The sequence below is a fragment of the Nannobrachium achirus genome (genome assembly GCF_963921795.1).
Source record: "Nannobrachium achirus genome assembly, chromosome: 13".
Taxonomy (NCBI): Eukaryota; Metazoa; Chordata; class Actinopteri; order Myctophiformes; family Myctophidae; genus Nannobrachium; species Nannobrachium achirus.
Genome location: NC_137833.1, coordinates 47,440,183 through 47,554,314, shown reverse-complemented (window position 1 = coordinate 47,554,314; position 114,132 = coordinate 47,440,183). Strand labels below are relative to the sequence as shown.

The 114,132-nt window shown below is 43.6% G+C and overlaps 10 protein-coding genes across 10 annotated transcripts; 4 read left to right on the top strand and 6 right to left on the bottom strand.

Annotated features, from left to right (window-relative positions):
• Positions 1-1,660: 1,660 nt before the first annotated feature.
• On the top strand, positions 1,661-4,069 carry nkx2.3 (NK2 homeobox 3; the record flags this gene model as incomplete). The annotated part of the gene is made up of 2 exons (XM_080740806.1): positions 1,661-2,078; positions 3,354-4,069. 2 exons carry the CDS (start codon positions 1,661-1,663, stop codon positions 4,067-4,069), a joined length of 1,134 nt encoding a protein of 377 aa, XP_080596932.1.
• A 41,822-nt stretch (positions 4,070-45,891) lies between these two features.
• On the bottom strand, positions 45,892-58,407 carry slc25a28 (solute carrier family 25 member 28). The gene is made up of 4 exons (XM_080740452.1): positions 57,790-58,407; positions 50,969-51,197; positions 49,604-49,660; positions 45,892-48,321 (listed from the first exon to the last, which is right to left on the bottom strand). Exons 1-4 carry the CDS (start codon positions 58,270-58,272, stop codon positions 47,768-47,770), a joined length of 1,323 nt encoding a protein of 440 aa, XP_080596578.1. The 5' UTR covers positions 58,273-58,407; the 3' UTR covers positions 45,892-47,767.
• A 7,298-nt stretch (positions 58,408-65,705) lies between these two features.
• LOC308297394 (solute carrier family 23 member 2-like) lies at positions 65,706-67,631 on the top strand (the record flags this gene model as incomplete). The annotated part of the gene is made up of 1 exon (XM_080740804.1): positions 65,706-67,631. One exon carries the CDS (start codon positions 65,706-65,708, stop codon positions 67,629-67,631), a length of 1,926 nt encoding a protein of 641 aa, XP_080596930.1.
• A 3,361-nt stretch (positions 67,632-70,992) lies between these two features.
• Positions 70,993-73,998, bottom strand: LOC308297393 (nuclear factor 7, ovary-like; the record flags this gene model as incomplete). The annotated part of the gene is made up of 4 exons (XM_080740803.1): positions 70,993-71,001; positions 71,743-72,784; positions 73,365-73,465; positions 73,981-73,998. 4 exons carry the CDS (start codon positions 73,996-73,998, stop codon positions 70,993-70,995), a joined length of 1,170 nt encoding a protein of 389 aa, XP_080596929.1.
• A 3,689-nt stretch (positions 73,999-77,687) lies between these two features.
• On the bottom strand, positions 77,688-79,184 carry LOC308296493 (GPI mannosyltransferase 2-like; the record flags this gene model as incomplete). The annotated part of the gene is made up of 1 exon (XM_080739778.1): positions 77,688-79,184. The coding sequence occupies one exon, from the start codon at positions 79,182-79,184 to the stop codon at positions 77,688-77,690; it is 1,497 nt and encodes a 498-aa protein (XP_080595904.1).
• Positions 79,185-83,215: 4,031 nt separating this feature from the next.
• On the bottom strand, positions 83,216-84,052 carry LOC308297392 (RING finger and CHY zinc finger domain-containing protein 1-like; the record flags this gene model as incomplete). The annotated part of the gene is made up of 1 exon (XM_080740802.1): positions 83,216-84,052. One exon carries the CDS (start codon positions 84,050-84,052, stop codon positions 83,216-83,218), a length of 837 nt encoding a protein of 278 aa, XP_080596928.1.
• A 5,808-nt stretch (positions 84,053-89,860) lies between these two features.
• Positions 89,861-90,901, bottom strand: LOC308297391 (glyceraldehyde-3-phosphate dehydrogenase 2-like; the record flags this gene model as incomplete). The annotated part of the gene is made up of 1 exon (XM_080740801.1): positions 89,861-90,901. The coding sequence occupies one exon, from the start codon at positions 90,899-90,901 to the stop codon at positions 89,861-89,863; it is 1,041 nt and encodes a 346-aa protein (XP_080596927.1).
• A 2,869-nt stretch (positions 90,902-93,770) lies between these two features.
• LOC308296478 (6-phosphofructo-2-kinase/fructose-2,6-bisphosphatase 3-like) lies at positions 93,771-95,120 on the bottom strand (the record flags this gene model as incomplete). Its single annotated transcript, XM_080739765.1, has 1 exon — positions 93,771-95,120. One exon carries the CDS (start codon positions 95,118-95,120, stop codon positions 93,771-93,773), a length of 1,350 nt encoding a protein of 449 aa, XP_080595891.1.
• Positions 95,121-97,529: 2,409 nt separating this feature from the next.
• Positions 97,530-98,243, top strand: LOC308297390 (THO complex subunit 4-like; the record flags this gene model as incomplete). The annotated part of the gene is made up of 1 exon (XM_080740800.1): positions 97,530-98,243. One exon carries the CDS (start codon positions 97,530-97,532, stop codon positions 98,241-98,243), a length of 714 nt encoding a protein of 237 aa, XP_080596926.1.
• A 5,792-nt stretch (positions 98,244-104,035) lies between these two features.
• LOC308297389 (AN1-type zinc finger protein 6-like) lies at positions 104,036-104,602 on the top strand (the record flags this gene model as incomplete). Its single annotated transcript, XM_080740799.1, has 1 exon — positions 104,036-104,602. The coding sequence occupies one exon, from the start codon at positions 104,036-104,038 to the stop codon at positions 104,600-104,602; it is 567 nt and encodes a 188-aa protein (XP_080596925.1).
• Positions 104,603-114,132: the final 9,530 nt, after the last annotated feature.

The following is a 114,132-nucleotide window of genomic DNA, read 5'->3' as shown; positions in this document are numbered from 1 at the left end:
TGTTAGTGTAGCCTATATTTTATATGTTTGAGATAAGCTATACTTGCCCACCAGATAAGTAGCCTATTTATTAGCATAGCTTATAATTTACTTATGGAATTTGATCGATGAAAATAGACGAACAATTGCAGCAAATGCCTAAAATATCCACTGCAACACTTGCAACTGCAACTGAATTGAAATGTTATCTTATTTCCCACACTCAGGCCATATTATCTTATCCGCGAATGGCTTATACAGGAAACCAAGATATGTGTAATCTGTAAAACTCCTCCAAAGTGATGATGGGAGGAATTATCGTGGTTGTTGTTGTGGGTTGCAGTGGGCCCCTAAGTGTGTCCAAACGGAAACATATGCGATAATCCTTATTCAAATCACTGCACAAAAAAATACACGCCATCCATTTTGAGATTGACTGATTTTATAAAATCAAAATTATGGTTTTGTTCCCCCTCTGTCAATAGCCAGTGGTCCAGCGATGCTTTAGGATGAGGTAAAATTATTGCATCACTGTACAAAGAACCTTGCTAGCCCACTGGAGCTATAAGTTAGGTCCATAATACAAACATAATTGGTAGGTGTTATAGAAGGGAAGGGATAGATAGGAGAGATATAGGCGTTAACGCGTTATAGCCTATATAGCGCCAAAAGAGGTTCCGCTATTAAGCCATAAAATATTTTTTAGTGTTATGTGTATAGCCTATGATATAAGGAATCAAAAGTCCCTTACCTGAGACAATCTGGAGTCATAGCCTATAGGGTTTCGATGATGTCAACATTATTTCATCTAACATATAGATGGTGTATGGAGTTTTTGTCTTCCTGAGAGAATAAAAAAACAGAAACAGAGAGAGAGAGAGAGAGAGAGAGAGAGAGAGAGAGAGAGAGAGAGAGAGAGAGAGAGAGAGAGAGAGAGAGAGAGAGATAGATAGATGGGAATTGCTCCCTGCAATCCCTTGTCACCACCAATCCCTCCCCCCGTATCAAGCCCGATTCATATACATCGTCGTGCGACGGTGTCGCGTGACGCAGCCGACCTACAAGCCCACAACAACGCTTCGCACAGTGAATACAGCGGCTCGTGGAGAGCTGGTAGGTCGGCTATCTTTCGTCGCACGACGGCGCATAAAACTGGGCGCGTCATTGAAAAGGGAGAGGGGACCGTCTATCTCTCTCTCTCTCTCTCTCTCTCTCTCTCTCTCTCTCTCTCTCTCTCTCTCTCTCTCTCTCTCTCTCTCTCTCTCTCTCTCTCATTTCCCGCAGCTGAGCTGAATCCAGCCAACCAAACAGGACCGACCGACTGCTCTCCCTCTCTCTCGCTCTCTCTCTCTCTCCCCCTCCCCTCTCTCTCAGACCCTGCAGCCAAAAGTAGAAGGGATGTCACATCTCAAATCAAGCCAGTCCTCTTCAGTTCAGTCTCCATGAATCAACAACCCGCCGCGAAACCATTTTTTTTTACCTTTACGCACGGGGCTCATCCATTCCACGGCGCGGAACCCGAAAAGACAAATAGTCTAGGTCCCGTCGCGGGACAGACAGTGGCCGCGGCGTCTCCTAAATAATAGCCCTGTCTCGGTGGTCGGGGGAGGAACGGCAGCCTTCTTTCTTCAATGTCTTGTTTCGCGGTGGGACCGTCCCTTCCCTGCCTCTGATGCTAATAATGCTGCCCAGCCCGGTCCTAATAACTCCATCCAGCACGCCTTTCTCGGTCAAGGACATTCTGAAGCTGGAGTTACAGCAGTCTCAGCAGCAACAGCAGCAGCAGCGGCTGTTCTCTCGGCTGGCTTTCTCGTCGCAGCCGGGAGGAGCCCTGCGCTCCTACTCGCCTCCGTCCTGCATGTTGGCCGGCAGGGACGAAGGAGGAGGCACCCCCAGCCCCGGGTCCACGCAGGGCCTGTCGGAGAGCGAGGAGACTCGGATGTCCGCCTATCTCAACCCGCTGGCCGCCGCGGTGCAGGAGCGGCTGGCTCAGTCTCAGCAGGGTCTGCCGGCGGAGATGTTCGCGAGCTCGGCGCACGGGCAGCAGGGGCACCCGGCCGACCTGCGACGGGAGAGCGAGCAAGAGAACCTGGAAACTAGTGAGTAGACTATTGGATTTTTGTTGTTGTTTTGCATGTGTTTATTGGAATCAGGGGTCATCAATATGTCCGTACACGAATAAAATGTGTACACACCATTATAATGTTCTTATTTTGATCACAAGACCCAATCACTGAATGCCAAGTCTCCGGGTTTTCTACAGAATATGTATATGACATTTATAACTATAGGAGTCCAACTATATAGTGGTTTTCAAATGTTTTATTTTCAAAGACCCCTGGTCCATTTGGTTTGTACACTCTCAGAGTTACAGACCTGCATGTTATGGCTGCAATGGATGCACTTAAAGAGATTAATAGCCTAATAGGATTTTGGAGTGAGATATCTATATAATTATAATAATGTAATTACATGGCTGTATATAGCATGCATAATGCCATTAATTAATAATTACATTTGCACGAGACGCACACTATATAATAATAATAATATTTCTGAAATATATAGGCTATTGCTTGTGCTGTTACTTCAAAGTTAATTCACCTTTTAATTTATACAAGTCTGTGTTATAATAAACACAAATTAATGTTATGCAGCAAAGTAAAGTGTTATTTATCGAATCTTGAGTATACAAATGCAACCAAATGCACCCTTTAGGCTACATGTTCATTTGGTTGCATTTGTATACAGAGTACCATTTTGTTTGTCTAGTTGTTTGAGTGTTGAATATGTTTATTGGACCACAATAGAAACAAGCCTCTTACGCCTCTGGTTTTTTGTGTCATCCTTTCGGCGAGTTTTCAACTCATGGTACCTTTTGAAAATCGTCAATAAAGTAGGCTACTAACCAATCTTTTCGAAACTAAATGAGCAACGACGCTCCCACGAAAAACACCGTCTCGAGCTTTATTGGCATGAGAAAACATACGTTTATATTGCCAAAGCAAGTGTCAATATATTAAAACATGTTAAATAGGGTATAACGCTTTTTACAACAAATAGCAGCAATATTTTGAAGTCGCTTTGGGACATAAAGCAGCATTTTTCCACAAAACGATATAGGCTATACACACACACAAAAAAAGAAAAAAAGCCTGCGATTTGAAATGCGTTTAAAGTTAGCAGCTCTATTTATATGTGCAGTAGCCAGGTCTAGAGGTCACTCTTAATGCTTTGTAGTCCTGGTATTGACTCATTAAATAGCTGTGTTTATTTCTGGTATTATAGGGGGTGGTTGTATTCCATAGCCTACTTTTATCACCACAGTTTACCCATCTTGCATCTTCTCACTTTCTCTTGTTGCACGCACGCAGAGAGCGGCGTCGCCGCCACGCGAGGAGGCGACTGCGACGAGCCGGACGAGGAGGAGGAGGCGGCGAAGCAGCCCGGCGGCGGCAACAACAAGCAGCAGCAGAGGACCCGGAGGAAGCCCCGCGTGCTCTTCTCGCAGGCGCAGGTGTTCGAGCTGGAGCGCCGCTTCAAGCAGCAGCGCTACCTCTCGGCGCCGGAACGGGAGCACCTGGCCAGCTCGCTCAAACTCACCTCCACGCAGGTCAAGATCTGGTTCCAGAACCGGCGCTACAAGTGCAAGAGGCAGCGGCAGGACAAGACGCTGGAGATGGCCGGCCAGCACCACCACCACCACCATCAGCACCATCAGCACCACCCGCCGCCGCCCAGGCGAGTGGCCGTGCCGGTGTTGGTCCGGGACGGGAAGCCCTGCCTGGCCGGAGCCCAGAACTACAACGCGTCGTACGCGGTCGCGGGGGCGGCGGCTCCGAACCCCTACGGCTACAACGCCGCCTACCCGCCGTACACCTACGGCAACTCGGTCTACTCCTCCAACACGTACTCGTGCACGTACTCCAGTTTGCCCGCTCTGACGCCGAGCAACACGGTGTCCGCGAACGCGTTCATGAACATGAATTTAGGGAACCTCGGCGGCGGCGCGCAGTCCCAGAGCCAGGCTCCCCAAGCGCCGGTGGTCACGCCCTGCCAAGGAACTCTGCAGGGCATCCGGGCATGGTAGCCTCGAGTGTTATTTTTAATTTGCACATAATATAGGCTATACAGTGTTTCTCAAAATGTCAAGGTCTCCCCTCAACTCTGATAGTGTACAAATGGAACCAAATGAACCCGTTAGGGTTCATTTGGTTCCATTTGTACACTGTCAGAGTTACAGACTTGTGTGGGTCAATTTAGCCCTGGAATCCACTTAAGAACCTGATGGAAACACCCAGAGGATAATGGACACTTGCCGCCTGATATCCCAGAGGCGTTCATTTGGTGATAAAATTAACTTTCTGCTCAGTGGCAGGAAAAGGACGCACACCCAATGAGCTATGGGGAATGTACTAAACCAGTCAGAGAAATAGCCGCAGACCTCCCGTCATGGCATACCGACGTTTATTCGCTTTTTGAACGTAATGATGTCGTCAAATACATTGGGAACGGTGGCCTTCTGTCTTCTTGACTCTATTGATGGATTCCTGTCGCTTCTTTTGGACTAGTTTTCCTGAGCCAAATCGTGTACAGTAAAAGGCTGTCAAACTGCACTGTAAAATTGTCGGTGTTCAAGTAATAGAGTTGAACACAGATGATTTTACCTTGGAGACTTAGGTTAACCCTGATTTGAATGTTGCCGATAAAGATTGTGCGTAATTTGACGTATTATAGGCCTATTGTTTTACAACATGGATGCTAAAGGATGAACAAAATTATGGAAAATCATCCCTGACCAGAATAGGCTACACATCAAATAAAATGTTGCTTTTCATCAATAAAATAAATTGCATTCATCAATTAATTAACCGTTAATTCGTTAATTAATTAATGGCGTTAAAGAGTGTTGTATTTTTGCTTTTGTTTTGTTACGGGAACGGTTTTTAAAATGTTACATAAAGCATGCATGGAGCTGTGGAAATTGTTTTTTTATTTAATTTTATTTTATAGCATACCGGTATGTGTTGTGAGGTAAAACTGATGACGCTTGTTTCATCGTTTTTCTCTTCGTAAGAAAATCAAATTATGATATATATAAAGATGACATTCATACATTTCATATCTGCATTGTGCCTTTCGATTTCGCTGTGTGTGTGTGTGTGTGTGTGTGTGTGTGTGTGTGTGTGTGTGTGTGTGTGTGTGAGTGTGTGTGTGTGTGTGTGTGTGTGTGTGTGTGTGTGTGTGTGTGTGTGTGTGTGTGTGTGTGTGTGTGTGTGTGTGTGTGTGTGTGTGTGTGTGCGTGTGAGAGAGTTTTTGCAATGCATGCTCATTAAACTATAATATAGGGGGCATATATAAATATGCTCAGATTTTTCAACAGCAGTGACCGATTTTCAGTCGGCTTGCAATCCCAGTATGTTATTCGTTTAATTTAAATTGTACACTTAAATAAATGTATAATAGAACGTATTCCTTACGGATATATAGTTTCTCTCCGGCCAAATATGCTATAGCCTAAATGGAGGTCTCCATCATGTTTTGTTTTCCTGTGAGAACTCCTCGTGTAGCAGACAGACGTGGGTCTGAGACAAGAAGCAGAAGCAGAGAGAATGCATGTGGTGTCCGGTCAGGACATTAACCAGACGGACGGGACAGCAGCAGCACAGCATCCCCGCCATTCACTCACAACAAGCGGACTGTAGGGTGGTCAGTGCTGCGGGGCACAGCCCTGTTTACTGCTTTAAGATGCATCTGAATGTGGAAATACAAGTGAAATACAAATAAAAGTAAATTAATAATATAAGTAACCATTTAAAAAATAGTAATAGGTAAAATTGTAAAAAGTAAATAAATAATAAGAATAAAAGTTCAATGTCGATGTAAACGCAACCATTATTATTATTAATAATATTATTAGTAATAATACATTAATAACATGTTTGTTTTGTTTTTTAAGACAGACAACAGCAATGTTCACTGTCTGTCGCTAACACAAAAAAAAAACATTTTGCGTGCCATCCCCATCAAACACACACACACACACACACACACACACACACACACACACACACACACACACACACACACACACACACACACACACACACACACACACACACACACACACACACACACGCACACACACACACACACACGCACTAATTGTTGCAGACAGGGCTAAACAAACGCCCCCTCCCTCCCTCCCTCCCTCCCTCCCTCCCTCCTCACCTCCTCCTATCATACGGTCCGAATAGCAGACGCTATTAATGGAGATGAATGGCAGCGTAAACAAAGTGTTTGTCTCGTCTCTATCATGATGCTGGTCACTTCCCCTCATGGCTACTGCGCTGCCGGTACAACATACCTGGTGTCAGTGTCTTAAGTGCTAGAGAGTCCCCAGTGTAAATAGAGCTGGCGACAGGACGGCTGCTGTGCCTCGGGTCGGCGCAGAGCCTGGGCTGCTGATGGCCTGCTATGAGTGCAGTGATTGCTATCTGTCGCTGCCAAACATAGCAGCTCAGCTCATCCTATAGGCGTGCAGCGGCGTCAGTTCAGAAAAAGCTAAGGTATGGCAACATGACTGGTGTCTTGCAAGACACCAGTCATGTTGCCATACCTTAGCAACAGGCACAATGAAAAGTACATTTTATTATTTACCCCCTGTAGCCAAGGTAGTAGCTGCCATATCTTGCCATACCCGATTGACGCCTCTGTATAGGCGTGAGAGGACTTTTCCCAAAGCAACACATCACCATCCCATGGTAACAACAACCACTCAAGTACACACATGGCAGAACTCTGAGAGTGTTCATATAGGTTCCATATCCTGGCTATATATACGTACCCCTGGAGTTCTTCTAACCCCAGGTCTCTTGTGTGGCGTGGGAGACGAAACATCCAATGTGATTCCCAAACTTTTTCACTCGAGTCGAGGCTGGGCCAAAAGATACATTTGGTGTCTCCCCGGGATAAAGTAATATGGCTAGATACTATATTAAAAATAGTGATAATAGCTGACCTGCAAGCTCACAACAATAGTTTCGTAATTTTATATATTTTGAAAATGTATAATATTTCAATTAAAAGGATTTATTTGTATTGTTTGAAATTATTTTAAACACATTTATTTTCTTGTTATTTTTTACATTGCAGAATATGTAAAACAAATCTTGGATATTTACCCACGACATGTCTTGTCTTTTCCAGTTAGAGTAATGACGTTATTTCATAAATAAGTCAACTGTGAAAATAACGAATAGCAACACAATAACCACCAATTAAGAAAGGAGACGTCAAAGACCTTTTTTTAACTGATGGGGAAATGGTACCTGACTATAGGCTACAGTGTAATGATCTGAACCCCTGCAGCTTTGCTCTGCAGCATTTCTGTGATTTCTTCTAGCGTATCTGCATGTTTTGACACTCCTGCGAGAGGAGATATTTCTCTGTTTAGTCAGAACAAGAAAGAAAAAGAAAAAGCAGGAGGATCACTTATCTGTCATCACATCACATCAATGAAGGGTAGGTCTGATTGCGTAACATATCCTAGGCGTGAGTGCGTGTGTGTGTGCGTGCGGTGTGTGTGTGTGTGTGTGTGTGTGTGTGTGTGTGTGTGTGTGTGTGTGTGTGTGTGTGTGTGTGTGTGTGTGTGTGTGTGTGTGTGCGTGCGCGTGTGTGTGTGTGTGTGTGTGTGTGTGTGTGTGTGTGTGTGTGTGTGTGAGAGAGAGAGAGAGAGAGAGAGAGAGAGAGAGAGAGAGAGAGACAGACAGACAGACAGACAGACAGACAGACAGACAGACAGACAGACAGACAGACAGGGATCTCAACTCTAGTTTTGTTCAATAGACCTAAGCATAACATGACCACACGGTGGCGCTATTGACCTCCCTAGTATATCCTACTGCTGTCTGCCATTCTGGCTGCAAGCTAATGATTATAGGATTATAAATCTGCCATGATTATAGGATTATTAAAAATCTCCCTTCACTATAAATTATTCAATTACTCCAGGTCCTTTGTCCCAAAATAATGCTAATTGGACGTAATTATCCTTTAATTGGTCTATTGAAATTCTTGTACATTCATATATAGGTGACATGTGTTCACCAATCAGCAACAATGTTTTAATTTTATGAATTTTAATTTCTGTTTGTTTAACAGGATCAGGATTTTGCACAATTGTCTGTTGGATAATAAACTCAAACATTTAAAGCCTTGCACGGTAAAACTTTTGGCAATATTTACGCACTGGCATTTATTTAATTCCTGAAATTAACACTAAAAGATGGATAATAATATTATTATTAATATTAATATATTTATAAACATTGCTTTCGCAAAGCTGTTGCATAAACTTATCCTATTTAATAGCAATTCTCCATAACAATATACACGGTTCTTTCCTGTGTGATAATTTAATGGGTCAAATTTGTTTTTAGACTCCTGTTCACACAGCAAAATCATCATTCATTTATGAATTTCCTAGAGTAAATAAATAACCACATGAATCAATCAGGGACATGCACTTATAAACCAACCCGTCTTATAAAAGGTATATCACACAAAGCGGTGCATCGCCACGCATTGTGAGCTTGTAGATCAATGGTTCTCAAAGTGCATGGATTCCATGGACTCTCTGGGTCTAAACAAATGTTTCTTTTTTCTTTTCTTTTTTTGTTAATGCCCCCCATCCAGAATAAGATGCAAGAGGTTTAAATGTAGCCTACACTGAGAAAAGGGTGGTATCAAGGAGGGGCCAGTGGTGCAACAGCCAGCCAATGAGCAGCCACCCGGGGCTGCAGCGGCGAGAAGTTCTTAATGCAGTCTTGACAGCGGTGTGACACATCAACACGCCGGGGGAACCAGGCAGCTCCACCACAATTAAATCACAGAAAGACGGCGCGGTCGCGTTCAAGAACCACCACCGCATTGATGACGAGGAGGGACCGCTCGCTTCTGATGTGGATCTGTGTGAACGCACGCAGCAGGCACATCATAAATCATACTTGACTTGAACGGGGAATCTCGGGCGCGTTCCTCCTCCTCCTCCTGGCGCGCGGCTATGATGACTCTAAACGTGTCCCCTTTCTCCATCAGCGACATCCTGGACGCCCCCCGGTCCAGGAGGATGAAGCCCCCACCGCCTCATCCTCATCAGCTCCGCGCGTCAAACAACCCGGACACCTGCTGCTATGGCAGAGGGTCCGGGGAACGTGGCGGCGTGGGACTTGGTTTGCCTCTTGGGGATGTGAGCGAGAGCCGCGTCCACCCGGGGATGAGGGTTCCCCCCGGCCCCTCCGACTCCAGAAACAGAAACACCCCCCCGTCTGAGACCTGCTGCAGCGAGGAATCCACGACGGGGGACGAGACGGAATTATACATTGCGCACGGAGAAGAAGGTGAGACGTGTTATTGTTGTCTTCCGTTTGAGAGACAGAGAGGGAGTCAGGGAGAGTATAACGAATCTAAATCACGAGTTTTGGACTTTCATAATGTTCATTTTTAACCTTATAGGCCTCGTGTGTGTCTTTGCAAGAGGAAGGAAGCCTCGCCGGTGTTAATGAGATTTCAGACCACTTTGCGTTAAGAAGTGGCCTGCAGCCTTCATTTATGTTTGTTTGGGATGGATGACATTGCAGGGCTGAGCTCAAATTCAGTCTCTGAAATAATGAGCATGGTTTCCCATAAAGGCAAACACAACCTATATCCATGTCATGTCAATCAGATAGAGTCTGACCGACCAACAGACTGACATGTCTCATATAATTTCGTGTCGGGCAGAAACCTCGCATCTCCAAGTTTCAAATTTGTACATTTTTTTTCGCAAAGTAAAGCCCTGCTTCACCATACAAGGCCGTTGCAAAAAAAAGTAGTGAAAACAGCAGATCTACAAGCACACAATGCCTCACGATGCGAGGCATTGTGTGCTTGTAGATTGGCTGTTTTCACTAGTTTAAATCATAACAAAACAAACGGTTTTGGACATACAAGATTTCCACCCGACTTTTTTCCAACGACGATTTGTGACTTTGAACGTGCAATGCTTGCGCACTGAGCTAATGAGAAATTAGGAGCTTCGGCGAGCGACACCGCCGCACGATGAATTGTATAACTCTGCTTATGAGTGGCTCCTTTGCCAGATCTCACCACAGGGCCTTCTTATCATTATGTTCTTCTTTTTTTACAGACACTGCAGACAACAGGCGACCTCACTGTCCGAGCGGCGACGAGGAGCGGGAGACACCGGGCCATCATCACTTCGACCCGCAGCACTCCAAGCCCGGCGGCAACAACAAGAAGCGCTCCAGGGCGGCCTTCTCGCACGCGCAGGTCTACGAGCTGGAGCGCCGCTTCAGCGTGCAGCGGTACCTCTCCGGGCCCGAGCGGGCCGACCTGGCCTCGGCCCTGAAGCTCACCGAGACCCAGGTGAAGATCTGGTTCCAGAACCGGAGGTACAAGACCAAGCGGCGCCAAATGGCGGCCGAGTTGATGGCCTCGTCATCCTCCGTCGCTCCGATGGCGAAGAAAGTCGCGGTGAAAGTGCTGGTGAAGGACGATCAGAAACAGTACCGGGGGCACAGTGAGATGCCCGTCCCCGCCAGCATCACCACCACCGCGGGTCTGCCGCTGTACCAGTGCTACCAGTACCACCCGTACTTTGCTCTCACCCCCGCCTGGATGGCACACAGCACTTTATGTGCAGGGATGCACTGAAGAGTGAAGACTAAAGCGATGGGAGTCTATAAACTCAAGACAGGGGGTCTTCGACGTTTTCAGGCCAAGGACCCCTTAGTTGAGACTGAGAGAGAGATGAAGCAGGGACCCCCCATAACTTTTTCATAGATTCCATGCTTGTTTGACAGCACAATCAGTGTATTTTGGATTCATGTCAATTTGTGTTCTCAGATATTTAACCACTTAAACTTGACCTTTCACTCTACTCCTTTTCGTTGTGAGCTTGTAGATCGGCTATTTTCTGCTAAACGTTATCAGATTATGGACGCTATGGGTTAAAGTGGTTAATATAAAAAATTGAGAAAAACGTTTATATCACTCAAAAGATTCTAACACTGAGGACCCCCTAGGGGTCCCGGACCCCCCGTTGAAGACCCCTGGACTAAACAGCGATGGGAGTCTCTAAACTCGCGAGAGGCAAGAAGAGAGGCCTGTTCAGTGAAAATGGACGCTGTAAAAATCCCCACATGTTCATTTATGGAGTGTACAAATAACCAAACGGGTCCATTTGGTTGCATTTGTAGCCTGCGCAATCGGAGTTGCAATGACAGTTAAATGCACACTGAAAATGTGATACATAACCTCGGATTCGGCCTTCTATGAGACAATATGGACATTTTGGTGTACAGTAGCCTACATTTGAGCCATGTTCAACAAATAGGCTACACGCCTACTGTCCTATAGCTAAAATGTTAATTTAAAAGTAATAGTTGGATGTTTAGTCTAATTATGCGCGAAATGTCGATGTTGGAAGAAACAAATGTAATGTTGTCACAGACGCCGTTTAAATATCATTTATTATCAGCTATTAAAATGATCTCATTATACTATACTGGGTCTATGGGTTTATAGGATGTTTTTTATGATCGTTCTAGATTCATATGTGACGTTTCCAAATCGAATAATTTCACTAGGAGTTAAATAGTGATGTCAGACATATTTTAAACCAAACGAAGCTTCTCTTGTATACGGACATTCTAAAGCTTAATTTAGCCATAATGTATGTCTATAGGGTGTAGGCTTTAAGGATTTAAGTAGTCACTGCGGGAATAGGTTAAATGATTTAACCTATTCCCGCAGTGACAAGTGAAACCAATCCAATTAAAAAAAACGAAACATCAATTGTAGACATTGATTAACTTTTATTATGATGTTTCTCCTTTTTGGAACGGGATTTTGTGACATTTGTTCAACACATTGAACATTTGTTTTTTTCAAAAAGAAATGGCAGGATTTATGAACATTGTTAACTAATAAAACAGGTGAGACGAAACCCCGTGCAGTGGTTGTTTCAATGTATCCCCAGCAACACTATTATTCTAGCCTGTAGGGTTGGCTGCTTGCCACGGCAGAATGCTTCATAAAGGCCATGCCTGTTAACGCTCCGTTCCCGTTAATAACCTGCTTTACCGTCCGTCCACGGTACAGGCTTGAAGAAGATGAATTTATGAGAAATAGGTCTACTAGGCTGTAATAGAAAAGTCAACAACACCAAAAAGGGGGGGGGGGGGAAGGGTCATAGCCTATATTTGCTGCTTTTGTTTTTTTTATGAAATGACTGATTCGAGAGAGAGAGAGAGAGAGAGAGAGAGAGAGAGAGAGAGAGAGAGAGAGAGAGAGAGAGAGAGAGAGAGATAGATTGTAGCCAGTTTGTTGGACTCTCTGTGTTGATACAATATTATATACCCCCCCCCGCCCCAGCCCCACCCCCCGCAGTTTTAATCAATCATTAATAATGAGGAATGTTTGCATTATTGTTGCTTTCCAAATATTACACAGACAGGGGGCATAGCAGCACATCACCAAGTCCGCCTGTGCCTATCTCAGGTGTGTTTTTATACTGCAGTGGTTCTCAATGTGGGGTCCGGGGACCCCGAGAGGCCAGAGAGGGGGTTCCAGGGGGTCCTCAGCTAAATGAGTTTACAACTTAATATAGCATCCAACTCAGTTTAAAGGAGTAGTTCACCCCCAAAATGACTTTTTTCTATTGATTACTCACCCCATATAGAGACATGAATTCATGGATATTTTTTTTGGATTTGTCGCATTCCTAAGACAATAATTTGATTTCAATAAATGTAACCCTATTGATTCCGGATGAGGGTCTCCATGGGGTGAGTAATCAATAGAAAAGAAAAGTCATTTTGGGGGTGAACTACTCCTTTAAACCATTTCAGGTTATTTGAAAATAGCAGATTTACAGGCTCACATGTGTTATGGCACATTATGCGAGTGTGTAGATCTGCTATTAACAAACAAAGACAAATAAAATATTATGAAACATTTTGAGAGCGATCAGTGGCCAAATTATAGCCTATATGGGGCTGCTTGACATGCATGAAAACGTTTGAGAAGCGATGTTTTGGCAGAACAGGTGGTGGAGGTTGGTATAGGCCGCATACAGGGGCGTCACAAGGGTGGGGGGGGGGGGGCTGAGTTACTAGGGCCCACGGTGGAGGGGCCTTAATTATTTTATACTTTAAATATTGAAAAATAGCAGATATACAAGCTCACAGCACGGCACCGAGTGCCGCGCTGCGAGCTTGTAGATCTGCTATTTTTGAAAAGTTGTGAAGATGTGTGCAAATCTTTGAATATATGTATTTTTAAGCGAACATTTGTTACTCAAATTTAGCTTCTGGGGGTCCCTGGAACTAAATATTTTGAGATGGGGGCCCGTGGCCAAATACATATCATTTTGGGGGTCCTTCACGTGAAAAAGTTTGAGCACCACTGACATAGAAACATAGACTTTTCAAAAAGAAAAGGGATTTGAAATATTCAATATTCAAAGCACAAATATACACGATTTTTCAAAAAGCTGCGAGCTTGAATATCTGCTATTTTTCAATAGCTAAAGCACACAATAACGCAGTGAAACCTTGTACCCAGGGCCCAGAACTTGGTGCGACACCCCTGGACGCATGCAGCTGCATGAGTCAGAGAGGGTCAATAGAGCGTGGAGATGTTGCCCCATCCAGCCAGCCGGGCAGCATGAGACAAGATCACATTCATCTGATCTGACATCTGAGTGTTAACCCAAGAGACTGCACCCTCATCCCACACAAACACACACAGCCACCACCATAGCCTGAACATTAAAACAAACATCTGTTAAATGAGGTGAACTTGGCCTGGCTCTCTAATTAAACTAAAGCTTTAAGTAGAGTGCGATTATAAGAATCTTCCCCAAAGAGACTTCCTGACTGACTTAAGTATAACCTAAGCCTTAGGTTATAAAGCTACTTAAGTCAGTCAATCCTTATAGGTCCTAAGGATACACCTTGTGGTCGCAACGTTGTGGATTCGCTCACTGTATAATTGCGTTACTCCATTGATCAGATCAGTTTTCTATGTGGATGTGTATCTTTTGGTGTGAGGGCACCCTTATAGAAATACTACACACACACACACACACACACACACACACACACACACACACACACACACACAGTGTATGCCCAAAACATAAAACAAACAAATAAAAATAACTTGTGAGTCAGTGCCGGGGCCAGTTATTGTTTAGATCGGATTTCCTGTGTAATCCCAGAAAAAAAATAATAGGCTATAGTGATACTAAACCCTCTGCAATAGAGTTCAAAAGGGCATGAGAGCAAAAGCAGATCGCTTCCTCCTCCCACGACAACAAGCTGCTAGGTAGAAAGGATCACCCTTGCCGGTGCCCGAGCCTGGCAGCCGCCCAAGCCTCATTCATCTCTCTCAGATCAGAATAACCACTTTAAGCTATCACAAGTGGCTGGCATTGTGCACAACAGGTCCCTGGGAGGGAGTGAAAACAAATCTCTTTGAGACGGTTCAACCGTGACTAACAAGAGCATTTATCACCGTTTAGTATGATTATTATACAGTGAACGTGCAGGATGTATCAGTTGAAGTGGTAATTGGTTGTCAGAGGCAAAAAACAATCAGTGTTACAAAACTGGAAATGGAAAGCAGTATCGCGTTTCAGCTCCAAACTATAGTTTTTCTGTGTCTACTAGATCAGTGATTCTCAATCTTTTCAGGCCATGACCCCCTAATTACTCACATTTTAACTGAGGACCCTCCACCCTACGAGTACTAAGAGTTGAGGCATTCGATTTTGTATATCACGGTTCTAGTTCTACTTCTAGATCTACATGATCACAACGCCTTGCATTGTGAGGCGTTGTGAGCATGTAGATCTGCTATTTTCAGAATTTCTGCCTCTAATATTTGATAATTTGGCGAATGGTTCATTTGTCATTTTAGAGGTATTAAAAAGTCCTTAAATTGTCACTTTAGAAATGTGCAGATACCCTCTATACACTTAAACTTTATGTTGGTTTGTTAACTGTTGAGTGAGAAAATAGAGTTGCACATTAAAGGACCACCTCACCTCTGGGACAACCAGATCTTATTTTATCGTTGTTTGGGACATGATCAACACAATCCTGAGTTATATTTTTATGTTCAATCTGTGTTTTTAGATATTTTAGTATTTCAGCATGCAACAACTGGTCATATGATGCATTTTGCATCATCTGATCATGTCCCAAACAACAATAAAATAAGATCTGGTTGTCCCAGAGATGAGGTGGTCCTTTAAGCTAATCATCTCCGACCCACAGGTTGAGAACCATTGTACTATAGATCACCCTTAAAGCTGACATCTGGAACTTACCAGTAACATGGTTTAAACCATTCTATGGTAACCTGTCAACATAGCCTATACCACACACCGTGGTTGAATATTATTTTCCCACATTGCCATTGGTGTCAGGTACTGTAGGACACTACTGCTTCACCAGTACATCCTGAAGCTCATGAGGTGCAATATCTCTCCAGGGATTCCGTGCTTGGTTTGGTCTCCTACGCAGGAGAATTTCATGTAGGACATGAAACTTAATAGATTTCAGCATTACAATGTGATGTTACGTTACCAAACATGGGCTACTCTATCCACAATGCTGGAATTGTAAAAATGTAATTTATCTTATCTGTTCAACTTGACTAAGAGCTGCAGGTTGTGCAGTAAAAAGCTATTTGTCCATTGCCTTGACTGACAGAGACAACCAGAAGTAAATGCTGGCCTAAATAAGATGGCACTTCATTTTCAGTTGAATGCAACATAGCCGCGAACCCCTACAACCCTCCTGTGTCGCCGCAGACAGCCAAATGTCTACACTCAATCCATAAATCACTGCTATACTTGTTTTTCACCCCTAGTAAGCCGCAATTCTGGGCCCCTATAAGCATTGAGTCTTTAGTCTTCATCTGATTACGCTCAGGTCTGGCTCGCCTGAGGCCCCGCTTGCACTTTGCATTGTAGGAATAAAGGTCCCACACCCAGAGAGCGTGCAAATATGTACACTCTCAAGAGTTAAAATCATGCTCAGGATTTTGCAGTCCAGTGACGGAGTCACATGCATCCGTGTTTATGTATAAATATGTAATGCACAAGTATGTAAACATGTCCTTCTGAGTGGGAGTTCAAGCTTTGCATGAATAGGCTCGTAAAAGCAGAGAGATAGTGACGGAGGAAGAGTGGTAGAGAGGGGGAAAGAAAGAGGGAGGAAGAGGGGGGAAGGAGAAAGAGAGAGAGGGTAAGAGAGAGGAGAGGGTAAAATAGAGAGGAGGAAGACAGAGCAGGGACGTGCACACATAAAGGGGCTTGAGCCCCATGCCCTTTTATCCGTCTGTAAAAAGTGCCCTCTCCAGACCATGAATGCAGTTTTTAGAAATGCAAATGCCTTCTTTTCATGCCATATGAAGGCAGCATTCAAGAGAATTGCCCTGTTCAAACTCTCCTGAACTTGAATGCATCATCTTATGTTGAAAGAATTGCCCTCTCTGTGTAGAAATCCATGCCGTAACTTACGCCACCTCCAGTTTTTCATGCTTAGTTTTGTGTGGTATCAAGTACTGAAAATAGCCAACCTCCAAGCAAAAAAAGTCGACCTCAGCGTTGTGCTGCGATGTGTTGTGAGCTTGGAGGTCTGCTATTTTCAATATTTTCACCAAAAGGCCCTTTTAGAAATGTCAGACCCTGCCTCTCTAACATTCTCTACACGTCCCTGAGTGAGGGAGAAAGAGGGAGGGAGATAAAAATCACACTTGTGTGAACTGAGCGGTGGAGGCTGCGTGTGTGTGTGTGTGTGTGTGTGTGTGTGTGTGTGTGTGTGCGTGCGTGCGTGTGTGTGTGTGTGTGTGTGTGTATGTGTGTATTTGTGTGTGTGAATGTGAGTGAGAGTGTGCCTGGCCTGGCCTGTTCAACAGCGCCCCTCCCTTAACATGTGTGGTCAGAAAAGGTATAGCAGGCTACATACACCACAGGCTACATACAGACAGACAGACACACACACACACACGGATACACACACGGCCACGCTATGGAGACGGTGTGACCACCGCTCAAAAAAGCAGTAGAGAGAGAGAAAGAAATAGGTATAGATACGTACATAATAGGGAGAGAAAAAAGGGAGAGTGAAAGATTGAGGGAGAAACGAGGAGAGAAAGGGCGAGATAGTGAGAAAGAGGGAGGGAGAAAGAAAGGAGTGAGAGAATGGAAAAGTGAATGAGAGAGAGAGAGAGAGTCCCAGACAGTGGCATTGACGGAGGAATGTCTCCTGGAACAATGGTCCATTCTTGCCTCTGTTTCCTGACGCTAACACGCCCGTCAAAAAGAGCAGCCGCGAAAAAAAGGTGATGCGTTTATTAACGCCAGTGGAAACAGTTAAGCCCCTGGTGCCTTTCATGTTTTCACTCAGGTAGCATATTTCCCAAGATAAGTGGAATGTGTACAGGGCGGGGCTGCCACGCTACACACAACACAGACACACACGGGGGTGTCGCACCAAATTCTGGGCCCTGGGTACAAGGATTCACTGCGGGCCCCCGCACAATTATTTTGTGCTTTAACTATTGAAAAATAGCAGATATACAAGCTCACAGCGTGGCACCAAGTGCTATTAATATTTCAAATCCTTCTAAGGTTTTTTTTTTGAAAAACCTATGTTTCTATGCCAGTGGTGCTCAAACATTTTCAAGTGAAGGACCCACAAAATGATATGTATTTGGCCATGGACCTCCATCTCAAAATATTTAGTTCCAGATACACCCCATGAAGCAAAATTTGAGTTACAAATCTTCGCTTAAAAAATACATATATTCAAAGATTTGCACACATTCTCACGACTTTTCAAAAATAGCAGATCTACAGGCTCGCAGCGCTGCACTTGGAGCCGCGCTGTAAGCTTGTATATCTGCCACTAGCTAATTTATAAAATAATTACAGGCCCCTCCACCTTGGGTCTTAGTAACTCAGTCCCACCATTCCCACCCTTGTGACGCCCCTGCACACTCACACATGAATGACAGTCCTCACCCAACCTTTTGGGTTTTGTGGAGCCATGCCCGGCTGCTCCCCTTAAGACACAAGCCTATTGACAGAGCCAACTGATGCGACAGCCGTCATCACGCCATTTCCTATACACTTATTGTAACGATAATTGTTTATTGTAAAGCGCCTCTCTGAGCTCAACGAGATTATCTCCCTTCCCTGTGTTCACACAACGCCCGTAGGCACGGCCCACATGGTTGTCTAGATTTCCATGGCCCTGAAAGCTGCAGAGCGGACAGCCCATAATACTTTCCACATCAACAGTGTGTGTTAAATGTTGATCGCATGCTATAACCATATAGACTGTAAAAAATATAGACTGTAAAAAAATATGGACAGTGGAAAGCCATTGGTTTCTATGCTGCGCAAAAGACGTTTTTTTTGGCCGTTGTATGGGTGCCCCATCATTGTTTTAATGGTACCCAAGGAATGCTATTGGCTGCCAACGGTCACGTGCAACCGCAGGGATACATGGGACATTGTCTTGAGCTTGCCGAAATAAAGCACACGAAGAAGAATCATCACAAGCCGATCACAAGCCCCTCCTACAGCATACCCTGCTAATAACATAAAAAAATAACATAAATTGGACCATATTTTCACAAAACGCAAATCATGGTGATTGAAACGAGGCTTTAAACTAGCGACAGGAACCATAAAGTATTTATGACAATGTTTATTAAGGTAAGAAAATCAAATGTAAAAGTTCGGGGGAAATTAATGGAATCCTATGGAGAACATGTTGCTTCTGGTGTCAGAACTAGCGGCCAATCATATAGGAGCTTTCAGTGTTTGCTTCATTTTATATCGGGACAACTGCACCCCTGGCTATAACAGGGCTAACAACTGATGCTTGCTTTGGGAAAGGAGCTGTATACTGGAGTGTGTGTGTGTGTGTGTGTGTGTGTGTGTGTGTGTGTGTGTGTGTGTGTGTGTGTGTGTGTGTGTGTGTGTGTGTGTTGGTGTTAATGCGTTGGCCCAGGGCAGACGCAGGGCAAGACTCAGGAAGGAGAGAGGTCATGGTTAATACCTCTGTTTAAAGACAGATCTGCACCTCTTTGACCCCTGTCTCCTAAATGCATTATCTCTCTCTCTCTCTCTCTTGTGGAGGCGAGCACACACACACACACACACACACACACACACACACACACACACACACACACACACACACACACACACACACACACACACACACACACACACACACACACACACACACACACACACACACACACACACGCGCACACAAACACGCGCGCGCTGCAAATAATCCCACCCAGAGGACTCATCGTGCATGTTCCAGAAACTATTAGCAGATAGCATCAGTGCATGTAGGAATGTAAACATTTACAGTAAAAACCATAAGACATCAACTCCCGCTGGGGAGGACACATCCATCATAGACCATCCCACCGCATCCCCCACCACCACCACCCACCTCCACCCACCACAGAGAGGACTCGGAATCGAATTATAGGCCCACAATTTTATGATTTCTCTTTTTATCAGATCGTGTAAATGGACTGACATCGCTCTGTTCAGCCTGTCGACGGTTCCATTTGAGTGAACACGGTTCAAGCGAACCATGTTTTGAATTTGTGACAATTTTATTACATCTATGAAACTCTTAAATATATATATATATATATATAAAATAAAAATAACAACATTTTCCATGTTTCTGTGCAGCCCCTCTACTGCCAAACATATTTACAGTTCCCATGTTTCTTAGATCAGTTTGATTCTCAACCTTATGAATTCCAACAATCCACAATTTGATAAGATTTGAATTTGCAATTTGATAATATCAGAATGAGGTCTCATCTCTGGGACCTCATTCTGAGAACATTTTTGAGCGGTACTAGCCGCTCCAATAAGTGGCTTTGTGTGTATGTCCATGCAAAATGGACAGTGTATCAAATACTACGTAACCGTATGTCGCTTTTCTGATTGGACAATATAATGATAAGACGTTATGTGGGTCTATCATCATCATCACCGCTCACTTCACACCGGTGTGATTTTTATTATGATTTGGTCCAATATGGTCTGTCAATTGGCCCAGAATTGCTGAACTATATACTGTACGGTAGAGATAATCGTGTAACTCAAATAGCTATTATCGTCCGTTAGTTGTAGTTACTTGTACATCATCATGTTGTTTATTTAACCAGATTAAAATCTCTTTTCCAAGACTGACCTGGCCAAGAGAGCAGCATGAACACTGTTATAAAAATAAATGTGAAAGATAGAAGGATTGGAGTGTGGTTGCCCTGACGCAAGTCACATTTGGAAATTGAATTCTGCAATTCTGTTATCAGAATGGGAAATTGCAAGTGTTTATTTTTTATTTTTTCCCCATTCAAGTCAATGTGGTATCTTTTAGCCAATAAGGAAGCAACACATTTTTTTGGAGTAACTTTTAGCTAATGAGGAAACAGCAAAATGTCATGTGAGGTCGACCAATCCTCTGGTGGTTACAGAGTAATAACCATTTAACCAATGACGAAGCAACAAAAACTGCTTTTGATGTTGTACGTCACCATACGTCATACCTAACATTTAGCCAATGAGGAAGCAGAGAAAAAAAACTGCTTTTAGCCAATGAGGAAGATGCATAAAGGTGACATCACAAAAATGCTGGTTCCTCATTGGCTAAATGTTACTCTGTAAACTCGAGCTAATTTCAATAGCGTGTTTCCCTTCAGGTAACCACACTAACAAACAGACAAAAAGACAAACACAATTATCACACACTACAACTGAGCGAACACAATATCCAGTTAACATGCAATACACTGAATACAGAACTAAACAAGAACAAAATACTGTTCAAACACAAGGTCCCCAAAGCATCTCAGGTAGTGTCTTTAGAAGTGCTCTCATTCTAATGGTATTCCCACTCTCAGGTGTTGCACAGGCTGAGCATATTCTAGCACTGAGCTCTAGCATATCACCTATGTTGGGTGGAAACCTCATATGTCCAGATTGTCCACCAACTGTTACTTTTCAGGATTGACATGGAGCAAAGGACAAGGAGCAAAAGCAGCAGATCGAGCTTGTGGAGCTACTACTTTTGATGTTTTTGTGTGATGCTGTAGTATGATCAATTAGGGCGTTCATTAAAAAACACACACACTCAAAAACGTAGAATCGGTGCGAGGCGTTGTGTGCTTGTAGATCTGCTGTTTTCACTACCTGTGTTTACCAGGCCTTGTATGATGAAGCAGGGCTTTACTTCGCAAAAAAAAAAACATACAAATTTGAAACTTGGAGATACAAGGTTTCTGCCCTACAGTGATGATATGGTTGTGTAAAAGCTGACAAGTCAAGTCATCCCAGCAGTGTGCTCTTTAAAAGTAGGCTAATGGCAGAGGGGTCAGAGAGAGGATTAGGAAGGTCTATGAGATGAGCCCACCCAGGGTCCCTGCAGAAAACAGGTTCATCAGTAGAAAGCAGAACAGGTCTATAGTGCAGTGGTTTCAACCTGTTTCATATCAAGGCCCATTATCTATTCGTCATTTGAGCCACGGACAACCATTTGATGAGATTTAACCTCTCAGACCCAAAACGTAAATAGAATATTTTGTTATTGTTGGATAAGATTTTGTCCACAATTCCATGCTGTATTGATACCATAGGAGAGATAACATACATTGTAAACTAAGTAATGCAGATCTCTCAAGAGTTAAAGGTTTATAAGGGTCCATTTAGTTACCAACTCTCCATAATTTAGCTGGGGACCACCTGGAACCCCCCCAAGGAGAACCACTGGCCTAGTTTGTGTGTGTGTGTTTGGTTACATTTGACTTCACATAATTCAAAATATAGTTAAATATAAAACAATCTGGGTCAGTATTTTGTGGCCTACTGGTGAGTTTGGCGCTGACCATGCGCACGCACGCACGCACGCAAGCACGCACGCACGCACGCACGCACGCACGCACGCACGCACGCACGCACGCACGCACGCACGCACGCACGCACGCACACACGCACGCACACACACACACACACAGACTTAGAGACACACTGTAAAAAACATAAATACAAATACTAATTCATAACTTGTGACTAAAGACCACAAAAATACAATTTATTTGAATTTGATAAATGTTAGGCTATGTTAGCTTCTTGAGAATTCCCTGCAGTAACCCTAGAACCACACAAAATACACAACAATTATAACAAGATTAAACACCATAGAGAACGTTTTCATCATGAATTTGCTCCCTGCTAAAAAAAATGTGTTGTTTCCGTATGTGTTGTGTGCGTGTGTTTGTGTTGTGTATATAGGCCTACTGTATGCCTATGTGTGTATACAGTATGTTGTGTATGTGTATGTGTGGGAAGCAAGCAATTGAGGGGAAATATTTGTTGAGCTTTCATGTCCATAGATGGATAGCAAAATAGGTTGATATTCCCCAACCTGCCCCATTTCCGCCCTCTGAGTACTCTCTGCTCCCTGCTCATCTCTCCCCCGCACAACGCACACACACACACACACACACAAACTCCTCCAGAGCAGGCCAGAAGAATTCAAATGTTTTAATTAGTGGTGATAAGCGAAGACAAGGAGTGCATTGAGCAGCTCTGACACACAGAGAGAGATGTCTCCTATCAGTGGGCTGATAAAGGAACTACTCAGGCCCTACTTGTAGCCTCTCACGACTGGCTGACTGCCCTGCACTGCACTGCACTGCATCTCCACACCTCCACTTACTGAGGGAGAGAGAGCTGCAAACACAGCAGCAAGAATCGTGAGCTTCTGTGAGAAGGAGAAGGATATCAAATGGAACACAACCTTAAAGGACAACTTTGTTTTTTTTACAACAAGGATTCATATTTTGGATTGTAATTAGAGAAAAGAAAAGATGAGTGTTAAATGTTTTCATTTACTGCTTTCTATTGTTTTAGCGATTTTAGTATTTTGTTTTCAGTGGGTGGGGGCATGCGTACAAGTGGCTAAATATGTTTTTTTAGACACAATAAGCTATCAATTTCTATATTAGCCTACTATTTACACCAGCCCCCATAAGTCATCTGCCCATGAAAGATTGTGGTGGATCTTGGGAATGGGCCTACTGTGTCCTAAGAGATATTTAGCCTCTTGCATGCATGCCCCCAACCTGGTATGCAAATCAAAATAGTTAAAATCACTAAAACGACAGAAACAGAGAGTCATAGTTACAGCAGGGGTGCGAGCACGACTCCAAATCATTTCAACATTGCTTAACTTCTTACCGGGTGCACGGTCGGGAAACGTAACTATACAAGACATCTCAAAGAGAATACCAGCACTCACGGACAGGTCCATTTAAGGCACTTTTTTATTTTAAGTTTTGTTGGTCAGGGTAATGACATGCAACGCTGAAGAAGGCTTTACGCCGAAACGCGTCCGTTTGTTTCTGCTGCTCTGCGAAAACGAAACTTAAAATGAAAAAGTGCCTTAAATGGACCTGTCCGTGAGTGCTGGTATTCTCTTTGAGATGTCTTGTATAGAAACAGAGAGTCCCCAATGCATCTCCTTCCACTTTTGGCTGGACTGCAAGGAACCGGCGCTAGAAAAGGGATTTGTCTGTGACTGACTGACTGACCAAAGTCACTGACTGATGACGTTGACGCGGCACCATTGTCGCCGTTGCCGGGTCTCATGCTCTGTCCTGCTTAGAACACCTCACTGACTCTACGACAGTGAGAATTCACAAGGCCGAGACCGAGACGCCCAGGAAACAAAACCAAAAAGAAAAACCCCATGTCCTAACCTTGAACTGCTTCTGTTCTGTCGCTCTGGAGTTCTGGTCAGATGGAGGTCACCCATGCACACACAAACACGCACACACACACACACACAGCGCGCACCCAGGGGTGTCACACCAAATTCTGGGCCCTGGGTACAAGGATTCACTGCGGGCCCCCGCACAATTATTTTGTGCTTGAACTATTGAAAAATAGCAGATATACAGGCTCACAGCGCGGCACCGAGTGCCACGCTGCGAGCTTGTAGATCTGCTATTTTTTTAAATCGTGAAAATGTGTCTATTTCAATTTGAATATTTCAAATCCTTCTAAGGTTTTTTGAAAAACCAATGTTTCTATGTCAGTGTTACGCAAACCTTTTCATGTGAAGGACCCCCAAAATGATATGTATTTGGCCACGGACCCCCATCTCAAAATATTTAATTCCAGGGACCCCCCAGAAGCAGTTACACATGTTCGCTTAAAAATACATATATTCAAAGATTTGCACACATTTTCACGACTTTTCAAAAATAGCAGATCTACAAGCTTGCAGCGTGGCACTCGTGCCGCGCTGTGAGCTTGTATATCTGCTATTTTTCAATAGTTCAAGCACAAAATAATTAAGGCCCCTCCACCTTGGGCCCTGGTAACCGAGTCCCACTCCTCCCCCCCCCCTTGTGACGCCCCTGCGCGCACCCACGCATAACGGATACAATGTGAATTGGACAGTCAAGTGATCCTCCCTAAAGCTCTTTGCCAGAGAGTAGAGTACATTTTTCGACACAGTGATAACAAGCATGCAGTGTTCTAATGAACACTTAACTGGCTACACACAGTAAGTCAAGCCCTTGGTGTTCAGGACGAACTGGCTTCATTCATGAACACGTTCGGAGTTAGAAACTAGACCAGGGGTCTTCAACAGGGGGTCCGGGACCCCTAGGGGGTCCTCAGAGATACTACCAGGGGGGCCGCCCCTGTGTGATGATAGGATCATGTTTTTTACATTAACCACTTGAACCCTAGCAGTGGAACATTAGCCAAAAATAGCCGATCTACAAGCTTACAACGCCTCGCAGTGCGAGGCGTTGTAAGCTTGTAGATCGGCTATTTTTGGCAAAGAGGTTTGCAAAGTATTTGACGGATCAAGAGGTTAAATGTCTGAAAATACACATTACTCCAACATGATGACAGTGCTGCCAAAAAGTATAAGCTGTCTAAGAAATCTATGAACATTTCTAATCTGCAACACAATTTTATACAATACAGTATGTAGTGGGGGTCCCTGCTTCATCTCTCTCTCAGCTAAGGGGTCCTTGGCCTGAAAACGTTGAAGACCCCTGAACTAGACTGCACTCTGTCGTGGTGCCAACTTGCGCCTAGTGCACTCATAGTCACTTCCCGAAGAAAACGACAAGTGCGACCAGCAGAGCGCGCAAGTAGGGTGATGAGTGCTGTCTGTACTGTATGTATGTATGTGGATGGGCGAGTTGGCAATCGGTCGAGGTGCCAACTTGCGCCCTGTTATTTATATCAGGTCGCACTTGTTTCTGGTGATGTCACCGAGAACGCTGCTCCCTCAATGGCTAAAGGCCCTGCCTTTGTACTGTCGGCCGGATACAGACAGCGCCGAACACAGTACTCGCGTGCCCTGCTGGCACAAGTAGCCTAATGACAAAGGCATTTCTATAATAAACGGTTTCTATAAAGACAGTGGACATTCGATCCGTTGAATGAAGAAGGAATACCTAGCCTGGAACCAGACCAATCCGCCTGGGCAAAAAAACGTGCCCTTGGCGAATATGGGTCTGGCTCTGCTCAACTGTGAATCTCTCCCCCAGAATTTGGGGGACCAATCAGGGCCCAGCATTGGTCTGGTCTAACCAATCGTGTCCAGAGATTTTCTTTTAAAAATGGAAATGAAAATTCTGCTCGCGAGTCCAGACTAATATCGGATACGCAGTGAGGAATTAGTATGAGCAACGCCAGGCTAGGAACACCTGCTTCAAAAACAAGTGTTTTGTGATAACCACCAATCAATACAGTTACAGCACGGACAGTTAACGTAGTCCACCAAATGTCCTGATTAATGTGCACAGCAGAGCAGATTGCAGGTTTATTCCTTTGCCAGGCCGGTGCACATATCTCGGTGCAGCAGGGTCGCTCGGAGGCAACCTCTGCTAATCTTTATTTGACAGGAAAGAGAGACAGCTTTCTTTTCAAGATCAAGTTCAAAGAGCAGGAGGCCTGTTCCTCCCTCGGTGTCCCTGACTGCACCTGTGCTGCTCACACACACACACGCGCACATGCACGTGCAAGCACGCGCACACGCACACACACACACACACACACACACACACACACACACACACACACACACACACACACTATACTATATATACTACACTACACTACACACACACTGAGGGCTAGCATGCACGGTACCAAGCGCCTGTGGGCGTTTTGTTGAGTTGTGCTTATTCTCCCAAGGGCTTGTCAGGAGATCCGATGACCTTGTTTACCTTTTAGAGGAATTCTTGTCACCGCATTCCAAAACTGAGGGAGGGGGGGGGGGGGGGGGGGGGGGGGGGGCAGGGTGCTGGGTGCTATAGGGGGAAGAGAAAGTGTCAGACACCTGTATTCATCCGAAACACGTTTCACCAGACCATCCCGAGGCTTAACCCCCGAAGGCCCAGGGGATGAGAAATGTGTGTGTGTCTGTGTGTGTGCGTGTGCGTGCATTTTTTTTTTGCTTTGATGTACAGCAAAGCTGGTTAAGCATTCGTTTTGTAAACCTTACTTTTGGCTGAGGCGGTAACTGATATACTATGCAAACAATCAGTGGTGAAAAGTAACCAAATAAATGTACTCAAGTACAGGGCCCCTTGTACGCTTATATGGTAGGCCTACTTGTACTTTACATGAGTATATTTTAGTACCTATAGTTACATAGTTGTCGGTTGAAACTATATAAAATATGATCAACAAACACATTAGGATACTTTGATTGAGATAAAATGAGACTACATTGATCCAGGGCGGTCACAAGCTGTCCAGCAGTTGTATAAATTACACATTAATTCATCAATAATAACCAGTAAGACTCCCTAATCGGGAGATAAGCGACCGTTGGTCGCTTATCTCCACAAATAGGCCAAAAGTTTGTTTTACCAATTATCAAGACATACGGGCAGTTGACAGTTTGCCATGGTTACTCATTGAAGTTGAATCTCCATATATGGAGATAACCTACGCATCACACTAAGTCTGACCTCACCAGCCCATATTTGGGCATGAGCAACTTATGTCTCCATATATGGAGATATGATGACATCACACAGTCCTCAGCCGATGATGTGGCGTGATGTCATACAATACACAAACGAGCCCTACAGGGTAAAACCATGGTTGCTAAGGTGGTTGCTAACGTACACTAACAGACCAGCAACAACAGACTGTTGCCACAGCAACGTACACAAAGGTTTGTGTACACATGTGGTGTGATGTCATACTGAAGATATATGACATCACACCGTACACAAACAAAGGTGACCGAGGGACGGACGGACGGACGGACGGACGGACGGCCGGTGGAGGTTTTGGTAGTAAACTGCTCCCTAACGGTCGCAATAATGCAATAATGTCATTTTTCTGAAACAGCCATTCTGCATAATCAGTGCTTTTACTTTGGGGGCTTTAAGTATATTTTGATCCAAATACTTTTGTACATTCATTTCAATTTGAGTGTAGGCTCTTCACTAAAGGAGTAGTTCACCACTTTTCAACCTGTCTTCAGGTCCTCACTAATGTTCATGATAAAATATCACATTTTTTTTCTACTCAGTCCAAGTCTCCTAGGAGAGCTGTGGGAAGTTCAGAATCCATCGTCTTGTGACATCATCATTTTCCTAAAAAAAATTGTATCAATATTTTTGAGAAGAATATTTAGATTTTTATTATTGCGAGAACAATGGCTTCCACTTTAAATTGCAACATTTCAGGAATAGAAAGCCTGCAGTTTCTATAAGCTGGATTGGCAATCGATGATGCCACAAGACGATGGGTTTCTGACCTGCCCACAGCCCTCCTCTGAGAAAAAAAAAAGCTATTTTTGAGTGAGGACCAATTATATGAACATAGGTTGAAAAGTGGTGGAGTGCCCCCTTAACTGAGTATTTGTACACTATGGTATTTCTACTTCCCCCTTGCACACAGTAATAACACACACTCACTCACAATCTCTCTCTCTAACACGCACGCACGCACGCAGGCACGCAGGCAGGCAGGCAGGCAGGCAGGCAGGCAGGCAGGCAGGCAGGCAGGCACGCGCGCACACACACACACACACACACACACACACACACACACACACACACACACACACACACACACACACACACACACACACACACACACACACACACACACACACACACACACACACAGTCTTAGATTTCTCTATTTATATTTGCCTGCGGTGTTTGTCTTGGTTCCTAGGTGTACACAAGCACTCATGGACTCTTCCTTATCTTCCAGGGTCCTTACGCTATCGCCTTTCATCCCCATTCAGTGTTCGTCTGCTGATGTCTGGAGGTTGGCCATATATCAGTGTATAGGTGCACCCCCTCCTCTCCCTGTACTACTGTCCCCGTGGGCTTGCCAAGTCCGATAATAATAAGCAGATTAAGCACCTGTGGGCTTGTTTTACTGTAAAGTAGCTTGTAAATATTGCGGGGTTGCGAATTTTGGCCTTGTTTTTAAAGTGTAGTTGCTCATTTGGGCTTGCTTCCTAATGTTGTTTAAACAGGGTCCTCCCTATGTTCCCCAGGTTCTATGTTCCCCAGGTTCTGTTCCACACGCCCCCTTCCCACAAAAAGGTTCTATGTTCCCCGCTCAACCAAAAAAAGGATCTACTGTATGTTACCCACCAAAAAAAAAAAAAAGTATATGTTCCCAACTCAAATGCAGGAAATGGTGGGACATCTGGGCACTAAGAACATGTGGGCAATCCTAATTTAGGTGCCCAGATGTCTCCACCCCAAGTGCCCACTCGTCCAAATGCCCACATGTCCCTATTGCCCGGATGTCCAGGTGCCCACTCGTCCAGATGCCCAGTCATAACAAAAGTATGATGCCCCCTGTCCACTAGTATTCGTAATTTCTCCCCATTATTGTGTGTTTTGAGTTGTTAAAGTGATCCCTGACTAATACGACAAATATGCCTTAATACGTTATAATTGTCCTCTATAACTACAATGTAAAATTAAAAACACCTAAATTATTTTATTTATTATAGAAATGGCTAATCTTTCACTCAATAGGGGAAATGCCCGTCGCAAGTTGATGATGTCATAAATGTCAAGTGTGATCTATCCCTATGGAATTTATGGCATGCATGTGAAAATAAAAACAAACTTGATACTTCCTATGGTTAATATGAGCATCAAATCAATATTTCAAATGTGTTTGTGTTTTGTTTTTTTGCACATGCATGCCATAAAAATGACACATGACATTTATGACATCATCAACTTGCGACAGGCATTTCCCCTACTGAGTGAAAGATTAGCTATTTCTAGAAGAAATAAAATATTTAAGGTGTTTTTAATTTTACATTGTAGTTATAGAGGACAATTATAATGTATTAAGACATATTTGTCGTATTAGTCAGGGATCACTTTAATAATTACAAATGAATGTTTCCTGCATTTTTGGATGAGTGGGGAACATGTCATAGAACCTTTTTAAGTTGAGCAACATAAAACCTTTTTTTTTTGTGGGGGTAAGTGGGGAACATAGAACCTCGGGGAACATAGAACCTTTTTTGGGTAAGTGGGGAACATTATAGAACCAGTGGACTCAAACATTTTTGTGTCGAGGACCCCCCCAAATGAACATGTATTTGTCCGTGGACCCTCATCTGAAATATTCCGTGCCAGAGACCCCCTGAGCCCAGACTAAATTTGCGTATTTAATGCATCTCATCGCATTATATTCAAATAGCTCATGTGGTCTTGTTTTCGTAGACCTGCGCCACTTGTTTCTCCTGCAAAATGTGGCAACACGCTGCCCTCTTCCTCTCTCTCTCTCTCCCTGTACTACTGTCCCGGCTATAGGGCCATTAGTCGTGGCGTTTCACTCTAAACATTTGGATTTATTGAAGCAAGCCTATTCAGAGCAAGTCTTGCGTGATATTCTTTTATTGTGCCAGAAGTGAGAAGTATCCCGTTTCGCACACAAGACACACACGTGTCCTCTACTACACCAGTGGTTCCCAAACACTGGGTCTGGACCCATTTTTAGGGGTCCTTAGTGTTTATTTTTCCCCCAAAAGGTTTCCCAAAAAAGCAAAAACGTTCATGATTAAAAAAGATAAAAAGTAATGCTAAGTAATTTCATGAACAAACAAAAGAAAAGAAAGAAAAGAAATTCCATAAATTAGAAAACCAATGTTAAAGAAGTAGTGAAAATAGCAGATCTTCAAGCTCACAACACATAGCCTCACACACACACACACACACACACACACACACACACACACACACACACACACACACACACACACACACACACACACACACACACACACACACACACACACACACACACACACACACACACAGGTCAAGGGTTCGTTACAGGGTCAATATCATATCAAACTTTCTAAATGAAAGAAAGGGTGAGAATCAGAGTTCTACAACACCAATTTCTTTTTTTGAATAGAAGTGTTAATTCAACTCTGAGAGAAGCCTCTCAGGTTAAACAGACGCTCTGGACTTCACTGTGCATGTTGTCTCCTGTCCCGTCAGACCTCGACCTTCACATCACAACCAAACACACACTTAGCCTATAAAAGCAGCTGTGTCCTATCCCATCTCGGCCCTGTCCCACAGAGAGAACCAGGAATGTGTGTGTGTGTGCGCGCGTGTGTGCGCAGTCAGGGCGCTGTTGTTACTGTGTGTGTTAATGATCATCTCGTATCCTCGCCTCGGTGGTGGTGGTGGGAAGAATTTCTCCTCCTCGACCCGTCCTGTAAGTGTTGACAGGAACCATATCTTCCCCCAATCTCAGCTCTCCCGAGTGCAGCAGCACAATGGGAGACATTCAAGCCACAACTGGTACGGCGGGCCGATAATCATTCTATATCCGTTCCTGTGTTTTGGAGGACCTGGGCATTCGCCCCCGAATTCAAGTTCTGCTATATCAGGGGTCTTCGAGGTTTTCAGGCCGGGGACCCCTTAGTTTAGAGAGAGATGAAGCAGGGACCCCCACAACCTGTTCATAGATTCCATAGAGTTTAATCGTTTGACAGCACAATCATCAGTGTATTTTGGATTCATGTCAATTTGTGTTTTCAGACCCTTGCAGTAGGCTAATCGGTCTGAAACATTATAGCCAGACACACAATCGCTGAGTCCATTTTTCAACCAAGTGGCCATGGTTAAAGCCTCAGTGACATAGGCCGTCATACAGGCATTATCACCTTATGTATGTACAGTATATACCTGTATATGACCAGTAAGGCTCCCTAATCGGGAGATAAGCGACCGTAGGTCACTTATCTCCACAAATAGGGCAAAAATGTGTTTTGCCAAAATCTTCCTGATCCATGTTGATGACATGAGTGTAGACATACTGTGTAGTGATTTTCGTGATTTTAGGGCAAAATCTGTAGGAGCAGTGTCCAAAAATGTGTTTTTAAAAATCGGCCTGGAGGTGGCGCTATATGGGACAGATTCATGTTGATGGGATGAGTGTAGACATACTGTGTACCGATTTGCGTGATTTTAGGGCGAAAATTGTAGGAGCAGTGTCCAAAAATGTGTTTTGCAAGAATCGGCCTCATGGTGGCGCTAGAAGAGGGCCATGTGAGAAATGAGGGGTGGGGTCTCCGCGCCGGCAAGGCGGACGAATAGGTACCGGCCCCGGCTGTCCCGGTCGCTCCTAGCCGGAGTTACGGCATTTTATGTGAGCTGCAGTGTAGGGGGTCCTCCACTGGGGGCGCCACCACTTTTGCATCCGTTCTGGAGCACCAGGAGTCGGTGGTCCCCGGGAATTCCCCGTGAGCAGCCCCGTTGGGGTGGTCATTTGGTCATGTTTGCGCATTTGGTCATTTTTTACATCTGGGGGTCCCCCAGGGACCTGGGGCATGGAAAATTTGGCATGGATCGGGGCAACGGTTGCGGAGATATAAGCAGGGAAAAAGTGTGACGTGTGAGGTGTGACAGACAGACTGACAGACAGACGGAGGGACGGACGGAGTTACTTACACTTTGTGGTGGTTTTGATAGTAAAGTGCGACCTACGGTCGCAACAATGCTTACACACCCCGGCTGCTGTGCTGGCACTATCACTTACAGTACGTATGTCTACACTCACACGTTTGATATCTGCTACTAAGTGATGTGTGTTACTTGCACAAGAGACTGATAGAGGACTATTGCAGTCGCTGTACCACACTGTTGACTGTTGTGCCAGAAGGCAAAGCTCTCACATTTGGAGCAATCTTCGTTCCTGATCTCACCTATGGTCATGAAGTGTGGCTCATGACCGAAAGAATAAGATCAAGGATACAAGCGACCAAAATGAGTTTTCTCAGATGGGTGGCTGGCCTCTCACTTAGAGATAGGGTGAGAAGTTCAGGCATCCGTGGGAGACTCGGAGTAGAACCACTGCTCCTTGACTTGGAAAGGAGACTGCTTAGGTGGTTTGGGTATCTAGTACGGATGCGTGCCGAGCGTCTCCCTGTGAGCTGGGAAGAGATCCCCTGGCAGACCAAGGACCAGATTGAGGGATTACATCTCCACACTGGCCTGGGAACGCCAGTACCCAGAAAGCTGTTAATGTTGCTCTGGAAAGGGAAGACTGAAAATCTCTGTTGGAACTGTTACCCCTGTGATCCGATTCCAGATAAGCGGTTGAAGATGGATGGATTTATAGAGACTGTGATATTCTATATCTTACTTGCACAGGAGAGACTGACATTCTGCCACATTTTCATTTCCTCCGTTTTCCTCTGTCTGTAAAATATTTTCACCCTCTCCTTTTCACCTGTGATTGGTATAGGAGGAGAGAAAAGTGTCACACATGCCGTAATTCATAACAGTCATACGTGATGCAATTAGGGCGGCCGATCCCTTTTCCTGTGGTCAATAATGGAAAGGAAACATGATCAAAACGAGAGATAGCATCATCATGCACACCTCTAATGCATTTTTGGCCATAGTGTGCCAACAGCACTTGTAACCACTAACCAGGCCTGGACTTTTGTCATTTTGGGGCAAGACCCCATGGCCTTTGGTGTTGTCCATTGTTTGAGGGCACAAAGGCCAAATGCCAGGGCAGGAAGGCCATCAAATAAAACAAAATTTGGTCCATTGAAGAATGATTTTAAATGTAATATGTAGACCATCTGCTGTGAAATAAATAAATTGGTATTTACTATCTGATCCATGCTCAGCCCTGCACCAATCAAAGGTACTGGATTGCTTTAAAAATGGGGACTCAACAAAAGACACTGGTGTCCACATGACAAGAAAGAGACAGTGGTGTCTACATGTTGGCGAGACAGAGGAGAAAGTGGGGCATTAAGGCCACTGTGGCCTCTGGACATGCCATTTTTTGGAGGGGCACAAGGCCAAACTGAGGGACAACGACGGCCATGGCCTTCATGGCCTCCCTGAAATTCCTGCCCTGCTTGTAACAGTTTTGTTTTTACACAGGGTAGATGCCCAAAAGAAACACTCCAGCAATTCATATCCTCGTCACCATAGTCATTTCATTGGGAACCTGTTATTGCCTGTACGTCAACGTTCTCGAGGTCCATCTCTCGCCTCCTCTCCTCTCCTCTGCTCTCTCCGCCAGCTCCCCCGAGTCGGGGCGAGCGAGTCAGCCAAAGGGGGATTACAACAACAGCTCCTTCATCCAGCAGCACCCCCAAGGAGCGTGAGACAACCTCACAACCTCAGAGTGTGTGTGTGTGTGTGTGTGTGTATAGGTGTGCGTAAATCCCAGTGAGTTACCGAGACGGCGTGTAATCGCACCTCATCCATTAGCTGCTGGCAAAGGAGCAGAGGAAAGTGGACATTGTGGCGTAATCCCGTATCACCCTCTAATTCACGCTGAGTGGTCCAGTCATGATGTGGCGTGATCTATGGAGCGAGATCTGACAAGACAAGAAAGAAAGTGCCATAAATATGGCGAGAGTGAGAGAGAGAGCGTGAATAAGGGAGAGTCGCCGAGGACCGCGGCCCTTCGGGAGTTCACATTCCTCAACGCCCGCGGAGTGTGTGAGAGTGTGCATGCGTGTCCGTGTGTGTGTGTATGTGCACGTGTGTGTACCTAAGATCAACCCCTCCACAGGTGCTTGCTGTGAGGGGCTCTGACCCAAGGCAACAGGTTTCCAAAACATGGGCTTACACCATCACACACAGGAGAAAGTTGGTGTGTGTGTGTGTGTGTGTTCAGTGTGTGTGTGTGTGTGTGTGTGTGTGTGTGTTCAGAGTGTGTGTGTGAGAGAGAGAGAGTCCTTCATCAGTATGTGCAGGTTATTTCCAGCATGCTTTTCTCGATTTTTTGTGTCTGAACACTGTTCTCTTACAGCCGAATATAGTCGGATAAGATGGCCTTGATAGGGTGATACAACTCAAGTGCAACACCAAAATAGTTTTGCTAGATTCATTCCATTTTGCCAGTTACTGACATACAGTAACTGAATTCTAACCCTTATCTTACACTAACAGATACAATACATGCATAACCCGATTCCTTACCACAACCCAGATCCATGCAAAATATACTGTAGTTTAAAAGTCAAGTGTTTGCTGAAACTATATGGGCCTGCCTACCTTCAAAACAAGTCAAGTTAATCTTTATTGCAGTATGCAAAAAGGAGATTGGGACAGCAGCAGCATCTACACACAAAGGTTGGCTTAGTTTGAGGGAACACTCCTCTGATAAGTACCCAGACTACCGTTTTTGAACAGTTTCACGCATTGCTACACATACTGTACTAATGACATGCCTCATCGGTGCCAAGATTCCTAAGTATTGTGATCTGTCGCCACGGGTGTGGCGTTCACACAGTGGGTGTGTCAGCAAAAATACTAACAGATAATACTTAGATGACAACAAGTGTAATCACATTTTGACACGTTTGAATCACCCCGGCGAACAAATCGGACCATAGGCCTATAGCCATTAGTCAGTATGGGCGTCCCACCATAGGGCGCATCTGAACATACTGATTCCTCAATTCACCCTTTGTCAAGTCCGGCCCGTTGTCCCGTCCCTCTTCGCACCCATTGGGTTGCTGTGTCTTGGTGGGACAAAAGTCCTTTCTTTCCATTCAATACCATTGAAATTCAGTTTCTTCTTATTGTTATTTTGTGTATTCAATTCTCATTTTAAACTTGGTTTCAGTAAAAAGTAGCCTCTCAGGTGCAGTATAGTGACAGGGCATGTTTTATAATGTTTTTATTTCTCCAAAGATTATGTTTTAGCGAATTCAACATAAAAGAAGCGGAACCAGGGCGGGACAAGGCAGAAGACAAAGGGTGAATTTCATGACCCCATGATGAAAACCTAACTGGCGGCCATCATATTTGTTACGCACATAGGTTGAGGGTTTAGATCCAGCGTGGTGCATCCGACTTTGCCGGGCGTCAATGCGAACACAATTGTCCCGTGGTCGTGGGGAGGGAAGCTGGGCGGGGAAGGTGATATTGGTCATTGCATGTTCTCCTACGGGCTGGGGACGGCACCTGTCAGCAAGGAGTGTTGGGCAGGAGGAGTAGGACGAAGGCTCTACAGCAGGGGTCTTCAACGTTTCCAGGCCAAGGACCCCTTAGTTGAGAGAGAGATGAAGCAGGGACCCCCCACAACCTTTTCATAGATTCCATATAGTTTAATTGTTTGACAGCACAATCATCATTGTATTTTGGTTTCATGTCAATTTGTGTTTTCAGATATTTAACCACTTGAACCGTCAATACTTAATAAACTTGACCTTTCACTCTGTACTTAGTCTGCTCTTTTTCCCCTCTTCGCCACCAAAATAGGAAGGAAAAAGGAGAAAAGAAAATTTCTATCACACAAAGATTTGGAGGATCCCCTGTAGTAGCTCTGGGGACCCCCTTTTGAAGACCTCTGCCCTACAGTATATGTCCTCCCGGTGGGGGATCCTCACTGGCAGGTGAGTCAGTAGGATACAACAGCAGTGACAACACAGGAATGTGTGTGGGGAGGAATTCATTGGGATTAAATGGGGGAGAGATTTATTGGCTACTCTTTTTGTAACATGAATAAATTAGTGCAACAGGTTATGTTTAAATTTAAATTTTACAGCACACATAAATAAAATCACCAAAATGTCATTCTTTCATCTCAGAAACATAGCAAAGGTACGACCATTCCTGTCACAACCGGATGCAGAAAAGATTATTCATGCCTTCATCACCAGCCGCCTAGATTATTGTAACGCCTTATTCACAGGACTCCCAAAACATGCCATAGATAGACTACAACTCATCCAAAACTCAGCTGCTAGACTATTAACCAAAACCAAGAAACGAGAACACATCACACCAGTCCTGTACACCCTTCATTGGCTCCCGGTCTCCCATAGAATACATTTCAAGGTCTTACTCTTAATATACAAAGCACTCAATAGCCAAGGCCCCACATATATCACAGATTCTCTACCACCATACACTCCATCCAGAACACTCAGATCATCCACTGCAGGCCTACTCGACATCACCAAAAGAACAGCCCCAAAAAAGAAAATCGGAGAGGCAGCATTTTTCTTTCACGCAATAAAATTGTGGAACACCCTCCCTCAGGAAATCAGAGAAGCAATCTCCACAGAGAGTTTTAAACACAGTTTAAAAACACACCTCTTCAGGTTAGCTTACGCACAGCATCTTTTAGGCTAGCCCCCTCATAACACCCTCAGCACTTTAATTAATGGTTCCTGTTCATGGTTATAATGTACTGCAATACTATATATATATTTTTTTCTTTCTATTTCTTATTTTTGACTGTTTAACCTGCTTTTATTATATATCTTACTATGTCACATATGTGTTTATTGATTGTTGCCTTTTTATTTTTAACATTTTATGTTTGAGGGACTTACTGTATATCTACCTGTGAAGCACTTTGAACTGCAACTTTGTATGAAAGGTGCTATACAAATAAAGTTTATTATTATTATATTATTATTATGTTGAGCGGAAAGTAGAGTGCAAGGAAATCATCTAGTGCTCAAAAAAGAAACTATGATACCAGATAAACACCAAACCTAGCATCTGTCTAAACAATGTGCTATCTAAACAACATTCTTAACATTTTAGGTCAAGCAAAAGCCAGCACATTTGGACTATTTTGTGAGTAATTCTCCATGGAAGCAACAATGTAGGTACTAGGTAGGGCCTGTCTGAGGACGACCCCAGGTGAGTCGCACCAAATTCTGGGCCCTGGGGGCAATGTTCTTCATAGGGTGGGGGGTCCCACTTTCCCCCCCTTTGTGACGCCCCTGAGACCGAGAAAGACTTCCACGGCCACAAAAAATGCACATAACATATTTTCTGGGCTTTTTATGATGTCTGAGTGACATCTGCAGGCCTGCAAGTAATCGTATGATCACAATCATCTTTGTTGCAGGTTTACAGTGGTAAAACAGCGGGTGAAATTTGGTTCGGTGCATGCTCCACCATTTTGATTGTTTCCAGATTGTTCTTTTTTTGTGTTCCCGATTAGACAGTGTCCCCATTCAACTGGTCTGATATCCAGTAGTAGGCTACTCCCAAAATGGGTAACAGTTTCCAAACTCGACCTCATTTGCACGACCGCGCGTTTCCCAACGGGTCTGTGGCCTTAAGCTAGATACATATCATTCTGGGGGTCCTTGACATGACAAAGTTTGAGAAACACTGATAGCAACATAAGTTTTTCTTTTTTTTTTTTTTTGAAAACTGTTAGGATTTAGAAAACATTTGTAGAATGTGCCTATCAGTGGTTAAGGACCCCCAAAATGTGTTTTTGGCCACGGACCCCCATCTCAAAATATTTTGTTCCATGGATGGACCCCTATCGCAAAATATTTTATTCCAGGGACCCCCAGAGGATTTGATTTTGGTCAATTCTGCATCTAGCTTAAGGCCACAGACTCGCTGGGAAACACGCGGTCGCACGAATGAGGTCGAGTTTGTTTTAGGTTGTGTTTTCCTGTATTCCCAAAATGTAGCCTGAAGAACACACGCACATACATGCACGCACCCCTCCGCCCCTGCACCGCACACACGCACTCGGACTGGGTGTGTTGGCTGGAAATAACCCACACACGCTGATGAAGGGCTCCCAGATATACCCACAGCCTACTATGCATGAGCTCCGCTGTGTAGTGGAGTAGGGCGTGCAGTGCATACACACCTACCGGGTAAATACCTCACCCTGCACATTACTGGCTGTCTAAACTATGTCACTGCGTGAGACAGATTAAGGGATCTGTCATCTCCGTCTGTCTTGGACGCTGCTCTGAAATAGTTGTTGGAGTCATCATCATCATCTATATACATACAAGGTGTATCCACTGTTTGTCTGGACGAAGTGTGATTGCGTGCTTATCATAACAGAAGACATCATTAGCCTACTGAAACTGATAAGAGCGATGAGAGATGCATTTCTGCTGCAACCCCTCGTTCACCCGGTGCCTATGTGGCCCAACGCCATTGCGAGGTTCGCTGACAAACAATGCAGTGGTAGTGGTGGCCCAATCTCAGACACAAGACTATCTGGAGGAGGTGGCAGACCTGCTGTAGTGGTGCAAGGAAGCCTCCTCAGAAAGACCAAGGAGATCGTCGTGGACTTCTGCAACCCTGATCAGCAGGGCAGCAGTGGAGAAGTATGCAAGAAGGCACTCACTGCAAGAAGGCAGTGAGGTCGACTGAGCAAAACCCCAGGAACTTGGAGGCGCATAAGGAGTAAAGAAAAAGGACTATGGACAAACACCTTCCCAGTAATCGACTGTTTGTGACGATGCAAAAAGCATGGTCTGGACTCCGGAGAGGAGACTCCCAGGGGGTCCCTGAGGAGGTTAACAGGGTCCCCATCTAAATGATTCAAGAACCAAATGAACTATTACAGGTCTGTAGCTGACAACTGTTAAACTGAGCCCTGCAGACCAATTAGGGGCTGAAGATAACACACGCATGCTCTCCCTCTCCCCTCTCTCTCTCTCTCTCACACACACACACACACACACACACACACACACACACACACACACGCACACACACGCACGCACGCACGCACACAAAAGGGCATAAGAGCTCTGGAGCCAGACTAAATAGTTTACGCTACAGAGGCAGGGGAGATTTGGAGAAAGCAAAACTAAATCACACACTCACATACAGAACAGGAACAAAGTGGCAGCTCCAAACTACTGCACCTTCACCACATGCAACGTTTGTTTGTTCACTAGTTCAGAAATCATTTTTTAATGGCTTTGCTACAGACTCCAATGAGCGCCTCATGCATAACCTAAGCTTCATGGTGTCGCTTGGCAGAGATAGCAGATCTACAAGATCACGCAAGGTGAAAACAGCAGCTCTACAAGTTCACATAAGACCATTCCATAAGAGATGCGTTGTGAGTGAGCATTGTAGATTGGCTATTTTCGCCATCGTGTGATGTAGTATAAATCGGGCTGAGTATGAGTTACAATGGAACCGTGCTGGTACAACAGACAGACAGACAGACAGACTGGCAGACACAAACGCACAAGCACACACACACACACACACACGCATGCACACACACGCACACACTGAGTCACATGCACTATCAGCCTGATGCCTGTCAGTTGAGCATCATCACCAGAGGCACAGTGGGCAAGCTCTAGCTGGCTGAGCGACAGACGGAAATACGTGAGCGCGAGCACACACACGCACGCACGCACACACACACAATCCCATAGAGTAAACTCAGACAGGACACGTGCAGAGAGAAAGAGAGAGAGAGATGGCTCATTAACACTCCCTGTTTGAACAGGTGTCTGGCTGACAAGACACGCATGCGAGTGTGTCTGTGCATCATATTGTATGTATGTATGTGTGTGTGCGTGCGTGCGCGTGGAGAGGGTGGGGTGGGGCTCTCGTCACTCGTCACCTTGATTCTGTGAAAGAGTTACTTGTTATTCCTCTTAAAAGTGCCTCTCCAAACAGAGTGGATGATCAGTCTATCCGAGAGGATTTCACTGCTTATATGTGTAGTCCTTTGTTTTGGTTGCTCTCTCTCTCAAGAACAGTCAAAATGTCGTCATCAATAACTCCTCCAACAATGCATTATAGGTGAAGTCAAACCGACCAAAGAAAGCGAATTCTCTATACGAACCGACGAGTTGGTTCACAGCTTTTTGTCTGCATGCTGTACAGTAGTTGCCAAGAAGCCAAACCAAAATAGTTTTTACTCCTATGTACCTGGCTACCTGCACAAGATAACAATAAAGTACAACCTTGACTGATGAAAAACAATAATTTGATTTTCATCTTCAGCTATAGGAGATGTTCGGGCAAATCAAACATGCCGATATTAATATAACTCCTGTTCACCAATACAGGATATTGTGCTACTGTTCACATGAGAGGATAAAAGAGGATACATTTTGTAGACATTGAATTTGTGATTGTTCTGTTTTATGGTTGTACACATGCCCCAGGGATGGCAGAGCTAAATGAGCTCTTCAGTAGCTACCGTATATATAGTCCAGTAATTTGAGGCCAAAATTAGGCTAAACCTAAAACAAATTGCAATAGTAGCAAACTCAACTGATTCTGTATCCTCATTATGTCCTTAGTGAGGGAAAAAAAGTCCCAAGGAATCCCATCAGGGGAAAGTTTTGAAAACGACCTACCTACCTACCTTCACTTACTATACACGACTACACTATAAAGGAAAATATGACTCTGAAAGAATCTGCTTTAAGTGGAATGTGAGGGGTCAAACTAGGGGTTTTTAATTATTCTGAATCCGTTGCAAGCATTTGTTTTGCACGAAAAACATTCCTTGGGCAAGAAATGGCCCCTCAAAACGATGGTTTAGTGATGAGTCATCAATTTTCACAGTCTTTTGGGGTCTGTTTTTAGCCCAAGGAATGTTTTTCATGCAAAACAAATGCTTGCAATGGATTCAGAATAATTAAACCCCCCTAGTTTGACCCCTCACATCCCACTTAAAGCAGATTTTTTCGGAGTCATATTTTCCTTTATAGTGTAGTCTGTAGTGTATAGTAAGTGAAGGTAGGTAGGTCGTTTTCAAAACTTTCCCCTGATGGGATTCCTTGGGACTTTTTTTCCCTCACTAAGGACATAATGAGGATACAGAATCAGTTGAGTTTGCTACTATTGCAATTTGTTTTAGGTTTTTTCATATAATGACTGGACTAATAGGCCTACAATGCAGTCAAATAAACAGAATACAATAAAGTATTAGTTGCTACTGTCGGACTATCAACAAATGAAACATTTGGTAGTAATGTACTGTATGACTGTATGACTTACGAGTTTTCAAATTTCAAAAATGTTTTGTTCCATAGCTCCAGAGCGCAGTTGTCACAGTCTGTGACGAAAGACGCATTTTAATTACAGTCTGTGATCTAGAAAGGTTTGCCTGAGGACAGGATTGCACGTTCATTCGGGGCCAGTTAAAAAGCACTGTGTTTTATAAACGTCCATTAAACGAATACATTTCTGCTAGAGAACCCTTATGAGACTTGTGACTTTATTGTCATCGGTTGGTAATACTTCAATGAGGTGAACTGTCATCATGCGTGAAGCAGATGCAGCATAGTGTCAGTTAGGCTAGCTCAAGTTAAGACTCGCTGATGCCACGCTAATCTGGAAATGTTTTTATTTAATCACCGCTCCATTTCATTCTGTATTAGCTTCATAAGCCATGTAAGAACTATTTTCAATCTTCTTGATTGTGTATTGTGCCTCCTGAACTGCTGAACCTGCCTCGGTGAGCCCAGTAGTGTCAAGTTGTTCTTAGTTCAAGCTTGCCGATACTTGTTAAAAAGCAAACAAACTGTCTTGATCGTGAAAACAGTTTGAGTGCCGAGACACCACGCCATCAGCGCTCTAATCCTAAAATGTATGGATCTTCATACTACTGTGTGCAGTCTAGTTTCATTCACATCTATCACTACTTAGAATAGAATAGAACTACCTTTATTGTCACATCACATGAATTACATGTAAACATTGCAGTGCAGCTTGAAACAACAGCAGCAGTTAAGAGTGAAAAAGTGCAAAATATCGAGAAACGTATCGACTGAAACACATACTGGAGTCCCCCAGGGGTCTATACTAGGCCCCTCCCTTTTCCCCCTCTGTACTAAATACAGTATGTTTACTGAAAAGAGCGAAGCTACAAGCTCACAACGTGTTGTGTTACGTTGTGCTGTGAGCCTGTAGATCGACTATTAGTATTTACACCTAATGATAGCAGCAGAATAGGGACACCATAGGGTTAATTATGGAACTCAATATTCTGTATCACTGCTAAGCTAATATTCAGTAAACACTGTTTCCACAGTTACAATGTTGGTGGTATACATGAAATTCAGTTAAGTGGCATTTCAATGGCAATTCTTCTATCACAAGGACAGAACAATCGAAAAACTCCACGACCATACATTTTGCTCCACTAATAGCACACGTCATACAGGATACAGTAAGTATACTGTAGCTGCCTTCAACTGCCATCAACAAAATGCATGGTCATGTCCATCAGAATGTTTGGGTGAAAAATACCTGTATATGCGGGGAAAGTATCTGTTCCTGTTGTGACTTCAATGGAGGAGCCCCTCGTCCCTGTATACTTGAAAAATACGTTTGTCTACTCAGATGTGCATATATCTTATATAACATCAGTGAGCTCAATTGGAGAGTTACATTTGTACACTCAGAGTTAAAATAACAACTAAGATATGCCTGTATTACAAGGTATGGTGCACTGCCTCAAATGCCAATTGCCTATGGAAATAGGTGGAAGAAATACTCTTCTTTACTTAGGAGAAGTTCACCCCCAAAATGTTTTTTTCCCCTATTGATTACTCATGCCATGGAGACTTGAGTTCAATAATATTCTTTCACATTCCTAAGACGAAAATTAGATTATAGTAAATTTACCCCCATTGATTCCGGATGGGTCCCCATCTGTTTTGCCCTAAAATCACGCAAAGCGCTACACAGTATCTCTAAAGTCATGTCATCAACATGGATCTGTCCCATTTCCCATATTTCCTCCTGATTGCCTACCATTGCCATCCAAAATGTGTGTATGCGACCTGATGGTCGCTTATCTCCCGATTAGGGAGTCTTACTGGTTGTAATGAAATTATTGTCTTGTTATTGTCTAGCAATACAGGAATGTAGACATACTCTGTTATAAGTAAATGTCTTGCATTAAAGGAAAAATACTCGAGTTAAAGTGCCGGTATCAACATACACATATACTGTACTTAATACAGCACCAAATGTAAAATAACTAATTTTGCAATTATTGGAATGTAATTAGTAATGCATTCATGTGTTCATCACTTTAACGCTGCAGCTGGTAACATGGGGCTTATTTGAATGTGCTGCTGGCTAGCTTAACCTATAATAACAATCGGTAGGTAGGGATGGGACGATATGAAAATGTCATATCACGATTATTGTGACACAAGAAATCGCGATTTTCGATATTATCGTGATAATCAAAATCCGTTATCCTGGGGAAGAACATTTGCCATGTTCTTCAATAGCCTATCTACAAGATCACAACGCGTCGCAATGCGACTTGAGCTTGTAGATCTGCTATTTTTTGGCAAAGACATTTGATTGAGAGTGAAAAAAAGACTGTATATCAAGTACGTATATTATAAGTACCTTTTACCAATTATAGAGGGTTTAAGTGGTACCGGATATGCAGCTCAGCAAATAAAAGGTGAATTGACGGAGGACGATATCACAATAAATTAAATCTCCGCGATACGATTATCGTGTTTTCTTTTTTTATCACGGTAAACAATAATATCGCTTATCGTCCCATCCCTATTTACCAGTTAATTGGCTAATGAAAGGAAATAAATAAGGCCAATCTAAATATGTGTAGTGAAGAATTGAGAATTGGCTCTGAGAATGGCCTCTGAGAATTAAAAACATTAAAATACTCAAAAGTACCTCGGAATTGAAGTAAAGTACTTCCCAGCACTGCCAATGGATAAGGACAGCTGACTCAGACCGCCAACCACCCTCCAGCCATCTGCAACAGACACTCCACCATTATGGCCCATCATACCCCAACACATAATAAACATTTAGGTTGGCCCAAAAGGTATATTTGAATACCTATATGGATCTGGACCATGGAGATGCATAATCCACAGTTTCTTCTCCCAAATACAAGTGTCAGTCTAACATATAATTTGTCTAATACTTGTATATTTCTTAACCATGAAATGTAATTTTCCTGTACGGGAGTTGAGATGATACTGTAATTCCCAGTCATTCCACAGAGGGAGGAAACCTCTGAAAATATTTTATCCAGAATGCCAAATGTTGCCTAAGCAGGGCACAGACAGTCACACCGCACTGGCACTTGCCATTCCTGCACCGTTATTCTACGTATGAGGAAGGATTCTGCCAACGCATTTCAATGGGAATGGAGGGGTTTGCTGCCATTTGCAGATTTCTGCCCAAAAAACACTACATTCCCATAAAAGTGTGGTGTGACCGTTTGCTAAAAGTAGACTATATATTGAAAACTTGCCACCATGAAATCTGTACTTCAAAATCTGTTGTACTTCAAAACCCGTTCTATCTGATTGCAGCAGAGGAAAAGGCCCCTTGCTATTTACAAGCTCACAATGCTTCTCATTGCAACGCATTGTGAGCTTGTAGATCGTCTATTTTCAGATGGCCGAAATGCATATAGGTCTGAAGTGGTTAATGTATGTTTTGTAATAATAAATCAAAATCTACAAAGTAACTAATGTTTTCTTATAATTGTAGTGGAGTAAAGGTATAATATTGGCCTCTGAGATGTAGTGGAGTAGAATAAAAAGTATTGAAAATTTGAAATACTCCAGTAAAGTAAAAAATACCTCAAAGTTGTACTTGAGTAAATGTACAGTAGGTACAGTACTTGAGTAAATGTACTTTGTTACTTTACACCACTGCTTACATGTGAATATGTTCCACACACACACACACACACACACACACACACACACACACACACACACACACACACACACACACACACACACACACACACACACACACACACACACACACACACACACACACACACACACACACACACACACACACACACACACACGGCGTGTCATAACCATATGTCGTATGAAGCTGCAATAAGAATGGAAACATTTACTACATTTTATAACAGCTTAAATAACCACCATTAACCTTGGCGTCCCTAGTATTTGGGGCATGCTGCTCACAGGTGACAGTTCTAAAAAATAGCCTAGGCGGGATATATAATATGCTTCATAATTTATACTCCAGGAGGTGCACCGGTGTCACCGTCGATCAAAAATAGCCAAAAAACAAGCTTTCAATGTATTGCGGATGTGAAAAAATCACAATGCAATGCGTCAATGAAAACAAGAAAAATAGCTGATCTACAAGTTCAAATTCCGCCAGATAGCTAGTAGATAGTCTATTTGAGCTATTTTTGGCGCGACACCGTCATACTACGAAGTATGAAAGCAGGGCATAACCCATTAAAACCGGGAAAGCATCTGTGTCATTTTAGATTTTTGCTTTGGCAGACGTACAAGTTGGCAGGAGTAAAAGCTCACAGCACGTCACTTTGTGCCGTGCTGTGAGCTTGCACATCTATTTTTTTTTTAAACTTTGAAGTGTGCAAACAACTACTTGTAGAATCAATCGGCCGTCAGGTCTTAAGTGGTTCAAACTTACATTTCATCCAAAAGACACACGTTGGTGAACTGCAACAACGACAGGCAAGGCTTCCTGCATAACGTGAGCAGGAGGCGCGGTGGCCTAGAGCTCACAGACTTTATTGAACAGAGAGAGTGCAGTGTCGGGCTGGGGGACAATCAGACAACAAATCAATAAGAATGACAGCTTTTTGCTCACGTCTCTACTAGGGTTGGGATCCCGAAACTGGAGGAACCAGATTCAACATTGAGGAACCGGAATCGGTTCCATCACATTTGGAACCGTTTCCGGGACCGGTTTCATCACAGTGTCGGAGGCTGGTATGTGGACTTTACGTCTGCTAAGCAATTACAATACTAGTGGTTCTCAAACTTTGTCATTTCAAGGACCACCATTACTCTGAGAGTGTACAAATGGAACCTGTAAGGGTCCAATTGGTTCCATGTGTACACTCTCAGAGTTACAGACCTGTAAGGGACCATTTGGAACCCCCAAAAGGAATTGTTAAAGGGAACAGTTAAGGAATAATCGGACCGTTAAGGGAATCGTTAAGATCCGGAATCCCAACCCTAATCTCTAACCCGACAGCTGTAGATCTAATGCGTATCATTCATCATTATTATAATTGACAGGTTACAGTATAATGGAATATTTGATATCCTCTGCATGGCAAGTAGTTCACCCCCCAAAAAAAATCATTTTTTTCTATTTATTACTCACGCCACTGAGACTTGAGTTCAATAATATTTTTAGTTTTTTGTCGCATTCCTAAGACCAAAAAATGTATTATACTATACATGTAGTAAACTTACCCTGACGGTTTCCCCATTTAGTGCCATGCATTTGGGTCCCCATCCAGGGCCATGCATTTGGGTACCCATCCGGAATCAATGGGGGTAAATTTACTACAATTTTGTCTTAGGAATGCGACAAATACAAAAACATATTAATGAACCCAAGTCTCCATGGCATGAGTAATCAATAGAAAAAAAGTCATTTTGAGGGTGAACTACTCCTTGAAAAAGGACCTCTGATAAGTAGAGTTAATTAATCGGAATGTACACACTTTAAAGGTCGCACGCATCTATTCGGTCACGCTGAAACATGAGACGTTAAATATTGGGATTTGTTTCAACAATTACAGGATGGATTTGAGCGTGTCAGTGTGGCAACACGGATGTAAGGGTTAAAGTGATTTTGTTCATGTTATAAATGCCATTCTAGGAAAACAGGTCTTTGAAGCCCCCACCCCCCCCAACAAAAACATCTCTAAAGTCACCGCATCCAGGAGTAATGGATTACAGTCTCCTATACAATTATGTCATGAGAGAACAACAGTAAACTGACAGTTATGGCTTGATGGAGAGATCATGAAATGATCCATGACCTTGATCATTATTAGTTAGTTATTACACATGCTCTTGGGGTCCTCTCATACTGACCAAAAAGGCGAGACACATTCATAGGGAGGTATCCTAATCCTATACTCTGATCCTAGAACAGCCAGTTAGGCGAAAAACCCACAGAATTGCAGGCAACGTTGACAAAAGCCACACCACTGCCACCTGCTGGCAGCCTCTCCAACTGCCAACTAGTGTGGCTTGCTCATATTCATTCATAACCTCAGCTTTTCTTTTTGAGGAACATAATAACTGCCAAATACGATAGGATTGTCACATCATGTCATTATAATACTGCGTATTGAAGCATCTGCTTGTCTGCGTAGACACAAATTTAAACCACTCCCAGTCTTTTTAACAACAGCACAGCAGGAATGTAGGTGACTAAACAACAGCATGGAGGGCGGGGTGGGGGGGCTCTCCTTCTTATTGGCTTTGTCTGATAGGTGTGGTGGGGCAGCTGAAGAAGTGGTTGAATCTTTTGAGCTGAGCAGTTGACTTCATTTGCTCTCTAATGAGAGCAGACTGGCGGTGAGACAGAGAAGACGGCCTTACATTTCGGCCTCCCGGTGCTGCTGCTGCTGCTGCTGCGCTCTCCTCTTCTCGTGCTGGTGCTTGGTGATGCCATACTTGAAGAACTCGTACACCGACCAGCTGATGGCCGTGGAGGGCATCTGGTAGATGACCCTGGCCTGGGCTCCCTTCAGGAAGCCCCGCAGGCCGCCCAGCCTGTACACGGTCCGGAAGGCGTGGGCCAGGCCCGAAATGTGTCTGTGGTGCGTCCCGGTCCCCGTCGTCCCTGACTCCTGGGTGTTGAGCAGGGTCTTGCAGACGTCCAGCGGGGTGGTGGCAGCCGCGGCGATGGCCCCGGCCAGGGCGCCGGACACCATGTGCGACGAGGGGTTGTACTGTCTGTGAGGGTTGAGCAGCTCCTGGAGGTACTCGTAAGTCATGAAGTGGAGCGCCTGGAACGGCACGTTCATGGTGAGCTGCGTGGTGTAGCTGCGGTAGAAGGCGGCGGCGCCCTCCGTCCGCCACACGGCGCGCACGCACTCCAGCACGCCGCGGTACGGCGAGTTGTACATCTGCATGCGCTGCTTCACCACTGCGCCGTGGATGTTGTGGGTTGTTTGATGGATGGATGGATGGATGGGGCACGTGGGGCAGAGGGCAGAGATGTGTCAATCACCACATCCATCCGTTGTTTAAGAAAGGAAAAAAAAAAGGTAGAGAAATTCATGAGAAAGCAGATAGGCCTAGTGGCCATCAAACATTCTTGTGTTAGACGCAGTGTTGAGATTCAAATTTCTTTTGAATGAAATGTCATTTATGTCATACTCATATTTTTTTTAAATCATCTGAAATGTTTTTGTTTTAGTTGACCAAATTTTGCCAAGATTTTGGCAATGGCAACAAAAACAGGCCTTGGTGGCAGATTTGACACTTTGTTGCATGCTGAAAATACGTGTCGCAGTGTAACAGCGTGTGAGCTTGTAGATCTGTTATTTTCAGAGTGCAACACCCAACCAAACATAAAATGCTTTATTAGCTCTACTGGATCTCTTCTCCACTAGTCCCTGAATTAGTCTTGTTTTTATTTATTGACAAAATTGACAATATATTTAGACTTAGTCATCATAGCTTAGTTTTTATTTAGTCTTCATCTGTGAAGTCAACGAACATTTTTCATCATGGACGACAGTCGACGTAATTAACACTGGTTACAGGCACATTTATTTTAAGAGGAAGAAAGAGAGACAGAGTTGCAGTGTATCCGTTCAACAGTAGTCAGTACCAGCTGTAGAACTCTGTGTCCTTGATGCCGTTCTACTGACACTCTTGGACAGATGGCTTACAAGTGGCAGAGGAACTACTAGACCGCAGGCTCAAGGCCATTCAGTGCAGAGAGAGCAGGAACGGCACCTGCAACTTTCTGCATTTCTGTTGCAACTTTCAACATGTGGGGAAGGAATGTTTGCTCGGTGTCTTTTAAAGACACGCACACAATATCATTGTTGTTTGGCGGAAACCTTAAATACATAGCACCAAAACGGTACATTTTCAGGAAATGGAAATTAAATAACCTGTGTTCCAGTGGCTACAATGTACTTATGATTTAGCTATAAACTCTACTTAATATTTTCCATCGGCTAAATATTTATAAAACCCACAACCTACTTTCACAAATAGTCGATCTACAAGCTCGTACATTGGCTATTTTTACGTGACAGTGTCATACGACAAACGTTGATCTCGTTCTCTGCCGTACAATGACAATATGCCCTGTACCCAAGGTTTTACTCATTCCCTTTGTTTCTTCCTCCTACCGGTCATTCATTTTACAAGAAAATATGTGTGTGTTATAACAAGTGTCTTGTCTTCTTTACCTTCAGATGGGTTCATGGCTGCATCATGAAGCAGTGTGGCCACACACCCTGCAGCTCCTGAAACACACAAACACACCTTATAAAATCACAACACCGCAAGAGGACGACAGGCAATTACTACAATAACCATTTCCTGGAATTCCACACAGCGATCAATAGAGGTCTATTAATAACACAAGGAATCAAAGAGCAAGCTTCAAGGCATGTCCATATACAGACTGTTCCTCAATTCTTAAAGGGATACTTTAAGAATTGAAGATTTTGAAACTAAATATCATTGTTCTGATTTGAGATTATACAGTATATAGTGCTACACACGTATATGCAGTGTGGCAAAAGCTACCCTATGAATTCTGTGTATTTAAAGCTTACCTCCCCAATAGGCATAAATGTTCTCAAGTGATGCATCTGATGTATTGCACGGTATGTATTGCACTAGAGAGCAAGAGACTTCACTGCTAGGATTGAATTTCTAGAACCTGCCCTAAACGTAACCCCCTCTCTTAACCCTAAGCCGGAAACTGCACCTATGGTGCCTGCCTGGCAGTGCAGTTTCAGAGATTTGAATGCAGTATGGATATATTTGGCAAAACAGACTGGTAGAAACAGGCAGAAATTATCCAGGTTGGACTAAACCTGATCACAGAGAGACACCTAGTGGAGAAAGATGTTCATCACTTCTTGGGGAGACAAAACAAATCCATGAGGTGGAAAGAAAGCACCAACAGAAGGATACCAGATGACAGACAGGTGGGACAAGAGAACTTACCTAGCCTCCTACTGGAAAAGAGGGAGAGAGAGAGAGAGAGAGAGAGAGAGAGAGAGAGAGAGAGAGAGAGGAGTAGGGACAAAACACAGAATAAGGAAAAGGTTGATGGCCAGAGCATGTTTTCCAAGAAGAGTCTTTGGTAGAATAGGTTTCACGTGTTGTACTTGTGGCCAATGTAAAACAGGCTTTCGGATGCATTTTTTCGAAATTCTCAAAATCAGACCAAACTTCACCAACCGCTCAATAGTTGACACAGGTACTTCCCCACAGCTTAACGCCGTAACACAGCTATGAGAGGCTTTATTCCCCTCTGATGGCCTGCCAAGGCTTTTAAATACTGGTCAGGCGGTGTCTAGTCTATATTTGGATTAGGCCGAGTCAGCAGTGCCAGAGAGCTGGTATTGAGGGGTAGGGGGGGTGGGGTCACCTCAGGCCTACAGTCCCCTGTTATCAACTCCCTGGCTGGCTAACAGTGACCTCATAGTTCAGACACCCGTAACAACTGCTGTAGGATTGCGTGACACTATTTGTGTGTGTGTGTGCGTGTGTGTGTGTGTGTATAAACAGAGTATACAATATGTTCTGCTTTGTGGTACCATTCGCTAAATGACTGTTAGCCCCTGGGTGTATAGCATCGCTTAGAGTCTTTTTGAGTTTCTCGTAGCAGGCAAAATAGAGGGCGTGGGCCGGTCCCGCCCCTACGGCCGTCGCGTTCAGCCCTCTGATTGGCCGCCAGACGCCCTCGGTGGTCACGATTCGCCGGAGTGCGTCCATCACGTTCCTGTAGCGGGCCGCGGGGTCGGGCTGGAGGCTCTGCATGCGCGTCTGCGAGAGAGAGAGAGAAAAGCGCATGATCACACGGTTATCGCCGTGCTCTCTCTCACCACCCACTGAGGGCTGTAGGGTCATATTAACACTAGGTCAACTGAACAAGGTTAAGGCAACTAGCATGCACTAACAGGGGCCAGGGGCATGGGTAACACATGGGTCAGTTCACTTGTTGTCGATTGTGACTATGACTGTCGCAATCATTACACAATCATCTAATTGTTTCCAAGTTGAATATTTTTCACACATATTGAAATATATTTAAAAAAAAGGTAGAAATAGCAGATTTAGAAGCTTGCAATGTAAGCTTGTATTCAGCTATTTCTGCTATTTTTACATGTAAAATAGTATTGAATGTCAATAATGTATTTGTATATTTAAGCTATTTGTCATATCTGCCCTGTGTAACTTTTGATTACGAAGACTAAAAGGAATAACATTTTGCTTCGTTTTGCCTACAACATACAAGACATACATACGAAGAAATAAGAAATAACATTTTTATTAATATGTTCCAATGTTCAATGCCAATTTAACACACAATCAAACTGTTAATCGCAATTAATCGTCAACTTGAACTTGTAATCGTGAAGTGCCAATCTATAATGTACTTGTAGATCTGCTAATTTAGCCCATTCCCGCCTAATGACATGCATAACTTAAACTTCGCATGAATAGGCTATGTCAGTGTTTCTCAAACATTCAAATGTCAAGGTCCCTTAACTCTGACAGTGTACAAATGGAACCAAATGAACCAGTTAGGGTTCATTTGGTTCCATTTGTTTACTGTCAGAGTTACAGACTTGTATGGGTCAATTTAGAACTAATTGTGCCAAGGAAAAGTGTGGAAAAAGGCTAGAGTAGTCTCAGTGAATTGGCCAAATCCCAGGAACCAAGGTGTCCTGCATGGTGCGAGTGGGTCTGAATAGAAGGAAGTACAAGTTAACGATATCCAAGGTCAAAGAGGGACATAAGCTGACTTCCTGTAAGCCTCTTTTCCTGCTGACCTTAAGGCAAAGCCCTCTCAATCAATGTCTCTTACCGAGACATTGTATGAACGCATACTCACTCAGTCACATTATGCACCAACTGTGTGAGATTCACATAGCCCAGTGGTTCTCAAAGTGGATTCCAGGGACTCTGTGGGTTCCTTTAGGGGGTTCTAAATTGACCCATACAAGTCTGTAACTCTGACAATGTACAAATGGAACCAAATGAACCCTAACTGGTTCATTTGCTTCCATTTGTACACTGTCAGAGTTAAGGGGAGACCTTGAAATTTGAACGTTTGAGAAACACTGACATAGCCTATTTATGCAAAGTTTAAGTTATGCATGTCATTAGGCGGGAATGGGCTAAATTAGCAGATCTACAAGTACATTATAGGTTGGCACTTCAAAATGTCACTCGTTTTTAAGATGTTACGGCCGTGAAGATGTTTGCTAGTTTCTTTTCCCCCAAATATGGTTAACGTGGCCAGCCCTGAGCTACATAACTTGAAACATAGGACTTCCACCTGATTGGATACACTCATTGCCTGCAGTGCTCAGTGTGTGTGTGTGTGTGTGTGTGTGTGTGTGTGTGTGTGTGTGTGTGTGTGTGTGTGTGTGGGGCCCCAAATCATTCTAATCAACAGCTGTGGAATGCTGCGCCTAGTGAGAACTAACATTGGAGTCTGTATACTTTGCATCACTTCACATTTCAGGCAGAGGGCTGCAGTTTTATGCAACTTCACCGACACAGGATTGTACATCCATGTATTTCACATTATTCTAATGGCTGATGAGAAAATGCTTTCTAAAAGCAGGTATGGTCAATATGTACCAAATACCTAAACATTGATATCGAGATGATAATGTGGGGATAACTATTGGTGCATTTACAAAATATTTACTTTAATGAGATAAATAATCATCAGTAATGCCTATAATAACTAAGTAGAGAAAGGCAAATAATTAAAAAAAAAAGGGTAAAAGACAACACTTATGCCATATAACGATATATCCAAAATCCCAGACAATTACTCAAGTCTCATATCACAACATTACTACAATGATTCAATATAGCCTTACAATAAAGCCCTACAATAAAGCGTAATCAACCACTTCCTCTATAAAACATCTTGCATAGACCCAGGGAGTGCAATGTCAAAAATGTTGTGCAATGTCTTTTATGGTCCTCTATGTGTATGTGTGTGTGTGTGTGTGTGTGTGTGTGTGTGTGTGTGTGTGTGTGTGTGTGTGTGTGTTGTTTTGTGAGAGATTGTATTGTACTATAACCAAAAGGGCAAAGTTTCAAATGTGTTGTTATCATTGCCCAATTAACTGCATTGGCTGTTGAATTTTGCTTGAGAAAAATGATTAACCTCTATGCCGAAAATAGCCCATCTACAATGGAGTTTTTTTTACAATGAAGTTGCTCTGTTTAATAACAGAGACAAGAGAAAGAGAGAAGAGAAAAAGAGATCTTGTCTCAATGTGTTTTTACCGGTTAAATAAATAAAATATAGGGCTGGCTGCATGACTAACACATGATGTAGAGCTGGTGGGTCTGTACATACATGGGTGTTGTTTACATACCGTTGCTGTCGGGCAGAAACCTCTTATCTCCATATTCTAACTTTGTGTTTTTTCGTGAATTAATGCCCTACTTGATCACACTTGACCACACAAATGTATCACAAGTAGCAGAGCTACAAGCTCGAAACAATGCGTTTTCAGCTTGTAAATCTGCTACTTTTTTAGTTTTTTAAACTTGAATCCTGAAAAGTAACACTTTTGGACATGTGAGGTTTCCACCCGACAGAGACGATATCCTGAGGGGTCCCACCCAGCAAGGACCTTTGCACTGAATGTAAATGAACAATATCACTTTCCTAGAAGAAATGCAATTGGCCCCACACAACCTTTGGCCCCACACAACCTTGACTTTATTAATCCATGGAAAAATTCCATTCCTGTTGCTTATACCTACCTATGTTATGTGAATCTGGGCCTACAACCTAAATAAGGTGATGATGAAACAACATATATCTTAAAAGGGGGTGTAGGGGCGCCCGCTGGCCTACTGGTTCAGGCACATACCACATAGGAATTGCCAGATAGGCATTGATGCCTGCGGTGTCGCCGGTTCGATTCCCGATCCGGACGACCTTTTTGCCACATGTCAATCCCCGTCTCTTCCCTCCATTTCCTGTCAGTCTACTGTCCTATCCAATAAAGGCATAACCCCCTCCCCCTCAAAAAAAACAAATCTTTAAAAGGGGGTGTAAATGTTTTCCCCCCTTTCTTTTTGTCAATATATTCTGATAGTAATCATTGCTACAGAGTGTTGTTTGTTCAGTAACAGGCCTCTCCCGTCCCGTCTCTCCAGCACTTTACAATGCTGGACAAGAACTGCTACACAAAGTGTCAAAGCGGAAGTACAGGAAGTAATATCTGTTGATGCCGTGCAGATCTGTTTACATTTCCAGGGCATCGAAACAGTTTCGTGATTGGTTGAAAAGACAGCTTTTAGTAAATACAACTAGGGATGGCCAAATGGAGATTTTTTCTTAACCGATAACCGTAAGGCCTTATCAGTTAATTAACCGTTAACCGTTAAGGAAATGTGTTCAAAAATGCGCTATTTTAGCGATTTAAAAAAGGAAAATACATCCGTTTTTCCCCATAATAAAGTGCCATATTTACACATTAAAAACAATAAAACTAGGAGCAAACAAGAATACAAATGTTTTCTAAAAGAAATGTGTTTTTGCAAAGAAACGGTGGGATTGAAATGATGAGAGTTTGTACTGTAGATACTGTAGATACTGTAGGATGCGCTGTCGCCAGGCACGTTTTTTCCTTGGTGAGAAAACACTGTGAAAGAGGTTAGCTTTTTAGTATACAGAAAATACAATTTCATACAAAATGATGAAGCGTGCAAGAAAATAAATAATAAAAATTAAATGTAACTGGAACACTATACATTAAGAAGCTGATAAATGATCTTAGTGGTGGGGTTCTCTCTCCTGAAAGTTCCTCAATTCTTTTTAAGCTTCCATTCCAACTTAGGCTCATATAATTCTGTTGTAACGGTCTACCCATTTTCTGACCATAGTCACTGCCATGTGGGTGGGTACAACTCTTTGATTTCGAGAAAATATCTATCTGACCCAAAACTACATTATCGGACAGCTGAATGTGATGCCATCTAGATTAGTAAATGATACAACCTAAGACAACCACCACAATGAACTCTGGCTGGATGAAGACTGGTTTTAAGTAACAGAGGGTAGACAACAAACGACAGGCACATCGATGAATCCAGCTTCACCAGCATGACACAGGCAGCTGACCACCCTGCCTTATAATGGTGTTATTCATTACCACTGAAACAGACATACAGAGGCAATACAGCAGCACCCCCTGCTTTTGGTTGAATTAAATTCAACACAGGCCTCAAGTAACTTAAGACGTTCAACTTCTCAGTCGACTAATATAGTCATAGGAATTTGTTGACACATCGATTAGCTGATTCAATCAACAAATCTACAAAACTGTGCAGCTGCATACAATCAACTGATTGTATGCTGGTAGAATTAAAGGGTTATTATCTAGTAGAGTTTACAAGAGATGGAATAGTTGACTTTTTAATGTCAATTAACAAAGTGTTGGTCTTGGTCTAACAACCAAAAAGACTGATTACTGGATTAATTGACTATGAGGGGATGCCTACAACATCATATTACAAGGCCAGTGATTGCAAATATATAGGCCTATTTCCAATGAGGGCACCTCCTCCCCCTGACTAGCCGCTTCTAGCTACCAACAGGGATACATTTTGTTAAAGCTGGCCACCTTTCAAACGGCATGACTTGCATGTGAGCATAACTTGCATGCCTCCCAAGACCGTCACCAAACTTTTGGACTTGTTTTTAAATAAACTTATCAGAGAAGAAGACAGCCCTGTTTTCTTTCGTAGGAGGAGGAGGAGGGGGTCATTCTCAATCGCTCACCAATGGCAGGTGTTTGGAATCACCAAATCAAAACACATGCACAATGTACTAATGATGCTGCTGCTGCATGACTGTCTTGAGGCATGTGTGCCTTCCTGTTGTGCCTATGACAGTTAGTTCTCAGAAGTGGGGTCCTTGGGGGGGTTCCCGGTCAAATGATTGATACCGGTAGTTGAACCAAATGGGCCCTTTAGGGGTCTGTAACTCTCCCCATAAGGGTTTATTTGGTTCCATTTTGTACACTCTCAAGATATCATTGGGGTTTGCAGGTCTGATCTACAAGGTAAAATCCTTAATGTTATTCAACTCTGAAATGAAACCGAATGGGCCATTAAATTAACATGTTAAAGTCTGACTTCCCAGAAGTTCCCAATCAACTGATGACCGGTGTTGACATGCAACAAGTGATGTAATTTGCTTTGGTAGTTCTTTTCAATATCATAAAATCATTTAACTAATATTATGCCTGCTTTAGTGCAATTTAATATATGTGATTATGTGTGTTATTTGTCTCTTTTTATGCTCAACCACATCAACCATAGCGTCCCTAATCAATGTAATAATAGGCAAACATTTGTTGAAAATTGGCAAAAACTCTGCGATGAGCTTGCAGATTGTCTCAAGATTTGTTGTAGAGGGAAAGGCGGCCAAGTTTAGATCCCTGGGAGACCGAGGTAAACAAAGTATATCGGGTTAAATGGTTAGTTGTAAAGTGTAGTCTGATACTTATTTTTCCTTAAAATTTGCCCTTTCTGCAAAATGGTACCAAATGGACCCTTATGGTATGTGTGATTAACTCTAGAGGGGACGGTACAAATGTGACCTAAATTGACCCTCTATTTGTACCCTCTCAGAGTTCAACTAACACTCAAGGCTGCACAGTGTGGTGCACTGACCTTGCACCCATGCACTGTGTTTATTTAGCAAAGCAGGCTAGTAGTTGCGCTAAGCTAACAGAGTTTAGACCATTATAGGTTTAGATCAGCCAGAAGTTCCAGAACCAATGCTAACTCCGACACCACTGACTGCACAGTTTAGACAGAACCAGTGGTGGGGAAAAAGTACTCCCATTGTGTAAAGTACAAAAACATTGGTAGGCCTATACAATATTACATTACCTCAAGTAAAAGGGTACCCATGATGCAGAATGACTCATTTCAAGCTTTCAAATGAATACAGATCTTGTGAGCTTGTAGATCTGACATTTTCAAATGGCTGAAATGTATATAGGGCTGAAGTGGTTAATGTATGTTCTTTTGTAATAATATCAATCTACAAACTAACTGGTAATGGAAGTGTTCAAATAATTGACAGTGGAGTAAACTGTATAAGTACAATATTTGGATCCAAGATGTAGTGGAGTACAAGTAAAAGTATTGGAAATGGGAAAATACTCAAGTAAAGTACAAATACCTAAAGATGTTACTTATGCACAGTACTAAAGTAAATGCACTTAGTTACTTTACACCAACTGACAGTTTAGACCAGCAGAATCATGACAGTTGACTGGCGTAGCCTACAGTTCAAGACTGAACCAACCAGCACCATCACTCTAGCTCTGCGTTAGCCGCCGCTAGCATGGAACGCTACCTTGACACAGTCGATGGGGAACATGAGGCAGTGCTCCATGATGCCGGCCACGGCCCCGGCCAGCATGTGCGTGCTGCTGGACGCTCCCACGGGGAGACCCTCATAGTCCGGCTCGTCGCCGCCGCCGTCGCCACTGCAGTCCCGGTGGACCACCTCCTCTCCCAGCCGGAGGGGAGAAGAACCGGTGCAACTAAAATGAACTTTCTGCAGCTTTCCTCCCACTCCTTCTCCTCCTCCGACGAGCCGAAGAGGAGGTGGCGGTGACAACAACACGCTCCTTCTTTCAGGGACTCCCCACAGTCCTCGTCCTCCTCCTCCTCCCCCGAGGAGCCATCGAACTTCTGCCCCGGCGGAGGCACCGGCGACCCGCGGGGGGTCACAGTCCGAGCCGGTCGTCCCGGTGGCCCCCGCCGGACCCGGTGGTGCCTCGTCCTCCGCCGCCGTTATTCGCCGCCGCCGCCTCACGAAGGCGTCCGCGTCCATTAGAGACCGTCCGATGACGGGTTAAAGTCTTTGGTTCTTGTCGCGAGTTTATTATGATTCATAAGTTTCATCGACATCCTCCTTCACGGCTCTGCTGCTGCTGCCGCCGCCTGCCATCTCTCCACACAGCACACATACCACACATAGTACATACACAAACACTCCAGAACCTGCTGTCTCAAGCCATTTCCGAGTATAGCAGCGCGGATGTCCGGTCGTAGAGCCCGCCCACTGCACCCGGAAATGTCCATACACTTCAATCAATCACATAGGTCGTTTCCGTCTCCGCTCCAGGCCGGATATGATAATTGCAAAGATAATTGCTTCCAGTCCAGTTCAGTCCAAATAGTTTTTTTAATAAATATATATTACTCCGCAGTGCGGTGTCGCTTGCCAAAAATAAAATATCTACCCTACTGCTAGCAGCCAAGGCCGATACACTGACCTACAACACTGGATGTACCTTCTACAGTCTATGATGTAGGCTACACTAGGCTACTACACACACATTCTGCATTGGATTCGGATTGGTTAGTGCTAGTACAGCTACAAATGTCATTGGATAATAGCAATGCCACTCAAGCAGCAGGAATTTGGGCCAACTAGTTAACAGCACAACTGTTGGTCTGATGTCTTATCTAAGCAGAGATTAGGTCCACAATAAAGTTGTAAAAAAAGGAAATGAAATGAGCACAAAGAGCAGACAAAAAAGACTTCTACAGAATGATACTAGGCGTTATTTTATTTATTTGATAAATATTTACTATTAAAGCAAGCGGAAACACAACCATGCACCACACCACCGGTTCCCAAAGTGTCATGGCCTTCTGTAACTTAAGTAGTAAACAATTAATGTTTTGTGTATTCAGGTTAGTCTTTTGACCTCTTCTAACCTTGACTCCACTACAGGCCTCAGTTGCACTATGCAGATAGAGCTAGAATGAGGAAGGCACCTCCAAGTGTTCATTCTGCGTCATAACATCTTTATAGCCAGGCGACAGCTAGGGCAGAGAGAGCCAGCCTACTAATCATTAGTGACGGAAAGTAAGTACATTTATCTGAAGTATTGTGATTGAAAACACATTAGATGTTTTTACTTTACTTAAAGCATGTCCATTTCTTCATATACATTATAATTCTACTCCACTACATCTCAGAAGGTATTTTTCCGAGGCCTACTACTAGTTACCTTGTAGGTTTACATTATTTACAAACCATAATTTAACCAATTAAACCCTATTTTATACTTTTATTATTGGAAAATAACCGATTTGAGAGTTTGCGATGCATTGTGAGTTTGTAGATCCTGTTATTGAGCAGTGGTCACACTGTCTCCTTAGCGTGACTGTGTGTGTATGCATCTATGCGTGTGTGTCTGTAGCCTGGAGCCTGGCCTGCAATATCTCTGGGTGACCAGAGAGGTGCTTTGAGCAGCCTTGAAATGTACATGCATGCACAAACGCATGTACGTATTCACGCACGCACGCACACACACACACACACACACACACACACGCACGCACACACACATTGAAATGAAATGACACCAACGCTCAGTTCACACTGATATGATTTTCTTTTTAAGGGTTATACTTTTGGTACTTTAAATACATCTTCGTGACTTTTGTTCATTTAAAAAATGTTGTAGTATTTTGATACTTTAACTTAAAGCTTGTGTATTCTTTTAGTGAATAAAATGCTATTTTGTCCAATCTGTCAAAAAAGTTGATTTTGATAGAAGCTACGTAATACAATATAAGTGGTGATTGTATTTGGTATCCCTGCTCTTCTATTGAGACATAGAAGAGCAGGGAGACTTCTATGTTTTGTAGTAAGTTAGCAAAAGCACAATTTGGGGGTTTGAATTTTTTCTAGTCCCACAAGCCCCACAAGCCCTGAAAACTAAGCTCCAAACAGCCCAAAACAAATTAATTAGGGTCCTGCTTAACCTTCCCTATCAGACTCACCTCACCGCTACTCACCAGTGAAGAGTGGGGTGGCTCAGAGTAGATGACAGAGTACAGCAACTTGCAATGGGCCTGGTGTACAAGATAGACTACACCACAAAGATACCCATGTACCTGTCAAAATACTTTAAAAATGTTAAGGACGTCCACAATTACAAAACCAGAGACAGCGCCACAGATCACGTTCAACCCAGAGTCAAGTCAATCAAAGGGTCAAACTCGTTCTTCTGCTATACCACCAAAATGTGGAACGCCTTACCGAAGGCCTTAAAGGAGTGTGGATCCCTAGCATCCTTTAAAATCGCCCTGAAAAACCACTTACAGGCGGCAGCCGTTCACAACTGGTAATAACCCCAGCCTTACCCTCCCCTGACCCTTCTTTGTATTTACCTACTGTATCCACAACTTTCCAACATTTCATCGTGCATTGCGCAGAATGTGCAGGCAGCTTTCGGCGCCGCAGCCGGGAGTGATCTACAAGCTCACAACGGTTGCATCTGCAACGCGACGTGTGTATGTCTGCTGTTAACCGGAAGTGTCCTGCAAATAATGCTACAGTAAATTCTCGCGGAAACAGGTGGATATATTTTTGCACAGTTTTTTTATTTAAATTTTCCTTTTTTCCTGACTATATCTACTGCATACTGTGTTCTATCCGTCTGTCATTCAATGTTATATGAGATACTTCAATGGTTTCCTGTGTAAATAAGCCAAGTGCTTTTCTAGGATCTCCTTTTAGTTGACCATGTGTGAACTGTACCGAAACTGAACCTTTTCCTATGCAAACTTCTAATAAAGTCTTCAATCAATCAATCAATCAATTCTGTAGGCTACAAACATTTCTTTGCTTGATTCCTTTATTTTACATTTGGCAATGTAAACATGTTTCCCATGCCAATACCTAAGTCCTTTTGAATTGAATTGAATTGTGTGTGTGTGTGTGTGTGTGTGTGTGTGTGTGTGTGTGTGTGTGTGTGTGTGTGTGTGTGTGTGTGTGTGTGTGTGTGTGTGTGTGTGTGTGTGTGTGTGTGTGTGTGTGTGTGTGTGTGTGTGTGTGTGTGTGTGTGTGTGAGAGAGAGAGAGAGAGAGAGAGAGAGAGAGAGAGAGAGAGAGAGAGAGAGAGAGAGAGAGAGAGAGAGAGAGAGAGAGAGAGAGAGAGAGAGAGAGAGAGAGAGAGAGAGAGAGAGAGAGAGAGAGAGAGAGAGAGAGAGAGAGAGAGAGAGATGAGAATGCTGTTCTCTACAAGAGTCCTCAGATTATTGTCTCCAGGCTAAGTATACCACTCTGCCTGGAGGGAAACAGGGTGATTTCTCCAGAAAATTAGGTAATTGTGTTTTGGTCCGGAGCTGTTTTAACATAATTCGATTTCCCCCTTTATTGCCTGGGAGGGCCTTCAAGGGGCGCAGTGTTGAATTTCTGCCGACAAAGGGGAATGAAGTGTTAATTTCTGCTTACAAGAACAAAATCTCCTGCTCCTGATCTAGTTAAGGTTGATTGCGCGTCATCCACAGACGTTCCTTAAGGAAAAGGAGGCAGACAGCATAGCCTGGATGATTCCTCTTCCCTGAAACTAATGCTACTCTAATTACACCAAGGGAGAGGCATGTTCGGTCTGGCTGGAAACCCAATCACACCTCACTTCATCCCCTCTCCTTAGAGAGTGCACCATCCATAATAGGCCTGAGGAGTTGTTTTACACCGGCTAAGCAAAACATGGCAGAAAATTCACACTATTACGGATAGAAAATGGGAACGTAACTTGCTTATGTTCTGCTGTGTTTGGTTGTTTGCTTTACAAACTAGTTAACACCCTTCCTTCCTTGCTTCCTTGCTTCCTTCCTTCCTTCCTTCCTTCCTTCCTTCCTTCCTTCACCACTTTCAATATGGCGTCCCTGTTTTAAATTATAGGCAAACATTAGCAAAAGTTGTATAGCCATTTCCGCTATTTTTTAAAGTATTAAATCGTTGCTGGGCAGAAAGTTCATATCTCCATATTTCAACTTTTTAACGCTTTTTTCGTACAATGGCCTACTTCATTCATTGTAGAGTGTTGCACAAAAAGTTGTGAAAATAGCTAATCAACAATCTTCACTATTTTGTTTGTAAAACAATAATTAAAAAAGGAAGGAAGGGTTTTGGACATACAAGGTTTCCACCTGACAGCAACGAAATAGGGCTTAAGTGGTTAATTGTCAGGAGACTGGCTCCCATGTGCTCTCTCCAGGTGCTGCTTAGCTCCATGACAGGAAGATCTATGGTCTCTTATCGTATTAAAGTGCAGGCACTGAACCACTTAAAACAGTGGCCAGGGATAATTAGACATCCTCAATAATAGCACTAGGAACCCATTTTGTGTTAAGAGCCCCAATGTAACACTCTCAGGATGGGCCCTTATTATGAGATAGCTTATGCATGTACGGTCGGTAGCCTACGTCACACCCTACCCGACCCTAGTCACCGTGGTGGACAGTAACAAAGTACATTTACTGTACTTATTTTAGTATTTGATTTAGTGTGGGTGCCATAGGCAACACACTATTGCATTCGGTCTGAGAATCCTTTGCCATCAAAGTGTTGCTCCCAGCAAACAAACCTGTTGTTTTTTAAACTTTCTGAGTAATGTTATCTGGGTTGGACGGCTGCATAACAGAAAAGTTAAGTCATGCTTCACTTGACATCACAATATATAATATAAATGTATTGTAGGACAATTCCCAGCGGATTCCTCTTGACTCACGTCACAGCAAACACATTTGCAATTTCCCATAATTGCATCTTTCTAGTTACTTTCACCAGCAGAGCGTGCAAGTAGGGTGATGATTGCTGTCTGTATGTGCGTGGGTGAGTGCACAAGCTGCAAGTTGGCGCGAAGCTTGGCCAATGTGGGATTGGGCGGGACATATATACAGACACGGGACATAAACTTACATACAGAAAAAGGCAGATGTAGGAGAGGTTAGCACCACTCAAAAATATTGAAATCACACCTAGTTTGAAGTGAGTGGTGCTATATATATATGAGTTAATTTCATCAAGTGTCCCGCTAGCCAATCCCAGCGCATCCTGCGAAGCTTGGCCAATGGGACCCTGGGCGTCCAACAAACTTTGAGCCGTTTGTGCCAAGATGTAGGGTAGGCCATACTGTATCTAGCTCAGATGTACTGTAGGCCAGAATCCAGTTTACTTAAGCCCCAGGACACCCTGGACATTTTTGAGCGGTGGTTACACCGTCTCCTATACGTGGCCGTGTGTGTATGCGTGCGTGTGTGTGTGCGTGTGTCCGTGTCTGTATGTAGCCTGCAGAGCCTGCAGTACCTTTTCTGACCACACATGTTAAGGGAGGGGCGCTGTTGTTCAGGCCAGAGACACACACACACACACACACACACACACACACACACACACACACACACACACACACACACCGACCACCGCTCAGTTCACACGGGTGTGATTTTTTAACACATTTTTCCCCCCAGTTTTTTACCAGGCATTTTACACAACAAACTTAGAGCCGTTTGTGCCAGGATGTAGGCCATATCTAGGCCTGATGTAGCCCGCGCTTCAGTTTACTTAAGCCCCGGACATTTTTGAACACGGTTTTTGACCGGACAAAGCCAAATGTTGGAGCTAATAGCTCCTGTTCCAGGAGGACCGCTCAAAAACAAATTAGTGTAGTTCCTTGTTTGAAGGCTTTTCTTGGTTAAAAATGTTTTTACATTTTCTAAAGCAATTCAACTGTCTGACACAGGCATACAAACACAAACACATGCACATGTGCATGTGCACGCGCGCAAACGTGCGAGCGCACGCGTTTCTGTGTGTGTAAGGTTCTATTGTATTTCTATGCTGACGTTTCTATAGGCGTTTCTAGGCTTTGGGGTTCTACAAGCAGCATTCATTGGGTCTTTCAGAGAGTTAGGAGGTGCATTGAAACGAACACCGCAATGATATAAAATCCAATACTAATATTTTGTGCTTTCATTCAAATATAAATCTGTCTGAGCACTTTCTCAGTATGAGTGAGAGAGAGAGAGAGTAATATTTGATGAAGAGTATACTTTTGTTTGTAAAAAATATTTGTATGAAGTATACTTGGACTCAAGTATTGGGATTGTGCCCAAGTTTCCAACACCTATTCAACAGAAGGTGTTATGATCTACCAGTAACAATGTTTCTAAGAAAAGGATCAATCAACGATATTACTTTTCAACGTTTGATCACCTAATATGAAATCTTGTTTTATCTATTTTTGAGCGGTGCTCCTGGAAGGAGCTAAGCTCTAACATCTGGCTTTGTCCAGGCTCTACATCAGGCCTATATCTGACTTACTGTACATCTTAGCACAAAGCACTCCAAGTTTGTTGTACGCCCAGGTCACATTGGCCAAGGTTCGCGGAATGAAATGAACTCATAAATAGCTCCACTCACTTCACACTAGGTGTGAATTTTGATCTACCAGTAACAATGTTTCTATGAAAATAAGGATCAATACTTTTCAACGTTTGATCACCTCCATACAAGTATTGCAAATGTTATCTGAATAAAATTCTGCCAAGTTAAACCGAAATGCAGCATAATTCTTGGACAACAAACAATAAACCTGCTACTGTAGATTTGCTTTTGCTTTTGTAGGTTACTGCAGTGGTTTCAATTACTAAATTATTATTATGTGACAGGCAGGCTGTGACAACTATTGTCTGGAAACTCGGTTTATGGTATAACTACTCCTCCAAGTGGTAAGTTGGAAAATTACAGGCACAATAGTGTTGGTTTTAATGAGACATATACAGTTCAAGATCACTTGGCAAAACCTTTTATAATTATCAACATTTTAGCTTAAGACTTCTTGAACATTTTCAAGATTCTTCATCAAAAGTGTTTGATTTTGTCTTAGAACCTAATTGTTGAGGATGAATGACATCATAGTACTGACGTGACTGTTATCAGATCATGTCTTGTTATTAAAACAAGACAGGATCTAATAACGGTGTGGCTTCCCTGCACAATCAGCCCCATGTCTATTTAGGCCCTAAGGGACATATAGAAATGCTCCTAAGTTTAGAAGCTCCAAAGGTTTGAATTATACTCAGAATAAAATAATCAAATCATGTGGATATCAGTAGCCTATGGTGTAGCTTGAAAGTAGATAATGGATGTGTGGCCAGCCTGTTACGTATGTCATCTGACGTCAGTTGTCTGTGACATAATTATTCATGACATATGACTAAAATGAGTTAAAATACTTTACTAGCGCATGCGAAAAGTATATTGTGGAGGTGCTTTTGCCTACTGATAGACACTGTGAGCAAGCCTAACACTGTGTCTGATGAAAGGGCATTTTACCGTCCCCGTACGATCTGCTGAAAAAAGGTGTTCTATGAATAACTGGGCCTGAGGATACTGGATTTCTGCAGACCTCTTTCAAACGGTATCTGTGCTCCCATAATCTCACAGTCTAAGTAAATGGCAGGAGACGGAGAACACGGTGCTGATTTCTATTCCATCCCGCTGGTGGTGAATGGCGTGGCCGAGACCAGTGGAGATCAGGATAAGGACACCGAGCTGGTGGCAGTCTATGCTAAAGATAGCCAAGTAGCTGAGAAGAGCTCAAGGTCTGGAACGTTGGACAGCACAGACAATATGGATGCCAGGAGGATGGACATGATCTACACAATAGAGGACAGCCCACCCTGGTACCTGTGTGTGTTACTAGGTCTACAGCACTACCTGACGTGCTTCAGCGGTACCATCGTTGTTCCATTCCTCCTGGCCGAGGCCATGTGTGTGGGCTTTGACCAGTGGGCCACCAGCCAGCTCATAGGGACCATCTTCTTTTGTGTGGGCATCACCACTCTTCTCCAGACTACGCTGGGCTGCAGGTTGCCTCTCTTCCAGGCCAGCGCTTTTGCTTTTCTGGCCCCGGCCATGGCCATTCTGTCCCAAGACAAATGGAAGTGTGACGATACAGTGGTTCCGCTATTGAATAGCACAGAGCTCATGCACACAGAGCACATCTGGCACCCCAGGATGCGAGAGATCCAAGGGGCCATCATCGTGTCGTCAATGATCGAGGTGTGCATTGGAGCGCTGGGCCTGCCGGGGGTACTGCTGAAGTACCTTGGACCCCTGACCATCACTCCTACTGTGGCCCTCATTGGCCTGTCTGGCTTCCAGTCTGCAGGCGAGCGGGCCGGCAAACACTGGGGTATGGCTATGCTGACTATCTTCTTGATGCTGCTGTTTTCCCAGTATGCCAGAAACGTTCATTTGCCTCTTCCAGTCTACAAGGCCAACAGAGGATGGACCTCTTACAGGCTACAGGTCTTCAAGATGTTTCCTATCATCATGGCCATCCTGGTGTCATGGGGGTTGTGTTTCATTTTCACAGTGACCGATGTTTTCCCGCCAGAGAAGGATAAATACGGCTACCACGCCCGCACGGACGCACGGCAGGGCATCTTGGCGGCTGCACCATGGTTCATGGTCCCTTATCCCTTTCAGTGGGGCGTCCCAACAGTTACGGCCGCGGGGGTGATTGGCATGATGAGTGCGGTGGTGGCGAGCATGATCGAGTCTATTGGAGATTATTATGCATGTGCGCGTCTCTCCTGTGCCCCTCCACCCCCAATCCACGCAATCAACAGGGGGATATTTTTCGAGGGCGTGTCCTGTGTGCTGGATGGCCTGTTTGGCACAGGCAACGGTTCCACCTCCTCCAGTCCTAATATAGGCATAATGGGACTCACAAAGGTGGGCAGCAGACGCGTGATCCAGTACGGGGCGGCCATAACGCTGCTGCTAGGGCTTGTGGGTAAATTCAGCGCACTGTTTGCCTCGCTGCCCGACCCTGTCCTGGGCGCGCTGTTCTGTACCTTGTTCGGCATGATCACGGCGGTGGGGCTGTCCAATCTGCAGTTCGTGGACCTCAACTCGTCCCGGAACCTCTTCGTCCTGGGCTTTTCCATATTCTTTGGCCTTATGCTCCCGAGCTACCTCAGACAGAACCCGCTGGTCACCGGCATAGTGGAGATAGACCAGGTGCTGAACGTGCTGCTGACCACTGCCATGTTCGTTGGCGGCTCCATTGCGTTTGTTCTGGACAACACCATCCCGGGTTCTCCGGAGGAGCGTGGGATCACGAAGCTGAGGCGCAGCTCTGGGGCCGGAGCCACAGAGCTGGAGGGGATGAGATCCTACGATTTGCCGTTCGGCATGGATTTTATCCGCAGACACAGAGTCTTCCAGTACTTCCCAATCAGCCCCACCTTCACAGGGTACCGGTGGGGGACACTACAGGGGGCCTGTGCCAGCCGGACAGCCGGGACAGGACAAGCAGAAACTGGGGAAGTAAGGGTTAGCATGGGAGAGGAGGGAGAGAGTGGGTTGTAGCAGAGAAAATAGATGGGAGTTGCGAAGGGGTGGAAATGAACGCGTGTTTTTGTGGATTCTATGGATAAGTGTGGTTGCACTAACTTGAGTGAAGCATGACCAATCCTGTCGATATTTTGACAACATTTTTTCTACGTCCCAGTATTTCGACGTGCGTGAACATTACATTAGCCTTGTGAAATGCTAACCTGCCGACGCTGGTGAATGTCAACCTTCATGCCTAAACCTAACCCTAACCTCAGTAACACTGATGCTGGTGAGTAGCTAACCTGCCGACACCCATAGTCGAAATAATGGGACGTAGAAATAGTGAGATTTCCCCATCCTGTCCGATTGGACAGTACTATTGTCCAAGATATCATGGCCTTACCCAGATAACTTAATTTAAAAAGGTTAACAAAAACAGGTTCACATAAAAGCTCTCGGACCTAGAACAACAGTGTGTTGCCTAAAGCAACCACACTAATAAACTAGAAAAAGGTGCAATTCATGGGAAATTGCGAGTGTGGTTGCACTGACAGTAATTATAAGAATTACGTCTTACCATTCCCTCCCATTTATATTATATATTGTGATGTCAAATGAAGCATGACCAATCCTGTCTGATTGGACATTATATTGTACAAGATATCTGGCCTTACAAGCCGGATAACATCAGTCAAAAGACAAAACACAGGTTCACTTTGCTGGCAAAATATCCTTGGAGTCGGACTGAGAACAATAGTGTTTTGCCTATAATGGCAACCATGCTAATAATAACTACAGGCCTAATGTGACCTTTGAGCCTGTGAACTACATCACAACGTCATCGATGTGACTATACTCAGCCTAGGGTATGGTGGATTTGGGATTAAAAATGTTTTCAATACTTCTTAAACAAAATTGTTTTCAAATTTGTGGAATTTCTTGGATTTTTCATTTATTGTGGGCTTGCTGAAAGCGAGCACATTTATGTTATCCTCATTATTTATCTATCATCTATATCAAAATCTCCTAAAAAACTTTGGCACCTATCTACTCCTACATACTTATACCGAAAAACACCATTCAAACGTTAATGTGTGCAGCTTACTGTGGAGACGTTGTATATTACTTTTCTTTGAGATTGGCCAAAGGGTGGCGCTGTAGGAAGCCTTTGAAAGTGCTGAAACTTTTAACAGGTATAGCTCGTGCTCTGTTTGACATACAGCCATATAACCTAGACACACATGTGCGTCTTCTCATGCTGAACAACTTTGCCACTCTGACTTTTGACCTCTGACCTTTAGATCTCCCACCATTGTGAATTATATGAAAAACAGTAAATATCTATCTTCTGGGATTTTCGTGTAATTTGCATGAAACTTTTTTCACATGAAATTTTGACCAATATCTACTCAGACTATGGGGGAGAAGTTTGTATGTGAAATAATTATTTTTTAATAATTAAATTAATATTGCAGTTTTATGCAAATTATTCTTCTGCCTCTAAATCATACATGCAAAGTCACATGTTCATGACATTTGGCAAAGATGTAGAGGGTTAGTCCAAATATCATTGAAACCAATCTTATTCCAGTTGGCCAAAGGGGGGTGCTATACGAAACGTTTGAATATTCAAACTTGAAACGGGCATAAGTCATGCTTCATTTGGCTTGAAGACATGCAACTTCCTTACCCTCGTGCCTTGACTGAAGAGGAACACATCTGTGTCTTTGTCAAGTAAGCTCCGCCATTAGATTTTCCGCCATTTTGAGCAGTTTGTAAAATACTTAAACCCGTTTTTATCCTGGGATTTTCGTGTCACGTGCACAGAACCTTTTTTACATGAACTTTGTACCAATATCTAAAGATCTGTCTGATCGGATTTTTTCTTTTTTTTAACTGAAACATTATTTTTTAATAATTAAATGAATATTGCAGTTTTATTCAAATTATTCTTCTGCCTCTAAAACATACATATGCAAAGTCACATTTTCATGATGAAATACTGTAGAGCAGGGGTAACCAACCAGTAGATCTACTGGTAGATCGCTAAGGGCATCACAGGCTGGCTGTGATGGCAGATTTTGTGTATTGGGAGAGGAGGCGACAGACGAACCCGTGCCTTCATTTCAATGAAAGTTCCCTTCCTGAAAACCTTGGGCCAATCAGATCTCAGTGAAATTGTGGATTACTCCATACAGAGGGGTTGCTCGTACACTGTAGTGTGGATATGCCCCCTCAGATTATTGAAAGCAAGGCACTTGGAGGCAAAGCAGTAGCCTGCATGTTACGGGCGACGGGCCTGTAGCTACAACACACAAGCTCGCTCAAGCTTATACTGTCTGTGGAACAGCATTAGGTTATCTTAGGACTTAGGGCTTGTGAAATTTGTTCCAACTGAGACCCGATTGGTTCTGAGATGTATATCAAATGATGGAATGTTGTTTCCCTGTGTGTTTTAATGTTTTAAAACCCTAAAAAGTGTCAACTCTATAAAAAACAAGTCATATTTTGGCCTTTTCATACAAAATTCTGCAGATTTCCCAATGTATTTATTCATATTTAGACTACTAGCCTTAGTTTGTGTGGATGTATGCAAATAGATTGAGCCTGTCATAAATGGCAAAGTAAAAAAATATGTATTTTTTTATACATATTGTAGTGGTAGATCCCAGCTTACAGATTCGAAGAAAAAGTGCTCACGGGCTTGAAAAGGTTGATTGCCACGGCTGTAGAGGGTTAGTCCAAATATCACTGAAGCCAATCTTACCCCAATTGGCCAAAGGGGGGTGCTATATCATTTTGAGCAGTTTATAAAACGCTTAAACCCATTTTTATCCTGGGATTTGTGAGCAATTTGAATGAAACATTCTACACCCAATCTTAGGACCTTTATCTAACATGCCTATGAAGTGCAAACAACAACAAAATTATAATATCGCTGCAAGCAGTGATAAAGTGGCCAAAAACGCCTGCGATGTGCGAGACATTTTGCGTGAAGAGTCTTGCTCAGAGACACATGGACACATTGCTGGACTCGAACCTGGGACAACCAGGGCAGGGCCTCTGGCTTCCCAGGCAGGCTCACTAATGAGAGGGCGGGGGATAAGGGGCCCCTTATCCCTTTTATTATCCCTCTGTCCTGTCTATAACTCTTATGTCTGAACTTGTGACAAGAACCGTCATAAAAGTGTGATGTGTGTTTCAAAAAATATTTCAAAGAGTATTCACATTTTTCCCCAGTTCCATTTTATTATAGGTGATATATACGTACAAGTTCAAACAACGCATCATGAAGAATCAGATGGTTTAGTGACTTTGAGATTAGTCCAAAACAAAGTAATTCTATGTTTTATGAGAAAGCTAAAGATAGAAAAAGATAAGTAGTAACAATTAGTTACAGGTGCTGCAAACACACAAAAACACACAAAAACAGTGAGAAGGGTCACATATGTGGCATAAAGTATGTGAGATGTCAGTGGAATCAATACACTGGTCTAAACAAAATGTAAATGTAACCTCATACTTGAACTGGTAAACAAGGAAAGAATACAACACGAATGACCAACATCACTATAGAGACCACCGTTTCTCAACCTCAGGTCTGGGGACCACCAGGGGTCCAAATGGACCCTTGTGGGTCTGTAACTCTGAGTGAGTTAGACAAACACTGAGGATTAGGACTGCAACTACAGCTCATCTTCTTAGCGATTCTTCTATCCATTATGTTTCTGATTTATCACTAGTCGTCGAGAAGCCCATTTGGATCAATTTTTCATTCCCATAAACCAACGTGAAAAAATTAGAGTGTATCACAAAAAATGTGAATATAACCGATCACGTGTGACATGATAAAAAAAATTGTGGGCTTGTAGATCAGCTATTTTCAAATATAAATTTGTTTTTCGAATCAATATTTTTACAGTCTGTGATTAACTGTTGAACCAGTGAAAAAACTTCACATTTTTACCAAATGTAATCATCACTAACCATCACTAACATTATAAAATAATCAGAAATGATGGATGATAGACAGTAGATAATAGACAGTAGATACAAGTATAGCAATGTATTGTGTATAGTATACTTGATTGTCTTAGACAACAACATCCTAGAATTGAGTAATGTCTCATCATTCCACAGTTACACTGATCTTCCCTGGTAACATCTTCAGAGAATCTCCAGTGTTGTACATGCTAATGTATGGAAAGAGTGTTTCAGTGAAAGTGTGTGTGAAGGTGTATATGTGTGTGTTGGTATCAGGATCAGAGAATGACAGCTTTCCTCCATCCCAGTCCAGGTGGACTCTGATCCTCTGAGGTTTCTGCTTCAGTGAGAGAACAGTGTTGAACTCTGGTGACTCTGCTGTGTAATCACCTTCCAATAACATCACTCTCCATGTGTGTTGACCATCATCTCCGTCTCCCTTTCTCTGGTAAGACTCTGCTAGCAAACCCACTTCCCAGTCTGCATCGTCTCCAACCTCAACATCCCAGCTGTGGAACCCTGAGTTAAAGCCCTCGGAACCCAGGACAAGGGGCATGGGGTGAAACCTCTCTGGGTTGTCAGGAAGCTGCTGCCATTCTCCGTCTCTCACACTGGTCAGATCAGCAGACAGGGTGTATGCTGGATGGGCAGTGTTGGGGTCCAGAATGACAGGAGTGTAGGAGACAATGTCCTTCATCTTGTTCCAGACTCTGAAGGTTAGGTTTCCCAGGTGTTTGGTCACATCTATCAGTGGTCCTGAGACCGGCTGTGGGTCCTGCAGTGTGAACTGTGGGTCCTGCATTGTGAACTGGACTCTTCCTGTCGTGGTCTTGTAGTTCTGCAGGAATGAGATGTGTTCAGCCCTCAGCTCCTCCTCTATGGCTCTGATGCTGTTTGAAAAGGTTAATATGTCTCTGTTCAGACACTCAATCTTCTCCTTCATCATCTGACCCTTATGCTGCTCTTCCTCCCTCAGTGCAGTGATGCTGGCCTCCTCTTCCTCGTCTAGAAACCGATGAAGCGTATTAAACTGTTCCTTAATCTGTGTCTCTGTGCGCCGAGCCTGGACCTTAAAGAGTTCTGCTGTTTGGTCACTTTCTGTTTTAACATCATAAAAGACCTCTAGTTTTTCCTGTAAAGGCTTCAGTAATTTCTGGACTTCCTCCTTGTAATCCAGAGCAGCTTCATCGATGGCTCTGAAACTGTGGTTTGTGTGTTTTTTAGAATCTCGACACACATCACACACTGGCTGTTGACATTCCAGACAGAACTGTTTGAGTTTCTCAGCATGCATACTGCAGAGATCCTCAGACCCTGAACAAGTTCTCTTACGTTTTGAAGCTCTCTGTCTCTCCTGTATGAAGGCCTCACACACGTTCTTCAGAGCCAGATTATGGGGTAGATGATCTGTTGAATGTATTTCCTTACACACTGGACATTGCTTTATTCCCTTCTGTCTCCACCATTGCTGCAGACAAGCGTTACAGAAGCTGTGGCTACATGACAGAAGAACAGGATCTTTGAAGATATCATGACACACAGCACAGGAAAAATGCTCTACTGGAAGAGACGACGTGGAAGCCATTTAGTCTCTGAGTGAAGCTACAAACAATGAGTGAAGCTACAAGGAAGTCAATGTCAGGAAGTGTTAGCAGACACTTCCTCCTCTTGAATGTTCCCTGAAGTTTACTCTCACTGTGAACGGTGACTGTCTATTCAGCAGAGTCAGCAGCAGGTTCCAGTGGTCTGGGTCAGTATTCCCTCCTGTAGCTGTGGAAAGACAGGCTGTCCTCCTCACTGGAAGTTGTGTTTGATCTGAAGGTCAGTCTTATCGTCTCAGATGGGTTTGGCAGGGGGCGGAGCTTTGACACACCACCACAGACCTGTTGCAAAGCACACAGAGGATTAAGATAACTAATTTACACATACTTTACATAATATAAAGGGAATAATATTATTGAGGTGAAAGTCAACAATGGCCTCATGAGCCATTGGTGTAGCCTATCTATTACATTTAGAGACAATAACGTACAATTTGAAAGGATTACTGTGACAAAAAAAAGATTATGTAAAACTTCCTGTTGATTCTGTTCTTTGACGAAACAAATGTTTCCACAGAGCCAATCCTGATCTTCTCCACAATTAAAATCTAACAGAAGCTTAAAATTCTAATAAAAAACCAGACTGGTTTGTTAATGTCCTACATTGTCTACATGTGCTTTGCACACAACCTGTAATGAGTCATCTTCTGAGTACCTGCACATAAAGAACACTCTAGCACTCAGGAGGGATGAAATAATTCCCTTGATGCAACCAAACATTACATTTTGGTCTTGAGACCTGACTCTGAATGCTTACACTAAACAAAACTAACGAAATTATGTTTTGTTCAACTCACTGTGTTGTACTTGTACATTGTTCCACAGATACTGTTAAACACATCAATGCATAATACAAATTATACTGAATGTACAGATTACATTCTTGCATAATTCACTCAAGGCCTTGTGGAACACTTGAAACTGGTGGATAGATGAGATACAAGTCCACAATGGAAACAAGTCCCCATACCCTTTAAAGGACAACTTTAAAACTTTAGTTTTTTACAACAAGGGTTCATATTTTAGATTGCATTTAGAGAAAAGAAAAGATGAGCGTTAAAATGTTTTCATTTACTTCTTTATATAGTTTTAGCGATTTTAATGTCCTTGATTTCAGTGGTTGGGGCATGCGTGCAAGTGGCTAAATATGTCTTTTTAGACACAATAAGCCTGAGATTTCTTTACAGTAACACTATAGCCCCCATAAGTCACATCTGACCATAAAAGATTGTGGTGCATCTTGGGACTTATTGTGTCTAAAAAGACATATTTAGCCACTGGCATGCATGCCCCAACCATTGAAATCAAAGTAATTCAAATCGCTAAAACGATAGAAAGCAGTTAATGAAAACATTTTAACACTCATGTTTTCTTTTCTCTGATCTCAAATATGAACCCTTGTTGTAAAAAAACAAAGTTGTCCTTTAAGCTTTAATGTCTTCCTGAATCACATGCTGTTTTACATTTCTGACTAATAAAGTATTCAATCAATCAAAGTCAAGTTAAAGTACACGTAGAACAAACAACTATATGTTTATCAGAAATTAGGATTGTGAAAGAGAGCAGAAGGCAAAGGCATAGATCCTTACCTGTAACGTTGTCTTGAATGTTTCCTCACAACAGAACAGAAGGTCACTTTGAAAAAGCAGTCTGATACTGTGAGATAGTTGAAGTGAAATGCTAGTTGCTTGGTGGTGGTCACTCCATGATGTGTGTGTTGTGTCCTGACTCCTGTCTGTGGTGCTCTGACTCTGAGCAGCAGCTCTATTTGGCCTTGAAGAGGAGAAACTCCTCCTCCCACCTCCCCACACCTTTCCTCCAGTTTAGAAAACACCCATTGGTCCATTTAAATGTGAAACGCCAGAAGACCCAGAACAAAAACCAGCCTGATTGACGGGCCATCATCGCACAACATGTGAACAAAAACTAAAGCTTTTATTAAAACAACATGAAACATGTATATATGAGAATAGAAACGAAATAGTTTATTTTATTAACTTGAAACATGAATGTGGAAAAAAGAGAAGGATTTTATTTAAACAACATGAAACGTGGTTGAGAATAGAAACTAAAGTGTTTATTTTCACAACTTGAAACATATATATTGGTAATAAAAACGAGTTGTAAACAACAAGCAACATGTAAATGTATGTGAATAAAAACTAAACTATATATGTAAACAACATGTAACATGTATTGTTGTGAATACTAACTTTAAACAGATGTGTTTGTTGGAGGTTATGACGATACACTGACCTCCCATGATGCCACCCTTTTTATTGTTCAAATGTCTGGAACAGAAGCATTCACACAATTTATTCATTATTATAATCCTTTTCAACAGTATAGTGTCCTAACTGTATGGACATAATACAGTATATCTCCTAACTCCAAAATGTTCATTTTCGGGAAAATGAACTCAAGTGGAGTTAGGAGGTTTTGTCCCAAGCACTTTTTACTGCTTTCCATTGGTTCAATATTATTTTAACCAACACACAGACGTAAAGGGTGTTCAATAGCCCTGATTTATGCAAAAATCCAAAACCTCAATAACACAGTCCCTGCCGGTCAACTGCCTGATCAACAATTTAACTAGGGGATTCCCTGCCGATCAACTTTGGTCAACTTTTTTATAAAAAGTAATTTTTTAGATATCTTTTGCGGAAAAAACTCCCCTGGACTATAAGGAAAACGCTGATTTTGCTGGCAGGAGCTGGATTATTTATGTATTTACTCTGGCAGTGAATGGTTTTGGCCAGACAGTGATGATATGTTGAAATGCTCTTGGTACAAATCATAATGTGCACATTATGCAGACTGTCTCTACCAGACCAGACTGATTGTTTCTGTAGAAGAGTGTCATTTTAACACCTCTTCTCCTCCACCCTTTTGCAGGGATTGGCTGATCAAGGCCCAATAGTCACACACACACTATGGGGGGAAATCACACGCCCAAAGATGTGTAGATTAGCTGTGTGTAGATAGGCTACATTTAAAATGCAAATAATACAACCACCACCATGCATGTGAATGAATGGAAAGAGTGGGTCAGTGAAAGTATGTGTGAATGTGTAGGCGGTGTGTGTGTGTGTGTGTGTGTGTGTGTGTGTGTGTGTGTGTGTGTGTGTGTGTGTGTGTGTGTGTGTGTGTGTGTGTGTGTGTGTGTGTGTGTGTGTTAGTATCAGGATCAGAGAATGACAGAGAAATAATCTTGAAAATAAAAGTGGGTTATTGTGCAACATTCACAGCTTGCTGTGTTCTAATTAAAAGATCATTGGTTGCACATTCAGTTTTCTCTGTCATGTTTTTGTTTCTCCTCTCTCTCTTGTCACCTCACCTGCTGTCTACAGTAACATGTCTATAAAAGAACGTTTCTTGAAGAAAAATGACCATTCACAGATTTCACACTGTTTAACTCTCACATTGTTCATGTAAACAGCGTTAGGCTAATAATATAGTTAATAATGACATCTAGTGGACATGCAGGGGAAACCATCCTTAATTACTTGCTAGAGGATCAAGGGAGGTCAACTAGATCAAACATAAAAATAAAAATAAATGGGCACTGAGGACTAGTGTGTGGATTTAATTTGTTGTACTTGATTATATTTTACAGCCATAGTTAACCTATATACAATCTGGGAACCCATCGTCAAAGAAGAAAGGGCGACACCTATCGGTCTGTCTCGTAGCGACTCTGAGGCGGTCTCGAGATATTAACCTATATATGGTAAATGGTAAATGGTGCATTTATATAGCGCTTTTAATCCAAAGCGCTTTACATAGATTGTGCATTACATTCACCCATTCACACACATATTCATACACCGGTGGCGGAGGAAGCCATGCAAGGCAACAACCTACTCACCGGAGGCAATTAGGGGTTCAGAGTCTTGCCCAAGGACCCTTCGACATTAACTCAGGGGGAGCCCGGACTCGAACTGGGAACCCTTCGGGATTTATACCCTTCGTGCTCTAATACCAGTTTCTCTACCCCTGAGCTATGCCGCCCCCTATGGCCGTGGTTGTGTTTAGCATTTCAAGTTACATGCAAAATCCACATTAAAGCATTTTTAATGTGCTATTAAAATGATAAATGAATGAGGGATAACATTAGTTTGACACATGACATAATAGCTTACAATAAAACATTTAATCCTGATAGTCAACATATTAACTCTATATGCAGGCTAAAGTTCAATGACTCAGACAGTAAAACACACGATCAGGGAAGAATTCAAAGCTCACAACAAGGTTTAATCAAGATTATTGAGAATGAGATGTGCAGTACTTGCACGCTCTGCTGGCATAAGTAATAACACACACACACACACACACACACACACACACACACACACACACACACACACACACACACACACACACACACACACACACACACACACACACACACAGTCACACACACACACACACACACACACACATAAAAGAAAAAGAAAGAACTCCAGTAACTGGTGAAGTTGTCTCTTATGACCCTATACCTTTAAGTCCAGGGCAAGAAATTGCAGTGCAGTGCCAGACCCAGCAGCCAGTAGGAGATAAAGTACCCCACGATGCATTGCGTGGTCAGGGAGCACGCCCTCCAGTGTGGCAGCAGAGCAGTGAGTGGGTTATGAGGCATGTGGGTTTGCAACTGCATGTTGGACGGCGAGGTTATCTTTCTGTGAAGGAGTGGCTCGTTGAGTAGCAGCAGATGACCACTGATCCAGAAGGGAACAGGAGAGGAGGACGCCATGAATCTTGTGAGAACCTGCACATGCATGCACAACGTCCCAAAACACAGCAGTGCCGTGCAATGCACAACATAGACAAATACCCGCGGGTTGAGAAATCCACGCGTGGGCTTATTTAGCTGCTTATTTGCACCCATTTCCCAAAGCCCCAGTCTCAGGCACATGTCTGGGTTAGCTTGATAGTACCCATAAGCCGCCATTATGCCGAGGGTGGCCATGGGCAGAGCCAGAAGGAAGTTGGGTATCTGCTTCAACTGGTAGTAGCGCAGAAAACCCACATCCCAATAGACATTCTGGACGTGGGAGTAGAGCAGAGGGAGGGGTCTCATGCACCAGAGCGGTGGGGGGGCATTTTCATCCGGGAGGCGGTAGCCTTTCCTTTCAGCCAGCGACAGGAGACCCGGGGGAATCCGCTCCATGGACAGAGATGGAAAGCAAAATGTCTTATATCCGTAATACTGGAACGCACAGAATGGCAGGGCGATAATCGCAGTTCCCAAAAGAGCCGTGGGCAGGAGACGAAGGATGATCCAGGAGTAGTGACAGATTTTGCCGTAGCCTTTCCCAGACGAACGGCGTGCGCGTACCCAGGACATGGCACGCAATGACGGAAGGTACAACAGGAATCCGATGTTCACCAGTCCGTTGGATCGTGCCGCGGTGGCCAAGCCCAAGGCTAGGCAGGCCCTGAAGGTGAGTCCCTTCTCTAGGAGGAACAGGCCGCCAAAAGTGAGCGTGGCGAACAGGCTCTCTGAATAGCCGGCCAACATGAAGACGTTGGCGGGCGTGAGGCAGTAGAGCAGGCTGGAGAGCAGAGCCAGGCGCCTGTCCTGCAGAACTATCCCGCTCAGGGCATACAGCGCTACCACGCTCAGCAGGAAGAGGCCGCTGTTACCAAGAGCGATGGCCAGTAGCAGGCGGCCGCGCGTTGTCAGCCAACTACTGAAGGGCCACAGCAAGGTCTCTGCCAGGCCTCGTAGGAAGACCGGGAGGAGGGGGAAGAAGGCAAAGCTGTGCTCATACAGGTAGCCTCTCTCAGCGATGAAGAGGAAATGCTCAGCGTCCCAGCGAGACAGGCCGCCCAGCAACCAGCCCACCGCAGAGTCCAGATATCGAGGCTCCTCTGTCCGCGGAGGGATGAACGCCTCTGCCTCATGGTCAGGGATGACAGCGTTGAAGACAGCCTGCAACAGTAAGGACAGGGCCCTGGTGACTGTGGCAAACTGTACAACTGTTCTGACACCCATCATTGTTGACTTGATGGGCAGCTGATTCTCAAATGAACACACTGTCACTGGCTAACAAACATGAGGTAGGAGAGGCTTGATGTTCAGCTAATTATTATTAGCTCAAGTGGAAACAGGCCTCCTCAAAAGGAAGACAGGGTTTGATGATAAACTACACAATACACTATAGACAAGATGATTTGCATACGCCATCGGCGATGACGTTGTAGCCGCGATGACGAAAAACATTCTCTTTAAATTCTTTATCCTGAGATCTTTGAAAAAAACAGTTTCCCAGTGGATTCCTCTAGTGGTTCAAAAAAGTAAAAACTGAAGCGACCTACATCTTGGCACAAATGCCTCAAAGTTTGTTGTAGGCCCAGGGTCCCATTGGCCAAGCTTCGCAGGACACGCTGTGATTAACTCATAAATAGCACCGCTCACTTCACACTTGGTGTGATTTTTTTTGTTAACCTGTAGATTGAAGTTATCCGGGTTGTAAGGCCGGATACCCTGGACAATACTTCAGATATAAATAACAAGGCGCAAGTTGGCACCCTCAACAGAATGCCAACCACCTCAATTATACACTATATATATTGTATTAACATACTCTAGTCTACGGATTGGACAAAATGCATTTCACAAAATGCAAAAAAAGTTACATAGTTCTGCTTTAATGACTTTTAAATTCAAGGGTCGTTCATTTCCATGAATTCACTGAAACATCGTCTCTGATCACAATCACGCTGGTTCACACTGCAGGATCTGAGCGACAATTATCCTGTCGGCGACCAACAGCAATGTAGTTTGACGCTTACACCCGGAGAATGCACCTTCTGGATTCGTATCTCACCACCTCCTTGTGCCTGCGTGGGGGCTTGTTGTAGGTGCAGCAGCAGGGGAGACAGAGGGCCGGTGGGTCTCTAGAGCACTTTGCCGTTTTCTGTTCTGATTGTTTCCGTGTAAATGTGGCCTCAACAACACTGGCCTGCTGCGTGGCCTCTGCTGAGGGCAAGGCCAACGCCTCTCACTCACCTCTCCTTTTCTCCTTCTCCAACAGCTGTCTTTTCAGTGCCTCGATGTCTTTCTTCAGTTTGGCATTTTCCACGGCCACGTCTCTCACTCTCCTCCCCTTCTCTTTCTCCAACAGCTCTTTTTTCAGTTCCTCGATTTCGCTCTTCAGTTTGGCATTTTCCACCATCAGCTTATTCTCTTCTGTCATGGTGGTCTGGACAATGACTTCCTCCATCTTTAGTCGCACCTGTCGTTTGGGATTGTCAATTGTCCCCTCCAACTCAGACATCTTGGCAAAGGTGCGAGCTGGGAACGTGAATTAGCTCTCTTGTGTGACACTTTTAAAAAGACTCGCTGCAACTATCTCACGAGTAGCGTGACGTCACAAGTCATGCCCAAATATGGTGTCAACTCTGGCTAGGAGCAAGAAGGGCGAAAATACATCAAAAAGTATTTTGACGCATTATCTGGGTCACAATTAGAATACAAAAATACAAAATACTGGTCTGGGAAATGTATGCGATACAAATAGGTATTTTGTATGAAAATATATGAAAATACATTTTATAAAAACTGAGAATTGATTGCAAATAGTAATAATTATTGGCATATATTATATATTATGTCAGAATTTCTAAGAATAAATTGATCATTCAATACATTTTTGTGGTGTTTAGAGCAGGCACCCAAAAATGTTAACCACTGTGTGTGAGCGCAGGCCAGAATGACCTTGTTATCGTCAAAAGTTAGACAAAAATCAAACCTCGGTTCGAATTGAAGCGGTGGACAGATAAAACTTCTATTCTGAATGTATTTGGAGAGCTGGTATGACAGTTGGTATAATAGGTTTAAAAAATAAAATAGATTAAAACACATACATTAAAATAAGAATTTGTAATTAAATAAATACATAAATAAATATAAAGTGTTTAAATAAGACAGATAAACCCTGAAGGCCAAATTATCATGTGAAGCTTGACCAATCCTCAAAGTATCCATTCATCTGACCGGGAGGGACACCGCACACATATTCTAGATGTACAGGACATATAAAGCCTATTCATTCTGAACTGAAATGACCATATATGGACATGGGACACACATTTTGCTTTTTGAAAAAGCCTATTCATTCTGGACTGATATTTTACACGTACGGGACAGGAAAAACCTGTTCATTCTGGCCTGGAGTGACCATATATGGACATAAGGTAACGGACATTCTGTTTTTGAAAAACCCTGTTCATTCTGGACTGAGATCACCATACATGGTAATTAAACGGACATTCTGTTTTTGAAAAAGCCTGTTCATTCTGGACTGAAATGACCATATATGGGCGTGATACACACAAAGCCATTCATTGGAAGCGGTTTCCACCGCTTCAAAAACCATGGCATGAGTGAATGCACAATCCTACTCAGAGCTCAGAGCTGCCACTACGCCTGTACTTCTGACACCAGGATACTGACCAGGATACTGACACCAATATACATTTGTCCCTTTCATGCCCATATGGATATCTCTGTATCTGTCAGTCCTTGTCCCTATTTGAGGTGCTAACCATTCCGTCCATGTCCTTTTTATGCCCATATATGGAGATCCTTGATGTCATCCATATTAAGCCCATATCTTGGAATGCCCATATATGGACATAGTGTGTCAGTCTCATGTGGTCTATGACGTCAGCAATCTATGATGTCAGTCAAAGTTTAATGTTTGCATTTTCCCATTCAAGTCAATGGAGAAAAACTATCAGCATATTCAAATGTATACTGTATAATATACCATTCGTCCTGTTGTATTCCTTTCAGACACTAACTTGCAGGTCTCCTCTGCAAAAGAGACCCCGCTGTCTCTGTAGGAAAAGTATGACTCCAAGGTTGGGCAAGGTTCCCAGCCTATCCAAGCCATATTGACTTGATTTAGTAAAAAAAAGAAAGATAGACACGTTGCTTTTTGGAGCTGTGTGAAGCACAGGCTCCCTATACGTGGCTGTGTGTCTGTGTGTCTGTGTGTGTGTATGTAGCCTGAACTTCCTAAACTTCGGCACGCCACTAGTCCCACAGTTTTGCCACCACACACTCGCGCCATATGTCAAATCGACCGGCTTACTCGGGAATCGTGGGCTATTACTTTTCTAAGAGAAAGGTTCTATAGTTTAATTGATATTAATTTATTAGTGAATTAATTTTCCCCATTGACTTATAATGGGAATCGCAAAAACTCACATTCAATTATTTGTCTCTCGCAAACCATAGGGGCTAGAGTTTCAAGACTTGGAGAGGAGGTTCATAATGATTTCAAGGATTAAATGAAAAATAATTGTGTCATTTGGCCGCATGGTGGCGCCATAACACCCCACTTTACGTTTTGGCCTGTAACTCTTGAACCGTAGGTCGGAAAATTAAAAATATTTTTTCCCTGGATTCCTTGGGCCATGACGCATCTCCCCATATAGGCCACGCCCATTTGCGCCATGATAGATTGTCCGCCATCTTGAATTTTCTCCAAAACACACTTTTTGCTCCTTTTCCTACATATTTTCTTCAAATGTCACAAAAATCGGTACACATGATCCACACACACACACACACACACACACACACACACACACACACACACACACACACACACACACACACACAGCTCCACTTCACACGGGTGTGATTTTTAATACAATAATATAGCAGAGTTTACTCTACTTTGTTGTCCGGGTTCTCTCAGGTTCTGTACTTTTCTTTTCTCTCACCAAAATTTGCCAAAAGAAATATATCATTTTCCTTCAAATGTTTTCTTGTTATGGCATGAGCAGAAAACAAACAAAATGTATTCTGGGCAACCAGAACATTAACATCCTATTGGTTGAACTCCAAGCATCAGGCGTGTTGAAAGCCACAACACCGTCAACATGCACCCCATTGCTCCCACGAATGGTGGCTGGTGCTTCTGACGTCGATGGGTGGCCGTGCTGTAAAACAGACATCATCCACCCTACTGTACCAATATCAACTTGATTCCACATCGGCTTCTTATAGGTTTATTCTCCTGGATCTGTTGGTTGTGGTGGGGCGTCCGGTTGTGGGACTGCTGCAATGACGTCCGTGTTGTAGGAGCCACAGTCGCCACATTTCATGCCAAAAACATGGAAAGGCACCGTGCAGAGAGCCTGGCAGTCGTTGCATATGATCCTGACCGTTGTGGCCTGTTGTTGAAGAGGCATGGGAATCCAGGCAATGGCATTGTCTAAAAACTTCCAATGTTCCTCCATGTTGGAGGCAGTGTGCTTGCACAACGGGCAGCGCGGCGGCTGTAGGGTTGTTTGGACCATGGCAACAAAGCATGTCCTGTGCAGCAGGTGGCCACATGGAAGAGGAACGGCTTCAATCCTGGAAGTGTGCAGGTCCTCCAGACACACGGAGCAGCTCTGCCTCGACACGTTCTCAACACACTTGTGGTTTCCGCGCGTGTCACTGGGTAAACACAGGCTACACTTTTCACAGTGGAAAAACCTGTCGCTTGGCCCAATCCTGCATATCCACCAGGGCCCACAGTGGTACTGTTTCTTGTCTTGGTCAAACAAGTGGCATATGTCACAGTAATACTCCCCAAACTGTACGTGACACTGCTGGCAAGAGCGCGTCACCTGCTGCAACGTGTGGCACTCCATGCACTCCACCTCTTTGACCTGGAAGCGGTCCATCTGGTGGTTCTCCGCTGCGTCGTGGCACAGTCTACAGACATACAGTTTACCACAGCAGGGTGCCTTCAATAAACACCTTCTCGCGTAGTGTTCACATACAGCGGCTGAAGACAGGTTTTCCGGTTGATCGCCGACACCCTCGCTTCTGGAACTCGTTACACCAGCGTTGCCCATCGCTCGCCAAGAAAATCTGACAAATAAATGACATTTAGTTCTTTTGACAATATACTATATATCCAGATGGTCGGGAGAGATGTCATTCTGACATCAACAATATCCCATCACGACGAAATGGCGACGTCAGAATATACATGCACATTTCTGTCTTTGTTGATTATTAGAGGTTTTGCGCCCGCTTTTCTCCCGTTTTATAGTAAGATATTATGATGTCACGTGAAACTTGGCCAATCATGGAAATTGTGCCCATTTATAGTCTGGTTGGCTGAAATGTCATGTGAAGCACTCCAATCCACCAGCCTGTGATTGGCTAATTGGGCATAAACACACACACACATACAGGTACATAGATTTTGAATAATTTATGGCCTACCTGTGCTCCAGCAGAACGCGCCTTGCATTTATATCAGGCTGCACTTGTTGATGGTGAGGTCACCAAGAATGCTGGTCCCTCATTGGCTGTTGATGGTGATGATGGTGATGTCATCAACAGACAGACAGACAGACATAGATTTGGCTAATGTATAAATAAATGTCGTCACTCTGTGTTATTTCAAGGGTTTTCCCATTGGATGAAGTCACCCGGTGTTATTTTTTTTCAAGGGTCTTCCCCATTTGATGAATGGATAATTCATAGATAGATAGATACGAGCACAGAACTCCATGTATGGAGATAACTAACGTCACAGATAGAACGGCTCGTACACGTGTGTCGTTTTTGACATAAGTGCAATTTTTGTATTTATTAGTGAGGTTGCTATAGGCCAGTGTTTCTCAACCTTTTTTCTGCATGGGAACACTTTTCATGTCCCAAGAATCCATGGGCACACCAACATAATGGGGTGTAAATATCGTCACTGTCGGGAAGAAACCTTGTATCTCCAAATTTCAAATTTGTACGTTTCTTTGCAAAGTAAAGCCCTGCTTCATCAAACAAGGCTGTCGCACAACAGTAGTGAAAACAGCCGATCTACAAGCACACAACGCCTCGCGGTGTGAGGCGTTGTGTGCTTGTAGATCGGCTGTTTTCACTAGTTTGAATCATTTTTAAAATGATAAATATACTGGCTTTCAAGCAGTTTCAAGGGGCACACTTGAGTGACTTGACCCTTCTCAGGGGCACACCAAAGGTCCCCAGGCACAGTGGTTGAGAAACACTGCTATAGGCAACACACTATTGTATTTGGTCTGAGTATTTCTTCCCAGCAAGTGAACCTGTGTTTTGTAAACCCTCCGAGTGCTGTAAGGGTTGTTATAGGCTGTCATGTCCAATGTAATGTCCAATTAGACACCATTGGTTATGCTTTGCTTGACATCACCTTTTACTAATCTCTGATTGGACAATATAATGTCCAATTTATTATGCAGGATTCAAGAAGGGAACTTTCTATTCAAACTTGTTACAAGTATCCTCTGACTACAGCAAAAGTTACAACAAAAGTCCAGTTCCAATACCATTACATTAAAAATAAAACAGCATAATGGCAAATAAACATTGCTTTCTATTCAATAACAGTCACTACTAGTCAAGTAATTTATGTCATTTGGTTTAGAAATATACAGATGAGCAGGTTCACACCATCTCTGTCAATGTTTTATCATTAACCAACAGTAAAATACATACATTTTTCTCACGTACCCCCTGCAGTACCCCCATGTACCCCTAGGGGTACACATACCCCCATTTGAGAAACACTGCCATAAGCCATCAAGCCCTATAACTCTATGATCAAGCCTGGTCTCCAACCAGAATGGTAGGAGACCACTGGGTGTACACATCAAACATAGAGACGGTGCAGTGCCTCAGTAATCTATGATCATAGGTAAACCAATAATTATCTGTCTGAACATTATACTATCAAAAAACAAATAATGTACATTGAATCTATGGCCACGTCATAATGACATATGAGCGTGACGACCTGGTCCGTCCGTCCACCGGCCAGCCGTTCCTCCCATCAGCCAATTTTATTATGATAATATCAACACTATATTAACCTGACTCCGCCAGATGGTGGCAGTAGAGCGTATACTGCATACCGCCCTACTTTTACCATCTGGGATTGCTCGAGCAGACCCGATGTAAGGGGCGGGCCATTGTCTCAAGTTCTTTAGCAGGTGATTGGATGGGGCCGTCTGTCTATCACAGTCTGGGAGTGCCAACTCCAAACACTCATATTGGCCTGTCTGCATGACGTTACATACAGAATCCGCCTCCTAGGTTTCCACGTGGTCTGCAGTCAGACTCTATTGGCTCAGAGCCGCTCAGAGCCCGCCCGTAGCTGCCGCTGATTGGTCCGGCCCGGGACATTACGAGTGATATCAACTCTCCCTGAGCAGTTTCAGATGGTAAAGTAGGACGGTACGCACTGCTGCCACCATCTGGCGAAGTCAGGTTAACACTATATAACTATTAACACAATTAACATTACAAACTTAGATTGTCTCTTGATGATTCCCTGAGTAGCATAGTCAGTGTTGCAGTGCTGATTCAATGTTTGGGGGTATGCATACAAGCTTGTTTCTTTGTTAAAACACCCTGTTTTGACACTAAAGCGTTGTTGAGGAGTGAACTTGGGGGGTTTTGGCATCAATGCATGTCCGTTTGCGTGAGAGGCGCGACTGCTCAGAAAAGATAGGGGGGGCGGGGGCGTGAATCCGGACTAATTCAACACTGAGCTTAGTATGGACCCTGATTGCAAAATGATTGCCGCAGCATTAGGCATATTTTAAGTTCAGTGAAATGGCCATATATATACTTTTTCACCCTCAATGACTCAGCTGTGGCATTGCTACACTGTGCAAAAAATGGAATTGGTATAGGTTACAGGTTCACTTTTATTCATAAAACTGGGTTTACATAATGAACTGTACATAAACATTGAACCCACATTTCAGCCCTGCTGCCGAATATGATATTACACCAAACAAAAAAGAAAGCAAAGGGGTGAAAGCAAAGGGGTGCCCAGTGGCTCTGACAAAATTGCTGCACTGACCATGCCTTTCTACACCTTCCTATCTAAATAAAGCATCAATGCCTCCAGAAAAGGGGAAAAAAATAAAAACCTTAAACCTAAACTGAAGCAGTTGCAATCTTTTGGCCAAGCACCCCGGCCAATCAAATATATAGAACACAGAAGGCACAACGTCTGAATATCCACTACATACAAAACACACAGATTATCTGGGGACTCCCAGTGGTGCATGGTCAGTGAGCTAGAAGGGTGGGGCCTTACATGATGGACGCCGCAATGCCATAAGGCCACAGTTGAGAGCAATTTACAATTACAATTTACAATTTAGGCATTTGGCAGACACTCTTAATCTAGACTAGAGCGCGATAATAAGCAAGGCAATACATCAATACATCAATACATCAACACGTATATATCGAATGCATAGAAATAGTAAAGTAAAGTAAAACATGAGTAGACCACACACCTATTCAGTAAAAACAAACTTATATATAAAAAATGCTATCTAAATGACATGTATGGTCATTGAGGGTAGGCAAGTGTTATGGGTTGAGGTGGAGTCTGAAGAGGTGAGTTTTCAGACCACGCCGGAAGCTAGGGAGTGAGTGTGACATTCCAAGTGCAACAGGGAGTTTATTCCATAGTTTGGGGGCCAGGAGGGCGAAGAGTCTAGGATGAGTGGATCGTTGTCCTGGGGCTTTTAGCGAGGGTTCTGTCAGCATCAGTGTGTTCAGTGTGTTAGCTGATACAGTTGAGAGAGCACCACTCAACCAGTTAAGTGTACAGACAAAATGAGATCATGGTTTCCTGTCTCTCTACATTATTGTTTAATAAAAAAGCTAAACATAAAAGGAAAAGGTTTTGCTGTTGTATAATCCTGTCCTTATGTTGTCTCTCTAGTTTCTTCAGAACAGCATTACGGCTTCCCATTTCTGAGGTGCTGCAGGTCTGGTTACCAGTTCTTCCTGGGTAAGGTCCAGTTGGTACTGAATACACATTATCGTATGCTGCATTGCCTGGCCATTTGATTCAGATTTAACACTATTAGTACAAATGCATGTATGTGGAGTTAAATATTGGTGACTTGGCTAATGACAAGTGCCATATCTGAGGCTTCAGAGTGTGTAAGTACAGTAGTTATTCCCTACTCCATGCCAGATGTGGGCTTAACAGACTCCATCCAAACAGGGCTGGTGCATACGCAGTTGGGAAAAATTTAGTACAGCCCTGAGCTTCATTGTAAACAAAAGACATAAAAATAAATAAAAACTAAAAAGCATGACTGTTTTCAAAGCGACACTACACTACACTACACTACACTACACTACACTACACACACAAAACAACACAAAAAGCTATAAAAAGGGGATTACGCCTAATGTCAGTGTGTATCAATAACATTGAGTGGTCTAGTGGTTTGCGAGATTAGCCACGGACGACACACTCTTGCTACTGTTCTAGCAATAGCAATCATAGGACGTTTGTGAGTGTGTTTGTCATACATTAACATTCATTCAGAATTTGCGCTTGCAGTGACACATATTTAAATTAATTTACAAAAAACTTCAATATGATGGGTTCATTTTACAAATATTGCAATAAATAGAAAGACACAAAGGCATATAGCGTCCATGTTGATGGTTTCTGTTAATGGTTTCTGATTCAGCTACCTGTACAGGGTTAACTCTGTACAGCCTTTTGGTTAAGAGGTGTCTCTCAAAGTGCTTTATACTTTAAGTACATTTGACTTGATAACAAATGACATGCCACAACAACAAAACTGGTACTAAAGAACTAAACAACGGCATCAATAAAAGTGGACATTTGAGACAATGTATTTAACTCTGTAGTCTAGACATCTAGATGAGATGTTAAAACTTTGAGTTTAAATGAAACAAAACACACAGGACAGCGTCAAAATGGACTTTCGGTTGGAAAACAACAAAATAGCTAGAAGAGAAAGGGTGTAAAAGTGTATTGTAGAACATACCACTCTTTTTCCACTTGGAATTCTACTTCTTTGTCTGAGTAGGTAGTGGTTCTGTGCTGTTCTGAGCGACCATCCAAGATGGCGGCGGATGGTAGGCAGATCTTAAACGTGGAAGTGGGCTTCTGGTTGTACGGCCTTCGTCACAGCCTGAAGGTGACAGGTTGTCTAGAGCACTGGCTCTCAACATGGGGTCGAGGGACCCCCAGTGGTCCCTTAGGGTGCATTTGGTTCCATTTATACCCCCTCAGTTAAATGAACACTGAAGATTTGGTATCAAATGGGGATCCATGGCCCATTTGTACACTGCACACTAAACTTGCACACTAAACTTCTAGGTCCTTGAATTTAAAAAAAGGTTGAGAAACACTGGTCTAGAGGAAGGAATAATGGGATCTGGCCATTGTGGCTGTGTCCCAGAAGTGCAGGTGTTACTCAACACCTACATCCTGGGAGAGGATAGTCTACATATTCTCTGTGGCCTCGCCACCTTTTCCTATCTCGTACATTTCCCCAACTCTCTCTGTTCCTCCCTGTAGGTCTCACCCGAGACAGCAGGAGCATTCATGTGAATGCTGACCAGAGGTGAGAACACCAGTTTTGCGTTTTGCGACGCACTGTGAGCTTATAGCTCTGCTATTTTCTTGGAATGTTTGCCCCAGAATAGGGACGTCAGGGGTTCATGAGGTTAGGCATGTATTGGCTGGTGCTATTGTTGCCTTGGTAGAATATTACAACTCCTTAATGTTGTTCCAGTCCACAGGGAGCAAAACTCTGACCTCTTATCAAGCCTTAGCGAGCCAAAGTTTCAACCACCTCTTAGTACTGCCATTTTGGGGTTTCTTACTCCTCCTGGACGACTTCTTCTTCCGGGACAACTTCCAAGGAGTGCATGTACAGCAGCAGGTCGGCCACGCGGTGGCTGTAGCCAAACTCATTGTCGTACCAGGCAATGAGTTTGACAAAGTTGTCGTTGAGGGAGATGCCAGCTCCAGCATCGAAGATGCACGAGTGGGTGTCACCGATGAAGTCAGACGACACCACCTGATCCTCGGTGTATGCCAGTATATCCTTCATAGGACCTTGCGAAGCGGTCCTCACCGCCTCCTTGATCTGGTCGTAGTTAGCGGGGCGAGACAGACGGCACGTCAGGTCCACGACGGACACGTCGGCCACGGGAACCCGGAAGGCCATGCCTGTCAACTTGTTGTTGAGTTCGGGGATGACTTTCCCCACAGCCTTGGCAGCGCCGGTGGTCGCAGGTATGATGTTCTGCTGGGCGCCTCGACCGTCGCGCCACACCTTGGTGCTGGGACCGTCCACGGTCTTCTGGGTGGCTGTGTACGCATGCACGGTGGTCATCAGGGCCTCCTCGATGCCGAAGCTGTCATTGATGACTTTAGCCAGGGTGGCCAGGCAGTTGGTGGTGCAGGAGGCGTTACTGACGATGGTCATGGTGTCGGGGTCGTATTTGCTCTCGTTGACTCCCATGACAATCATGGGGACGTCGGGAGAGGGGGCAGAGATTACCACACGCTTAGCTCCGCCCTGCATGTGAGCGGAGGCCCTCTTCAGACTGACGTATACCCCGGTGGACTCCACGACGTAGGTCACCCCAGCACTACTCCAGGGGATCTCTATTGCTTTCATGTGCTGGTACACGTGTATGACGTTCCCGTCGACAATGAGCATGCCATCCTGGTGGTTGACCTCGCCATGGTAACGTCCATGCGTGGAGTCATACTTGAACATGTAGGCCATGTACTGGAGGTCAATGTATGGGTCATTGATGGCCACAACCTTGATATCTTTCTGGAGGCAAGCCCTCAAAACCAGACGACCTATGCGACCAAAGCCGTTGATTCCAACAAGGAGTTCTGTCATGACTGCTGTTGGGTGATTTACAGCTAAACTAGATTTATATGGACGACGATTCAATGGAAATGTATTATGTAGAATACCCGATAATGCTTCCCTCTTTTACCCTGCTGGATATCATTATGTAGGCCTTTGCCTTAGACATGATGTACACAGACATAGAACAAACGGTTGCCCAAATATGGACTTCCATACAGCCTACAATGGATGATATGAATATTGAATCTATCCCCAAAATCCATTATCCTGGAGCGGAACATTTGCCAAAGAAATTGCAGATCTACAAGCTCACAACTCTTGTAGATCGGCTATTTTTTGGCAAAGAGATTTGGTAGAGATTTCCAAATCCGTTTTACCAAATATTTAGAGGGTTTCTACCAGATATGCTGCTTGGCAAATAAAAGGTTTTTTATCACGATAATCGATAACAACGACTATCGTCCCATCCCTGTGTGGAACACAATTTGTGATTAACAGAGTGCACATGAGATGCGTCATTAATGAAACGTTCCAAATAGCAATGCCAGTTAGGTATTAATGGGGGGGGGGGGGAACTAAACTAAAGTTCAGTCATGGCCGAGGATGTATTATGAATGTTTTAATGGCAAATGAAGGGGAGCGTGTCGCGGTTACTACATGTCATCTTTTCGACACCCGACCCTAACCCTCACCCTAACCTCCGTGGAGTGAGTCGCTAACCCTCCGGTCGAAATGATGGTCGTTCGAAAGAGCGCGATTTCCCCAAATGAAGACTTCCCTGCCTTGCGGTTAACTCTGAGCAAGCATCCACAAGAGATCTAAACTCTGTTCAATATGATTCTGACCAGGGGCGTCACAAGGGGTAGGAAAGTGGGACTGAGTTACTGGGGCCCAAGGTGGTGGAGGGGCCCTAATAACTTTATCTATTGAAAAATAGCAGATATACAAGCTCACAGCGCGCTGCGAGCTTGTAGATCTGCTATTTTTGAAAAGTTGTGAAAATGGGTGAAAATCTGAATATATGTATTTTTTAAGCAAACCATTTCTAACTCAAATTCTGCTTCTGGGGGTCCCTGGAACGAAATATTTTGAGATCGGGGTCCGTGGCCAAATACATATCATCTTGGGGGTCCTTGACATAGGTTTCTTGCACACATTTTCACGATTTTTCAAAAATAGCAGATCTACAAGCTCGCAGCGCGGCACTCGGTGCGGCGCTGTGAGCTTGTATATCTGCTATTTTTCAATAGTTAACATTCATGGGGGGCCCGCAGTGAATCCTTGTACCCAGGGCCCAGAATTTGGTGTGACGCCCCTGATTCTGACATGAACAAGCTTGTAAATGAATGTATCTCAACAAAGCAAGTAACAACTTGCTACTGTTAACACTGCACTCCCTGCACCTAAGCTGAATAAATCCAAATTATGAGGAGTTTTAGCTGCACATTTTATCTAAACGTTAGACATTTATTGACAACATTTCAAACCAAGGCTCTTCGTCAGGTTTAACTGGAGTATTGTGTATTACACAGATACTGTGTAAGTTGATCATGAACCTGCCATTAGCTTGTAATGTTTGCGTGTAATCTTACTCCTTAAAAATTCAACATTGTTTTTACAGTGGAAATCAAAGATGTGTTAGGTTTGTAAAAGTGTGTACATGTGTGACAGTTGTGTGTGATACACATGTACAAACTAAGTCATGTTATTAAAGTCATATGGGCTCTATTTTGATTGTCTTAAGTACCAGCTCTTATGTCTTAACTTAAAGGCCTGTCCATACTGTCTCCGACCACCGAACCTTTCGTCAGAAAGGTCCGGTTCAACTACAAAATGACGTCACTCACATCTTCTGAAAAGCATTGCCATGAATTAGAGTTTGGAAAGCTACACGTCGGAAAGTCGGAACTCTACAACGAAAAGTTTGGTGGTCAGAGACAAGTATGGACAGGCCTTTAAGTTAAAGCATATGAGCTGGTAAAATTCACTTTAGTAGTTAAGCAACACCGCCGGTAGCTATATCTATCTATAGTCTGTTACAAGTGCGATTCACCGGAATTCAGTTCAGTTATTGTGGGGAAGGCTTTTGCTGAAAATAGCAGATTGACAAGCTTGTCGAGGATGTCGATCTGTTATTTTCAGTGGAAGCTTTCCCCACAATACGGATGCTGGGGTTTAAATGGTTAATCAATTGATATTTCGATGTCCCGCTGTTTCGAATCCCCAGTAGGCCTACTTATAGGGTTAGGGTTAAGGTTTAGGCTTATTCATTAGGTTAGCATTCACCTGTGTTGGCAGGTTAGCATTCACTCGTGACGGCAGGTTAGCGTTCACCCGCGTTTCAGACACGTGTTAGAGTCATAGTGATAAGAGAAGTCACTAGGACTCAGTGTGAGGGCTGCGTAGCAGTCCGAATCTGTATCAAACTCAACCAAAACTTTGAAAGATTCTCATGTTGATTGGCAGACATATCATGGAATACATAAAAGTTGACGAGGATATTATAAAAAATTATGAAATGAATTAAAGTCATGAAACAAAAACTAGGACAACATATAAGAAACTAATGAATAAAATAAAATAAATTATTAACTTTAAAATGGTGTGGCTTTTATTCCTTCATTTAACTGTGGTTTTCTTCCATAATGCATGCAGAACACCTGATCAACCTATAGGAGTCACTGCAGTGACAGGGATCGCCCTCCCTGCCCAGCTTCCCACTCTCGAACATCAGTTAGTTGGAGGCACTGCTTTGGATTCAAATCCCTATAGTCTTCTGGGTTGGCAGGATGCGCCACAAGGATGCCAGATGAGGGCCTTCTAGATGTTGGGCAGGGGGTAAGAGAGTTCCCGCTTATTCCTCCTGATCAAAACACCAGGACCCCTCTACACCTTCTCAAGGCCTGTCTCTGTGTGTGTTCACTGCCTCCACGTTGAGCGAGATCGACTTCACTTTCCACCCATAGGCGGCGGGGGTGATCTTCAGCACCGTGTGGAGGGGGCACTTCAGGTAGGGCATCTCGTCTGCGCTCGTGTCCAGGAAGTACGCCAGGAGGCAGCGCATGACGGCCTGGTGGCAGATGACCAGGACGTTCACCTGCCGCTCCAGCTCCAGAATCACCGGCTCAAGACGTTGCACCATGTCCTGGTAAGACTCCCCCATAGGGTAGCGGTAGTAGTACTTATCTTTGTCCCTCAGTGCGAATTCCTCCGGGTATTTATCCTTCACCTCATCGTACGTCATCTCCTCACACACCCCGGCATACAACTCGTCTAGGGCATTCCACTGCTCATAGGGTACATTCAGGTCTTCGGCGGTCTGGATGCTGCGACAGAGCTGGCTGGTCCAAACCTTCAGATCTTTCAGATTCTGCTCCTCCACAAACCGAGCCAGGGCAGCCGCAAAGTTTATGCCGTGCGGCGAGAGGCCGGAATCTCCACCCAGCCGTCCCTGCAGGTTGTCCAGGCTCTCTCCGTGGCGACACAGGTAGATGGTGCGGGGCTGTACGTGGATGGTCATCAGGTAGAACACAATCTTACTCTGGACGTGGTCCTGTATACGGTTGACAATGAACTGCTGGCCCACGTCGATCACTTTGATGAAGGACAGATCCCTGTCATAAGTATCAGGGTCCAAAGGTTGGTAACAAGCTTTGTAACATTCAATCCTCTTCTGGAAATCCAAAATGGCATCCGTTTTGTTAGTGTTCTGGTAGTCTGGGCCTGACGCCTTTACGTCCGTGATGGTAGACGCAATGATAATGGGATCGTTGCACACCGACTCGCTGAAGAAGCTATTGAAGCCATTTTCCCTGGCAAACTGGAGGATCATCCCTCGTCGTTCTCTTGTGGTGTTGGTGGCATCGTACACCGCGACCTGGCCACCACCCCCGCTTAAGTAGGACTTGACATCCCTTAATGCATTCATTGCACATTTCTGTCTGACTTTCACAGCACTCTCATTTTCAGGCTTGAAAAAGTCATAGGAGCTGTAGTACTTAACTGCCTCCCTGCGATATTCTCCAACATTGAAGACCTTAGTGGGTATGCCGATCCAGTTGAGGTAACGGGTGATTTTTCTGGACATGGCGGTCTTGCCTCGAGCGGGCAGACCAACCATGACTATGATAGTGGGGGGGTTAGCCAGGAGTGGCCCCCAACCGGATCTCCTGCGGACCACAGGTTTGTCATCATTAGACGCAATCCAGATCTTTTGGATTTCATTCTTTGTGAGCTCTCTTGGCATTCCTCATATGATTGAGGGAAAAAAGCATAACCCAAAAGCTAGTAGTTCAATTCAATGCAGACTGGAACATCCTGAATCTTTTTCCAGATGCTGGAAGTCTTTATATGGGCCTCTATGCCGTTGGGCATGATGTAATACAGGTTTAGTACAACCATTGCCCAAATATGGACTTCTGGGCAGACGTCCATTGCCGTGCTGTTAACTCTTAGCAAACGTCAGCCAGAAATCATAAACTCTGTTCAATCAAAAGCTTTTACTCATGGCGCAAGTAATCAACTCTTGCCTGCAACATAATACATCTCAACACAGCCATGAGAAACCTTTTCACAGTCTTTCCATGGAAGAAAAAAACAAGCAGTCCCTGTACCAAAGCTGCTGGTGGAAGTAAATCCACATTCTGAGAAGTGTTATTTGTCAATTCCAGGAATCCAACAATCTGATATGTGTCCTCCTGGTTTTTGCCCTAAAATGAAGATGCCTGACTTCACAGTAGCCTACTAACGTCATAGTTCTGATGTCATATAGATGACATAGAATTAAGTACTCTGACTCATTGCTAAGATGTACTTATTAGCATTGTCTCAAGAAGCGTTCAACCATTCAACTTAATTTTTCGGATGTGTATTGCTAAGGACCCAAGGAAGTTCAGTCTATCGGATCAGCGCAACTACATCGTCGGGCAGAAACCTCGCATCTCCAAGTTTCAAACATTTATTTCGTAAAGTAAAGTAAAGCTCTGCTTCACCATACAAGACTGTTGCACAAAACTATAGTGAAAATAGCAGATATACAAGCACACAACGCTTCATGGTGCGAGCCTGCGAGGTGTTGTGTGCTTTTAGATCGGCTATTTTCACTATTCTAAATCATTTCTAAAATGATAAATACTAAACATACATGGTTTCCACCCAACAATAACGATATACTTAACGTAACCCCTATTTTATATTTTGTCATGACAAGTGTTGCATGGTGGAAATAACCGGTCTACAAGAAACAACAACTGGAATAAGGATGTTGGTTTAAAGTGGTAAACCTAAAAATAAAGCCACTATCAATAGCAATCATAACTCATTATTGATCAGCATCACTGTTATTTTGAAAAGTGGCTACTTTAAGTTTAAGTTTAAGGAACGGCATGGGCCTCATGTGGCCAGTCTGTGATGTCAGCCATCTGTGACGTATCAATGATGTATGACTCCAAATTTGGGGAAGGTTTCAGCCCAATCAGAGCCCCTATTGATTTCCATTATGAAATTGTTGAAGATAAATATTTCATTTTCAAACAATATAAAATGCATGTGCCTGGCCTACTGGCAGCATACACAATACACAATACTGGCATGATACTGACATGATACTGGTCATGAATCATACTGACCATGATACTGGTCATGAAACACACTGACTGTGATACTGACATGATACCGACCATGATGCTGACCATGATACTAAGACAATATTGACATGATACTGATGATGTCAGTATCATGTTGCAGGGCTGTGACAGTGATGTCAGGCATGTTACCATGGTGAGGGGCACCATGGAAAGGGGCCTGATGTGACAGGGCCTGACATCCATTCTACTTATGGTCGTAGCATGATTTATTATCTGGGAAGTGGGCTAATAATTACATAATAATAATCACAGTCCAGTTTAATGTAAAATCTGATATTTGGAAATGATACACAATACACAACACAAATAGCTTACATTTGAATTGGGTATGGGGTCAGTAAAGGAACTGGATATTGAATAGGGGGCACTGGTCCAAATGAGAAACACTGGTCTTCTGTATTTGTGTATCAGAAAATAATAAAAGAAAAGTGCAAAAACTGAATGCAAGTAAGATAAACACACTTCTTGTAGGCAGACTTTAATATAACAGCAGTGTTGACTCATAATGTCACAGTAGCCCCTGTTATTGAGCGGGGCTAACCGCTCCTATGTCTGGCTTTGTGTGTAGGTCCCTGTCTGTATGAGTGTCCGTATGACATCGCTCACTTCGCACATGTACAATTATTACTCACTTGAAAGTGTTTATTGCTTTGTAGAGATACATTAGTTTACGTTTGTTCATATCTACATAATGTAACACAGTTTAGATCTCTCCAATGTTTGCTTGGAGTTTACCGCAAGGCAGGGGAGTCTGCCAGGAAGAACGCATTTGGGAAATAGTTTGTGCTACGTTCAAATGACGTCACACTGGCCTATTTATTGACTTCGAGCAGAAGCACTTCAAATAATTAAATTAGTACCCGTTCGTTGATGTTGGGGTGTTTGTTGCTGTATATTTGCACATACATTGGATTTGTCTTCTGCATTTACACATATTATATTGAATATATATTTTGAACAGTGGGGCACGAGGTGTGCCCGAACGTAACCATTATATCGGATTAGGCATAATGGCCGATAAAATGGATATGTCCTGGCGATATGGTCGTGGCCGCTCAGGCAGTGGCCGAGATGACTTTAGAGTAGGTGGGTCCGGCGGACCCTTTAGGAACCAACACGGCCAACGCAGACCCATGCCGTACAGCAGGCCACCTAAACAGCTTCCGGGTAAGTGGCACCATGACCTATTCGACAATAGCTTTAATGGCAGTCCTGGTGGCGGCGGTGCAGGACTGATTGTGGATACTGGGGGGCAGCTCCTGGTCACAAACCTACACTATGGTGTCTCTGATGCAGATATCCAGGAACTTTTTGCCGAGTTTGGTAATCTGAAAAAGGCTGCAGTCCATTACGACCGGTCCGGAAGGAGTCTGAGCACCGCAGACGTCCACTTTGACAGAAGGGCAGATGCCCTGAAGGCCATGAAACAATATAACGGAGTACCACTAAATGGGCGCCCCATGAACATACAGCTGGTCATGACGAAGCCGCCTGAGATACTGCGGCTGCCTCCCATGCAGGATCTGAGCAGAGGTATTGGAACCATAATTAGGAATCGTGGTATTAGCTTTGGAGGCACGCAGAAACCGTCTGGAGGTAACAGTGCCGGAGGATCCACAGGCCGGGCTGCAGGCGGGTCTGGTGGAAATAAACAGCAGCTTTCCGCAGAGGCGCTTGATGCGGAGCTAGATGAATACAATGCCTTGAGACCAGCAAAGAGATGAAGCCATTGTCTCTGGTCATCTTCCTCGATTTTCTGCTTCGAAGAGCAGTTCAGACCAGATATTTCGCCCTTGGGTGTCTTTTCATGGAGTGGCTCGGAAGGTCGCTAGCAATCTGTAAGAGGGTTGTCTGTGTGCGTGCATGTGATTATTTGTCCGGAGCTGATCTTGCAAACCGCTGGACTGACCAAATTCTCTTGTGCACACTGAAAATAGTCTAACTCAGTACAGGGATTTTTTTTCACATGTTTTGTACTGAAATATCTTCATTCAAATACTTTCATAAACAAAGTGAATGAGCTTGGATTGCCCACATTTGGGAGCACGGATGTGTTGAAGTACTGAACTTATAACGTTTGCATGGCAAAGGTAGACAGTCAAACAACAAACTAAGCCTTAAATACATTCATGACCAATCATGAAAAGTGCACGATGATAGAATTCTTGCATATAGCGGAACAGAACAAGATGCAGACCAGCCAAGGTGGAGCACAGCATTCAACAAAGTCATGAGACCATACAGGAATGCGACAATCAAACAGACAAACCACAAACGGGGCGATGAGAGACAAAAGAAAGAGCTAGTGTCTTGAGACATGAGTGTCTTGAGACAGAGGCAGAGTGTCCATGACAGGGCAATTGCAGAGAGAAACACAAGAGGAACACTGCGCAAATACTACGCAGGGAAGTCAAACAGATGAACCATGGAGGTTCGCACAGGGAGCTAGAAACACGCTAGCTCACACTTGATTGATTTAATAATAATAACGGATGTTAATGTCAGCCGTACAGGCCTGAAACCTTGCACAAATAGGATTCATATGTCAGATATGGGTGACTGAAGTCACAGTCTGGACACATGAAGTCCGAGATCCACATGAGGCCACACCATTATTCGACCGTGTGTACCAATTCATGACATTGAAAGAAAAACAGTGATTTGGCACTGATCAGTCCAGCAGTTTGCAAGATTAGCTCCAGCCAAACACAGACCAACCCTCAACTGTAGAGCCATCACGTCAAAACCTTTTTTTGTGGGTTAAGGGGTGTAGGATTTCCCTGTTTCCCCCGTAGATCAGAACCTGCAGTACAAATAACCACATAATAATAACAATCATCACAATAATCATAATCATAATAATCATCATAATAATAACAATGATAATAATAAAACTAACATCCATCAGAGAGCTTTTAGTAGCCAACGGCTGAACTGAAAGCCCACTCCAGGTTCCAGGCCAGTACGCAAGAGAATGAAATCCCCTCTCATGGCCTGTCTAAGATTTGCACGCGTTACAGAGTCGACCAAGTTAACTGGCCGGTGGCTTAATTGGCCCCCACTTGTTGCCAACCTGAGTTATTGGCAGAGATATATTCAAAAGATTTTCATTTTGTGTTTCTTGCGCTCTGTATCTGGTAGAGGTAGAGGGCGGCGCCGTCCAATTGAATGTTCTCATGTGACAAGAAGTGCACCCTGTCCATGTGTACCTGCTGGTCACACTGAGGCCATATTTCCAGCTGGTGATCGAGATGAAGCGGTCAGGTAGATCCAAGACTATTTTTTAGGCTAAAGGAGGCAGTGATGACTGGGAAGTTGGGAGTCTAACAGACTATACAGGAGGCAGCAGCAGCAGGGAGGCAAGAGACCATTTGACTAGACAGGTGGTAGTGATTACGAGGAGATCCAAGTTCAACGGTCTGGTTTTAGTTTTTCTTTGTTGTTTTTGTTTTCTTGGGGGGAGGGGGGGTCGATCACTACTTTCACGCTGTCTTTATTCATCCTCCTTTCCTGTATCTCATAGCCCAAGCTAAGGGGGGCTAACGTGAAGTGCTTTCACGTGGTTGTACTGCCATTGTTGCAGTGTCCGTTTGTGGCGCTAGATCAGTGAGCACACAACACTTTCCATCAACACAAGTTTGTGGTCCTCTGAATGCCCCATTAGAACTGTAAGTGAGGGGGGGGGGGGGGTCTGGGAAATCCTGTATCCGTTTGCTCTTTGACAGAAATAAAAAACTACCTGTCCTGGTCAACGCGTTCTCACTCCCAAGACGGCAAACCGGTGCCTTTTGACTTTTGACTGAAAAGGTGGGGCAAAAACAGCACATGTTGACTAGGGGGATAAGAGTTACGATCCCGTCTCTAACGGGACAGTTACTCGAACAGTGCTGAAGCGGACTTCGCAGCGCTCGGCACGGCGACGCGCTCGCCTCACGGCTCGCTCGGCATGGTGCCTCTCGTGGCTCAAGTCTGCTTTTGACGGCGCGCCTGCCTCGTTTTAACAGTTTTTTTTGGCGAACCACCCATTTACGTCTTGGGTTTGGGAACGACACCTCCGCATTCCTGCTGTGTGGAAGTGCCCGGGACCCACTTCCATTGCGTTCCAGTCAAATGTTTGACGTTTGGTCACATTTGTTCCAAGTCAAGTCATGATATGCATGTTGGGCAGCGAGAGTGTGTTGTCCCTGGTCTTTCTGTGTGGAGTGGGTGCCAAGAGAGCCTTATATCTGTGTTGGATGGAATTAAAGGTCACAGCTAAAACTTGTGACACACATTGCTTCAAGGTCTGTTAACACCAACAGCCCCACTGAAATACCTGAATTTCCGATTGCTCCAGAAATCGCTCTGGAACTACTTATGGCTGAAAACGTTGTGGATTGTTGAGTGGTAAATGTGGCTTAAACATTTACCACTACATTGATTCCCAATTCCAACTAAGTCAGTATACCTCTGTCTCAGTCTGCAGGGCTCTAGACTGCGACCAAAATGAATATTTTTTGTTAGACTGTTAGAATTTCACGTTTCAGCTTGAAGACTACCAACTCCAAGTCACCCATGCTGAAGATAAAACGCGTGGTGGAAGAAATGCCCGCATATGAGAATTTGGAGAATGGGCAACTATAGACCTCAAACTATAGACCTCACCCAGGAAGAGCTGGGATCCAAAGAGGTTTGAGTGTTCTATGAACAGGCTGAAGACCTGCAGTGTCTGAGCAGAGTTGCTGTAGTCTTGGGTTGCGCGCCTCCGACGACCCATACCTTTTCTGAGCCGGGGTCTTGCAACAGGATGTTTTAACAAAGAAACAAGCCTATATGCATATCAATAGACCTGTATAGTAGGTGTTGAGCGATGTTCGCGTGATCTCTTGATAAGCGACCCCCCAAACCCCCCTTCAATATACCCTTTTTGATTTTTTTTGTGTCAATATTATTTACAACTATCTAAAAATACACGTTAGCAACCCCCACTTTTAACAAAAATAAATCAGGGGCAGAACATGTCTCTGGAATGAAAGCTGTTAAGAGAAGAATTGTAAACATTCCATTTTGCCACAGATTTTGTTTTTATTTGTCTTGTCGCAGTCACGCACGCGTTCGAGTGTGAGAGAGAGGGCACACATTATAAAATGCCGTAGTGCTATTAAGTGTAAAGAGACCCAGGGTCAGAAATAATCCAGTCCTAACTCTGTGCTTTTACCTTGCCATTTTTTGTTGTTTTTGTTGCCCCCCCCCCCCCCCCTATTTCTGTTCATCAGTAACGTGAGGAACACAGAGGTGATTGCCATGTAGCCATTATTCTGTCAAAAGACACTTTAATTAATACATTTTAGATTGGAATGTTGTACAACTCGTCTGAAGATGCTTGTGTCTTCTACATACACTGCACAATGCACGTGTCTGTTTGACTTTACGGCAAGTTACAGTAGCATTTTTTTTCTCCCAGGAAAGTTTGTGAAAAGTTGCTTTGCTTTGTTGAGATTCATTTGAGTTTTTTCATATCAGCATCACAGTTTAGCTCTCTGGTATAATTTGTGTGGCGAGCAAGGCAAGGACGTCACTGTCCGGAAGTCCACATTTGTGAACAGGTTGAGCTACACCTGTGTTACGTCACATCCACGGCAAAACAAGTTCTGGGTTAATCAAGTCATTATATTTTAGACCTCATTAGTTTCTGTGGTATTTGTCACTGTACTTTTGCCCTCTGCATTCATACCTCATCATTAGGATCTGTGGATGATGTTGAGTTTAGACCAAACAAGCTAGTATTTTGATTTTAAACTTTATCATTATTAAGCTCAGGCATTATGGCCAATAAAATGGATGTCCCCTGGCAGCATGGCCGTGCAGGCCACTCAGGTGGTGGCTGAGATGATTTTAGTCAGTAGCCTGAAATCAGGAGCCAGGGGATGTCAACTCATTGGTGACGGTCCACAGGGGGTCCTCAAAGAAAGTGTAGCTCCAGTGTCAAACACGACACGTAAAGCCCTAATGACCCAGTGTCATCTAGCTCTGTTGATTGTTGACTTTAACTTGTAATTTTTTGTTAGCTTCCCCCCATATCTAGGAGAGGTTTCATACTAATTTTCAGCTAATAATATAACTAATGGAACATAAACTGAATATAAAAGATTACATCCTCCAAAGCGGGGTTCCCAAACCTTTTTGGCTCAGGGCACCCCTACAAACATTTTCTTCATCCGAGGTGTAGCCTTTTCACTCCTAGCACCTTATATTTAGGCCTATGGCATATTTTAGCGATTATGTTGGAGGAAAACTATAGCCGTTGAGATAATAGCCATTTTGGTTAGAACTGACTGAAAATAACTTTGTACTGTACTTCAAGTTTTAAATGATACTAATATTAGTTTTTAATTGTCCATATAAATTCTAAATATTATCAAATTATCTCATGGCGTCATAGCACCCCAGGGTGCCACGTCACCCACTTTGAAAACCCCTGCTCCAAAGTATAGGGTGTTGTGGGTTTAAAGGCAACGCAGCAGATATTTTTAAATGCTGGAAATATACTGTGAAATAACAGTTTTTATAAACTATAAATATGTTTTATAAATTATGTGAAATCTGTGTTTGAAGAGCCACATCTGCCCTGCTCCCAAGTAACATTCATAATTATGCAGGTGAGCATTGGAGCAGGTCAGAGGAGTGGTCGTGGAAGAAGGTCACCCTTATAACTTAGCCAAACTCTATATAAATAGATTCTTATCATCAATATATATTACATTTTCTACTGAACATTATAGACGTCAAGACCATTACAGTTTTGGTTTTAAATGCTAGACATTTACAATGTAACATACCTGTATAGTACAATATTGTACCAACTACTAATAGGTGAGGGAAAGCATTGTTACCGCAGTAGCATCTGTTTTGGAGCAGCGCTAACTGGTCCTACGTCTGGCTTTAGGTCGACCCTATATCCCTATGTCTGTATGAGCACGGGACTAATGTCAGAAATTTTGTCTGTGATGTCACGGACAAAATGGCCCATACAAGGAGATATGCGCGTGACGTGTGTCAATTGATAGCATGCACAGGTGTGATTTTTGAGCGGTGCGAACCACTCCTACGTCTGGCTTTGTGTGTGTCTGTATGAGTGTCCGTATGAGCATGAGACTAACGTCATAGAAAGTATGCAGAGACCGACAGAACGGCCCATACAAGGAGATATGCAGGTATCGTATTTGATACTATGCAAAATGAGCACCGCTCACTTCGTACTGGTGCGATTTCTTACTCAACAATGGAAGCAGTTTGTTAAGAATTGTTTCTTTGTTGAGCGGCGTTCATTTACAAGCAAGTTTGTTCATATCAGCATAAAATATTGTCCATATTTATTATCTCTGGCGGATGTTTGCTAAGGTAACGGCAAAGGCAGGGATGTCTGCCCGGAACTCCATATTTGGAAAAACGTTTGTGCTGCGTCAGTGTTGCATCACGCCAATAGACTATTTAACGCTGCAGTAGGAGGTTTTGGGGCTGTTATCGAGTAGCAAATATGGCCCAAGAAACCAACCAGTGTCCATCCCCCATGCTATGTGAAGCCGGCTGTGGTTTCTTTGGCAGCCCGCGGTACAATGGAATGTGCTCCGTCTGCTACAAAGATTTCCTCCAGAGACAGAAGATCAGTGAGTCTCTTCTCACTCAGTGCTCAGAGAATTGTACTCTGCCCGTACAGGTGCCTGTGCCAATGGCCACATCAACATATGGACAGAGCAGTGATGCAACAGCCTTTGCAACTGCAACGGAACCTCTTCCATGCACCTCAGCGGTTGGAGTCAGCGTTAAGGCCGAGGAGATACAGACACCATTGGTACCACAGGACTCTGCCCAGGTAGCAGTGGAGACGGATGACAAACCCAAAGCCAAGAAAAACCGCTGCCTCACCTGCCGCAAGAAGGTCGGCCTCAGCACAGGCTTCGACTGCCGATGCGGGGGGGTGTTCTGCAGCATGCACCGATACTCGGACAAGCACAACTGCACTTTTGACTACAAAGCCGAAGCTGTGGCAAAGATCAGGAAAGAGAATCCCGCCATTGTCGGAGAGAAGATCCGAAAGATCTGAGGGTGTCCACATCGGACATCACCATACAATCATTTACAGTTATTTTCCTGACAAGTTGATGCTTTAAGCAACCTTCCTTTACATTTTTATTTGTCTGAAACTGATGCCATGGCCTCATTTTTTACTTTAAATGTCATGGTTTGTGGCTTTTTGTTCCAATCACAATACTTTTATTTCCATTTTTGTAATTTTTTATTTGCTGACAAAAAAATTAAAACAAGACAGCAAATTAAAGGGTCTCCAAGGCAAGTTGACTTATTTGTTATACATGTTAAACTGAATATAAATAAGAACTTAGTTTTAAAAAAAGAGGGAAAAAAAGTTGTAAAAACACACAAGACAAACATTAAACATCACCTATAGATACACATGTATATTCAATATTATTGGGCTTAAGCTTGCTAGACTGTTAAATGGAAAGAAGTTGGATCATAAACCCACCCTGGCCTCTCTGATTGCCTGTGAGTTTCAGAATGTATTTTACTGATAACTTTTGAATCTGTGCAAGAAGACCAGGCTATAGTTATATTTAGATAACGATAACCCATTCCTGTATGAGATAGGACCACAGACTGTTAAAAATATGTTTTTTTTAACAGTCTGTTGTTTTCTACAGAGCGTTTTGAAGGCTAATTAAAATCTGTCATCTAACTTCCGGCCCAGAAAAGAAACCGGAAAACGACTGCTATTGGCAGCAACCACAGCGGGGGAGAGTTCTTCCTCTGCAGAACCATTAGAAGCCCTAGAAGCATACCCTACTTCATTATAAAATCAATGGGACCATAAATTACTAAACACATATCATGATAATAAAAAAAAAAAGATTGAAAATGTGTTTATGAAAATGTTTACTAAGGTAATAAAGTCAAGTGTAAAGTCTGGCCAAAACCTTGTTGACTTGTATTGAGAGTATATTCTTATGGAGCAGAGGTGAATAGCAACATCTGCTGGGCCAGTAATGGGAACTGTACTACGCGTAAGAGATTCAGGAATTCGGCTTCAAATCCAACGGAGATTACTTGGCGCCTGGTTGTAACTGTAACTGCCTCATTATCAGAGCCATTCAGTCTTTTGTGGCCCATGTGCCTCCGCTTTGGAACCCACCTCAGGATTTAATGCTATTATGGCTTTTAAACACATATTAAATTACTACTGAACCTACCTTCACGAAAAAACCTTTCTGTAGGGCTTACTTTATTGCCTCTTAACTGTGTTAATTTCCTTGTATGCCTTTTTGTCTGTTTCTAATGTTAAATGCTACTTGTTCTTAATTCATGTTTATTTTAGCTGTTTCACTCTGCTATTTTACCACTTAATAGTACCTAACTGCATTTTTGAAGCGGTGAAAGCCGCTTCCAAGGAGTGGCTTTGTGTGTCCCATGTCCATATATGGTCATTTCAGTCCAGAATGAACAGGTTTTATCTAAAACAAAATGTGTGTCCCATGTCCATATATGGTCATTTCAGTCCAGAATGAACAGGTTTGATCAAAAACATAATGTCTGTCACCTCATGTCCATATATGGTCATTTCAGTCCAGAATGAACAGGTTTTATCTGTCCCGTACGTCCAGAATATGTGTGTAGTGCCGGTCTGATGATTGGATACTTTGAGGATTGGTCAAGCTTCACATGATAATTCGGCCCTCCAGATAAAATCATTCATTCATTCAGAATATAAAGAATGTATAGATCACAGAGTTCATAACTCTAGAACACATAGAATAAAAGTTCACCGCTTCACTTCGAACCAAGGTTTGATTTTTATATACTTTTTAAAGCCCCGGAATATTATATATAGTTTATAATTATTACTTTAATTTAATAATCCTATTTAGTGTACAATAATTGAAACTGGAGAGGTGCACTCCCTGTGAACGCACATCTCTACCAGGCCAGGTGGCAAATCTGTGACGTGCAAACATCTATGAATTATCAATGACGGAAGACTCAAAATTTGGGTAAGGTCTCAGCGTGATTACAGCCCCATTAATGTCCATTATTTAAAGAAATTGAGCGGTGCGTGTGAAGGTGCGTTATATATTTCATTAAGCGTCCCGTGAAGCTTGGCCAAAGTGAGATGGGGCGAGACATACATACAAACAGACGTGGGACGAACAGACAAGGCCAGATGTAGGAGCGGTTAGCACCGCTCAAAAAGAAGGACTGAGGGGGAGAGTGAGAGGAAAACCAAAGAGAAGGGAGACATGCGAGACATGACTGGAGTCAGACACGGGTCCTCACCAGGGACGTGCAGAGAATGTTAGAGAGGCAGGGGCTGAAATTTCTAAAAGGGCCTTTTGGTGAAAATATTGAAAATATCAGACCACCAAGCTCACAACACGTTGCGCTGCGATGCGTTGTGAGCTTGGAGGTTGGCTATTTTAAGTACTTGATACCACACTAAACTAAGCATAAAAAAGGCAATACTGGAGATGTGGTGTATGGTATGGATTTCTGCACAGTGAGGGCAATTCTTTCAAGATAAGATAATGCATTCAAGTTCAGGATAGTTTGGACAATTGAATGCTGCCTTCAAGAATGGCATGGAAAGAGGGCATTTGCATTTCTTTCACTATAGTAAAAGTTGCATGCATGGTCTGGAGAGGGCACTTTTAACAGACGGGTTGATGTCTATGTGTGCACATGCCTGTGGTGCCCCTCAGCCACAAGGCGATGCGTCCACAGAAAGTGTTCTTTGAGCTTCCAGCACCTGTCTGTCTGCCGTGCATTTCTATGGTAAAGACCATATCACAGAGGAACCCGAGGGAAAGCAGTGCCCTGTGCCCATCCAACGGATATACCCATATATAGACATACTAGAGATCCCTGATCTGTCATAGTGCTGACGTCAAATTGATAATCAGGGGTCTCCATATAAGGGACACAGGCAGTCAGCAAGAGCCGCTGATACAAACGACCTACGGCCTGGTCGCGACTTAGGCCACGACTTGGAGGTCGTAGGTCCCGGTTCTGGAGGTTTTGCGCGATCTCGGTCGTAATTCAGCGACCTGGGAAGTCCGCGATCGAAACTCTACGCTTGCTAAGGGAAGGGACGCGAGTTTAGAAACTCTACGCTTGCTAAGGGAAGGAGCGCCGCGATCGAAACTCTACGCTTGCTAAGGGAAGGGACGCGAGTTTAGAAACTCTACGCTTGCTAAGGGAAGGAGCGCTCGTTTTCAACAGCGTCGGCAGGTTAGCTACTCAGTGTCGGCAGGTTAGGGTTAGGGTTAGGGTTAGGGTTAGGGTTAGGGTTAGAGTTGGGGTTAGGGTTAAGGTTAGGGTTAGAGTTAGAGTTGGGGTTAGGGTTAAGGATAGGTTTTGGTGCACCTCGCGCGGTCCAAGTGACTACAATGGAGCGCTTCCTACCTCCGGTTCAGCCAATCACAAGCTTCAAAAGGTTGAATAGCGCTGCTGCTCTAGAATATTCTGCAAAAAGACCTTTTAAATACGACCGCGGACTTCCCAGGTCGCTGAACAACGGCCCGATCGCGCAACAACGGCCCGGGGACGACCGAGGTGGCGCAACCACGGCCGGGGGTCGCGAAACTAGACCGGCCGCGACCTAACAAGTATGTACCGCGAACTACGACCTCCAGAACCGGGACCTACGACCTCCAGGTCGTGGCCTAGGTCGCGACCAGGCCGTAGGTCGTTCGTATCAGCGGCTGTCTCTCCAGGCAGTCTGTCTGTCTATGTCCCTTTATGCCCATATAGGAATAGAGATATCCATATATGGGTATAGGGACAGACAGATCAGTACAATGGGTATTGCATATTAAACGAGGGGTGTGCGTTCCCAACGGGAATCGCACTCTGTCGACGTGCCAACCTGCGTCTTGTGCACTGGTGGCCATATAGCTGTTTGGTGCTGTCTGTATGTACAGTATGTGGGTGGGCATGCACACTTGCCTGGTTAAAACCAGACTGAACACAACAACACCCCCTAGCGGTAGTGGTGTTGTAGTACGGTCTGGCCCCGATCCATTGAGATTCTATTTCCTCAAACAGCTTTTAGGGTTGGCCAATCAGGGTTGTATGCTTGGGGCACGTGGGCTCTTCCTGAAATCCCAGACTCTCTTCCCAAAACGAAGTGTGTGATAGAGGCTGGCAACGCCAGGCAACATGCACACGGCACCGAAAGTAGGCTGATTTCTCGCTGATTGGTGCCAAATACAGACAAGTTGAGTTAAAACTTGTTATTGTGCTCCTTGTTATTTATATCAGGTCGAACTTGTTGGTGGTGACATCACCTAGAAAGGTACTCCCTCATATGGCCCTGCCTTTGTATTGTCGGTCAGATACAGATGGCACAGAAGATACTACGACGCAATTAATAATGGTAATAACTACCGGTAGACTATAAATGCAGTTCCTAGATATACTGCGCGGGCTCGCTGACAACACTCACAAAGTATATTATGGGCAGTATAAAAGTACTGCCCATACTTATATTTACTCTCATAAATGGTAAGACGGGAAACTGTATTATTATAACTATGATTGGTAACAAGTAAAATACGGAATTTATAGCTCAAAATGAGTTTTAAAGTAACAAACAATGTGGATGGCAGTAATATAAATAGTAAGACAAAATACATTTCAAAGTGTTTTTTCACAAATCTCAAAAAGTATAAAAGATTGTAACGAGAAAAATACAAGCATATAACTGTGTAAAGCTGAAGTTTAAATTTTAACAAAATTTGTAGCACAAAAACTTAAGACTAGTTTTAGGTGCCAAAAAATGTACATGAAAAAAAAAGCTGAGATCACACACAAAGTATATTATGTACTGTAGAAAATGTACTCATCCCTCCTCAGACAGACTTCAGCTCAAAAAAGGTTTCAGGAAAAGGTCTCATTGAACTGAAAAAGTACACTGAATTAACTGCTAAAATGTGCAGCAAAAGATTTACCATAATAGGGGGCTAAAAATAAACTAGACTGCACTCTGTTGAGGTGCCAACTTGCGACTTGTGCACTTGTGGCTATATGACCTACTTGTGCACTAGCAGAACGCGCAAGTACTACTTTCGGTGCTGTTCGGTGCTGTCTGTATGTGTGTGGGTGGGCTTGTGCCTTGTTATTCATATCAGAAAGTTGCTCCCTCATTAGCTTTTGGCCCTGCCAACTAGAAAAAATGATGACATTTGGGGAATTGCGAGTGTGGAACTAATTTACTTCACCAATCACGGGTCAGCCTCTTCCCCTATCCCGCCTCTTCCTCACACCCGCAATTTTGGGAAGTTGCAAGTGTTGTTGCCTATATATTGTAAGTCCATTGAACTCAATGGACTTACTCTATTTAATGGTGACGTCACCGAGAATGCTGCTTCCTGATTGGCTAAGTTCACCGTAATATTTTTTGCTGCTTCTTGATTGGCTATGTTTACACAATGTTTATGTTCCGGACTAGAACAGTAGTCTGGTTAACCCTACTGGCAACCACACTAATGTTGATATCCTTGTTATCCTTCAAAGCTTTGTTTGTTTGCATGTTTGGAATTAGAATTAATATAACTAGACCTTACCCGTTTGAAGATATGTGCTCCAAAATATGTCAAACGCACCCGGTGAAAGTGTGTGAGAGAGAGAGAGAGAGAGAGAGAGAGAGAGAAACATTCCTAACTGTGAGAGAAAGGGGTGTGTGTGTGTGGGGCTACAGATCCCATGGCCTGGAGGAACGGACCGTAACCCTGGCAACAGACAGCAGAGTTCAACAGAAGTGGTTAAGAAAACGCTAATTTAAACTGCTTTAATTTGGGAGAAATGAAATTCGGGCTCCGTCAGTGTTGGTATAATGCTAATGGCCAATACCATGTGAACTTTGCGATCAGTTGCTGAAGCGAGTGAATAGATAAACGTAGATAAGCGTGAGCGTTAGAGCGTTAGAGCGTGAGCGTTAGAGCGTGAGTTTGCTCCTTTATTAGTAGGATATATCAGTATTCCGTAAACCTGTTGTTGTTTTAAGATTATGTGGTTGCTTTAAATAGTATTGTTTCATTGCTGTTGTGTTGTCCTACTAAAGACCATAAAGAATATATCAATAACCTATGCAATCATTAAGATAAATATACATTGCTTATTACCTGGCGTGTTTGAATGCTTGATTCTGATGGTCAATCGCTGAAATCAGAGGTCTGATATTCCCCGATAACAGACCGCTCCGCTCTATAACAGACCGCTGCCTAATCAAAGGCTCAAAGCGGGATAATGAATGGCTCCTTGGTGAATGACGATATATAACATCCCTTCGGCCTGATAACTGCGCCTCGGGGAGTTATCAGGCCGTAGGTCTGTTATATATCGTCATTCACCGCGGAGCCATTCATTATCCCTTACTTATTTGCTGTCATGTACTTTACTCCACTTAATGAGAAGGTTAAAAGTACAAATTGTACTCAGTAGAAAGGCCTGTGTGTGACTCAGACAGGAGGGGTGAAAGCAGCTCTAAAGAACAAAATGAGTTTTAACCTATATGGCGTGACAAAAGTTATGATTATGAAAGTAGCTGGCAATCTGCACCAACGTCTGCTCTTGTGGTCTCTGTCCCTCCCTGTCCTTCCCTATTCTGAGAAATTGCAGGTATCTTGAGAAACGTTCCTCCGGAGAAAGGCAGAAGTCTGGTCGGCGAGTGGCGGATGAGGAAGTTACCCCAACACTGAAGATGACCTACTTTTTTGTATAAAAAGGGCTCAGGAAAAGATAGCGAGTGCGCAGACTGTCAGTATGTATGTGGGTGGGCACCTCTGCCAACTTGAGTCTTGTTGTTGGTGACATCACCCTGTTTTTTCAAGGGTTTTCCCATTGGATGCCATAAACACAGACACACAGGGACGCACAAGGATGCACGGATACACCGAACGCCTGTACTTACAGATACACCTAACACCTGTACTTACAGATACACCGAACGCCTGTACTTACAGATACACCGAACGCCTGTACTTACAGATACACCGAACGCCTGTACTTACAGATACACCGAACGCCTGTACTTACAGATACACCGAACGCCTGTACTTACAGATACACCGAACGCCTGTACTTACAGATACACCGAACGCCTGTACTTACAGATACACCGAACGCCTGTACTTACAGATACACCGAACGCCTGTACTTGCGCTCACTTGCACCAGGAGAGTGCTCAAGTACTGTGTTATGTGGCATATCTGTCGCGTATCTGTCTGTGTTTACACCAGTAGCCAATCAGGGACCAGCATTCCTTGTGACGTCACCATCAACAAGTGTGACCTGGTATAAATAACTATACTATGTACCGCTTTGCGTGATTTAAATTTAGGGCAAAATGTCCAAATGCAGTGTCCAAAAATGTGTTTTGCAAAAATCGCCCTGATGGTGGCGCTAAATGGGACAGATCTATGTTGATGACATGACTACTGTGTACCGCTTTGCGTGATTCTAGGGCAAAATCTGTAGGAGCAGTGTCCAAAAATTAGTTTTTAATATTCAGTCAATTGGGCGGTCTGGGCGCGTGCCACGTGGGCTCTTGTGCCTGGCAGCGTGTTGTGGGTTCAGTCCCGATCACGACGACCTTTGCAGCTGCATGTCACTCCCCAGTCCCTCGCTCCCTGTTTCCTGTCTATCTCCACTGTGGTACCATCAACGAAGGCAGAAAAGCCTAAGAAAATATCTTAAAAAATATCCATTTATAGAGTTCTACTGAAGTGTGTTTCAGTCAGTCATGTGACCACCTCTGCCACCTGTTCTTCTTTTTTCATCTTTTCTTTTTCAGCATTAAAAAAAAAAAAAAAACCCCGGACAGCATGTTCTTCTTCTCTTCATAAAAGGCGGTTCAACTTCCTCTTTCCTCTAAACAGACCAACAACACCACAATGTTTTATCTTTGGTCAGAATCTGGTGTTGCAACGTGATGATTGGTTGATAAGCAGAGGGAGTGTCTTGTGGAGCGTTTGGCTCCATGTTGAATCTATCTATATGATGAGAAGCTTCTCAGAGTCACAGAGACACACATCTCTCTACATCCACCTCTGACCTACCACCTCCTCTCATTCTGACCTACCACCTCCTCTCATTCTGACCTACCACCTCCTCTCATTGGGACCGTACCTGTTCCCCAGGTTCTATCTGACCTACCACCTCCACCTCCTCCTCTCCTCTCATCTGACCAGATCTCCTCTCCTCTCTAAACATCAGACCAGACCACATGGAGACTGTGTTTGTTCTACTGATGATGGCAGTTGGACTGTCTCATGGTGAGACATTGCTTCATTTAACACATTTATTCATATTCACTGTGACATACATTATTTAATACGTTTATTCATATCCACTATCATCGGAGTGTTCAACAGTATGAGTACTATTATAGTTAAAGGTGCTGTAAGTGATGTTTTTGGTTAAAACGAATATATTAATACAGGGTAAACTCTATATTGTGATCATTGTTTGAGTGTTTGTTCAGTAACAGTGTTAGATAGCTCTATATTGTTATAGACAGTAATATAAAGCTTGACGTATTAAAGCACAAGCTGGGTCCACTTTCTGCCTGAGGCACCTCTGATGGTGCTGTAGTGACGGCTGCACCGTCATCAGACACAAGATTTGTGAAATATAGTCACAGGTATTTAGAGTTTGTGTTGGGACTCTGTTTAGGGGTTCAACCGGTAAACATGTGACATAACTTTTAACATTTTTTACAATTTTTAACCAAATAATATCACTCACATTTAATGTTTGTTATGTATCAACAGCAGTTAACATTTGGGGAAACAATTTAAATTCAATGCAAGATTACATCTAAACAGTATACGTGTACAGACAAGAGTAGGGCTTTGGCTCCTCTACATCAGGGGTGTCAAAGAGGGCCACATTAGAAAATATTGAAACATCCCAAGGGCCGACTATCTCCTGACCAAATGTTCGGTCGGACCACAACAAAGTCACATATGCATCGCAATTACATTATTTTAACTATCATTATCATTATTTATCTTTTGTCAGGTGTGTGCTCTGAATTAAATACAAATAACTCACATTACAAAATGCAACCTGACATGTAAGGTAAAAAATACAACAAAATAGCCTTTCTTTGATCCCTTCAGAATGAGACAACAGGGAACAAGGAATAGTCTACTGACAAATGATACAATAACATTGTTTATATACTATAAACATCTTGTTTGACGGTGCTGCAGGGCCGTTTGTTAGTACCATTTAGGGAGGAAGCTGCGGGCCGTGTAAAATTTGTCTTCAGGCAGGGACGTGCTGGGCCCCTGATTCAGCCCGGGAAAAAGAATTGGAGAGGCCCTCATTGCAACTCAAAGATTTGACATTTCAGATCATGACAAGTGACAAGCCAGTGGGCCAATTACACGAGTTATATTTCGTTGTTGTCGGGTGGAAACCTTGTATGTTCAAAACCGTTTGTTTTGTATTTATCATTTTAAAAATGATTTAAACTAGTGAAAACAGCCGATCTGCAAGCACACAACGCCTCGCGCTGCGAGGCGTTGTGTGCTTGTAGATCTGCTGTTTTCACTACTT

What these genes read in the sequence shown, in the direction of transcription:
- slc25a28 (XM_080740452.1), bottom strand. Translation starts at nt 58,272, where the DNA reads ATGGACGCGGACGCCTTCGTGAGGCGGCGGCGGCGAATAACGGCGGCG. An exon ending in TCCCCATCGACTGTGTCAAG is followed by an intron (nt 51,198 to 57,789) that starts GTAGCGTTCCAT and finishes TCTCTCTCGCAG; the next exon opens with ACGCGCATGCAGAGCCTCCA. An exon ending in TAACAGTCATTTAGCGAATG is followed by an intron (nt 49,661 to 50,968) that starts GTACCACAAAGC and finishes TGTGTGTTTCAG; the next exon opens with GAGCTGCAGGGTGTGTGGCC.